At 40.3% G+C, this 121,344-nt stretch overlaps 2 protein-coding genes and 1 non-coding gene across 5 annotated transcripts; 2 read left to right on the top strand and 1 right to left on the bottom strand.

Moving 5' to 3' along the window:
• Positions 1-11,394: 11,394 nt before the first annotated feature.
• Positions 11,395-39,815, bottom strand: MDH1B (malate dehydrogenase 1B). Its single transcript, XM_060105936.1, has 12 exons — positions 39,794-39,815; positions 35,791-35,903; positions 32,051-32,185; positions 31,717-31,859; positions 29,075-29,571; positions 25,734-25,875; positions 24,213-24,376; positions 20,817-20,956; positions 20,461-20,512; positions 13,391-13,453; positions 12,455-12,520; positions 11,395-11,423 (listed from the first exon to the last, which is right to left on the bottom strand). The coding sequence occupies exons 1-12, from the start codon at positions 39,813-39,815 to the stop codon at positions 11,395-11,397; spliced, it is 1,566 nt and encodes a 521-aa protein (XP_059961919.1).
• A 230-nt stretch (positions 39,816-40,045) lies between these two features.
• Positions 40,046-55,460, top strand: FASTKD2 (FAST kinase domains 2). 3 transcript variants are annotated; one of them, XM_060107136.1, is made up of 12 exons: positions 40,046-40,170; positions 40,874-41,690; positions 44,653-44,756; positions 45,450-45,558; positions 45,861-45,984; positions 46,255-46,394; positions 47,531-47,703; positions 50,622-50,785; positions 51,767-51,979; positions 52,381-52,468; positions 54,164-54,278; positions 55,265-55,460. In XM_060107136.1, the coding sequence occupies exons 2-12, from the start codon at positions 40,974-40,976 to the stop codon at positions 55,382-55,384; spliced, it is 2,067 nt and encodes a 688-aa protein (XP_059963119.1). In that variant the 5' UTR covers positions 40,046-40,170; positions 40,874-40,973; the 3' UTR covers positions 55,385-55,460. The 3 variants fall into 3 exon arrangements, with proteins under 3 accessions (XP_059963119.1, XP_059963120.1, XP_059963121.1); XM_060107137.1 differs by having other exon boundaries at positions 40,046-40,187; XM_060107138.1 differs by lacking the exons at positions 44,653-44,756; positions 45,450-45,558.
• Positions 55,461-116,354: 60,894 nt separating this feature from the next.
• On the top strand, positions 116,355-116,461 carry LOC132495559 (U6 spliceosomal RNA). Its single transcript, XR_009533289.1, has one exon. It is a non-coding gene; the product is annotated as a U6 spliceosomal RNA (small nuclear RNA).
• Positions 116,462-121,344: the final 4,883 nt, after the last annotated feature.

Here is a 121,344-nt window from a genome sequence, read left to right as displayed (position 1 = left end):
GAGGGTAAAAAATAAGGAAAGCAGGGAGAAGCTTCTTATACTGGTCACTTCTCTAGGGAAGCTGGCAACAAACTCCTGAAACTAATACGATGCATACTTAGAACTTTTGAGGCATTATAATTTTAAGTGTGGACTGAATTCTCACTTCAAGAAAATGGAAATTTACTTGAATTTTGAAGGACAAAATTGGAAGCTCTCAGTGCTTGAATTTCTAACAGCACTATAGTGCATCATTCTACATACTAAGTATCTGAAAAATACTATCCATTTGAACACCTTATCACATATATCTGTGTATCTATGTGTGTCTCTGTGTGTATACAATTCAGTTTGCTTTCAACGAGAAGAATGGATTATGCTATAATAAAACCTTAACACATTTCTAAGAATGACATTTCTTAATATGGGTAGTTGAAAACTGTTTTTAAAAATTACATGGTAATTAAGTTTAGGTAGGACTTTTCCTCATCTTCTAATGAGTATATTAATGAAGGCACAAATTGTTGGGCAGATAAGCAACATTTTACAAAGAGAGAAAGGAAAACAAAATTGATTACATTTGTCCTTTAAAAATATGATAGCAATAGTGAAAAATACCAGACTTGCCCCAAACCAGGAAGGTTCCAAATATATTCAAGTAAGATTTGTTTTGAAAAGTTGTAGCAAGGACAATCAGGTTAGAATTCTTCTTGGTGTAGAAACACTTCCCCGAGCCCTTTCTGAAGTCCCCAGGTAGGTGCAGAAGGGTCCAGTCTCCCATCCTTGTCAACAGTGCACCTGGAGATACAATCTATCTGCCTCCACTCCAGGTCCTTACCTTTCTTGGTTTCCTTGGGGAAGCAGTTTAGTCAAACATTCTGTAGAGGTTACTCAGCAGTTTTGGAAGAAGGAAAAGTTGAGTACTAACAGATTTCCAGATGTGGCATTCCTATGGAGAGTGGATGTCTTGTTCTGACTGTCCAGCAACTACACACAAAACTGATATCGCGGCTGCACTGTTTTTAAGGGCTCACAGAAGTGCATTCATTAGTAATAGAGATGTTGCATAATTTAAGACTACTCCTACATCTCTGTTTCAAAGGGCTATTTCAGTATTGATTTCGTGTGTGGGAGAGACAAGTAAAACTTCTGGGTGCTGTTGAGAACAAGGGTTACCACAGAGATTAAGAAACAGTATGAAGAACTCCACATCCCAGCTACCTTACTAACCATGCCAGATACGAGTGACCTAGGGATGGAATCTAAGTCATTTGATTATTAATTCTTTTAGAAATACAGAGGTACGATTACAGATTTTTTAAAGGCACCAAATATAATACAAGTCTTCAAAAGGATAATAATTTGTTATGAATGCACATTTCCTCTTAAGTTCTAAGTATAATCTGAAAATGTATTTTTTAAAGTTCAAATTAAAAATAAACCTGTTGTAATCCTAATGGACTTTTTTTTTTCTAGTTACCATCTTTTTTTTTTTAATTTATGTATTTTTGGCTGTGTTGGGTTTTCGTTGCTGTGCGCAGGCTTTCTCTAGTTGTGGCGAGCAGGGGCTACTCTTCATTGTGGTGTGCGGGCTTTTCATTGCAATGGCTTCTCTTGTTGCAGAGCATGGGCTCTAGGCACGCAGGCTCAGTAGTTGTGGCTCACCGGCTCTAGAGCGCAGGTTCAGTAGTTGTGGCGCACGGGCTTAGTTGCTCCGTGGCATGTGGGATCTTCTCGCCCCAGGGCTCGAACCCATGTCCCCTGCATTGGCAGGCAGATTCTTATCCACTGCATCACCAGGGAAGTCCCAGGCTTTTATTTTATTTTATTTCCAGGATTTTATTTTTAAAAAATGAAGTCATATCAACCAAATGTATTAGAACTTTACCATGAACGTCTTCAGGTGGCTGGAGACAGGTCTTTCAAAAGGGCTGGAACCCAAAGCATAGGTATATTACTCCATGAGCAGTACCTGGAGAGCCAGAATATCTGGGTCCATGCTCCCAATTGATGCTCCTAAAACAATTATGATGTGGTCACTAATCCGCTCCAGAATGTGCCATGAGAAAAATCAGTATGATCTCCAACGACAACCAATCTATCCCTTTCTTTTTTTTTTTTTTTTTTTTTTGCTGTACGTGGGCCTCTCACTGCTGTGGCCTCTCCCGTTGCGGAGCACAGGCTCCGGACACACAGGCTCCGCGGCCATGGCTCGCGGGCCCAGCCGCTCCGCGGCATGTGGGATCTTCCGGGATCGGGGCACGAACCCGTGTCCCCTGCATCGGCAGGCAGACTCTCAACCACTGTACCACCAGGGAAGCCCTATCCCTTTCTTTTTGAAAAGTATTAGTATCACACTACTGGTTTCTTAAAAACAGAAACTTGGGACATTTTTTAAAATGAAAGTTGATTAGTAATGGGGCAAGAAGGGGATCAAGTGGAGGGAGGAAAATGTATCATTTGTTTTTCTCTATATGAATTTTGTTGATATTCTGGGAGGAGATAAGACAATGTAGGAAGAGAAAAAGTCTTTCTCATAGGAAATCTGTATCTGTATGAGTGCTACAGACTCAAAGTTGAGAACATATTTAGAAGTTTTGTATTTCATTATATCTGCATCAAGACATAACAAAATATCTGAGGTATTGGCAATAGAGGGAGGTTGGAATGTTTTCCTGAATGCTGCCATGTTGAGATTTGAGCATATCTCTGGCATTGATTAATTACATGGATCAAAAACTTTGCATCAAAAAAAAGTTATCTGAAGTTCCAGGCAAAATGATATAATTAAGTAGACAAATGTTTAAGTACATGAGAATGAACTAGGGGTTGTTGGAAAGTAATTTAAGCAAATGGGCAACTGATAGTCCTGAGCTCTCAGCCTGGCTGATTTTGGACAGCTGAGATAAAAGATAGGGGACAGTTTTGGTTTCACTTACTTCTGTTAACTGGAAAATTTTAATTACTGTTGCACCTCCTGGTTCAAGCTCAGATAGACTTAATTGCATTAAGACTTTCTTTTCTTTTTTGTAGTATGTTTTGGGTTATAAATCAAAGCAAGTTATTACAATTTTACAATATTATAGGTAACTGACAAGGGGACATTTTTTACTAGTATGGCAGTAGTTTCTGTAAATCAAAATTTTGTAATTGACACTGTCTTTACCTTCTGAAACGGAGTAGCTCTACCCTGAGGAAGCAGGTGAGAAGAGGGTTCAATCTCCCCATACAATCACACCTTGCTCTGATTTAGACAGACTCCACACCAACCAGAAACTGGGTGACTGTTCCTTATCGTGCATGGGTAGTGTTTTTTGAGGCAGCCATTTTCTGTTCAGTATCTGATAGCTCTTTACACATGCATCTGAAGACTCTAACTTCCAAGAGAGAAAGAAGAGCCTTGACACATCATACCCTAAAATGTCTAGGTAGTCCCTTACATAAATTACAGGATAATTTTATATACATATTTATATACATGATGAACAATTTTAACAAATCAAGTTACTAAAATTGACTCAAGAAGAAATAGAGAAAAGAGAACCTTTGTGAACTGTTGGTGGGAATGTAAATTTGTACTGCCATTATGGAAAACAATACAGAGGTTGATCAAAAATTTAAAAATAGAACTATCATGTCATCCAGCAATCCTACTGCTGGCTATATAGCCAAAGGAAATAAGATCAGTATCTCAAAGATATATCTGCACTCCTACATTCATTCCAACATTATTCACAGTAGTCAAGATATGGAAGCAACCTAAATGTCTGACAGTGGATGAATGGATAAAGAAAATGTGATGTATATATATAATGGAATATTACTCAGCCTTACAAAAGAAGGAAATCCTGCCATTTGTGACAACATGGATGAGCCTGGAGGATATTATGCTAATTTGAAATAAGCCAGACAAAGAAAGACAAATAGCACATGATCTCACTTACACATGGAATTCAAAAAGAAAAGAAAGAAAAAGTCTACCTCAAAGCAACAGAGAGTAGAATGGTCGTTCCCCATTACCAGAGGCAGAGGAGGGTGAAAGACATGCAGGGAAGGGGGTAGACATTGATCTAAGGGTACAAACTCATTCTTTGGGCTTCCCTGAGGTCTTCCAGGACCACCTTATCTGAAGTAGCTTCAACATATAACTCCATTTTATTCATAACTATTAGCACAACCTGTGGTCATCTTGGTTCTTTATTTGTTTACTGATTTATCATTGTTTTCTCTACTAGAAAGCAAGCTCCTCAGGGGCAGGAATAAGAGCTCTTTTGTCTTGTTTGTTCATGTGTGATACTGTGATTCATAAAAAGAAATATATATTTGGATTTTGTCCCTTTGTCCCCTTTCTGGCACTGAGCTCCTAAAACCCTTGGAATTTCCTAAGGGATGAAAGTGATAAATTGTCTTTTATTATGTTAATGAGGTGACTTTTGGAAGCACTTAAGGATAGGGGGTTGGTTACCAGAGGAACCAACCACCTGTTTAGTGGGTTAGAACTTTAAGTCTCACCCCTTTGACTTCTGGGGAGGGGAGAGGGGCTGGAGGTTGAAGCAATTGTCAATGACCAATGATTTAATCAATCACTCCTACAATGAAGTTTCCATAAAACCCCAAAAGGATGGGGTTCAGAGAGCTTCCAGGTTGGTGAACATATGGAGAATTGGGAAGAGTGGCATGCTGGGGAGGGCATGGAAGCTTTGCAACATTTCCCCATATATTGCCCTGTGCTTCTCTTCCATCTGGCTCTTGAGTTATATCCTTTTTAAAACAAATTGTTAATTTGTTAAGTAAAATGCTTCCCTGAGTTCTGTGAGTTGCCCTAGGAAATTAATCTAACCCAAGGAGGGGATCTGATCTATAGCCATTGGTCAGAAGCACAGGTGACGACCTGGCCTTTTGATTGGTGTCTGAAATAGTGTATGTGTGCGTGTGTGTGTGTGTGTGTGTGTGTGTATGTGTACTGGGGGGCAGTCTTATAGGACTGAGCTCTTAGCCTGTGGGATCTGACCCTATCTCCAGGTAGATTGTATTAGAATTGAGTTGGATTGCAGGACATGCAGCTGATGTCAGAAAATTGTTTAGTGGTGGGAAAGACCCCTACACTTCAGAATTAGGAGCAGAATTATACTCTGGATCCTCAGTGTTTGCTTCCCATACTGTATGAGCCATTGTAAGCATCCAAGAAATGTGTTGAATAAAATCAATCAGGAGAGACTCATTAGCATTGTGCATGGAGAGAGTCCCCTGCCTATGATCTATGTTGCATATTGCTTTCCTGTGGAGATGAAAGTTAATTATAGTCTGAGGCTCTCAGATTTCCAAATTATTTAAATACTTCTCCTTGTTCTGACTCCAAACCTTCTGATTATAATCTGTGTCTCCACGTAGCTTGCACAGGAAGTGAAGTCACTCTCAGGGCTGTGGACATCTGCTCTCCTTGGTAGGTTCTATTTTAAATCTAAGACTTATAAATTGGCATTCTTGTTCTATCATTAGTCTTGGTTGGTTTTGTGAGGATCATTAATAGTGCCCACACATTATACTTCTGATTGTGCAAGGATGAAGAATAGGCTTTGGTGGTGGATGCTACCAAGGTAATATCACCCTAGGAGATAACCTACTCACTTCCTTGGAGACTTACTGGTTTTCCTTTTTTATAGATACTTCAAAAAATAATAATGAGTACTGTCAGAATTTAGAAGAGAGGGACAAAAACATACATTGATTGATTGCAATTATGTGTCAGGCATTATTCCAGGTGCTTAGAAAACACTAGAGAATAGATGATGATCCTGTCATTTTAGTATGGGAGATGGACAATATGATAAGTAATAACATAGGAACAAACAATAATACTGATTATTGTAAGTGCTATGGAATAAAATGAAAAGTAGAACAGGATAAGGGAGTTTAGATATTGCTGAATATTACAGTCTTTCATAGTGTGGCATGTGTAGACTCCATTAAGAAAGTGAAATTTGAGCAAAGATGTGAAGGAAGTGAAGGTGTTCGCTAAGTACCATTTAAAGAAAGAGTGTTCCAGGTAGAGGCTCTGAGGTGGGAGTCTGCCTGGCAGATGAAAATTGTAGCTAAGAGGCCAGTGTGGCCAGAGCAGCGTGGGATGAGCAGGGAGGAGAGGAGTAGGGAAGATCAGAGGGATGCAAAGGTGGGGCGGGAACAGGCCAATGTAAGGACTTGACCTTTACCCCGTAGTAAACTGAGAGCCTCTACAGGCTTTTAAACATAGATGGGATACTGCCTGATTTACAGGAGAATATTTTGAAGTTAGTGCCAACAGAACTTCCTAAGAGATTGGGTGTAGAATGTGAGGGAAAGAAAAGTAAAGGGCGACTCCAAGGGTTTTGGTTTGAGCAGTTGGGAGGATGAAGTTCCCTTCACTGAGATTTTGTGGGTGGAACAAGTTTGAGGTGTGAGATGTTGGAATAAAAGGGAAATTTGGGGCTTGTTAACTTATTTGTCTATTTGCAATTTAACTAGGAATCTCAAGTAGAATAGAGGAGTATCAAGTTTGGAAGAGATGACGGCTTGGAGATATAAATTTGGGAGTTACCTACACACAGATGGTATGTAAAGCCATGCAACTAGATGGAATTATTAACAGATGAGTGTAGATAGAGAAGATAGCCAAGGATAGATCCTTGGGGCACTCCAACCTTATGAGAGGACAAGAGGATGAACCAGCAAAGGAAACAGAGTAAAAGTGGGACACCTCATGGGGATGAATTAGGAAGAAAACCATGAGAGTGCTGTGCACTGGAAGGTAAGTGTAACCGAGAGAAGGAAATGATCCACCATGTCAATCACTGCTGATAGGTCAAGTCTGTATGAGAACTACGGACACATCCTGGGATTTTTCAGTCATCGCAGTAACTTCTGGGGGCTGTGGGTGTAAACTTGACTTGATGGCATTACTCGAGTGTGACTACTGCATGCTGTTCTTGGGCAACAGACACTCGGGCCTGGGGCCACTTTCCCTGAGATTGAGATAGGTAGTGTACCTACACGGAAGGAGGAAACCGTGGCTCTGCAAAACCCTTGCTTATGGCCCCTTTGTATAGAAAACATGCTTCCTTGGATCAAATGAGAAACTTGTGATTAGAGATTCCTGAGGGCTGATAATGTCTGCCCAGAAGAAATTAATCTAAGGTGCAGAGCAGCTGCTCAGGCTTGGGAGGGTTATGGGTTTTGCTTCCAGCAGCTCAGCTGTAAGCTTGGGTAACATTTCTGTGTCCTCTGCAGAATGAGTAAGTATGCAGCTCTGGGCCAGGACCATTTTAGACATAAAGATGCTCATGTTAAGGCCAACAAAGGAGCAAATGAAGGTTATATATGACATTTCCCACCTGGTAGGAGTAGAGGGAGGAAGAGGCTCTTTAACATATTTCTGTCTGTTGGAATCCCATAATTTTCATCTCTCTGATATAAAAAGAAATGATTTGGCCAACAGAGGGAAGGTCACCCCACTGTGTCAGACCTAAAGTAGCTTCAGTGAGATAAGATTCTAGGCGGGGCAAATGGTCTATACAAATGTGGTGGGGCAGCAAACCTAAGGCTCAAAGGATTGTAGTGAACCAGTTTGGATGACATTAAGAAGTCCTAAAACAACATGCTGGTAAGTGTGGAGAGGAATCCTGCAGTCAGAAAGTGAAATTCAGACTAAAGTACCAAGACTGTAGATGTGGATAAAGGGAATTTGGGAGGTAGCTGACTTAGGACGTGACTGTCCATTGGCTGGAGCAGTGGTTGTGAAAGTGTGGTCCTCAGATCAGCAGCATCAGTGTCTCCTGGGAACTTCTGAAGAATGCAAGTTCTCAGGCCCCACATAAGACCTGCTGAATCAGAAACTCTGGAGATAGGGCACAGCAATCTGTTTTTAACAGGTGATTCCGATTCATGCTAATGCTGAAAACCACTTGTCCATTGAGCTAGGCTGATGACATTTACTCACTGGAATTGAGAATATTAAAAACACGATAGCATATACACACCATAATACATAAAATAGATAACCAACAAGGACTTACTGTATAGCACAGGAAACTATACTCAGTATTTTGTAATAACCTCTAAGGGAAAAGAATCTGAAAAAGAATATATATATATGCATATATGTATAACTGAATCACTTTGCTGTACACCTGAAACTAACACATTGTAAATCAACTCTACTTCAATAAAAAATAAAAATAAAAAAGAAATTAAAATATAAAAAAATATGAAAGTCAATACAGGTTTTGAACCTGAGTGGGAGAATTGCCTAAATTATCTAAATATATTTCTTATTCATTCCCCTAGAACAAATGACAATAACAAAGTGAAAGATATTTCTCTATCAAGTTATGTAGCTTTTGGCTGTAAGTATATATAGCCATATATATAAGTATGTATTTGTTGGATGTAAGTAACAGAAACCACAACTCACAGGGGCTTAAACCCTAAAGTTATTTGTTGTTTATTCGACAGGAATTCTGAAGTTGGTCCAGGGTTGGCTCAGAGGCTCTTTGAAGTCATTGAGGCCTTGGGCTCAGGCACCAGGCTTTTTCTATCCTTCTACACTGCCACTCTCCTGGTGGCACCCTGCTGGGGATGTCTCACCTCATGGCCACAAAATGGCTGCCCAAGCTGCAACCATTAGGTCCTGGTAGAGTAGCATTTTAAGCAGGAAGGAAGTAGGTGGAAGTCAAAGTGCTTTCTCCTTGCATACCATTCATTCATTCATTCATTCCCTCTTTCTCTCTGCCTTCCACACCCTCTCTCACACATACACACAACCCCGCTGGAAGATGATTCCTCCTTATGTATCACTGTACAAAACTGGGTCACATCCCTGCCCCTAGACCAATCACTGGCAAATGGGACTAGCTAAGATCTACCAAGATTCATGGCCTAGAGTTGGGACCATTGCCCATCCCCACAAAATCAGAGTTCTGTTAGTCAAGAGGATGGGAGCAGAGCTGTAGGGAGGGCAACTAAGAGTGCCTGCTACAGTTACAGGCTATGTACACTTCACCTATATTTCAGTGACTAATAAAGTAATTACTCTGAGTCATATTCTAAAAGTTCTACTGAATATTCTTCCCTCATGCCTTTATCATGACAGTTTTAATAACATGGAGAAATTTTTTTTCATAATCTCACATTAAAGTTACTCCTAATGTGAAGACCAGACTTGAGATTTCCCAAGTTGGATCATTACAAATCATAAGCTACTGTGAGAGCTAGTGCATCAGCTGAAAAATGAACAAACAAACAAAGACAAAATAGTAATTCTCTGAAAGATGTTATTTTTGAAATGGCACCCTCATTATTTTTAACAAATAGCAAGCACGTATAATTCCATATCTTGTATTAATTTTGGACAAATGTATGGTAGTAGGTATAGTCGTTAAAATCACTTTGTTCTCTTCTCCTATGGGAAGAGACCCATCCTGGACCATCCTGGTCATCCCATAGTGGTTCAAACAAGCGATTGTTCAGATTCATACTGGAAAGTACAGCGTGCTGGGGATGGGGCTGAATATTTCCTACAGTGTCCCTAGAGAGGAGAAACTCTGCCCATGTCTCTCTCTAACCCCCTCCTAGATGTCCAGCTATTGGAGAAGTAGCGATTATCTGATTGGTCAGGGCTTGACACCCACTGGGAAGAGTCTCACTAAAGGGCAGGGCTACTGGATTGAAAGGTGATTGTGTTCATGGTTGTATTCTCTGTTCTGACTTTTCCTCTTGGTTCTGGCTGATAACTGATGGGCATAGCTGACTCCAGGGGAATGGAACAGGAAGCTTTGCTTGAGTTCCTTAGTCTGAGTCACACGTTCTAATCGAGTTCAGTTTTACCATGAAGAAGCCCTGTGTGCTGCGGGGCAACTGCCACATGCCCCACTGTGTGTTGTCGAGCACCAGGGGATTTCCCCTCCAGTTACTCTTCTTTGTGGTCTCACCCCTTTGGTTGAGAACCCCACAAGAAGGGGCAGAGGAAGTGGTAGAATTAGGGCACAAAACCTCACCTGAAGTCCTTAAGTCCTTAAGTTTTCTTCATAATAAATGAGGTGCTGACTTCGGAAATAAGCCAAAGTTAGTCATGGTTTTAAAATCATCCAATTTATTATGATGGTACAGAAGCAATGCAGAAGCATCTGAAAGCTCCCTGAATTTTCAGAAAGTAACTTGTACCTGAAACACCATTTAAAACTACAGAGGGGGGCTCCCCTGGTGGCGCAGTGGTTGAGAATCCGCCTGCCAATGCAGGGGACAAGGATTTCGAACCCTGGTCTGGGAAGATCCCACATGCCACAGAGCAACTAGGCCCGTGAGCCACAGCTACTTAGCCTGCGCGTCTGGAGCCTGTGCTCCGCAACAAGAGAGGCCGCGATGGTGAGAGGCCCGCGTACCGCGATGAGGAGTGGCCCCCACTTGCGCAAATGGAGAAAGCCCTCACACAGAAACGAAGACCCAACACAGCCAAAAATAAATAAATAAAATAAAGAATTATTAAAAAAAAAAAAAAACTACAGAGAAAGCACAGGTATCAGCAATTTTTAACATCACTCCTGGTCTTTCAAAAGTTCCTAACTGGCCTTTGTAAACGGTCTTATTAGCTCGAAATATAAGAGCAGATGGGTATGACTCCTACTACTTTAATAAAATACTGTAATTTTCTTCTTAAACCATGCAATTATAAGGTAAAATATTATGCTTTTCTTTTAAAATTCCATTTACTCAGGCTACATACGGTATCAAGAAACAGAAATATACAATCTAAAAGCAAATCCAAGGAAAAACAATACACAGTCGGTTCTTATGAAGGCGGTAAACCTGACGAGCTCTGAAGACCTCACAGGCAGAACTTGGTGGCCTTCTCTTGTTCGCTACCATTACCATCACTCAAACACCAACTTACTCATTTTTTCTCAGTTCAAATTTTTTGAGAGAGCAAGAGAAAAATCTGATTGGTTCTCCTTGAGTCAGGTGTATCCATTCTGGCCCAATCAGCTGAGTTCAAGGTGGTAAGGACATCTGAGCAAACATGGCCACCTAGGCCCATGTCTTAGGTACGGCCTGCGGGAGAAACAGGTTCTCTCAGAAGGATGTGTGGGCAAGGATGCAATAACTGACAATTCTATTTTAGTGTAGTTTAAAAAACAGCAGTTGACACCAAACTATTTAGAGAGAGAGCAATAATAAGCAAACATATAAATAGATACAAGTAACAAAAAATGACTGAACTCTGACTTTTTGTGTGTGTGCTGTCACTGTTATTTAATTGTCTCACATAATATTATCCAAGACTGAAGTAAATCTTTCGAATTATTCTTCTCTAAATACAGACATTCATGGGTCTTTCCATATTTATTACACTACCAAATAATTTTATAGTTGATCTAATTTGATCTGCTACTGTTCCATAGTTTTGCCTTCAGAATCTGTAAAAGGAAGGAAATGAAACGATGTAACTATTTAAAAAATATGTTAGTAACATGTTTTTATTAGTTTTTCTTTGGCTACCCTTTTCCTTGTGTTTACTGGATTCCTGTATTCAATCAGATTCAATAGCTGAGGAAGTGCATGTGTGAGAAGGATCCTATGAGGGGAATCAAACCACATGATCATCATTAGACAGTTTCATATCAAAACTAAATTCTGGCCACTTTCCTGACCTCAATCTATTTCTATGTGCCATCTCTCTTGGCTCCTTTGCTTCTCATTTTGAAAATTCTTAGCAGCTATATTGTCAGTTCCGTTTCCTCTTTTGGCCCTACTTTTCCTCTATGCACCAATTCTAATTCCCCATAGCTAGCCCCACGCCAAAGCCCATCACACTGCACATTTTCAGATTGGAAGGTGCAATGGATCTATTAATCTTATTGGATATTTAAATGAAAGTGTGGAGCCATGGGTGAATATCCTGACTGGTCAACCACAAAGAAACCTACATCTGCCTTGTTTGCATAAAATATCATGACAACTTAATTACAATCTTTGAAAATCTGGACCTGCAGATACATTTGTGTGCATTTCCTCACTTACTCATTCTGAGGGAAGGATTCGGTTGTCACTGTCATAGCCCTGGTTATAAAAGTAGGAAGCTAGGCTCTAGAGAATCAGCAAACATGGCTGAATTTCTGGGGATGTGGGAACGCGGAGGGTTTAAGAAGAATCATATTACAGGGACACTTGACCTCTTCTACCCAGTTCCATTTATAAAAGGAAAGACCACCTTTTTTTTTTTTTTTTTTTCGGTACATGGGCCTCTCACTGTTGTGGCCTCTCCCATTGCGGGCACAGGCTCCAGACGCGCAGGCTCACGGGCCCAGCCGCTCCACGGCATGTGGGATCTTCCCGGACCGGGGCATGAACCCATGTCCCATGCATTGGCAGACAGACTCTCAACCACTGCACCACCAGGGAAGCCCAAAAGACAACCTTTTAACATTAATGTTTGTCTACCACCTACCATGTGTGTGTTCTTGACTGTGTGGCTTTTCAGAGCTGGTTTGAGGAATCAGATCTAAAAAATCTACTGCAGTATATAGAGAATTAAAAGAACGGAGTGTTTTAGTATTTAAAGGACATTGAGTTTTGCAGTTTTTCTCATTTTTTCCTTTTTCCTTCTACTCCAAGTTTCTTGAATGCCTTGTCCTCTTTGAAAGTTGCAAGATGCCAGATCACTTCTATATGGCATCATGGATAAGCCACTGTCAGGGGCAAACAGGTGTCTAGCCAAACAGCTCAGTGTAGCATCTTTCTACCAACTTCCCTGTGAAACCTTGGTCCCCACAAAATAAATCACTGGCAGTGTTTCAGTGTTTGCCAGCTCTCTCCTGTACAAAGGGTTTTAAGTAAAGAAGTAGTAAAGATGGAAACAGACTAGATTATTATTATCTTCTGGATACACAAGTCATATAGGCAGATTTAGAAAATATATAAGCCTCTATACAAATATATACAAGATACATATATGTATGCATGTATAAAAATTCCTAGGTTTTCCCTGTTAAAGAGAATTCTAACTTGGACTTGTCAGGGTCTTCCTTTCACCCACATTCTGAGGAGGATCCTGACATGCCATGTCAGCTATTTTGAGCTTTGTAATGAAGGATTGAGAAGAAAAGGTGAGAAGGATGAAACATAGAGGCTGGAGCTGAAGTTAGAGTATTTGTGGAGCGTTTGAGGTGAGTATGACATGGAAGCAATCTCAGCATTAAAAAAAATTTGCTTACATCTTTTATCCCTCCTTCAAAGTGTTTATGAATAAAAGAAACAGAGTTATTTCAAAATTACTTTGGTTGCTGGACTGTGTTCTCTGACCACAGGGTCATTCCCTAAGACTGGACAATGTGTGTCATGACCATTAGCACCACGCAGATTGCTTGTCACTTGACAGACTTACCATCTGACAAAAGTAGATCCTTTTCATCATCTGACATTAGATCAGAAAACAAATCTTTATATTCTGAAGGCAATATTAGATAAAACATGGTGGTTTAGAATATAACTAACAGCCCGTGAGATGTTCTTTGTGAGTGCTTTTCAAACTTTGTTGACCAAAACCCAGTGTAAAAAAAAAAAAATACATTTTACATTCCAGTCCAGTACCTTCACTTGTGTGCATATAATGAAACAAAAAGTTAAATGAAAAAAATACTCACCCTTTTCTAATCTATTCTTATCCTTCTCTTATCTTTTCTAATACTTATCTTTTTCTTTCTATCCTATTCTCATTCATTAGAAAAAAATTCTGCTCTCCTTACCTACCCTTTTAGCATCAATTTTATTCTAGTTCAAGGAAAAACACCAGTTATTAAATCCATTTCATGACCCACTAAATTTTTTTCACAACTCACCTAACCCACAATATGGAAAGCACTGTATCTCGTTATATTTGATTCCAGTGTTCATTGAATAAACAGCCCTCACAACAACCTGAAATCAACCCCATTTTCTTCACTTAATTACCACTAAAGTTCTTTAAGATTATGAATTAGTTAAGCCTAAGAGCCTTAAAATTTGAATGACCAACTTAAATCGTTCTAATGCAAAGACTTGGGAATACCTACTCGACAATTTGTCTTTTCTTCCGCCATCCTGGGAAGCTGCCGGTCATCCCCTTCATGAGAGGCCGTATAGCTTTTTCTCAGTTCTCTCACGGGGGCCATAGTGCCCTCCCTCCTTTGCATGAGTGTTGCTTATCACCAGCTGGGCCGACTAGAATAATAGTGCTGCCACCCAGGTACCCAGATACACTGTCTGACTGGGCCTCTTAAAGATATGTATTCTGGCTGGAACTGAATTCACCAGGCTCCTCTGGATAGTGATTTGGGCTGCTTGAGCATCTTCCAGAGGGTCAGTGATGAAACTAGATTAGTTCTCTAAGCATGCTCCCATCGATTTCATGTTCTGTCCAGCCACCAGCTATGTTGCTGAGCCGTCCACCAACTATTCAACAGATGGCCTCTACCTACATTTTCCAGCTTTCTTCATCCTTTTTGGATCCCTTACTGTAGCCCAGCTGCCCTACTTATCATCTTCTGAATATAATTTGATGATGCCTCTGGTTCACACTTCTGGCCATGCTTTGATCCCCTGAAATGCCTGCTTTGCCCCTGTTTTTCCTTCTGGTGGGACACCTTTCACAACCTCTTCCCTACCTGCACCTCTACTTGCACACCTCCTCTTCACCAAATTACATGAGTAATTCCTACTCCTCCTAGACTCAGCTTCCATTTCATCTCTTCCCAAAAGCCTTTTCTAACAATCTCTATGTCAGGAGACCCCCTATGTGGTCCCACTATACCCTCTATCATAACACTTACCTCTCCATAAGGTAGTTTTTGCTTTGCTTTGCAGTCACCCACGTTAGACGGTGAGCACTTTGAGGGCAAGGACAATGTTCAATGTATATTTATGTCCCTAGCACCTCTCACAGTTTCTTCTTTCAATGGTGGTAAAAACATATAACATGAAATCTACCTTCTTCACAAAATTTTACATCGACAGTACAGAACTGTTAACCATACACACATCATTGTACAGCAGATCTCTAGAATTTTTTCATATTGTGTGACTGAACCAGCACAGCTTCTGAATAAATAAATACATGCTATTGGATTATTTTTAGCCATCTTAAGTCTCAACTAAATTTCAAGATATTATTAAATTTTTCCCTTCATACATTACAAGGATCTTTTCTTTCCTTGTGAGTTTCTAGATTATATACTTTCTTTCCTTGTGTACTACCTTGCCCTGTTTCATCAAGCTTTTTAATTCATTGTGTGTCTTCGCATTTACTTTCTCATATTCTCATGGCTCCTTTCCCCCAGATGTGATTGTGTGGCCACAACTCCCTTACTGTGGGCCCCGGTGTCTCTCACAGTGACCAGCATCTAGAAGGTGCTCAGTGAATGTCTGGTACCTTCCTTCAAAGATTTCAATAGATTTTTAACAATGATTTTTCTTTTTGAGTATAGGATGAAGGTGATGAAAGACTTAACTCTCATTTTTTTATGGCTAATAAATGATCAAACTCCTTTCTTTGAAATTTAGTGTTAAGCCTTGGATAAAAAGGGTACTTTTTTTTTTCAAGTGATATACCTACCATCTGAGACTTTCCAATGTTCCCGGTTGTCATTTGTGGTAGGTAAGGTGGTCTTTTCATCTTCTTTGGCTAAGTCAGTTTCTAAAAGTCAGGAAATTAAGTATTAAATTAATTGAAAAGATTAAACAAACTTCATACATGAATTATCTCATTGATATGGTAATAAGCAGAGATCTCCAAACTCTACAAATGTCTGATTATTTTCAATGCTCTGAGCTTGGAATCTCTGGAACAGTGTTTTGGGCGAGGACCAATGGTGACAGAGTTAAGATCAATGAATGAATGAATATATATATATATATATATATATATATATATGCCTTGGCTTTTATTAATAAAAACACAGCATAAAATCAGGTCATTTTCTTTCACAAAACCATCTATAGTGCAAATGTTATGGGAAATTTAGGACTACCTACCAGTCAATGGAGTCAAATTTAGAATGACTGCCTATGGCTCATTATCGTAAGAGGAATTTGCAACTCTAGTCTGCTAGGCAGGAGGAGAGAGCCTTAAATTCTGAGAATAAAAGAGTTCGAGGTAAAACCAACTGGTCATTGGACTTCTGTGCCCACCCGCTCCACCTCCATGCTGCCTTGGGGCTTTGTTTGGTTTGGCCCACTCCTGGTGGCTTGACCACCAGCCACAACCGGCTCTCAATTCCCAAACCCCATGCTCTGCCCTTCCTCCCACTGCTGGTACTGTGACCTCACTAAAGCCTCTTGGGTCTGACCAAGGGCAGTCCTCTGTCCCCTGCCAGCTTCTTTCTAGTTAATCCATTCTGAGAGGCAGCAACTGCTTTAATTGGTTGTCATCTGCGCCATACTGATTGTTAAATATTTTCAATATCACCCCTGCCTGGAGCTTTTAAATTTTATTTCTATTTATTACGTCCTTCTTTGTCCAGTGGAGACCCCTGTAGTCCATCACTTCATCGGCTTTCTTGCAATTGTCCTCATCTTCACTGCCTCACCTGCTTCCTTCCCAAATGCTAAGTAAAGTAACAAAACTGTACTCATTTTCCATTCCCATATTCAAAGCCAATGAGCAAATCACCTGAGCACTCATTTAGGGCACCAGTAAAACAAGGAAACAAAAAAAATGAGAAAAATAAAAACTTTGGGAAAATAATTTGATATTCCAAATGAAGTCGTCATGGAAATACTCAGAATTTTGTTGGAATACTGTACAGTATTAGTTTTATTCTAATTGCAGGGGTGGCAGTACTCTCTAATATTTCAGAGCTTACTACAAATCATACATCTAGGTTTCCTCTCCTGCATCCAGGCAGCCGAGCACCTTTGCAGGGAATCACGCAACTGTTCATTGGAGTTACTACAAATTTCACGGTCTCTAAATTCCACTGAGCCCTCAGCTCTGAAAAAAAAAAATCTGGCTTTTTCCATTGTTCTTCTCTCCTTTCCTCTTAACAAATTATTTCAAATCTTCACCTCTTCCCTTATAACCCTAGCCCTTCCCCTAGTTTTTAATCTTGGGACCTGCCCTTGCTGCCCATTTTGTTCTGAATCCCCCCATCCGACATAACTCCCTGCATCCCATCCATCACCTCTTCCCTTCTCTTAGGTCTCAGCAGCAGAGATGCTTCCTGTGTGAAGCTGTCCCTGAGCTCTGAAGCTGGTTTTCTATTGCTGTCTTGATGACCTTTCTCTTCCCACCCCTCCATCTTCACCCTCTCACTCTCCAATGGTAGTTAAATGTTAACACCCATACATCCAGATATCTATCTCTCCACCATGGTTATCAGCTTCTAAAAAACTACCACCTAGTTGCTGATGACTTCATAGCCTCATCTCCAGCCCAAATCTCTCTGCTGGCTTCCAGAGATATGTGTCCCTCACCCACTGGACATAAATTCCTCTTGAAATTCTGCTCCTTTTATATTCCTTACCTTGCCCACAGCTTCCCAATCATTTTCATGACTTAGCACACACAGCAAATGTCAAGGACAATAGAGGTAACCAGCCTGGGGATTCCAGCTGCCCCATACTCAGTCTGTGGAGCTAAGGGGACCATTAGCTCCACACCCCCAACCCATTTGTGGCTGATGGTTTGGGAATTGCTGTCTTAGGGAATGACACCACCATATGTCGAGATGCCAAAAACACTGGGACATTCTTGACCCTCCGGAGCTCTCTCTTAGCCTCTATCTCAGATTGGTCAAGTTCTGTCAACTCTATATCTTCAAATCTAGCCCCTTCTCTACATCTTCATGGCCACTTCTTGATTAGGGCCCTCATCATTTCTCCACCTGCAAAAAGATTGGTCTTACTACTTTTGGTCTCTCCCATTCAATTCATTCTTCTCATTAGGAACAGAATGATCATTTCAAAATTTGAACTTGCTCCTGTCCCTCCCCTGCCTAAAATCCTTCACTGGTTTTAACAAGATAAGTAACCTCTCCACCTCCTGACATTTCTCACTTCAAATTTTATTTTCCAGATAAAATGAATTGGCAGTTCACAGAAAGTTCTGCCTTATGTCTTTACCTTTGTACACTTTGTTGCTCCCTCTGAATGAACCAACCATCCCATTTATCCCCACCTTAGCTAATGCCTTTTTTCCTCTCATGACTTGGTTTTGATGTCACCTCCTTCAGAAAGCCCTTCTATTGTGTGAAAATCCTGATGGGGGCCCTTCCCACTGTTCTCAGCAGCCAGCATGTTCCTCAGGCCCGCAGCACTAAGCACCCCAGCTCCACAGGGAGCTGCGGTCCTCCCCTCCCACTCTGGTCTCACTTCTGCCTTCCTCATTCCACAAAATTGCTCTAATCAAAGTCACAAATGACCTCTGTGTCCTACATCCATTGGGTACTTTTCAGGCCTCATCTTATTTGACCCCCTCGCAGCTTCTGACAGTGTAGACCAGCCCTCATTCCTGAAACACTCTCCGCCTTTAGGTCTTCCATGGTGTCAGAGCTCAGGGGCTGTCCTGACTGATCGCCCCTTTTTCTCAGTCCTCTGTCAGCTGTTCCTGTTCTACTTAACCATTAAAGGCTAAGTTCCTCCAGGCACCCCCGCTCTCTCCAATCTCCATCATGCTCATGACCTCATTCCTATTTATAGGCAACAACTCCCAATTTGATAACTGCAGTCCAGATCTTGCTGAGCTCCAGAAAGTACGCAGTTCTCTATGTAATGTATCCATTTGAGATATCCCGTAGGTATTTCAGAATCAAAATGTAAGAAACTAAACTCATCCTTCCTCTACTCTGGCACTGCACCCGTCCTCTGCCACCCAACAGACACACGCATAGGCAAACACACACACTCTCTCTCTCTCTCTCCTCTGTCTTTCTCAAATAATTTCCTCTACCATTTTTTTCCCATATTGATAAACCCACCCCATTGCTCAAGCAAGTGAAGTCTGAGTCCTCTGACATTCCCCAGAGCCAGACTGTTATCAAGTCTTTGATAATTCCACTTCCTAAATATCTCTCAAAATTCTACAGCCTCCAGCCTCAGCTGTAATCACCACTTCCTTGTGTCACTCTGCTACCAGCCTCCTGATACTGGTCTCCCTGCAAACAGTCTAGCCTTGTTCCAATTTATTTTCCAAACTAATCACAACCCGATTGGGTCATTCTCCATCCAGAAGCCTCTGCAACTCTCATCTACCCTTCATGTCTCTCTCAGCTTCATCTCGTTAGGCTTTGGCCACACAAACTATTTTTGGTGGTTTTTCAAACAAGGTGACATGATTTCCTGCCTCAAGGTCTTTGCTCACATCCCCAGGTATAAGCTCTCATAGCACAGCACCCTGTACTTCTCATGCCTAAGTCTCACCACAGCTGCAGACGTTTGTGTAAATTATGATCCCCTGATGGACTGTAGGTTTCAAAAGGCAAGAACAGGTCTATCTTCTCCACCCCCATATTTCTATCTCTTAGCACTGGCTTACAGTTGACACTCCATAAACACTGGTACATGGAAGGGATGTTGGGCTCTCAAAAGGCACTTGAGTGCCTTTCTGTAAGTGAATTAATTTATTTATGTTTGTATTTTCATATTTCAGATGAGATTTTCTTTAAGGCGAAAGAAAGAAAGATGAGACCACTTCCTTGTAAGTTTACAATTAGAGAAAATACCAATAGGAAAAATAAGCTTATTGAAATTTATTTTTTTTAAGTTACCTAAAAGTAACTGTAGTGTTGTGGGTTGTATTGTGTCCCCAAAAAAGATATGTTGAAGTCCTGCTCCCTGGTACCAGTAAATGTGACCTTACTTGAAATTAGTTTTAGCAGATATAATTAAGTTAGGATGGGGTCAGACTGGATTAAGGTGGGCCCCCAATGCAATTACTGGTGTTCTTATAAGGAGAAAGAGATTTGGCAACATAGACACACACAGAGGGAAGACAGACTTGTGAAGACCGTGGCTGGGACTGGAATGAAGCAGCTACAAGCCAAGAATGCCAATCACTGCCACCAGAAGCTAGAAGAGGCACAGAAGGGATTCTTCCCTAGAGCCTTCAGAGGGAGCATGGCCTTGCTGACATATTGATTTAGGTCTTCTGGTCTCCAGGACTATGAGACAATAAATTTCTGTTGTTTTAAGCCACCCAATTTGTGGTAATTTGTTACGGCAGCCCTAGGAAACTAATACATATGGTATACATAAACTTTATAAGGCAATAGTGTCTTTAAGATGTGATTTCTTTAGCATTCTTTTAAGAAACTTTATTTCAAAGGACACACTAAACCTGGTAGTTTATTTTGTCAATAAATTACCTTAAAAGTGAGGAAATATGAATTATACTTATTTATATTAAATAGTGATTCCATTTTAACATATATTTTAATACTCTTTTAATAGCAGCCCAGTAAAACATCATATCTAAAAGATTACCTGATTGATATGGCTGAAAATTTATCAACTCTCCAAGTGCAACAAGTTTCTCCTGTGGAAAAATTTTGTAATCAGAGAATTAAATGACCACAATTACTAACAATCATTCTTTAATAGAAAAACACTTTGATTCTTGATGTTTAAGTAACCAACAACTGTTTTTAACATACTAGAAATTACATAACCAAATGAGTAGTGTTCTTCTGCTGATTTCTTCAAACCTTTATTGCCTCCTTATTGTTCTTAGGAATAAGATGCAAATCGAACCCACAGAAAATCAGTGTATGCCTTGATCTAGGGGAATCGGTTTCAGGCTATTATTGAAGTCAGTTCCCTTGGAGCTATTCTGACATTACCTGAATTAGATCACTTGTCATTCTGGTCATTATTTGTTCACTTATTTCAATGTCTTCGAGATCTGTAAGAACCACCCAAGTTCCATTCTCAAATTTCACAGGCATAGAAAAGACAATCCCTTCAGGAATACCAAACTGGCCTGCAGGGAGCAAACACAAAGCAAAGCAAAACAAAAGCACTCAGATAAATAAACCTTCCTGGTAACACTGTAGAAAAGGACAGACATGGTACATGCTTTTTAATGATAATGGTGGATCTAATGGTGGATTTAATGATAATGGAGGAATTTCTGCAAATTCCTCCCCAGGGAAGATTGAAACACTTACTCGAGAAGTATTTATTGAGCACCTCTCTGAGTTCTGACAACTTGCCCTTCTGTGTTTCTCTCAGAAGGAAGAACCGTTGTTCCCTCTTTATCCCTTTTGTCCCTGCTGGGTTCAGATGCCCTGCCTCTGCCTTGGGAACTAATGCAGTCCTTCTCTTCCACCTTGTCTGGATTCCTTTTGTCTGCTTCCTTGGCTTTTCCTTGCCCCCCTAGGTAGCCCCTGAGCCGAGCACTTGTCCAATCTCGCCTTTGCTCTTCCAGCCTACTACTGCAGTCACAGAGCCAAGGGGCAGAAACTGGGAAGGGAAAGCGGTGATCTCACAGTTCCTAGTTTAAATGTGCTCCAAATAAAAAAAATGGATAATGCTTATTACTAACTGAGCAACCTTCAGATAAGATGCCTCCTGTTTTTTGTGTCTCAATCAAATAAGAAGATTATTCTTGCCATTCTAGTCATCAAAAATGTTGCCAGTATGGAGGTTCCTTAAAAAAACAAAAAATAGTTACCATATGATCCTGCAATCCCACTCCTGGGCATATATCTGAAGAAAATTCTAATTTGAAAAGATATATGCACCCCAATATTCACTGTAGCACTATTTACAATAGCCAAGACGTGGAAGCAACCTAAATGTCCATTGACAGATGAACGGATAAAGAACATGTGTTACTTTTATACAATGGAATATTACTCAGCCATAAAAAAGAATGAAATAATGCCACTTGTAGCAACATGGATGGACCTAGAGAATATCATACTAAGTGAAATAAGACAAATACCATATGATATCACTTATATGTGGAATCTGAAAAAAAAAGATACAGATGAACTTATTTATGAAACAGAAATAGATGCACAGACATAGAAAACAAACTCACGGTTACCAAAGGGAAAGGGGGGGCTAAATTAGGAGGACGGGATTAACATATATACTCTAAAATATGTAAAATAGATAACCAACAAGGACCTACTGTATAACACAGGGAACTATACTTAATATTTTGTAATAACCTATAGGAGAAAAGAATCTGAAAAAGAACATATATGTATAACTGAATCACTGAACTGTACACCTGAAACTAACATGACATTGTAAATCAACTATACTTCAATTTAAAAAAAAGTGTTGTCACTAGGGCAAAATATTGAGGAGAGTCAAGAAACCAGGATCTAAAAGACTTTTCTGTAGAGGATGTCCCAGGCCCTCTGTTCACTCTCTATTTGAGAGTCAGCCTTATGAGTGAACAGCAGATGAGGGTTTACATACGTGGTACCATTTCAGGAACACAATGATCACTTGCTCTTCACTTGCCCCCAACACTGAACTGCTTATTGATGAATTCCTACAGAGATTAATTCAACTTTTTTTTTGGCTGCACCACGTGGCTTGCAGGATCTTAGTTCCCTGACCAGGAATCGAACAGTAGAAGCAGGGAATACTAACCACTGGACTGCCAGGGAATTTTTTTTTTCTTAAATTCCATATATATGTGTTAGCATACGGTATTTGTCTTTCTCTTTCTGACTTACTTTTACAGATAAAGATGAGGTTTTAAATGTCTATTTCACTAAAAAGGTAACACAGTGATTTGAATTCACACGTGCAGATGTTCGTGCACGTTAACGTTAATTGAACAAGTCGCATTGAGAGTCTACCCATGAAGAAGCAACAGGTAGGCCCAGTCGAAGCCCTGCCCTCAGGGTGGGTGAACTCTAATGCAGAGGGCGTATGCGACTAACCACCCCATCCATAAAGGCAGGCTGTGATATGCTCTCTGATAGAGGAACAAATGCTATGTGAGTACAGAGGAGAGACAGAGATTAATTCTGACTTGGGGGATTTAGGGAGATTTCCGTGAGCTACACCATAGTCACTGAAACGATGGGAAGGATCATGGTTCCATTAATAACATAAAGGATACAAGAGGTGGATCAGACTGGGGAGGACGACAACAGGTTCAGTTTGGTGTGTGTTGGTTTGAAGTGACAGCATGACATCCAGGTGGCAAGGTTTGACAAGGTGGGGCTCAGCAGCAAGGTCCAGGCCTGGAGCTTCGGGAATGGATGGGTTTGTTCAGGGAGAATGTAAAGCACAAAGGGAAGACATGCTCTAGGTAGAACCTACAGCGCACACAGCATCAGCTATTCTCTCTTTCCTATTTTTCAAAAAACAGTAGAAGTGCTCTGAATAGTTTGTAGCAGATTAAAATAGTAAGGATATAAAAATGTTTTGTATTTGTGGATGGAGAGCAAGCTTTCCACATTCCGCTGCTGCCTGGTACTCTGAGATCTGGGTCTTGCTGTGCCCTTTGTATCGTGTGTCTGTGTCTTTGCTCCTGCAGCTCCTGTGCCCAGAAGTTCTTTCCATACTTGTCTGTCAGGTAAACAACTACTCAAACTTGCAGGTGACACTTCCTGAAGTGTCACCTCCCTTATGATGCCGGTCCTGATTCTTCCTGCTGCCTGCTGAAAATTGACCTTGCTTTCCCTTCCTCAGTAGGGATACAGTGAGAAAAACTTAACAGAAGTATTTCATTTATGTATGTGGCTCTCCTTTACTCTGCTGTGAGCTTCCTGAAAGGCAAAAGCCAGGCCTACTCCCTATGTGTGTTCCCAGTGCATGCACACAAAATACTGTTGCACTGCTGAATGGATAACTGAAGGAATGCATGCATGAATGAATGATTATGGAACTGTGAAAATCCAGAGAGCTTACAGAGCCTTGAAAGAGGTAGGACGGGCTTCCCTGGTGGCACAGTGGTTGAGAGTCCGCCTGCTGATGCAGGGGACACGGGTTCGTGCCCCGGTCCAGGAAGATCCCACGTGCCGCGAAGCGGCTGGGCCCGTGAGCCATGGCCGCTGAGCCTGCGTGTCCGGAGCCTGCGCGTCCGGAGCCTGTACTCCGCAACGGGAGAGGCCACAACAGTGAGAGGCCCGCGTACCGCAAAAAAAAAAAAAAAAAAAAAAAAAAAGAGGTAGGAGTCTGTCTAGGTAAGGACACAAAAGTAGGAGCATAAGGCATACATGGAGGTTTTAAAATATCGTAAGATATGAAAAACCCAGATTTACCTTCACTCAGTACCCCCAAAGACACAATCTCCCCAGGGGGTGAGCCATGGTACCAGTATTTCAACGTAGTGGCTATACTGTGTGCAGCTAAGATGCCCCCAAATTGTCTTCCTGTGGCGGTGAACTTTTTAAGACTTTCCACAAATTCTCTGTTTACCCACTCACTGTAAGGAGAGAAAGAAACAATTTTACAATGGAGGAAGGAATAGGAACGAATAAGAATGTTCCCTGGGTCAATGGATCTGAGTACAAGAAATCACCTCCACAAAACAGAAATATAACTTCCTGCGCCCCTTCTTCAAGCTTCTTTAATCCCATAAAGAGTCAACTGAAAAGTAATGAAACAGAGCAGAAAGGAGTCCTAAAGTTTCAAACTAAAAACCTGATACCATAAATATGGAACACAGAAAAGTGGCCAAAGGCTGCAAGAACAATTAATTTCATCAAAGAATTTATTCTCCATAGAGGCTATCTTGGAACCAATGGTATCCTTCATTTAAAAAAAAATAGTATCATGAAATGTTAAATTATTCACATTGAGAACTAAGGAAATAATTACATTTTCTAATCTGAAGTTTAAACCCGGGGAACAGTCCAGCTGGACTAGAACAAGCATGAAACAGCTGCCCTTGCTAAGCCGGCACGATACACCTCCAGGAGATGCTGCCCGCACACACGCAGCAATGCAGAGGAACCGTGCTCCAAGACAATGAGTCCAGGGACACAATTTCTAGGTGTGGGTAAAGGAAGGGAAGGGAAGAAAGGGGTGATGGAAAGGACATGCTACCACTGGGAAAGCGCTGCAAAGTTTCAAAACTTGTTCCAAAGGCGTTCCTCCCCCTTCCTCCTTCCATGGCCTTTTCGTAATGGTGGTGTTGACTGTGACAGGCACAGTTTCTAAGTGCTTTGCCTGTCTTAACCCATTTCATCTTCCCAATGACCCTATAATACCCATACTCTGCTACCATTTCCACTTGGCAGATGGAAAAACCGAGGCACAAAGACGTTAAGTAACTTCTCTAAAGTCACACAGCTAATGAGTGGCTGAATGAGAATTCCAACCCAGGTGGCTTGGCTCCAGAGATGGTGCCCCTCACCACGTCTCAATTCTGCCTTTCCTGGAACCCAACACCCAGCATGGCCTGGGCCTGCTCACCATTGTAATTCCTTATTCTCGAAGCTTTTTCAACTAATTTCAACTTGGACAGAGGTCTTTACATTAAATAAGATTCACTTTACTTATGTTTGCTTTAGTGATAACGTTAATGGAATCTGTGAGCCACTTTAAGGATAATCTGAAATATAAAAATTCAAAATTCCAAAATCAAATAAATTGGGGGTGGGGATGACTAGTTGAAATTCTGTGGAATTCTCTACATTTCTTCAATAGAAAGCATAAATGAGGATGAGTGTGAACAAAGTTACTTCTGCACACAGATTTCTAAGATGAGTTTTAAATGATTATAATAACATTACACATTTATTCAATGTTAGACTACTTCACTTAAAAAGATACTGTACCTATCAAAAATCAGGCTTAAAACAGGGCGTGAATAGTGAGGAGGTCCCCAAACAGCACTCTCGTATCTGTAAACCTTGGCTTTTCTCAGATCGACGTAGTTATTTCCACTAATATTACCCCAAATTATCACATCTTTGATGCCTGTGAAGAAAAGAAATTTTAAAAAATAACGTAATATAAAAAATTGACTGTAGTCTACTTTCTGTTTGTGTGGTTGTTTTACAATTGGTCCTTTTGCTATAAAACAGACTTAAGTTTATGCTCCCTGAAAATGTGCAAACAATGTGGATCATCTCCTTAATCATCAGAGTCTGGCCATTCCTAATAATGCACGTGGATGGTGTGAGCATTTGACTGACTTCAGGGAACACTGAAATGCTCCCTGAAAGAAATTGCTACTGAAAATTATACCCCTGCTCTGGTCCTAACTTCACCATTCTGCTTGCCATGAAGAGGATTATTTATCTGCTTTGATTCTGACAGAGAGTCCCTGATTTTAGACTGGAGTAGAAATTTGGGCAAGTCACTTGACTCCCTGGGTGCCTTTCGTTTCCTGCAGAATGGAGGTGCTGGAATAAGAGGACCCCAAGGAACATCTTCATCAACAAAGATATTGAATTAGCTTGTATGTGTGAGGCACTTTTAGGTGAGAGGCTCAGAAGAAAACAAATCAGCCCAAATCCTTGCAATATTCTGGGGGTAGTGGGGAGTGGGTGAGAAAACAACTACTATACAACGTGATATATACTACCAAGAGAAAGAAGAGGATGGGGGTAGAGAGAAATAGGAATTGGTATTTCATATGATTCTAATATATGAAATTCTCTCTAATAATTCTCTCTAATAATTGTGGATTTTCTGGGAATGTATCTGAAGTGAAAATAGGGGATTTTATTGATTTATTTATAAACTTATTTCTTTAAAAACTTAATTCACTTAAAAGGTCACACCACTTGCTGTTACGGAGATTAAATTCTTTCCTGTTCTGTATAAGATTGCTGTTGGCTTCAAGTAACAGAATATCCTTCTGACTTGGCTTAACTAGAAGGAGTTTACTTTTCTCAGATAACAAGTCGAGGTAGGCAGTGACACTGGTGCTTGTTAAGCAGCTCAAAGATGTTACTCTCTTGGCCTTCCCCTCATGGTCCTAAAATGACTGCAGCAGCTCCAAGTATCACACACTTACAGAGTTGTGTTCAAAGGCAGGCAGGAGGGAAAAGAATTTTTCTTAAAGCTTTAAGGCCCTTTATAGCTCTAAATGCCTTAAATCAAGCTAGAGAAAATTATAGCGGACATCTGCTTTATTTATTTATTTATTTTTTTGTCCTAACATCTCTTCTTACTTTTTTTCTTTAACAGCACACTGGATTTCTTTAAATAGGTACCCTTCCCCAATTTCAGGCCATTTGGTTTGGGTGAAGCTGTCCTCACCCCTCAGGTCTATCAATAGGCATCAGACCTAGATTCTAGATTTCTGGCCACACTGATTGACTTGGAGAAGGGCATGTGGTCCAAGCCCAGTCAATGAGATATTATTCTGCTACGTTTATACAAATAATCGAGAGAGAATGCTCTTTTTCTACTGGGGTAGTTAAGCTATGATGCTGGTAGCCATTTTGCCACTTTTTAGAGAAAGCCTATCCGAGAATCAGATCAAAGCTAAGGAAAACACAGCTGAGTGATGAGCCAAGTGAGAGCACAAACCAAGCTTGACATCATCCCTTGAACCCCAGCATCCGGCTATGGCCCAAATAAGAACTACTCCTGCACTCTTCAGTTACGTGGAAAAAAAGCTCTGACTTTGGTCGCTTTGAGTGGACTTTCTGTCACTTGTACAGAAAGAGTTCCAACTAAGCCAATGTACATAGTCTGAGAAACAGGTTTATGTGTGAACTGAACTCAAGGGATATCCTGAAAAGGTTTGCTCCCCTCTTGGCATCTGGAATTCTCCTGGAATAATTCTCCCTGATGGTTTTTCTAGTTCATATTACTTTGTTTAACTCTGTCTTTGTCTTTGCCAACTTCCTCCTTACTACTCCACTGACAATTCCATTTTAACAGCCGTCCCTCTAACATTTCCCTTTTTTTGTCCCAACTTGTCTCCACTTTTCTTTTTTCTGCTGCTCCTGTGCTTATCGGCTTTGAATACAGCAGGGTTTAGAATTTATGGTACCACCAGACCCACAGGAGAGCAGCTTTCTGGTTGAAAGTGACTACCCTGTTTTAAATTTTGTGACACTGCCTCTTCTTGGCACTTTCATCAGTGTATCATAGATCTTTTGTGAGAAATCAGTATCTACACATATACATATAAGGTTGATAACACAGATAAAATGATTAGGAAATGTTTTCCTACTGAATAATTTTAGTATCCATTTGGCTGAGGTATGCACTGACCCTGGGGGTAAGACACTAATGATTTGTATGCAAGAATACCAGAAGTTATGGTCCCAGGGCTTTGCCCTAATGTGTTAGGGGCTCACCAAAGTCCTTTATAGATATGACTGAGAGCATTGTAGGCTCACATTTCACTGTCTTCCCAATTTTGCTTGATGTCATGCCTTGCATTTCCTGGCATTCTAAATGGGCTTTGCTGCACCTGCTCCATCTAAGGGCACAAATAGCTAAAGTCTGTCAAACATGACAAATATTTTTAGATACAGCACTCCCCCTTTAGATACAAAAATCCATTTTCTGATTCTGTCTCATCCTCCTGTGATTTTGACCTCTATAAGTACAAAGATTATTAGGAGCAGAAACTGATCAGATAGCATAATCACCTTAACAAGTTTACTATCCTTGCAAATGTTTACCATGTGTCGGGCACTCCTCCAAGCACTTTAGAAACATTATCTCTTTAAATCCTTGCATCAATTCTAGGATGTAGGTGCTATTTACATCCTCATTTTACAGGTGAGGAAGCAAGGCACAGCAAGGTTAAGTGATTTGCCCCAAGTCACACAGGTGGGAAGTGAGGTGGGGTCACTTTAACAGAGCCCTGAGTATTTTTTTAAAAAACACCGATTACACTGGTTGACTACTATCACGGGGGAAAAAAAAAAGGAATATTAAGTTTCAAATTACTACTTGAAAAATAGAAATCTTATTATTTAAATACTTGTTTCTTAATTTTTATAATGATGGGAAAAGATCAGCTAGTCATAAAAGCTAGTAGAAAGAAAATGCACAGTAGTGAAATCCCACAATCAGAAGTTCTTGGCCTCTGCTTCATAGTTTCTAGTCCAGATATCCCGACTGATTTTAGAGGGGACAGTGTTCTTCCTAGCTGCTGTGAAATCACGCTGTTTAAAACCAGACATGGAAACGGGAGCTCACTCACATGACGGAGTCGTTTTCAGTTTTCTGGCCAGCGCTGCCTTCGCTTTGCCTTCTACGCCCAAGGCCACAGCGATAATATTGTGGGCGAAGTTTGGGGCGTATCTCATAAGCAAAGACGTTTTGAGATTCACAAAGGTTTTTCCTCCCACAATAATTCTGACGGAATCATGAGCATTTTTCTCAATCAGGGATCCGTAGAGGTGGCACAGACTAGCCCTGCTTCGGATGCAGTCTTCCAAACTGTACACCTCCTTGTCCACGTGGTCGTCGAGGATGATGATCACGTGGGCCTGGCGGAAGGCCTCCTCCGCTCGGGTGCAGACGGACACACTCTGCAGGAAGGGCGACGCCAGGTCCTGAGCCTCATTCACAAGGCGTGTGAGTTTCTCTTCTGCCTGCTTGTTGTCAAATAGGTTTATGATAATTTCCATATGTGGTCCAAACACTTCACCACTTGTCAAGATGGGAATTAGGTTGTAGCAGGCAGGAGCCGATGCACTAATAAAAATGCAAAGCCGATTACGAATGGTTAAATCTTTTGCTCCTTTTCAGGCTTTATTCTTTTTTTTTTTTTTAAGTATCAACCATGTATTGAAGTCTTTTTTTTAAATAAATTTATTTATTCATTTATTTTCGGCTGTGTTGGGTCTTCATTGCTGTGCGCGGGCTTTCTCTAGTTGCAGCGAGCGGGGGCTACTCTTCGTTGTGGTGCGCGGGCTTCTCATTGCGGTGGCTTCTCTTGTTGTGGAGCACGGGCTCTAGGCGAGAGGGCTTCAGAAGTTGTGGCATGCGGGCTCAGTAGTTGTGGCTCATGGGCTCTAGAGCTCAGGCTCAGCAGTCGTGGCGCAAGGGCTTAGTTGCCCCGCGGCATGTGGGATCTTCCCGGACCAGGGCTTGAACCCATGTCCCCTGCACTGGCAGGCGGATTCTTAACCACTGTACCACCAGGGAAGTCCCCAGTCTTTATTCTTAATAGATATTCTTCTGCACGTGCATTAATAGGGTGATTTAATATATTAAATTGGCATACACAGCTGCACAGACATTTTTAAGGCTAGAAATCAAAAGTAGAACAAAATAATTCTCACTGCTAACTTCTTGCTTTGGCAATCTGAAAACAATACAAAAGTAAGAAATGTACCTGTTTATAAGGCTTTTCAAATTAAATAGAATAGGCAGAAAGCAAAATTTAAAAGAACTGTGTCATATTACTGTAATTACGTGTTTATATTCTTTTTAAAAAAAGATAAGGAAATCAGTTTCATTTAACCATAACTCTTTTCTATTTTGTACCCTTATCTGCAAAGTAATGACATCTTTTAGAAAGCCCTATTTTTCCAAATCCTTATAAAGAAGCCTAGGATCAACATAGGCGAGGTATCATGTATCTGCACCCACAATTCAGCCAGTATTTGAGTACTCTATAGCTTGGCTGATAACTGAGAGCCCTAATGACCCCTGAGGGGGAGTTTAGAAATGCATCCAGGCATTTTTTCACAGTGGGTTTGGAGAGAGGTGCAGTGGTGTTTTCAAGAGCATCTGTACCATTTTAATCCTTTAAAAATATCTAGGGGCTTTCCTGGTGGTCCAGTGGTTAGGACTCTGTGCTCCCAATGCAGGGGGCCCAGGTTCGATCCCTGGTCGGGGAGCTGGGTCCCGCAGGCCACAAGGAGGAGCCCGCATGCCGCAAATAAGAGCCCGGATGCCGCAAATAAAGATCCCGCGTGCTGCAGCTAAGACCCAGCGCAGCCAAATAAATAAATAAATATTAAAAAAATTCTAAAGCAGATGTAATATTATTAAATTTGGGTGTAAAGTTCATGTACAGTTATTACATCATTCTCAGTTCTTTTCTGCATTTGGAATCTTTCCTAATAACAAATAATTTTTCAGATGAGCCTGTATATTAGGATACACACATAGGTAGCAAGAAGGGCAGTGTGAGAGACAGACTGAGAGGTGGGGAAAGGAAAGGGGGAGGGAGAGATAGAGCAAGATGGACAGCCAAAGGACAAAGAGAGAGACAGAGCACAGAGGTAGAGAGAAAAAGCGATGACAAGCATCGAATGTGTCCACCCACCACTGAGAGTGAGAGTGACGAGGAGAAAAAGTGAGACGGGGCAAGAGTGAGGGGGGTGAGGTTACTGAGAATGAGTGCACATGCAAGAGCTAAGGATGAGGACAACTCTAGCAAGTGGGAAAGAGGAAGAGGGCAACGGTCAGGAAGATGGGGGAGGGAAGGAAGGAAACAAGGGAGAGGGAAGGAAGGACAGTGAGGCGAAGAGCAAGACGGTATGAGCAGCAGACAGCATGAGACACGCAGAATGAGGGCAGGAGAGCTGGAGACAGTTATGCAGAGTAAATATCTTTGCTATAAAGTTGCTCTTAGATTTAGTATGTATGTGTATTATATGCATATTACATACACATTAAATCTATATATAGTCTAAAACTCATACATGGGGCTACACTAGGGGATATATATGCATATACATATATTACATATCTATAATATTCGTATACATACATACAAATCTCAAACTTGACACTCAGATATTCTTCCATCATGTAATTAATCCTACATCATTGTCCTTCTAAACATAAAAAGCCAACCTCACGAATCCTGGGATGTGACGGTCCCACCTGGTGATCCAGACCTGCAAGGGGCTGATGAGACCTTTCAGGGCTTCTTTCTCCAGCTCTTTTTCTATGTGTGCCCCCAGGTTCTCTTGAGCAACTGTCTTCATCAGCTCAGTCGTCATGCTAGAGGTGACACCATAGTAAAGCTAAATATTGGGAAAGAAAAAATCAACACCAGAATAGCTGACAATGGCTATAATGGAAAGTTCTTGTTTAAAGCCCAAATAGAGTAAAAAGAGAGCTGAGAGAATACCTTAGAAAGCAAGACATTTGAAAAATATAATAATAGGAGAGAACAATAATGTTTTAGACAGATAAATCAACTTAATTTGTATACCTGGGCATGTTCTAGGAACTCTTTATATCCTCCCAAAAGCAAACCCTTTCCTCCACGATCCAACAGCTCTCTCCAGATGATGGGGGAATTTTTGTGACTCCACTTATTCTTTTTACACAACTCTTTCAGCCACTCCTATTGAATGATATAGTCCACGAGAAGTCACACATTGAATCTGCCTTGGAATTCAATTCAATGCTTTAGAGTTCAAACATTAAAATACTAGTTTTTGTTTTTGTTTTTTTTTTTTTTTTAGCGGTACGCAGGCCTCTCACTGTTGTGGCCTCTCCCATTGCGGAGCACAGGCTCCGGATGCACAGGCTCAGCGGCCATGGCTTACGGGCCCAGCTGCTCCGCGGCATGTGGGATCTTCCCGGACCGGGGCACGAACCCGTGTCCCCTGCATCGGCAGGCGGACTCTCAACCACTGCGCTACCAGGGAAGCCCAGTTTTTTTTTTCTTACTACCTCTGTGTATACATAATAAAATTTAGATATCTTTAAACTGTAAAATATAAGTATAGAAATAGTGATAAGTTGAGTAACAAATTAATCAAGTAAGAAAGAATATTCGAATTCATCGACCAAATAAAGGTACTGAATGTTGCTTTCTTTCCTGAGTAGACCTGAAGTGCAAGGGTTTGGCTTAAAAAATAAGCTGAGTTTTCCAACTCAAATGGTCTTCTGTATGAGATGTCTCTGGTCTTAGGGCCATATAAATTTGATATTGCTTTCCAAATATGGGAGTATAGTTTATATTTTTTAGATGGAATTAATGAGCTAAAAATTATCTGGGGATTTCTGATAATATTTACTAGAAAAAGTTTAAATCATCATTATCTGGTTTGTGTACACCAGGCCTTCCAATGACAATATCTGCATAGAGACAGAATGCAACATTTCTATGGGTAAAGTACATGGCAACATTCTTGTCTTTGGAGGAATGTATCATGAAGCTACCTTAGAAATAAAACCTTACAAATGAATTTCCCTTGTTGATGTTTCCACCATGATGATTCCCCCATGGCCCCTCTAGTCACAACATAGCCTGACCAGTGAAATACTGGGAATCTAGAAGAAAGAGACTCTACCTCAAAGGACCTTCAGCAGCAAGCAGGGCATGGTGATGTCCTGGCAGGAGCTGGAAGAATATGTACAGGACTGGACCCTGAGGGTGCTGAATCAAGAGTGGAACATAAAGCTGGACAAGAGAGAATTTATCAAAATGAATCACTCTTCTGCTATTCAAGAGTGTACGCCCTGACAAAGACCTCAGAAGAGAGTGCTAACATGTTGCTAGGATGGCTCTTCAGAGCTTGGAGGAAGGGATGAAATAAAATGGAAATGACAGAACTGTCATGGAAGGCCATGGAAGAAGGGATGAAAAAGCTTAGAAAAAATGGGCTCGCTAGAGTGGATATGCTATGACGGAAGGCTGGAAAACTACTGGTCACCTATATTCTCTGGAAGGGCCTGGAGGACACCACATTCACCAAGGTGACAAGGAATGCACCGATGAGAGGGGTCTCAGCATCACTGAGAAGCCTGGCGTGGCTGTCAATTCTGAGCCATGGCTGTTAAATGACATGCTGTTATAGAGCTGGGCCCCATGGCAATTGGGATGATAGAATTCTGAAATAAAAGAGGACAGGGGGCAGTGCCAACCGGAGAACATCTATTATGACAGAAGCACTAAGCAACCCAGCAGTAAGATAACTTAGACAGCTGAAGGCACAATGGGGACATGAAAAAGTTAGAGCTTATGCAACGGTCTGAGAAAACAAGTTATCACTCATCAAAGCTCATCTAGCCATTGCTGCTGCCATTAACAGAGATCAACACAGACCTCCTGTTAATGGCACTATCCCTCAAAGACAACAACCAGCCTCTTGGTGGCAATCTGATTACATTGGACCCCTTCTACCCTGGAAAGAGCAGTGATTCACCTTGATTTTAATCAACATATATTCTGGATAAAGAATTGCCTTTATTGCTTGCAGGACTTTGGCCAGCACCCTGTTCAAGGCTTTTCAAAATATTTAACCTACCAACGTGGGATCCTGCATAACATCACTTTGAACCAAGAAACCCATTTTAAAGTAAAGGATGCATGACATTGGGCATGAAACCAGGGACCCACTGGCCCTATCATATATGGCAACATCTAGCAGCATGATAGAGGGATGGAACAACACTCTGAAGATGCAGGCACCAGCTTAGAGACTGATACCTTGCAAGGATGGGGGTACCATCTTTCAGGATGCAATATATACCACAAATCAATAGAGTTTTGCCCCAATAGGTCGAATACATGAATCCAGGAACCAAGGATGGAATTAAGAGTGACCCTGCTTACCATCACTCCCAGGGACCCACCCAGGGTGAGGGGTGCTTCTATCAGGAAGAGCCCCATTAAACTTTAATCTATGGCTGCCACATGGTCACTTAGGGCTCCTGTGCCAAGAGATCAGCCAGTAAGGAAAGGAGTTACCATCATGGAAGGGGTAATTGCCCCTGTTGATCAGGAGCTCGTAGGGCAGCTATTACCCAATGTGGGCAGGAAAGAATGGTTGGCATCTAGGTAATCCATTGAGGCATCCTTGGTAGTGCCTTGCTCAATTTTGACAACAAAAGGACAGGTGCAACAGTCATATCCTGAAAAGGGAATAGAGACGAGGGCTCAGACCCCTAAGGATACAGGTGTAAGTCACCACCACACCTAATAAGTCACCTGAATCAGCAGAGGGTGAGGGGAATCTACAATGGATAGAAGAGAAGAAAGGTGATGAGTCAGTTATGGTGCTGAATGATGTGTAGTGCTGAAATGATGTGCAGTGGAGACTATTGTTCATTTAACTAAACTTCCTCTTATAAAGTTTCCCTGGGGAGAGATGCCAACCAGAATTCTGGAAGAGCTGTTCCCAGACGGTGTGAACGTATTACATGCAGCATGTCGACCCAAAAGGCACAACTGGTGAACGAGCAGATCCGGTCACGTGTAGTCTCTATTCCTCCTTCGTGACCAAGGCACTCATTCCCCCTGCCACGAGGTGTATTGGCTGTTGATGGCTCAGTGCTGAGTCTCTCTCTGGAAACTGACCTCAGCCAAAGGATGTTCCCTTGCCTAAGGTTAAGTCTCTTCCCCAGGGCAGCCCACATCCTATGACTGTTAGCTGTAGGAGAACAAAAGCCTGGCCTCCTATCTCTGAAGGGCCATCCCAGCTTCAGAGTTCCCTGTAGGGCTGGCTGAGCCCTCTGTTAGAGCTGTACGGCAGTTCAACTTCCCCCAGTGCCCAGTCCTGCTGCCCTCATTCTTTCTAAGGATGTTGTTCCCAAGAGCACTCCCCAGCAAAGGAAACTCCTTCACCCAAATTTCCATCTCAGTCCCAAAGAAGGGTGTGTCAAATAAACAAGTCCCTCATGCCATTAGAAATCAATACGAAGGAGACTTGAAAGTTAAAAAGTGCAATATAAGCTATGTGGATTCTTGTGGGGGAAAGACCAAGCCAAATTGATTCTACTTACTGGTTAGGGCCTCATTTGTTCTATTAGGTACTAGGAAAAAAACATAAATAATGTTTTGAGGCTGATAAGTCAGGACTTATTTGACTAATATTAAAATATCAATAGTACATGAACATTCATTACTGGAAAGTTATCTGATACACTAGCTAATATTTAATTAAATCAGAACACATTTTTCTGTGTGTGTAAGTTTAACAAACTGTAAAGGCCTCTTACCTCCCAAACATCAGGATGTTGTGTAATTTTATGTATCCGAAAATCAGGAAGATTCGTTTGTAAATAATCTGCCAGAAGTTCTGCTTTAGCATAATATGGGCAATCTGCTCTACCTAAAAAATTCAAATTAGCAATATTTTCTTTCATCACATGGAAATTATCATGTAGTTACAAGTATGTGTCATATAATTACAGAATTAATCATACAGTTACAATATAATTTATATAGTTATAGCATAAACTGCCATAACATAAACTTTTGATTTTTATTATATTGGCAAAATAAAACGAATTTCATAGGAGATCAGAATCATTAGTAATAAAATGTGGAAAGGAAAAAAGACTATTGAATATTTATTCTCCTCCAGTGCTATATTAGACCTCACTTCCTCTAAGAGGCTGCCAGGCTACTAATTAAGCATGAACTACTTATAATGAACTACTCATTAGTAGCTACTAAAAGGCAAAGTCTTAGGATACAGATATTGCAGGCATAAACACAGAGAAAGTGACAGCCACTAAAGTTGGTGGGACTGGCTGTCCGGAAGAGTAGGAGGGGCGGGGCCAAGGGCAGAACCCTCTCTATAGCATTCTTCCCCGATTACTCCCAATCACCAGTTCTTCAACCTCCTGGTGACTTCTAAGTCATCAACCCCTCTCAAACTCCCCCTGGCTATTAGCCTCCCTGTTTAGTTCAAATCCATGGCTCATGAATTCAGACCACTCTTCAGGTTCATGTCTTCAATTCTCTTGCCCCACTGTGCTTCTGGCAAGTAAGCCTGGTAAAAGCCCTTCACCCTGAATGAACCCAGTAACTTGCCTTTTCTGTGCCTGGGTTTCATGTATGTGGCACCCCTGGATAAACATGATAGAACCAAGCAGAGCGGCACTATTACAAATTCATGGTCACCAGTCTCAACGGGTCCTCAATTCTTCCTGGAGATCCCTCTGTTTCCCTTGGCAGCACTCTCTTCTGGTCTCTACAATTACCATTCCAAACTGTCTACTTCTTTCAAGCCTCTTCCTTCTCTCCAATATTTTTCTGTACTATCAGAAGACAGCAGAAAACTCTGCTTTCTACTTTACACAAACTAAACCAAATCATACAGAAAGGCATCAGTTGGGAAATCCCCCAACCTCCTGCCATCAAACCTACTAGCCTATCTGCATTTGGACTCATCCTTCCCTTCTTTCTTCTATTCAGTGGAAGAGGGATCCTACATCTTATCCAGATCCAGTCTCACCACTTATGCTCTGAACACCACCCTCTTCCACCTCCGTTGGTTATCCCCTTTTTCTAGCATATTAGCTCTGTTTCTAATGGCCTGTTTCTACCATAATTAAAATATACTCATTATATTTAAGTCTCTCCTGTCCTGAGAAACAAAAAGCCCCTTCAGCCATTGCCTTCTACCTGCCCTTTTCTATTAAAACTTGAAATAGTTCTTGAAATAGTTCTCTACACTTGCCATCCCCAGTTCCTCACTTCCATTTCTCATGCCACTGCAATCTGGCTTTTCCCATAATTCTCTAGAAGGTCACCATGGACCTCCATATCCCTAAATCCATTGGATACTTTTTGATCCTTTTCTTGTTGACCCTTGGTAGCATTTGTCTCCAACTCTTGAAATACCCACTATGGTGGGGGCATCCTTCAGGTTTTCTTCCTACTTCTCTGGCCACTCCTCATTACACTTTTAGGTTCCTATTCCTTTATTAATGCATTAAAAGGTTAGCATTCTACAAGGCATCTTATCTTCATACGCTATGATCCTTCCTGGATAATCTCCTCCACTCCTTTGGTTTCAAGTAGAAATCTGTATTTCCAGTTCAGAACTATCTCCTTATCTAGATGCCTACACCCTCCTGTATTTTTTCAACTCCTTCTAAATGTCTCATAGGCACTCAGCATGTCTATGACAGATTTTGCCACCACTCCCCTACTAAATTTGCTCCTTCTCTTATGTCCTTTATGTTCATCTACCCAGTTATTTAAGAGTATTAACAGTACCCAGAGTATAAAGCCTACCCTTCTGCTTTTTTTCAATGACTTCCCATCTACCCAGTTATGCAAACTACTGCTTGGGAAAAATTTTAACTCTTTCTTCTCCCTTCCTTTCTTCCTCCACCTAGTTACATGTCTAGTTCTATAGATTCTCCTCCCTAATATCTCTCCAGTCCATTCACTTCTTCCCATTTCCATTGCCCACCTTTCTAGACCAGGCCACCAGTATTTCCTTCCTGGACTACAGTACCTAACTGGGCTCTGGGCACCCAGTCTTTTTCTTCTCACATTGTAGCAATAACACTCAGATAAAATGCAAATCTGATTATGTATCTCCTTCCAAAAACCTTCCATGTACTTTAGATAAAGTTTAAAATATTGAGGGCTTCCCTGGTGGTGCAGTGGTTAAGAATCCGCCTGCCAGTGCAGGGGACAAGGGTTTGAGCCCCAGTCCGGGAAGATCCCACATGCCGTGGAGCAACTAAGCCTGTGCACCACAACTACTGAGCCTGCGTGCCGCAGCTACTGAAGCCCGCGTGCCTAGAGCCCATGATCTGCAACAAGAGAAGACACCACAATGAGAGGTCCGTGCACTGCAATGAAGAGTAGCCCCCACTCGCTGCAACTAGAGAAAGCCCGTGCACAGCAACGAAGACCCAATGCAGCCAAAAATAAATATAAATAGAAATAAATACATCTAAAAAATATTGAACGTGGCTCACAAGAATAGCATTATCTAACTCTGGCCTTAACATATGATAGTCTCTTCCTTGTACTCTATGCTCCAACCCTACTAAATATTTTTCAATTTTCTGCTTATTGTATACTCTCAAAAATCACCAAACTAGCTTTCCTCATTGCAGCCCCACTCCCTGCTACCCGTGCCTAATTTACTTTCCTCCTCCCTACTTATTTCCTCTCTGATAGGTAACACTCATCTTTCAGGACCCTGATTAAAAAATCACTTCTTCTGGGAAGTCTTTGCCTAAGAAAGGTCCCCTGCCACTGCCCCTGCTCCTACAGAACCCAGCCCTGCCACTGCCACAAATGCAACGTTCTCAAAAATACTCTTCTGAATGAATAAAGGAGCAAAGGAAATAGGTTTTCAGGCAGATGGGAGATGACAATTGTGTTAAGGCATCAAAGAGGTCAAATAAGACAAGGACTGGACAGCTTCTGTAAAGTCATTGGTGACTTCGGTGAGGGCCATTTCTGAAAGGAGGCAGAAGTAGAAACCAGATTGAGTGGAAGGAGGACCTGGAGATAGAAGAGCAGTCTACCCTTTGGAGAAACTTGCTGAGAGGAAAGGAGGCAGGTACAATAGCCTGCTGCAGTAAAAGCCTCTTTGGTGGTTTTCTGGATGCCAGTCGACATTTCCAGTCCGTCCCCTCCACTGCTGACAAGGTGGGTTTCCTAAAATGCAAGCTCATTAAGATACCCTCCTGCTTAAACATTTTAAATGATTCCTCGTTGCTTTCAGCATACAGTTCAAACACCTTTGCTTGGTGTTCTTGAAGTGCAAGGATCTGGCTTCTGCTCCCATTCTTGCCCCAGGTCCAGTCACTTCCTCCATATTCAGAGGCCATGACACTTCTAGCCTCTGTGCCTTTTTCTGGAATGTCCTCCCTATTCCAAACCTTCACAAATCAGCTCTTGTAACACCCCCAGAGCCCTGTGCACATACCCCCCATTGCATCAATCACACTGTATCAAAAGTACTTGTTTACATGCTTCTGTATCCCAGGAGACTGAAAGCTCCTCGAAGGCAGGGATGTGTCTTTCCCCTCACTGTATCCCCTGTGTCCAGCAGTGCTTTGTACACAGTCACTGCCCAACATACATTTTTGAATGAAAGCATAATAAAGCCTGGGTTGTCCATATAGAGGCTGGAGTTGTTAGAACATAAGCCAGTTAAGAAGATCACTGGCAAGCGGTCATAGGAGGAGAGTAGCTGTCAGTGTTTTGAGCGATCTGCGGGCGGACGCGGGGATCACTCACCAGCGAGTACGAATTTGGCCATGGTGAAGCCGGGACCCGCGGGCTTGAACCGCGGCTCCACCGTTTCCAGGCAACCACGCCGCTCAGGACTTGGCGCAGGCGCACTCTGAAGCTGAGCGCGGACTCTGGCGCCCAGCTGGAGAGGTTGCGTGTTGGGATACACAGTTATACACTGTCATTAAAAGCTCTGTGGTCTCCCCCGTTCCTTGCAGCTAAGAAACGGTAGCCTTTCTTCACTCCAAGTAAACGATTTCCAACCTCCCGCGAACATAACACTTTTTGACCTATGAGGGATCCGTAAAATCTCGCGATTCGCTCAGTTCGCGCGGAAGCTGTTATGGCCGCGCCTCTGAATAACTGTGGCGCTCGGAACTAAGGTGAGTGGAGGATGAAGGTGAGTGGAGGATGAGCATAGGCGCAACAGGTGGTCGTACTACGCCTTAGACTTATTGCCTTTCAGAGAAAGGTCTCAGGAGTTGCCCGGGAAGTAAGTTTAGGGAGGTGGGTTAATACTAAGAGGTCCAGCTCCGGAAGGACGGACCCCTGGCACCGGTTCTGAGAGCTGGTGAGACTGGTTGTTATCTCCAGACAAGCACAGGCCACGTGCAAGCATCACTTTAGTTTGCTGCTTCTTCTGAGCCGTTCTACTTGTCCAAGTCCTTATTCTTAACAGTTCGTGTTTACCTGTAGTTGTTAAATCCTTGTGTTAAAAAGTATCCATCAAGGTTAAACCCTTATTTTTCATTGACGACATCTTCAAGGCAGTGGTAACATAAAATGCCTTACTGCAAAGAAAGCTTTGTAGGAAAACTTTTCCATCAGAAATCCACTTCCTTTTTTATTTTTTTAAAACCTTATTTGTACAACGATTACTTCCAAAGTAACCTTGCACCTTTAAGACTGTGTATATACACATTGTGGTAGAAATGGAGAAAGCCCATATTGCTAACATGATTTTACCTTTTTAACGGAAGTCTTAATGTCTCCCTAGGTTCTCACTTTAGTCTCTGTTAAATGCATTTGATATTTTTAAGTAGAAGTTTTACTCTAATTTTTCTTTTATAACCCCTTCCCCTACAGGAAAGCGACGGCATGTGTTTTCTTTCATATTTAGAAGCGACGTGTGTGGGTGATCTTGACAACTTTAAAGCCATTTGAAAGTGTTTCAGTGGCTAGGAAAATGAATACCAGAGCAGGTTCCTTTTTATGGAACCTCAGACAATTCAGTACTTTAGTTCCAACAGGCAGAACTGTGAGGCCGTATCCTTCGGGATTTTGCAGACCAAAAATTGCTTATTCAAACTGGAACCCAAGAAAGCTCTTAAGTAACTTTGATAATAAAATGAAGTCATCTATTAGATATCTCTTTCAGGATACCTTAATTTTTAAATCAGGAGGTGATGGCTTTCAAACAAAGGGCATAAGCACGGCAACAGTCCTTACATTTGACAGACTACTTTGTCCTAGAAGGCTGTCCTTTAACTCAAAACACTTTGTCTCTGATAATGGATTGAAGAAAAACTTTCATCATGAGCCTTCCAATGAAGATGTTCTCACCAAGAGAACAAAACCAACCCCGATCAACTATAGAAAACTGTCTCAGGAGTGTAATTCCCTGAGTGATGTGTTAGATATATTTTCAAAAGCACCTACATTTCCTAGTAGTAACTATTTCTCAGCCATGTGGACAATTGCCAAACGGATGTCTGATGACCAGAAGCGCTTTGAAAAACAGTTGATGTTTAACCACCCTGTGTTTAGCCAGCTATGTGAACAAATTATGAGAGAAGCCAAGATCATGCACTACGACAACCTGCTGTTTAGTCTTCATGCTGTGGTGAAGCTCGGGGTCCCTCAGAATACGCTACTCGTACAGACTTTGCTGAGGGTGGTCCAGGTAAAATCAAAAGGAGCCTTAAATATACTTTTACTTGGTTTAGTATATCTTGAAAGAATTATGGGACGTAGACATGTAGCCTCCTTGAAAGAAACTTATCTTTGGAATGGTAGTTTATATTTGTTTCTGCATAGATATTATATGATTTAGAGACCTTAAGTTAGCCAGATCTTTGCTGTAGAAATTTATAAAAGCTTGCCCCATTTTTCTTCTCTGGAGTTGAGTAATAGTGAATAAGCTAAAATGGGAAGAGGTACAAAATATACAAGGAAAGGTTGGGTAGTTGAAAGAAGGAGAGAAGGGAAGGGAATTAGTATTTATTGACTACCTATACCTTTTTCTTGTGTTGTCTTATTTAATCTTCACAATAGCCCTGTAAGGTTGATGTTACCTCAGTTTAGCAGATGAGGAAAGAGATTTAGTGATGTTAACTTGGCTAAAGTCACACAGCTACTGGATTGATTTATTCATACAGCAAGCATTTATTGGGTGTCAACTATGTATCACTTACTAGACTTGTCACTAGGGATGTAAAGATATAGAAGACATGATCCCTGCACTTATAACCTAGAGGGGACAACAGATATTTTGTAGGTAATCACAAAAATAACCAATGTTCATCTGATGAGTCATACATTTACTATGTTGTAGGCATGGTGCTGAGCATAGGGAATACAGTTACAAAATAACGGCCACATAGAGCTTTCAGTGCAATGAAAGAAAAATAAAGAGAGTGCATTACAAGGGCTTCAAACCTAGTCAGGAGTACGCCTTCATGATGGGAAGGGGTGATGGGGGAGGAGGATACAGGATTACTGTTTGAAGCAGTGATAGGTACAAAGTTTGAAAAGAGGATTGTCTCCTATACTTCTCAGTGTAGTTTTAAAAGTAGGTATTGTTACTTTCATCTTACCGATTAGGAAATTTAGGCTTAGAGAGGTTAAATAACTTGCCCAAGGTCACATACCTGTTAGTGTCACTATCTGTAGGTACTTGATAAATATTTGCTGCGTGAATGAACAAACACCTCGACATAGAGCTAAAATGCAAGCCCAGTAGGAGATGATGTCTAAGTTGAGTCCAAGAAATGGCCAGCACTTAGAAGATGGGTAGCGAAGGGGACGGTGTTTCAAGCAGAGAAGAGTATATGTTCAAATCCTGGAGAATAGTTTGCAGAGCTGAAAGTAGTTCATTGTGGCTGGAAGTACAGAATACTGGGGTTGTGAGTTTGAGGGAATGGAGAGGAAATTGTGTCTGTGGTTGTCAAGGAGGAGGGGTTGGGTGTCATGGCAAGGCATGAGGTTGGGGGAAAAGGGGATGAATCATGAAGAGCCTTTTCTGCCTGGCTAAGAAGTTCAGATTTATCCTGTAGGCAATGGGGATCCAGTGAAATATTTTAAGCAGAGGTCATCAACATGCTCCAATTTGTATTTAGATTACTGTGGGAGTGGGAAATGGAATGGAGGAAGGAGCCATTTTTAGTTTCAAACAATGGAGTCAGTGTCCTATTTGATGTCACTGAAATGACGCCAGATTGGCTGAGGAAAAGATGAGTTCATTAAAGTAATCATTTACATTTTAAGAATGGACTCTTCAGACTTCTGAACTCAATGATCATAATTAAATAATTTTTTTTGAAGACAGGAGTTTCCTGAGGATGATCTCATATATATCCTGTCCTACTATAGAATTCAAGAATTGGATTCATAGGTATATGAGAGTTTTTAACTTTAACTTTTTACATTACTGTGATTTCCGTGTTCTCGCCCAGGAACTAATTTGTGTGTTGTGTGTGAGTGTTTAAACCACAGAATATCCGTGTTTTTTGGTAGACTGTGTTCCCTATATAGTTATTTAAAAGTGATTACAGTAAGTCACTCTACCTGGTCAGTGATGCTCTAAATGAATTTTGGACACGTATTGACATCAGCATAGTATCTGCATTGGTGAGGAATGAACAGTGGATATTTGGGGTCAGGTTATCTGTACATATAATTGTATCTCACTAACATGTTGGAATGTTGCGAAGACATTTTAGCTAGGGATGAAATATGTCATCAGTGAAGTTTGCCCTTCAAACACAGCCAAGTGGTCTTTTCTTTCACAGTAGGTATTGATGGAATGCTGTAAATTGTTCATAGAAACCCTCTCATGGGAATGAGACCTTTTTTCCTTCCAGCAGTATCCATTTCTTATCATTATCTGGTTCTGACTTGAGACTTTGTGACTAGTTAGTCATGTATTGTGATTTTAGCAAAAGAGCTTACATCTTTCAGATGTGATCACAAGTGCTCTTGTGAGGTGTGTAAGCTAGTTGTGGTTACATTGTAGAGCACTAGGTAAGCTGTGCTGTTACTATTTGCTTTCTAAATTAGGCCATTTCTAGAACCTAAATTAGTACCCTAATTCAGAGGATTTGAAAGAAGGATCCATGGAGCCTGGGCTCCTCTTGAGATCCAGGTAGCGGTGGTAAAATGTGACAGCAGGTGTGAATCGGAAGGTTCACAACTGAAGTTTCAGTTTGATACCCAGGAAAGGATGTAGGGAAATTGTAAGCACAGCTGTGTAAGATTCTTTAGGGGTAGGAAAATTGTCCTGTAGCTCTAATATTACTGCACTTGTCATCATGATGGCTTTGGGTCTCAAGAAGAGGTAAAAATAATGTTTGATAAAAGTTATTTCAGAAGGGGAGGGAGGTAATCAATGTCAAATCATTTTCAGTGATAATGGAGAACGTAAGAAAACGGTTGATACATAAAAGAATGTGTCAATTATTTGGAAAATTCACTTACATATGACGTCTTGTTTTCCAAAGATGCTGTTTATTGTGGACTGACTCTGTGTGTTATTGGTTTGATACTTAATCCTTTAGTTGAAAGCATCAGTTCAGTGGTTTTGCTTGGGTGAGATAGTCTACTATGAGCCCATCACCTGTTGTATTTTTGTAATTATATTTCAATAGGAACGTATCAATGAGTGTGATGAGAAATGTCTTTCAGTTTTGTCAACTATCTTAGAGGCAATGGAGCCATGCAAGAACGTGGATGTTCTTCGAGCAGGATTGTGGTGAGAACTCTGTTACCCTTTCTTCAGGTGCCTTTCTCTGTTTCTCTTAAATCAAAAACGAAGATGAAAGTTGAGCTCCCTTTTTTGGAGTGGGGGCATGGAAGGCTTTGTTAGTAGTTATGGTCTTTAATACCTTATTAAACTTAAAATAGTGAATCTGGATCAGGTAAAGCTGGAAATAATGCTTCTTTCAGGGTCCACCGTAAAATAAAAGGCGTGGGTAACATTAAAATCTAAAATTATCTTAAAACATAGTACCGATGTGGGCTGGGGGATAACTGATATGTACTCAGTTCATAATGGTTAATTGGGTACTATGTGAAGGTCACATGACACTGGCCCAGCTTGAAAAGGAGGTTAAGTTTTACAACTTATAAAATTGAGGCACCTAATATAATGTCATAGGATGATGAGAATAATTTTTAATTCCCTTTTTCATTGACTATGCATTGGGATGTCTTAATATAATCTCCTGATATTTGTTCATGCATAAAGATAGCAAAATAATGTGAGAGAAAACAATACTAGGCTGGTCCTGGAGCTTTCACTATTTTCACTCTCTTGGGCAGGTAGATCATTTCTTTGGGCTTCATATTCCTTGCCTAGAAGTAGAAGCTGGACCAAATGACTTTTACGATTTCTCTCCTGGTTTTAAGATCCTAGGACTGTGGTATTTATTGTGTTTGATGACAGGATGCTAGTTGATCAGCAAGTTTGGAAAATAGAACGTGTCTTCACATTACAAACTGTAATGAAATGTATTGGAAAAGATGCACCTATTGGTCTTAAAAGGAAATTGGAGGTAAATAAATACCTTCTGAATTTTCTCTGTTGGGTAAAATTTGAAAAAAATATTTCTTGTGATTTGCTATCACCTCCTAAAGTCAGTTTATTAGGAGGACATTATGCTTTTGTATGTAACTTTGCTAAAGTGAAATAATAGAAATAGATTTATTTTTATCTGTATATATATTTACATATATTTATCTATATATCTGTTTGTCCGAGTCATTTTGCTCAAACTTTATCCTTTTTTATTTAAATATAGGAGTTTAATTTATTTTGCCACAAATGTAAATTAAATTTAAGTTTACTTTTGTTTAGATGAAGGCCTTGAAAGAATTAGACCGGTTTTCTGTTTTGAATAGCCAGCACATGTTTGCAGTACTGGCCGCCATGAATCACTGCTCCATTATCCTTTTGAATGAGTGCAGTAAGATAGTCACAAGTAAGGGGAATTTTTCTTACATGATTTGTAGCATCCAATCTGTTCTGGACTATATTTGTTTTGTTTGTTTTAACAACTTTGCTGTTATATGAAAAATATCTGATGATATGGTTAGATCTAAATTTTATTTTTGCCTATAGTGGTTTTTTTTTTTAAACAAAATATAGTGCTATTTTTTTCTAAAGAAACAAAAGTACTGTGTATACAGTTTCTTGGATCTTACAGTCAAAACCATCTGGTAATTCTTGTTTCTCTAACTCATTCTTAAAGGTAATATCCATGGGTGTCCTTTTAAAATATTGATCAGCATATTGCAGTCTTGCAGAGACCTCCAGTACTTTAATATGGATCTTTTTAAGGGAATAGCAGATTATGTGGCTACAACTTTTGACATCTGGAAGTTGAAAAAAGTAAGTATGTTAACAGTTTAGAGTAAGCCTCAGAAACTTTCAAGAAACGTATTAATTTATTTAGCATTCGAAATAATTTCTCTATCATTTTAAAGTGGTTTAGATTCCAAAATATTCCAATGCTAAATCGACTTGAAAAATTAGCTCCTTATAATTTTTGTCTGGGGGTTACCTATTAATATATTATTCAATGTCTGGACCATCTTTCTATCCAAAACAAAAATTATATTGTCCAAAGTTTGTTTTTCTATTTGTTTTTCAAAAGGTTGTGTGGTACTTTGGTTGGATACTAAGGATTATTTCTGTCTTTCTACTTTTCCTTTATTAGATTTAGAATAATGGAGATAGGTGATGTGAGAGGCTTACGCTTTTTGAAGAATAAACTGTCATTACTTAATGATCATGTCTGTTTTCTATTTATGGAAAGTTTGCTTGTTTCTTCCAGAGTAAGAGCCTTTAAATTCAGGGCGTGTGTTAATAATTAAACATCTAAATGAAGCAGCTGGTAAAAACAACTTTTTGTAGTTAAGTAGTGGTAACCATGTTAGGTCACTGGTTTAGTTCACTTTGGAGGGTGAGGTTGAGTTTAGTATGGAAATTGTTTTGGAAAGAGAAGTACTTATTGTGAGAAAGACTAAGAGGGAAATGAGAGGTGAACTGGAACATTTAATCATTGTATTTCAGCTCTATTCTCAGTTATAGAAATTAGTATTGAACATAGAAATTTTTGAGTTATCTTTTAGAATCTAGGAAGTGACTAGGTTTGGAAGGAGAGCAGTTCAAAATTGGTTTGGTCATTTTGAAAAACTTCAGAAGAGGTGTATTTACAGATAATTTTCAGAGCTGTTGTATGAAAAGCGTATAGGAAAAGATTTATTTTAAATGAGCTGGAAATATGGAAACCGTTGTGTGCTCTGGTTCTCAGCTTATAAAAAGAGGTTGCTTGTTAACTCGATACTCTGATTCAAGAATAACTGGAACAGATTTTGTAAGGAAAAGATAATTGTTCCTTTTAAGGGAATATTTGGTCAGTCAGGACAACTCTATTGTGGTTTAAATTTTTTGAGATCTAAAAGATTGCTAATAGCATACTGTAATTCTTAAGAAGTTTTCCCTCAATTCTTTCTTTTTTTTAGGTTCTTTTTCTCCTCATCTTATTTGAAAACTTTGGCTTTCGCCCTGTTAGTTTGATGGACTTGTTTATGAAGAAAGCAGCAGATGAACCTGGCTTCCTAAACGTGAAAAGCCTTGTCTCTATTCTTCATGTGTATTCTTCTCTCAATCACTTCGACAAATGCTGGACTCACGAGTATGTACTTGTTCTTTTTTACTTTTTTATTGCCACATATCGTATTTATAGAAAAGATTATGAAGCTCAATGAATTCTTACATGCGAACCCATCCATGGCCTTCATCCATGTCCAGAAATAAAACATAATATTCCTTATTTATGAAGTTAAACAGAATTTTATTTTATCTTTGCTAAGTATATGTGCTTTGCTTTTGCCAGTTTCTTTGTTCTTTGCAATTTATTTGGTAATTCAGCATAGGAGTTTTCATTTTAAACTCTCCCCCAGCTTATTCCCTCAGCTCCTGAGTTTATAGTTTAGTTTTGACCCTAACTCTTCATTTGGTCCCAAACTACTGCTTTCTGTTCTTTTCATTTTAACCACAACCGTGCATTTCTTCTATTAAACACAGCAATTCCTCAAACATGCTGTGCTCTTTCATCTTCTTTCCACCCAGAACATCTTTCCTTCCTCTCTAGGTCAGTTCTAAGTTTCATTAAAAACCAGAAACACATATAACATGTCATTTGTCATTTGTTAGAAGAGTGATTAAAAGCGCAGACCCTGGAGACACCTTGCTTAGGTTTGAATCCTAGCTCTGTGATTCATTAGCTACTTAACTTTGCAAGTTACTTATCTGTGCCTCAGTTTCTTCATCTGTTCAAATGGGGATGAGAAATAGTTATTTCTAATCGTATTGGGTTGTTATGAGGATTGAATGAGTTAACCTGTGTCAGTTCTTAAGGCAATGCCAGACACAGTAATGGTTAGATTAAAAAAAAACTAGAATGTCAGTCACAGAGGCCTTGGAGGAATAAACAAGGGCAGTTCTGTGGGTCTCAGTGGCAAGGTTCACTGGCCATCTCTTTGCCATCGAGTAGCTTGACTCCAACAGCTTTTTGTCCCTGTGGTTTTCCCTCAAGATTCAGATTTCCAAAAGAGAAAAACTGATCGAACGAGTTTGGGTCACATGCCCATTTCTTTGGGGCAGGTAATCCAAGAAGTGCTGGGCCAAGAAAAGCAGCTGCCCACTGTGCCCTCCATTGTTGTGAAAGCCTCAGTTCATACTGCATGTCACGTGCCTTCCCTTAATTGTCTCCATCACAGCCCCTGTGCTTGTCATGTCTTATATAACTCTTTGGTGGAGCCTTGACACATAGCTGCAATTATTTGTCAATAAGCCTGTCTCTGCTCCATAATTGAAAAGCGCTCTAGAGCTTTTTAAGCCACTTTATCGACGTATGAATAACAACATGTAAAATGCTGTGCATATTCAGTGTATACAACTTGGTGAGTTTTTAGCTCATTATCCTTGATTCTTCCTTTTCCATTAACATTCTCCTCCTCCTCATCTAAGTTTACTTCTTCTTTTAGTCAGAAAACTTGTACCAAGCACTCAGGTACTTAAGACAAAAATGAATGAGACATAATCCTTTCTGCAGTTAAATACAGCATGAACATTGAAGTGATAGAGTTTTATACAGTGTATATAGGAATAGAGGAGGGATGTACCAGGATGCTAGCCTGGCGAAGTGGAGGGTCAGGGTGGGTGCCAAGCATCCTGCCTGGAGGAGTTGGTACCTGAGCAGATCTTGAAAGATGGAGAGAGAGCAGTTAACGATGGAAAGACCATTCTGAGTAGAAGGGACTCCGTCTTCAAGTCAGGAAGGACAGAAACAGCAGAGTACATGCAGGGAGCTACGCACATTTGGTGTCGCTGAAGCATGAGGTAACAGCATAAGAAGTGGGATGCGAGGAGACCGGGGAGGTGATTACCGCTGGGCTCCACATCAGTCCTCTGCGGCCCCGCCGTTTCTTGCTGCATACTCCAAACTCCATCGGTTCTCCCTTTCGTAAGCGTTGCCTCACTGTTGTCTCTAGGACCTGCTAGCAGTCCTGCTTAGCCCGTCACAGCCTTCCTCACTCGTCCATCTGCTCCCCACGGGACCTCCCAGTTCATCTCAGACATTTCCCTTTATGGCTCATTGGCTCATTGGTACTAAGGGCTTACTTCAGGGCATACTTGCCCGGCTGGGAGCACCCCTGCGTGTGCCCCAGCCTCGCTAGTTATTACGGTGTGACTAGCATGTACTTTCAGGGGTTAGTTTCAAGTGGTCTTCCCTTTTGCCATCTTTTCCACTTAACTGAAATTCTCCTTATCCCCAAAGCTACCCTATCTACTTTCTTTCCTGTACACTATCATAGTACTTTGCAAGTATCAATTCTTCCTTTTGTCTTATATAATGATATATAGCTTATGCCCTAAGAGTCAAATTGACCTGGGTTCAAAGCATATCTGTGCCATTTATTAGCAGTGCCACCCTGCACACGTGACCTTACCTAATTTTGATCTTTCCTCTCTTCCTCTGTGCTTAGCTGCTTTGTTATACTGCGTAACATTAGCTCGAGTGGTAGGATTAGGCTAGCAGTTCTTTTAACTCAGAGTATTAATAGCTAGAGAATTTTAATTGATCATAAAACTGCAGTGGAGTTCCAGGTCTTAAAGACTTACTCATGATAAAAAATCCAGCACAATGGTTAAAAGCCTCTGGACCCTGACAACTTGGATTCCAGTACTGTCTCTGCTACTTCCTGGCTGTGTGTTCTTGGACAAGTTAGTTGACCCTGCTTAGCCTGTTTCCTCATCTTTATTATGAAGAAAATAATGATACCTATCCCATAGAGTTTGAATAGGAATTAAATGAGTTAAAGCTTATAAACATTTGCCCTGTGTAAGACATATAGCAGTAGCTAACATTTATTGAGTGTATGTATTTATTATGAGATAGTCACCGACCTGAAAGATGTGTGAAGACTTATTGCAAGCCTGATTGTTTTATCCCCTTAAAGCTGTCAGTTCTGTGACACCTCACTAGCTCTACCATGACCTTGTCTACTCTTCATATATGAAAGCTGACTTCCCTTTCTGCCCCTGTAGGTTTCTAGAAGTTATGGCTAGTGCTCTGACTGGTAGTCTTCACCACATCTCTTCTGAAAACCTGTTGAATGCTGTGTATTCGTTTTGCTTGATGAACCATTTTCCCCTGGCCCCTATTAATCAGCTTCTTCAAAAAGACATCATCCATGATCTGCTGACGTCAGGTAGGATGTCAGTGCACAGTGGTGACTAAAATAAAGCAGTACCACCAGGCTTCCAGGTGATTCTGATTGGGGTCTCAGTTGCAGCAGTGTTAGTTAAAACGTGTGGAGCCGGTGCCCCTGATGAAAGGACCAATGGTGGTGAAGTCAAAGGGCCATGCTTCAAACCGGCAAACCGGTGGAGGCTCCTTTAGTGACAGATCCTGCCCACAGACAGCAAGAAGAAGAAACACAGCGTCACTGTTCTTTTTATTTACACTTCATGCACCTGTGCAAAGGCTAAATGTTCAGGTGGTTCTTTATGCCTTGATCAGAGGTGTTTGTACTTCTAATCCTTATGTGTCACGTTTGAAGCCAAGTTAAGTCAACTTCTGCAGCTATAAACACTTTGTCACTCATGGCCTGTAAAGAGGGCACAGCCGTTAGATCCAGAAACCAAATAGTTACCAAAGTAGTGAATTTATTTACTCTTGGAACCAAATTAATTGTTGTCTTTCAGTCTTTACTATTAAATAAGGAAAAGCAATATCAGGCTAGATGTGTAAAATTTGATGATGGATCTGGGAATAGAGTATTTTAAATCCTTTTAAAAACAACACTATGAAATTCCAAAGTTGAAGTGTGGAGAAGGAGCACCATGTGCTGATTTTTCAAGCAGTCTAACGTGGAGGAAACAGCCGTGAACCCAGGAGACCTGGAATCTAGTCCCACCTTTGCCTTTAGTTAATCAGGAGGCATTTTAACATTCCTGAGCAATTTCCCATCTGTTCAGTGAAGAGTTGAGGCTAAAGCACCTTGAAAGATATTTGAAAGTTTAAAACATTATCAGGGCACTGACCTACACACTGTGGGACCTAGGGAGACACAGAGAGATTCCTCCTGATAAGAAGCAAATCATCAGAATTATAGGTGCATTAATACACCTATAATTAATGTACCTATGGGTGCATTAATACACTTTCTTTCTCTCTTTTTTTTTTTTAGGTGATGTGGAGAGGGATGTTCACAAGCTTCATGTTGTGGCTGCCTGTCTAAAGCTTGATGATGTTCCTTGTCACAAGGACACACACTTAGTGCTGCCACGGCTGCCCTCCATGCCATTACATCCACGTGCAAAGGTTGCCGAGGTGCTGAGTAGCCTTCTGGGAGAAGGACGCTTCTCAAAAAGTGTATGGTTGCCACATAATTATTATGTTGGTATGGGACTTCATATGATTTTCCTCTATTTTACTTTTTTCTGACAAAAGATAAGGAGTTTACTGCAGCAGTCTAGTGTGGTGCAGCATTGGCTCTGGAGCTGGACTGCTGGGTGTGGATTTTCACTCTACTGCTCACTAGTGCTATGTGTTAGGCACTCACCAGCCTCTTTCCTTATCTGTAAAATGGCAATCATAATAGTACCCACCTCATAGGGTTCCTGTGACCAACAAATGAGATTATACATATAAAATCCAGACTCGTATTTGGCACATGGTAAATAAGCTCAGTATAGCTTACCTGCTGCCATTATAATTATTGGTAGTGGTAGTATACTTTTTCAAACAAAAAAATCACTTTGCGCAACGTTTGAAAAATTAGTATCAATTTTTTTCTTTCAGATTTTGAAATCAGAATGGATGCTAACAGGAGCCAGGTGCTTCCATTTTCTGACGTGGATATGGTAACTTCTGCTACAGATATTCAAAGGTTGTTTACACATACGCATTTGCTGAGCTTTCTAAATTTAAATCTTAATTCTCAAAGACTTCATATTAAATAGCAGTAACAATACAAAGACCTTATATTTGTATAGAGCTTGTAATGTACCAAGGGACTTCTCATCCATTAATCTACCCCTTAGGTATAAATGTGGGACACTGTGGTTGAAGACAGTGGATTGGAGTTGTCCATTTAATGAAACAGGCAATTTTTAAAAATCAGGTTTTAAAGCTAAACAGTTCAGTAAAACAATGCTAATATAATTGAAACAGTGCAGTGTAAATTTTTGACAAGATAATGCAGTAGTGATCATAAAGAATGAAGGCTTCTACTAAAATCAAATACCCCAAAAATACTTTTCTCTACCACCAAACCTTTCTAAAGGTAGAGAAGCGTTAGCTTTTTAATTAAGCTGTATTGTATATGGATCAAACCCTATTGAAGTTAATTAGAGGTAGTTTCCTTGACTCACACAGTACAGAGGGTGTTTCTGGGAGAAATTGATGCTACTCCCTGAGAGAATATTCTGCCTTGTAAGCGTCTGGATCAGGTCGTATTGCACACACCCTGTGTTCAGTCATTCTTTGTGGAAAGGCTCTGCTAGGGCCTGTGGGGCACACAAAGGTGAGTCAGATGTGGATCCTGACCCCAAGCGACCTACATCCCCTACTGCTTTGTAGCACATGCACATAAGTATGGTAGAGAGAGGTACAGAAAAAGGCTGTAGGGGGTCAAACTCTTATCTACTCATCCCTCTCCACTCATACACAGCTCTGTAACTTTTGCGCCTTTCTAAATCCATCTAGCTTGTTCCTTGGCCATCTTTTTCAGCCACTATCTTCCTTCTACATATTACCCATCTTCCCTCAAAAAGAGGCTTTCTCTCTGACCAAGTTGAAAGATCATTTTTCTTTTTCAGGTATTCATCTGTTCTGGCATAATAATATAATGTAGTAGCTCTCAGCCTAAAGTACCGAGAAAAAATGAGGAATCAGTGTTCCTTTAAAGATATGAAACTTCTCTTACTTTATCTCAGATAACAGCCAGAGTATGACAGAAGACAGTAAGGATACAAATGTCTTTGTCTCCCCCAATGAACTTAATCTTTCCAAAAGGCCATGAACAATGAAAAACAAATTACACCTTCCACATTTTTGTTACACGTATACATTTTATCTTTTCAGCAGTCTTGCCTATCTCTTAGTGTTTTCTTTTTTTGTATTTGGTCTCCCCATTCTGGTTTTTAAATGTGTCTGTCTCTGGGAGACAATATGTACAAGCAGAGCATTTTCCATTTGGTATTATCTACATCAGTGCTTCTAGTAGCATAAATAATTATGTTTAGATCAGAGATTAGCTCTGCACAGGAAAGCCCTAAAATGGGTGCTTTCATATCTGAAAATTTTCCTCATCGAGAATGTAGCCATTCTTAAAGATGGTTAAGGGATACTGTTTGTATAAAGCATTTCTATAAGCTTGTGGTTCCTAAAATAGTCTTCATATACTGGAATATCTACATAGTGTAGGTAATGAGGAAGTGAAGGACTAACACAGGAGGGAATGGTGAGGAGTGTGGTAAGTGGAGAGCTCAGCTTTGAACTCTCCAAAGAACAAGGATGCGGCAAAATTGTGCGTGGTCATCTCGTTAGTAACTAGTCTCACGTTTTGTGTTTTTGTTTTCAGAGTAGCTGTACTCTGTGTTCCTAGATCTATGTACTGTTTGGATTCAACCCACCCCAGAGGATTCCTTGCTATGAAAATGCGGCATTTGAAAGTAATGGGTTTTCATGTGATCGTGGTAAGAAAAAAATGCAAATGAAATAGTCTTCAGTTACTGATGTTCATTCTGCTGGGAATGTTGTGGTTGAAGTTGGTTACTAGGACTAGTGAATTGTCAGCAGTATTGGAATAAGTGTTTCAGTTATTGTTTTCTTTGAAAAAGAACATTTCTGGTACATGATTTGGCTCCTACTCAGCTGATTACTGTTATTTACTTGCGGTTTTATAAGTGCTACATTTAGTCAACTTTAATCATTTTTTGTTAAGTGAAAAATGTAAACAATATGTGTACTTCTTTAATTTAAGACACATGAAACCATATTCAGTTTCTAGGTTATCTTGAACAGGAGAAGAAAAGATGTTAATTAAAGCTTTGTTTTCATGGGCCGTTGTGAGGCTGTTAAGGATGTTTGTCCCTAGAAAATGCTGGATGATTGTAAGAGGATGCTTCTTCCTCTTCCTTCCTTATGCTTTGTTTGATCCTGAGCACAACTGTTCTTGAACAGCCTCTCTAGATGTCTCTGTATGGAGCAAGAACCATACGAATAAATGTATATTTATGTTAATGTTAGGATCTACCTAAATGCCACTCATTTGGTCCTGCATATAATGTGAAATGTAAATATTTGGATCTTCGTTATGGTACTTTAGTATCCAAAACTGGATCATGCCCAGATTACCAAGGTTAAGATGGCCCATTTCTCTTAATGGGCTACTCTGTAACACTTTTTTTTTTCATATTGGCTATTATTTATATTCTAAGGAAGATTATCCCAAGAAAGGAATTTTTGCACCCTTTAGAGGACCTTTAAAGTTTTTTTATAATTTTCACTGTGAGAGCTTTCTTCGACCCTAGCACATAGTCTTACTAAACTTCTAAAATGTGCGTAATTGTAAGTGGTTGGCTGATGTTATTTTAACATCCTTGGATCTTGAAACTAGCTTTTATTTTATATGTCGTCATCTTCTTCAAACTGATTATTATTTTCCTCTTTCTTTGGTAAGGTCAATAATTGGGAGATGGAAAAACTAGAGATGAAGGATGCAGTCACATTTTTGAAGACTAAAATCTATTCACCGGAAGCACTTTCTACTGCTGATATAAATTTGCAAAGCACATGTTAAAGTAAAAAGCAACCTTTTAATGTTATTAGACATAAATTTATAAAAATAACTTTAATAAAGACTGCAATTCAGTTGTCGATGGAACTTACCTGACTGCTCACCATAATAAAAAGTGTTATTTCAGTTCACTGCTAAAATTAAAGTTGAGGATGAAAGAAATATTGTTACTGGCACTTTAGAATATGCTGAGAAAATTCCAGAAGGGTCATTTTTGCAGTCATACCTGTTCCTTCCAGTGCCCAGATACTTCATAAATTCACGAGCTGTAGGTTTTACTGTTTCTCATTAGCCTTGATGCATTCAAAACTGGTTTCTTAGTTGTGATGGGTTGCAGGTAAGTTGCTGTGGGCAGTCCTCAGGTTTGGAATCTAAGCTGTTTTAGGACTCAGGAATGGACCACATTCAAGCACTGGCCACAAAGCAATTGGGCTAGGGTCTCAAACTGTAGAATGTATAAGAATTAATGAGGTAGCCTGTTAAAAATGGGTGAGGATCAGGCATCTGCAGTTGTAACAAGCGTTCAGGTAGAAGTGGTTTGTGGACCTTACTAAGAGAAACACAGATGAGATAGTACAGAGATGGCAAGGAGTCCTAATGTCTTAAGACTGATAGGTTGTGGGTTGTTGACACCACAGTTCTTGCCATTGGTGAGGTCATTCCTTTCTCCCTCTTCCCCTTTCCCCTCCCACCATTACACAAAGTCTTTTCAAGTAAATACATAGCTGAGCTGTTTCGTGAGCCAGACCTGAGGGCTATTTTTCAGTTAGGTTTGTTCATCCTTTTTCGGAAGTACTTGTTCAAGTTTGTCATATGCCTGTCTACCTAGTATTTGACTCACTGAGGATACAGCAGGTTCCGCTTGTGAAGCCTGAGTGCCACGTAAGTTGGTATTGTTGTAGCCCCGTGTGAAAGACCGAGCGCTTGTGCCGCCCCTCCACCCCAACCCCGCAAGGCCTGTGTTGGAACCTAACCCCTAGTGTGATGGTCTTTGGAGGCAGAGCTTCGGGAGGTGATTAGGTCATGAGGGTGGAGGCCTGATGCATTGGATTAGTGCTCTTGTAAAAGAGGCCTCCCCCTCCCTCATTTTATGGATGAGGAAGTAAAAGTTCAAAGAATTGGATTTTTCTGGAGCCTCAGCCACATCATTGATTTCCACATTATCTCCACGTTATCTTCCACGTTATTTCCACGTTTCATCTCCTACTGCTCTTCAGCTTGTACCTCAGGAAATCTGGACTTTTGTTCCAGATTAGACGTCATCTAGTTTTGCATACTTGACCAAATGATTTAACCTTATAAGGCTTCAGAACAAGAGCTGAAAATATTCTATTAAGGAAACTAAAATTTTCATTCTTTAAATGGTAAGTGCATATCTGTTTCTTCTGGTGGCTAATTATGACTCATTTTCAAAGGATTGGACAAATTTATGAATACTTGTAACTACCTTTTGGAAGAACTAGTTTTCTTGAATTTGTCCCAATTGGCATGGCAGATAAAGAAGCATTCTTCTTTTACCAGTATTACTAGTATTAGCATTCTTCATTGCTGTGTTGCCTAAAAAAATCTTTTGAGACTCAGGTATAGAGTGAAAGAAAAGAGTTTAAAAATATGTCTTCTCAGGATTGTTAAGATTTACTCTCCTCTCCAGGAGAATATGTAAATATTCTCCTTTTCTGGTATTTATTCAGTTGATTCAAAACAAACAAAAGCTACTCAACCCCAGGTTGATTTCATGGACCCATTTCTAACACAATTAGGATCAATAATCCAAATTCTGACTATTCTGATTAAATCACAAAATATGTTACACCTCAGTACCAAACTCTTCATTTTAAAGAGGATAAAACTAACCTACTTTACTGTATTAACCAACTAAAAGAGTGAATATGACAGGTATAAGGTTGATATGTTTATGTATATGGCTTGCTTCTGATGTAGTTTTATGCTAATAAGTCAGACACCTTGTGGAAGAAATAGGTGTTGTAAAGATTTTTGATTTTTTTTTATGTTTAATTCTATGTCCTGACTGAGCTTTTTTTGTTAGTGTTTTGAGCAGTGTTAAGATTGGCTTTTGTTTTTATTTTTTTGATTCTTGAACTGACTTAAAATGTCTATTTATGTTATAATTACATCACATACACAAATGTAAACATCTAGCCAAGAGAAAAACAAATAGGTGATGTATTTATGACATATCTAAATAAAGAGCTCCTATAAGTTGATAAACACACAAGAGAAAAACGAGTGAAGAGCTGATCAACGTGAAAAAATTTCGGTCTACTAGTAATCAAAGACACACATTCAAACGAGAGATTTTGCCTTTCTAAATTAGCATCATGGGGTTTTTTTTCTTTAAGAATTATAGTGCTGACAAAGGAAATTAGGCAGGCACTTGCATATGCTGCTGGTGGGATGTAAATTAATACAACCTTTCTGGAACATATTTTGTGGCTTTTTCCCCCATATTTTAAAAAATAGGTTTATTGAGGTATAATTGACAACAAACTCCATACATTAAAAGCGTACAATTTGATAAGCTTTAACAGATTATATATATATATATAATATATATATAAATACATATATATATATAGTATCCATGAAAACATCACCACAATCAAGATAATGAACACCACCCCTAAAAGTTTCCTCCCATTTTGCCTTTCCCTTTGTTCCCTAGAAACAACTAATGGGCTTTCTGTCACTGTGGAACGCCCTTCAGCTGTATGCATGCTGAGTCTTGAAAATATTGATATCTATTGACATTGACCAGGAGTTAGATTTTTAATTATCTTTGCGCCTGTATGCACCCTTAGTATACACTTGATAAATATTTGTATTATTCCCACAATATGTGTAAGGATTCTTATCACTCCATTGATTTGATATTTCACCGTGTATGAGCCAAACACTGGAAACTATTTAAGCATTCATCATTAATGGAATATATATCTTCTAAGCACTTGCTACTCAGAATGTGGTCCACAGACTAGCAGTATCAGCATCATCTGGGAGGCTGTTAAGAATGCAGACTCTTAGAACCCATCTCAGACTCACTGAACCAGAATCTGTATTTTAACAATATCCCAGGTGACTTGTATGCTCATGAAAATTTGAGAAGTGCTGTTCTAAGACATCATTTTAATATTTGTAAAATATTATCTGGACATGCCATAAGTTACTTAATGATGTGGGGAAAACTTTACGATTCTATTAAATGGAGAAACAAACACTGACTATCTATATACAAGGATTCAAATTTTGTTTTAAATAATGGCAAGAGGTGCATGAAAGGAAGAAAAGGGATAAAAATGTAGGAAGTGGTATTTCTGAATAGTATTGATAGAATTGTAATTTTAATTTTCTTTATACTTTATTTTTCATACTTCAAGAATGCATATGTATTATACTTAAAATCAGAAAACAAATCATTAGCTGATCTCAATCCATTTCTATTGTTTGATTTCCCAAACAGCATTTTAGAAATTAATGATAACCACTAAGTGTAATATATGCCCAGAACTATGGGGGAGATAAAGAAATTAACACAGAGATCCTCTCAAGTTGTTTATAAGACACCATTATTGTATGTTGAAAGATAATCTGATGTATGACAAAGCAGAAGTTAAGAGGAAGTCAGAGGGGAAAGGGGTCACTGGGTTGGGTTTTCAGAGCTGAACAGAGGAGGGTGAACAAGATTTGGCAACATACAAAGGGAGACCATATATGATCTGAAAATTGCTTCTCCCAGGTTTTTTGAGATGGAACGATATTGATGGAGGTACATGTGATAAATTTTGATATCTGAATTTTAAGAGGGAAAACAGCCAGGAGAATTATCCTTTGCTGAGAATGTTAATGTTGCAAGTAAATAACTTTCTTAGATTTACTGTGAAATCTTGTGTATGTGACACTGTGGCATATATTGCAAATTGGCTCATTCTACTCCATTCCAAGCCTTATATTTTTTATGTGCTGGTGCACAAAGAAAATGACAGCTTTCATAGCACTAAGTGGGAATGTATTTTGGTGTTTATTTGGAGCTTAGTAGAAAAAAATATATTTTCTTTATATGATGTAATAAGAACTAAAATCAGTAAAATTCTAAGTATTAAGGAAGATTTTAAATATTGACTTTGTGTTAAATTCCCAAACACATTAATTTTTCCAAATTCCTTAATGAGAAGCTTGATCTTGCTTTCTAGACATAACCATTAAATACCAAGTTGTATGCTTGAAATGGCTATATGCAATTCTTGATCAAAATATTTGATCAAATTCTTTGTTGTCATTGGCAGGAAACTTTACATAAGTAACCGATGGAACAATTTTAAACTATTTTTAAAACCATTCGAAAATTAAAAATTATGTTTAGAGCCCAACAGCTTTCTTGTTCTGTCATTGACAAATGTGATGTTGATATTTTTTGTGATAATACAAGTGGATCTCAAATGCAATTGAATTTTTTCATATCAAGTATTTACAAATAACAGTGAAGTCCTAATTTATAGAGTGAGTGAGTGTGTGTGTGTGTGTGTGTGTGTGTGTGTGTGTGTGTGTGTGTGTTGATAGAGCAGTCACCCTGCAACTAGCAAATAGACATAAGTAAACACAAGACAGAGACTTGGGGCATCTACCTGGAGCTGTACTTATGAGGAGCTGGCGTTTCCCAAACCCTGACTGCACCTTACCATGAAATGACCCAGCAGCTAGCGTGTTTCTTGTCCATGATGGTCAGTGACTCACTCAGCAGCAGGCTTCTTAGAAGCTGTCTGGGTGACTGGATGCATTCTCGGCTTCACACAGCATCACAGCAGAGCAGCGAGGGCCTGATACCTCCCATATTGTTTATCCATAGGAGCTGAGGAGTGAACCATCAGACCCCACGCTGTTCAGGCTACCTTCTAGGGAGCATTAGGTGAGGAGGTTACTGGCCAGGAGGCCTTTGGCTGTCCAGCCCTTTGTGGCTACCCAGAAGGCTGAGAAAATAGATACCTCTTGTTACAAGACACACTTGTAACCCATTTGTGGCACATGTGTGTGCTAGGCTCACTGGTGGGCCCAGAAAACTAAAATCTATACATTTCCCTAATCCCCTTACAGCTTGAGTTCCAGATGTGACGTAACTTCCCCCAAACAGATGTGCCTGCTTGAGATTAAGAAAGCCAGATGAGATGGAGGTCGTATTTCTGCTATTTCTGCCAACAGTCAGGGACGTTGGATTTTTCTGGAATAGCAATAGCAGAGGTCTCAGGGTTTGGTGCAGCAGGATATGGGGGGCAGTGTCTATTTTTCCGGGGGCAGTGTCGCTAAGGTAATATGGATCTAGAGCTAGCAATGAGGCAGCATGGTCCTGATTACCTAGCTTCTGGACTGTGAGCAGAGATAGCAGCTCTTCTGGACAGCCAGTTCTGTGGTGGTGTTCTCGGGGGGATTCCTGGAAGTCAGGTTAAAGGCTGCTGCTTCAGCCCTTCCAGTCGTCTTGTACGCAGAAAGGGGCTTCTGTGAATGCCCAGAAGTTGACAACTAAGCACACTTTGTTTGAACTAGAGAGGCTTCTGTTATCAGCAATAAACACTGATAAAGATACCATAATATATTACAGTATATACATATATATACATTCTATATATACATACCCATATATACTACAGTATACTACAGTATATATATGTGTGTGTGTATAGAATGTGTATATATGTATTATAGTATATGTACACACACATAATAGGATACCTTTCTTTAAAACTTTCTGAATTCTCTAAAGAATTTCACTCAAGGTAAGGCACATATATCACGTGACTAAGACCCACTAGGAATATCCATATATACTGTCAGTTGGTTTTACATGTACCTCACCCTTAGGAGGTTTCTCTAGGCAGCAATAAAATTTCACTGGCAGGTGAATGGCAAAATCAGCTCACCTGCCTTTATTTTCTACTTTTTCTCCTTGTACCCAATTTTCCCCATACTTCCCGATTTTGCAACTCTGCAAATCTGCTAGTTCCATCTTGGGCAATGTCTTTACATTAGGACCCACAATCCTGAAAAAGGGAAAGGAGAATAGCATCAAACTTTTGCCCAATTGTATCAGGAAATTCCTTCCTATTTTACTAAAAAAAATACAGTAGAAGGAGAAAGACATGGAATTTACTAAATATATAAAGACTTTTGTCATAACATTTTTTTTTTTTTTTTTTTTTTTTTTTTTTTTGCGGTACACGGGCCTCTCACTGCTGTGGCCTCTCCCGTTGCGGAGCACAGGCTCCAGACGCGCAGGCTCAGCGGCCATGGCTCACGGGCCCAGCTGCTCCGCGACATATGGGATCTTCCCGGACCGGGGCACGAACCTGTGTCCCCTGCATCGGCAGGCGGACTCTCAACCACCGCGCCACCAGGGAAGCCCTGTCATAACTTTTAAATTAGACAAAAAAGCCAATGCTATCATATTTTAGGACCTTTGAAGTGCTTCAGTGTCACACTCATCAAAACATATTCCGTCTACCTTATTAAATGCTAGTCTGGAAGAAAATCAATTAATGATAATTGAAATGGAAGGGCAATGCCCTCTTCGCCAGCTTGAGTTTCACATAAAGTTGCATCCACTGCTGTCACTCCTGCTGCTGCTGCTGCAGGCGGTAGTTAAACGGGGTCCTGCACAGTCCAGTCCACAGGCTGTGCCCCAGCTGTACCTGCTCTGTACTGTGCTGCCCCGGTGCAGAACTCCGCACAGGCCACCGTGTTTTAAGAGCGCACGGTCCCGCTTCCTCCAAGTTTTCCTTAGGGTGCGCTATGATCCACAGCCATTTTTCTCAAAGCACTCTCCCAGGCTGGGGTAGTAAAACCAGAACAAGTTTTCCAGTCTTAGCCTCCTATTTTGCCCAATAATATATCTTGGGTGATCTTGGGTAAGCACGTAGCTTTAAGGAAAAAGAGGCAACCAAAGAAGTGCTGGTCACACTTTTGAGAATTTACTTGCCCATTTTAAAAAAGGTTGTACTATATGCTTTTCTAAGCCACAGTATCTCACATGGCAGTCTTTGTCTTAGAAATACAAACCAAGCAAGACATTTCTCAAACTCATGTTAACTGCGATTTTAATATCAATCTAGGTATTTTAAGTTTTTTAAAAATCGTGGTAAAATACACATAACATTTACCATCTGTCAACCATTTTTAAGTGTACAGCTCAATGGCATTGTCTATTCATATTATTCTGCAGTCATCACCACCATCCATCTCTAGAACTCCATTCACCTTGTAAAACTGAAACTGTACCCATTAAACAATAACTCACATTGTCCCTTTCTCTAGCCGCTGGCAATCACCACTTACTTTGTCTCTATGAAGTTGATTACTCTAGGTACCTCCTGTAAGTGGATTCATGCAATATTTGTCCTTGGTGTGTGATGGCTTATTTCATTTAGCATAATGTCCACCGTGTTCATTCATGTTGGAACATGTATCAGAATCTCCTTCCTTTTTAAGGCTAAATAATATCCTATTGTATGTATATACCACATTTTGTTTATTCATCCATCCATGAACACTTGGGTTGCTTCTACTTTTTGTATCAATGTGTTGTGTTCCCCCCGCCCAAGAAAATTGTTATTCTCTTGAGTGTTAAACTGTTTTAAATGTTGGTTTCTTATTTCTAGAGCATTTTCTTATCCTAAAGATTACACATCTCTGTATCTATCTATTATCTACTGTCTCTCCTAAGAATCTTTTGTTGTTTATTTTAAAATTAAGTACATGTTACTGTATTATATTTTGTGCATCTTCATATTCTTTTACCGGGGACATAATTTTTGGAAATAGTAAAAAGCCACAGAGGACAAATTTGATGAATTGAGGGTGGGTGATTAGGTAACAATAGTAATGACTACTATATGCCAGGCACTGTACTAGCATTTCAAACCCATAGTCTCATTCAGTCCTTATCACCACCCTGTTTGATGGCTATTAATAAATATTAATATTCATTTTATAGATGAGGAAACTGATGCTCAGGGCCTTTAAGCTTTAAATGCCTTTCCCAGGAGTGCACAATTAGAAAAAAGACAGAGCTGGATCTGCAACCCAAGTCCTCCTGAACCCAAAGCTCACACATGTATCATTACACTATTATTTTCTAAAACTTTCCTGATGATTACAATCACTTGCATACTTGATGAAAATACAAATTCCTGGGTCCTAGCCCAGATATACCCAATCAAAATCTGCAGAGGAGGGGCCTGAGAAAAATCACACTGCTTGACCATGGTATCTCCACTGTATTTTTGTTAAACATGTGATAAACATTTAAGGCAAAGAGATTGTGTCATGCAGCTCACAGCTCTGAGGCACTTCCCACAACAGGTACTCGAAATGTTATGACCGTTAGTTATTGGAATAATAATACAGGCTTCAAAGTGACTTCTTTGGAAAGCATATTTGAATGTTCTGCTTTATTGTCACTGAAATGAACAGCGTCACTGCTGTGTAGGCACAACTCATGGTATTTTATAGTGGAAAGAGTAAGACAGCCCTGATCTGGGATTCTGGGTAAGTCTTTTACTTCTCAGAGCCTTGGTTTCTTCATCTGTAAAATGGGGATGCTAATACCCAGTTTGAAGGACTATTGTATATATTAGAAATAAATATATATATACCCTGTCCTGTAGCAGATGCTTAATTGGTGGTTCTTATAATAATAAATAATATTTATTTAATTATATTATAATATAAAATATTAACTATATTTTATAATATGAATCGATAATATTTATATATAAAATGTGTAAGTTATATATTTTATATGTAATAAATATATTACATAATATAAAATATATTCTGTTATATATAATAATATAACATAATATATTAATATAATATAACATTATATTAATAACAATATTTTAATAGAGCAAATTTTCTATAGTGATTGTAAATGTGAACCGCAGCCCTTGGCAGTGATCCTTATGTAATGAGCTAGTCAACCAGGGTTTCCAGCTGAATTAAGTCTGGAGCTGAAATCTTGAAAAATATGTGCAGAGAAGCTTCTATACCTATCTCATGTATATACGGGGGGGGGCAGGGTGCTGCGATATTTTAGAAGAAATGTTACAGTGGAAATAGTAAGAAATGAATAAAAATGTCCCCTAGGTGGTGCTGCGTCATCGTGAAAATGCAAGTGGGAAACGATATTTTTAGAGGTGACTTTCTTCTGGTCTGAATTTCAAATAAGAGCAGGACAGCTCCCTGAGATGTCTGGGGAAAAATGACCAGGAAGAAAGAGTCTTTTTAGTAGGATTAAGTATACAATACTCTTGCTGGTGAGGCCCCATCAGGTGTTGGGTTTGCTGTCGTTGGAAACAGGAAGCGGGGTCAGGCCAACTTTTATTTATTCGGTGTTAGAGCCGTGGCTGATTTTGACAGATCGAGAACCATTTATAACTCTGCTTTGGGGGATAGTTTAGCCTGGGATGTAGTGCTTGCCCCTCCGGGGACTAAGTTTGGGATTTGAGGGATGTGAGGACCCCCGGAATATTCAGATAGAATATGCTAATGAATGTTAACCAGAATAGCCCTTTACTGTTTTGTATCACTGTGCATTTCTCAGCTGCACTCGTCCTTTCCAACCTCAATTTCTGGGCAACCTATTTTTCTTTCGGCATCAGAAGGGATAGCATCTGGGAAGTGAATCTGATGAATTCTGTCTGGCAACCAACATCTTTCAGACTGCCAGATCCTGGGGGAGGAAACTGAGGTGCTCAGAAGTTGGTTCAGGGCCAGAAATACCTGTCCTTGAGGTCCCAGTGATGGGGGAAGGAGACTGGCCAAATGAGATGCAGAACTTCTGAAACTCCACTTCCTGAGATCATTTCCATTTTGGCAACATGTGACTTTGGTTTCCAAGGGAAAGCATTCACATGTATTAAAATGTCTCAATTGCTGAAGTTGCTTTGTGTCCCCTGCTAAAGCCTTCTGCCATCTCCCAACACATTTTCAAATGTGGTGTCTTTGGAAGGTAACCATAGCAACTAAGCGTATTCAGAAATGACTGAACCTAGGCAATAAAGGGAGAGGTAACCCCGTGGTATCTTTTACTGGAAACTCACAGGACACTGTTGATTCTAATAATTGTATAGGCTGAGTACTCTTATCTATGAACATGGCACTGTATGACTGTAAGACACTTGATTCTTGCAACCACCCTATGTAGTAGTCATCATTATCCTTTTAAACAGTTGAGAAAACTGGATCACAGAGATTTCTGATGACTGTCCATGGCTGTACAGTTAGTTAGATCTACTGGACCCTGAAATCAAAGGACCTCCTATATGATGTAAATGCACTGCCTTCTAAGGAAAGATAGAGAGGTCTTTTATTGTCCATTTTGCAGATGGTAAGAATGAGTCACAGAAGCATGGAAATTGTTCAAGGCAGCAGCAGAGCTGCAGGACCTCAGTTCCCATCCCACCAACACCCTTCTGTTGTATACAGCTTTAGAGCTCCCAGGATTATCTCATCTGATGCCCACTGTTGGTCTTTGTGATTGTTTTATCTACTTACAGATGAGGGAATTGAGATATTAAGAGGTTAAATGAGGGCTTCCTTGGTGGCGCAGTGGTTGAGAGTCCGCCTGCCGATGCAGGGGACCTGGGTTCGTGCCCCGGTCTGGGATGATCTCACATGCTGCGGAGAGGCTGGGCCCGTGAGCCATGGCCGCTGAGCCTGCGCGTCCAGAGCCTGTGCTCTGCAACGGGAGAGGCCACAACAGTGAGAGGCCCGCTACCACAAAAAAAAAAAAAAAAAAAAAAAAAAAAAATAGAGGTTAAATGACATTTCCCAAGGTCACAATTATTATATTGAAGAAAAGAAACCAAATCCATCTCTCATTTCATGCTACCTTTTAGATTTGGTGCTTTAAAAATATTTCATCCAGGGCCTCCCTGGTGGCGCAAGTGGTTGAGAGTCCGCCTGCCGATGCAGGGGATACAGGTTCGTGCCCCGGTCTGGGAGGATCCCATATGCTGCGGAGCGGCTGGGCCCGTGAGCCATGGCCGCTGAGCCTGCGCGTCCGGAGCCTGCGCGTCCGGAGCCTGTGCTCCGCAACGGGGGAGGCCACAGCAGTGAGAGGCCCGCATACCGCAAAAAAAAAAAAAAAAAAATATTTCATCCATCCACCTATTCATCCATTTCATAAGAATTTATGAATGTATTAGGCACCATATATTATGTGTGGTTGACAAGGTTTTCAGGATTAAGTTTAATTCATCAGTGATGAATCTTACTATACTATATATAATGGGACCATCTTTGACTTGTGTGTTGTGGAAATACTATTTATGTGTATAAACTTTTATATGTGGGAATTATATATTCTAATTAATCTAAAAAATGCATGCTATAGATATGATATCATAAGTTTATTTCTATAAATTGCTTAAAATGACCACAGGGAAGGATGTTATGCTTAAAATTTTTAGTTAAGTCAAAGGCTGATATAGTCTCAGAAGCCACATGATCTGTAATCCTAGGTAGAGCTACCTGCCATGCGGGGAGCCCAGAGTGTGGAGAGGAAGCGGGGTCGGGGCAGAGGGGGGATGCTCCCTGTCCTGGAGGGCACGTCTGCTGGCTTGGACGCATTGTTTACTCAGTGAGGTAGACCATGACTCAGAGAGTGACACTCAGAAACCTTGACTCAGAATTCTTTTGAGAGCTTGATGTGAGTTCTTTGGACATTGTGGGGCTTGGAGGTAGGATCCTGACTCTTGCCTGGAACAGCCCAAAGGCAGGAGGTTGCCTGGAGTTGCTTGATGGCAGAGCAAAAGCAGAGGGCAGCAGGAGAGGGCTTTAGGCTTCCAGGTTTCAGTGGGGAGGGGGAAGGCATGGATGCATAACCTTTTCCATGGATTAAACAGATGCCAAGGAAGATGGCAGGATTGAGTCACCCTGAAAAGCATCGCCCTAGAGGACTTCCTGCCAAGGCACAGCAAACCCAGCAAAAACAGGCCATGTGAGGTCTTCACGGTCAGCTTGAGAGCGCATTGTGAGGGTCAGGGCAGGGACACTGTGGTGTCAGAGGGCTGCAGACAATGGAAAGGGGGGTGTTGGTGGCCGGGTGTCTCTTAAGAACCCCCCAAAGTGGAGGAGCTAGCGTTTGTGCACCTAACACACAAAAAAGGCATCTTCACAGAACACAAGGTCACGCGTTAATATTAAGACTTGCCCCTGTACCTCGTCTCTCCTCTCCGTCCTGACCCTGCAGGAGCCAGAGGCAGCACAGTGAGGGGGGCAGGAGTGAAGGAAAGAACAAATGGACAAACAGCAAAAGAAGAGACGTTGCTCCTTACTGAGCAGGGCGGAGGGACCTTAAATTGGGTGAGAGATTAGTATTTTGAGAATCAATCAGTAGATGGACGTTTTAATACCTGAAAATGAGACTATTCTAATATTCAAGTGTGGCCCCAAATGCCCCAGTACATGCTTGAGATCTCCTTACTGGGAGAGGAAAGAAAGCTGGCAGAGCCGGCATGATGGGCAGGGGATGGGAGAAAATTGAGCTGCATCCAGTCTAAGTACTGATCCAGCCCATAGGCTGGTTCACTTCATAAACGCCTTCCAAGTGCATGAGAGATTTTCAGAGGAACCACTGGCTTTCCTTCCCTTGCTCCTTCACCCCCAGCAACTAGGATCTTTCTAGAATTCATATCCTATGTGTTTTTTTTCTCTTAACCTCTGGTTAAAGAAGCATCCCTTGCCCTCTTCTGCTTGGTTTCACATTTTTCACTTTAGGGTTATTACCAAGGAGAGAGGATACTTTTTCCATAAATTGCCAGCAAGAGCTGCTAACTCCCTCTAGGTGACTTTGTTGGGCCTTCAGGATGAGGGAAGGGAATAAACACTACAATTAGAAAAAATTATGTCTTGCAATAAAATATCCTCTACTATTGCTTATAATAGCATATAACTTTATGCAGTACAAGGCCCAAACAAGAGGAATTTATCTGCAATGATTTATGCTCTCTAGGGAAAGGATCTTTTTGTTTATTGTTTTATTCACAATTAACTTGCACTGTAATGATAAGGTTATAATGATAACAACATGACAAATGAAAATGTTTGAGGTGTAAATTTCAGGTAAGATGCTAATGCTAGAACCTGAAAGTTTCAGAGGCAGGGAGCTCTGTGTGTGTGTGTGTGTGTGTGTGTGTGTGTGTTTCTTGAGGGAAAGGGGAGGAAGAAAGGGATAAGATTACCCTGAATACGTGACTATGGATGGGGCAGGAGTGACCCAGGTGCTCCTCTTCTGTCTTCCAAAGGCTGCTTTGCATTCAAGGCCAGGAGTGCTTAGGGCTCCCACAAGCCTTTTCCTTCCTTCAATCCCTCACATAGAATGAGAATTAATCATTACCAGAGCTACAAAGATCTTTCCTGCTTTTGAAAATCCACATGTAATTGTTTCAGAGAGGCCGTATTTCTCTCTCAGAAGTTCCAGAAAATTCTAGCTTCTCCAGGGCTAACCTTGAGTCATCAACACCCCTGTTCCCACATTCTCGACTCTGGAAGTGTTTGGTTCCATGACTTATGACTTTCCCAAGGTTTCTGGGCCTGGTCCAGCAAACAGAAAATGTATGCCCTCCACTTGAGGAAGCAAATTCTTTTGAATCTCTTCAGTCATGACAAATCTTCAAATCTTAATCCTTTGCATTTGGCTGTGGTTTTCATAAATGGTTAAAAGTACCTCACAGTTAACATTGGTGAATGAGGTTGATAAAACTGAATTAAACTCTTTTTGGTCAAATGTAGGCATAAAGAGATAATATTCTCCTAAGATATAAACTCTAGCTCTGGAAGCAATTCTGAAAGGAAAATGCACCAGATATTTTGAATGATGTCAGCATCATGGGAATGAGTATAGGGTGAGTCTCCTATGGAAACTATTTTAAGCCCAGACCCACATATATATCAAGTATAATAACAGCCACTGTCTCTTCACATTTTTCTCAAAGGTTAATTAAATTAAAGCCTTCAGCTTTGAGGTATATATTATTATACCCATTTCACAGATGAAGAACCCTAGATTTGATTCCAGAGCCATATATGACACATTACATAACTTTGTAACAATCAAACAAAAGGCAAGTCATTTTCAAACAAATGTCTCTCATTTTATACTAGGATTTGAAGATACCAATTCATTATCATGGGGAGTTTTTTTTCACTTTTGAATGAATTTCATCACGGTTTGAAAAGACCCTCTCTCAGCCCTTTTTTCCTTTTCTTGTATTTTGAACTGTAGGGAGGCAGGGTGGGAGTGGGAGGAAAGGCCACTGGACTGAGGATTAAGAGGCCTGGGTTCCAGCCTCCAGCTCCATTGTCAGACTTCTCTGGGGCTTGGTTTCCTTGTCTGTATGACAAGGAGGTCAGATAGGACATCTCTAAGACGTGCTGCTCTCTCTTTTTTACGAATCATTAGCATAAGCCCAGATTTCCAATTCCAGCTTTTGGTCCTAGGTCCTCCCCATTGCCTCCAGCCATGATTTAAGCTCCTAGAAGAGCTCGCTGACATCCAGGACTAAGAATACGAAATGCTTCGTAAATCAAATTCAACTTTCAACTGCACTGCAAACAGAAAGTTGTACACAGTTGAAATGTTGGCGAATGGGACTTAATGAGCTCCATGTGCCTGACCTCTGGGAACAAATGATTTGGGAAACTGTAGCTGGAACTGGAAGAGTCTAAGGGCATCAGCATCTGGTGTGAGTTACTCAGAGTGAAGGGAATCGACCACATTTTTGTATGATTGCCAAGTTTGGGAAGGTAGAAATACTGTGTAATCTGGGTGCTCACCTGCTGAGATCACGCTGACAGGTTTCCAAACTTGTCCTCACTTCTCAGGACTTCCTTCCTGCAGCTCGCCTGGGCTTCTCGTGCCCCTGAGGCCCTGGGGGTTTAGGTCTGCCCAGGCTCTCTTGTTGGATAGGTCAGTGACTTTGACCACTTGTACTTGTTTTGGTCGACTCTGCAACTCCTAAAGGGGCTTGCCTAAAACCCAGGTCTGACAGGGTCATTTCTCTCCCTTATTCAAAAAATTCAGGACTCATGGCTTAATGCATGCACTGCATGCTCTCGAATTGGGCCTGCACCTACTTTTTGAGATTCCTGGGTCATTATTCCCCATCCTTGGCATCCTGTGCTCTAGCCACATTCCAATCTCATCTCCCTGAGCCTTTCCACCTGCTTTCTCCTCTGCAGCATCCCTCCCACCCTGTCTCCACCTGGAAAGCTCTTGATCTATGCAGTTTGAACAACACATGCCCCGGGATGTCTCTGCTCACTCGTTGCCTCCCCATTTGTGATTAATCTTTGCCATTTCTGTGTTCCCCTACCCCTTAGATGCAGTTGGGGCGAGAAAGGAGGGGTGTATAATTGCCCCCCTTACATTGGAGAGCTCTTCATGAGTGAAAATATATCTGTTATTTTCCAGAGTAGAGTATAATTGGCTCTCAGTAAGTGTTTATTGAGTGAACGAATGAAAGAATGAACAGAAAGTCCTCGGAAACCAAGCGGAGTCTCAGTCTTTTGAAGCTTCTCCACCATATTTCTCTTGACTATCTTGTTTGTGTTTTTTTTTTTTTTTTTTTTTTTTTTGCAGTACACGGGCCTCTCACTGTTGTGGCCTCTCCCGTTGCAGAGCACAGGCTCCGGATGCACAGGCTCAGCGGCCATGGCTCACGGGCCCAGCTGCTCCGCGGCATGTGGGATCTTCCCAGACCGGGGCACGAACCCGTGTCCCCTGCATCGGCAGGCGGACTCTCAACCACTACGCCACCAGGGAAGCCCTCTCTTGACTATCTTGTTTATGATATATTAGACTTTCATGCCATAATAACATCCTTTTTGAAGGCTACTGTTCCAGGATAGGAAAACAACTAATACTCCTCTGACCTTGGGAAGTTTCTATGGAACAACACAGAAAGGAACAATACCAGTAGACACGCTTGTCTGCACAGAAGGCCATTGCTCCTGGAGCTCATGAAGCATGTGGATGGACACTGGTCTTAGAGGTGTGCTTTGGATGCAGTCATTTCCTGTGGACAGTCTTGCAAACCAATGCGTGTCCCAAATTAGAAACTGGTCAGGCAGTCATTTAGGTTTTCCTTTATAAAATAGGATTTAATTCTGATTTTTTTGTTCTTACCTTTGTTTCAATTTATCTCCTAAATCCCAAGAAACCCAAACCATGAATCAGCACCTATCTTCTTAACAGCAGATTCTGAAGATAAAGAATATTCATATTTTGGAGATTCCTAACATTGGTCATCTGAAATTAAAATTCAGAAGAATTGATAGTAGTACTTTAATAGGATGTGGTAGCTTTTGAATACTTTTTTTTATATGAGCCTGGCAACAGTCTTGTGAAATGGACCAGGCAAAAATGAAAATGCATGTTTTATAGATGTGGAAGCTGAAGCTCAGAGAGCGTGAGTGACTTGTCCAAAGTCACACAGCTGGGAGATTGCCAGGCTAATAGTTAAATATGCTATGATTATGGGGTAATACTACCTCTCGTTACAAGGATTTATAAATGAGAAGGCACACACACTGTAGCACAATATTTTTGGCGACATTTGTAAGTCTTTAACTTTCCAAGGCAAATGATCCATGTTGGGTAACTGGTTACTCAAAGAACTTCTCTGAGGCATTTTCATGGTCTAATGAGAGAAGCATCTATGAGAGAAAATGGGGTTGAGAAAGGAAAATAATGAACATTGACTATTCGTTTGGTTCAAGGTTTGACACAATGTAATTGAAATTACCTGGAGGGAAAAACAGATTGTGAGAGTGTGAGTTTTTGTTTTGTATTGTTTTGTTTTTTAAACTAGGAGTATCCCCTTTCTCCATTCTCAGAGAGGCTTAGACAACACTAAAGACGATCGGGAATCCATTTATTTGACTAACTCTTCAGGAAAAGGTGAGGGTGGTAAAGGTGTTAAGCACTCAGTTAAAAACAACAGACAATTTAAAATTCAGTAAATCGGGTGTTCCCTGTTTAGCCTGCACTTGTTAGAATAATGGAATTTGAGGGTTTAAAACATAGCTTGTTTCGAAATGATGCATGAGTTCCCAAAAACCCTGTTTAACATATTGCTGGAATAGTGCATATGAGATGGTTAAAAATGGAAGTAGAAAAAAAATCCCCAACACCCTTGGAGGAATTTGCAATTCATAAAGTTACTGCCAATTTTGCATTATAGTTGCCATGGTAACCATGCTAGGCTTCTGCTCAAATGTTTCTCAGAAGGGGAAGGAATAGTATATAATAAGCTCTTCAATTGTAATTTTTTTTATTGTAGTTGAATTAGTGTGTAATTCTTATGTGAGTATTTTAGTAATCCATGAACATGCATTCTAGTTATGATTCTGATTTCCTATCTCCATATGTTTAAGCAATGTATGAAAAGTTGCTGGCTAATAGCAACACTTGGTAATTTATTATTAAAATATTAACAAAAAACATTATCCACGGTAATTAATTATAAAAGTGAAAACAAGAAAGAATTTCAAATCCAACTACAGTAAATTTCCCAGACCAAAGCATCAGCTTGCTTATTGATTCAAAGTGCTCTCAGCCACGCTCTTAGGCTACATTCACAAGTCACCCCGTGCCTCCTTTACTCTTTTCCTCAGAGGAGTCCTACATAGTGAATAAATGAGGACCAAGTAGACCAAAATACTTTCATTTGGCCATTTGGATAGGGAGCTATTTTTAAATGGTAGTTGACTTTTTTGTGTGTGTGCTTTGTTCAGCTTCCATGGAGCCTGTCTGACAGCTGAGGTGGAGCAGTGCACGTCTGGACATGGAGCTGAGGTCGTTTAGGGTTTGATTTCACATGGGTTAGTTTCGCATAGAGAAGAACTATGGGCTTTGGAGTCAAACACACCTGGATTGCACTCCAGCTCTGCATTTTACTAGCTGAGGCCTTAGGCAAGTCACTTAACACCTGGAACCTCAGTTTCTTCATTTGTATGAATGGGATGATCATGCCTTTTAGACTGTTTGGAAGAATTGGAGATAATCGGACATGATACAGTTTGCACAGTGTATTAGTTGCCTTTTGCTGTTGTAACAAACTACCACAAACTTAGTGGCTGAAACCAACATATATTTATGATCTTATAGTGGTGGAGTTTGTGACAAAAGTCCAAACTAGGTCTTGCTAGGATAAAATTAATGTGTCAGCAGGGCTGCCTTCCTTTCTGGGGTCTGTAGAAGAGAACCTGGGGATTTTTGGTTTGTTTTTTGGTTTTGCTTTTTTCAGCTTCTAGAGGCTGCCTGCATTCCTTGGCTCCTGGCCTCTTCCTCCATCTTCAAAGCCAGCAATGGCTGGGTGATGCTGCCAATTTTCTACTCCCTTCTTCTTCCTCAGGATCTTTGTGACTGCATTGTGCCCACTCAGATAATCTAGGATAATATCCCTATTTTAACATCAGTTGATTAGCAACCTGAATTCCTTCTACAACTTTAATTTTCCCTTGCTGTGTAATGTAACATATTTATGATTTCTGAGGATTAGGACATTTTTGGAGGCAGGGTTGGGGATCATTATCCTGCTCACCTTACACAATAAGCACAAATAAATGCTAACTATATCATTTTCTATCACTATTATTTGTACTATTAGTAACAGTAGTACTTACTCCATCTAAAAGAGGGCTTAAACAGGAGTTGATAGAACTGAGAGAGCTATCAAAATCCAGAGCTGCCTGAATCAAATGCTGGGTTGCCTGGAGTTCTTTGTTGCCTCTCTGTTTTTCGACAATCACACTCTAAGGGATTTGGGTGGGTCCTAATAGTTGGAACCCATATCCTGAGAGCCACCACTGGGACTGTGTTTCATTTCCCAAGTGTCTTGCTTTTAAGTGTTTTTAATTATGAGAAGCTTTATTTCATTAGCATGATTTAAAAAAACTGTCTTCTCAAAATGCACTAATTCTTAAAGCCCAAGAGTTCCTTCTCAGGAGGAAAGCCTTCAAGGATCCGGATGAATGTGCCCAGAGATGACAATGGGAGTTCTTGGTAGTGGTCTTCCTGAAGATGGTATCTCCACACTATAAAGTAATGTAAGTGCCCATTAGCCCTATAAGAAAACAAAGAGGTGAGGGGCTTGTCTGCCCTCTGTCTCCACTGCAAACAGAACAAAAGAGAATAATCGTATGCATGGGGTGTTGATCAGTAAGAAGGAAAACATTCTGACCAATGTTCCGCCCTGGAACACTGTGACCAAGGAGATGGTGCAGATACATCTCTGGAGGTCTCATCTGCTTGGGATGGGTTAGGTGCGGCTCTGGGTAATGACAGGCAGATGGCTGAGCATCCACCCAATTCCTTTCTTCCTTTATGAGTCAGTGAGTTTCCTCTCTGGCTCTGTCTCTGTCTCTCTCTGTTTCCTAGATGGGGTTTGCATTGTTGCTTCCATAGTTTTCTCCAGAGCAATCAAGCGACTTGAAAACGTCTGTTTTCACTGTCTAAAATTGATTTATCCCCCATGAACCAGAGGTACTCTGGCTTCGTATTGTAGTTTGGGAATGCAATTTCTTAATGTCACCAGCACTCTTTCTAATTATTCTATAAGGAAAGCCTTATTTCAACTTCTTTCCTTTCACATCTATATGTGTTCATTCTTATTGCTTTTTTCCCCACCCCCTCACTCCTTTTTGGTCTCTGTTCTTATCATTTGGACTGACTTCTACAACTGTCATTTTTCTGGACTGCTTATTTCTTCCTCCTTTGATTTAGTCAATATATTTTCTCAAAATAATTTAATGGCAATTCTTTTATGAGTAAACAACCACCCCTCCAGGTTAATTTTTTTCCAATTTGATTTGCATAAGGAGGAAGTGCTTGAATTCTGCATAAGACATGAAGCAAAGGGCAATCAATGTGATCTAAAAAACCCAGGTGGTTTTCTCTTTTCTCAAGAAATCTACTCATGAGTAAAATAAAAGAACTGTTCTTATTTGCATTTTCCCACAATTTTCTTCCTTTGTTCCTCTGCATTTCTGTGCTGCTAATTCCTACTATTGGTGGTGGGGAGGGGAGGGTTGAAAGAAGAAATTTATATGCTGTTGATTTACATTTTAGCCAAGTTGACCCTCTTTGGAAATACAAACTATCCGTCCTGTTGCACAATACAAGATAAGTGTTGTTGGTTTACTGGTAACAAGATAAACAAGAAAGCGGAAGGATATTCCAACTGTAAAGTTGTCCTCTCTTCTCCTTGAGAGCAGGGACATAAACTTGGTCTCTTCAATGCGCATATTCAATAAGCAGTGGCAGTGCAATAAATACATTGCTATTTCAATATATAAAAATAATATTTTAATTCCTATCCAAAGGAGTCATTCCATGGACTTTGCTTTCAAAAGCCTCTATTCCTTCCTCCTTTTCCAGCCATTTGGGCGGTTGGCTTTTTTCCATTCTTCTTGAAATACAGCTAGAAGTTACTCAAGTTCTACTTTCTAGTTTTATTACATTTGAGCATCTCCACGCTTCCAGTTTCTGAACTTAAGGTGTCAGAGACTAGAGAAATGGACTTGTGTCCATAATCATTATGGTTGAATGTGTAAGACAGTGAGGATATTAGCGTGAAATTGCTGCCTCTGGTGTTGGACTAACCTACCTTCTAGTCTTAGCTCTGCCATTTATTAGCAATGTGGGCAAGTTTCTTTACAGGGTGACCATAACAATCATCCAAACCAGGGCACTTTTAAGAGTGAAGGAGAGTGTCATCAATAATTATGCCAGGACAACAAGTGTAAATCAAGACAGTCTTGGCTAAACCTGGATGCATAGTTATCCTATTGGTAGCAGTTTAAGTTCTTTCCTCTGTAAAATGTGTAGGAAAAATATAAGAATTTGAAAAATACCCATCTTATAGGATGTTGTAAGGATTCAATGAGACAATGAATGAAGAGTGCTTACACAGAACCTGGAACATACTAAAAGTCAATAAATCTTAGTTATTGAACTAACTATACGTATACAAATTTTCATGTTCCTCAGGCAATCTGGAAAGTTAAACACTATCAATGATTAATATTTATCACTTGTTTACCATATGGAACTCACTAAAAGATCTTGGGTTTATTTCTTGGAACAAGGGTGCTCTTTTCCTCTTTCCTTTAAGTAAAATATAGAAGTCTCACCATCCTAACCCCTTGACTTGGGTGAATTAATTTTTTATTAAATCCATTTCACTAAAATGCTACTTACTGTTCTTGGATTAGATAAAAGGGATATAGAGGAAGGTATAGCAGTTATGAGTTGCAGTTCGGAATTTTCTACTGCAATATAATCACCAATGGAAAATTTTCTCCTCCATTAAAGGTTCCTGAGTAGAAATCTGCCTAGAAACTCCAGAAAATTTTGCATGGCCTTGTCAGTAGTTAGCTATGGTTCAGGAGTCTTGCAATAAAAGAGCTTATATTTAAGATCAAAGCTACTTCTCTGATGCTTTAGCTTTGTTTAGCAAGAAAATAAGAATTGATGATATTAGAATGTTTTTAATACAACTGTGATAAAAACTCAGCATAGTTGTATGGAAAGATTTGTGATAACTAAGGAAAGGTAGATGCCTTGGAAAGTACTTCTTGTTCATTAGGGAAAGATTCTGAGAACCCCTCCCCAGAGTTGCTTGATGGACCCAGTAAATGTGTGCTTGCTTCTATTTTTGTAAGATATTATATTGGATCTTGTAGAAATCTCTGGACAAATGTTTTCTTGCTGGCATCATCAAGTTAATAGTTGAATTATTGATGACTAGTCTCTGTTAAGAGCCCCATAAACTAGCTTCATTAATTCATCCATTGATCTGTGCATCTGTTCAACAAATATTTATTGAACCTACTATTATGTTCTAGGGTCAAAAGATTTAAGCAAGCAATATTCAGTCTTTACTTTTATGGTAGATTTGCAAAAATGGATCCAATTCTCCACCCTTCCTTCTTAGCTACATAACTTTATAGTTCCTTTTCACATTGACTCTGATCCCAGCCATGAAATTTGCTTTGGCCAATGAGTTGTTAGTAAGCATAACATAAGCAAGGAATTTGAAAGCACTTGTGCAATCAGGCTTGTCCTCATTCCTACCCTCTTCATCACTGTAATAATATCTGTCCAGCCTGTTAGAGACACTTGAGACAGAGATGACTTAGCCCAGTCATTCCAGCCAAGAACATCCTATATTGGCTGAAAGCGAGGTGGCCCCCATACAGCAGTACATCTCCCTATATCAGTGAGATTGTTCAGCTGACACCAGAAGAGCCACCCAGTCAAGCTCAGCCAAGATTAGCAGAGCTGCCAAATCAACCACCTCAGAGGCATGAGTAAGAATCACTTACTGTTGTATGCCATTGAAGTGTGGTGGTTGGTTGTTAGTCAGCATTACTTTGGAAAAGTGAATGACATGGCTTCAACGTCTTTTGTCCTCATATCTTTTCTCCTTGACAACCACACTTCCATTTTCCCTAAGACACGTTGCATATCTGCCCACTTGATGTTCTCACACATTCTACAATAATTTCTTTGCAAGAATGCAATAGCTGTTTTGAGGTATTTTCTTCTGGTGGGTTCATGCTTCTGAAAGACTTGGATTGAAACTGCAAAGATCTTATGAATGTCTGTAAAACAGAGGAGGAGATTCAGTCACTTATTTGTCATTTATCAGATGTTTGGGTGCTGGCTCTATATCAGACATGGTGATGGGCACTGGGGAATGGAAGGGAGAATTGTAAATAAGCCTATTTGTGCAGACCTCTTGCTCTAATGGAAGACACTCTAGATACTAAAACACTATTAGATTATTCATTCATTCAATAAACACATGTTGAATACCCAGTATAGACAAAACAGTAGGTCAGATGGTGGGAGGTTATAAAAAAGCAAGTTCTTAAAGGGTTTATAATCTAGAACAGGACACCAGTACACAAAATTAATACAAATCAGAAGGAATTAAGGGCTCAAACTGAAGTTCAAAGTATAATTTAAGTGAAGAACAAGGAATAATTAATCCTCATTAGGAAAATCATGGAGTGCCTTAAGGATACCATGGAATTTGAGCTGGACTTTGAAAAACTCTGATTTATATAACCCAATAAAAATACTTCTATAAAATAAAGAATATTGAAGTGTGACAGAGAGCTTAGAACAACTGACTGAAAGATTTGGGAAAGAGAAAGCTGAGGGACACTACAGAAGAAGACAACCTAGAAAAAATTAGAGTCTAAAGGCCTGAGTACTCTCCTGGGCAGTTCAATTCATTGGTTATTGCATGTCATGTTTAAACTGATACAATTTGAATATTTAATACATTTCAGTTATTCATACATGAATACACTTCAGTCTTAATGTAGCAAACAACATGGTGGAAATTCTATCCTTGGAGTGACAGAATCATTAGTCAAAGTGAAGGCGGGACAGGGGGGAGTTTGTGGAGAGTTTGCATCAGACCAACCTGGGTTCAAATGCTGGTGCTGTAGCCAACAATGTAACTCTGCACAAGTCACTTATCTTCTCTCTATCTCAGTGTTCTCATCTACAAAGTGGGAATAATAATTCTGCTTCATAATGTAAGGAACAAAGAAGGTAATACATTCATCATCGTGGATAATATAGGAGTGAATAAGTGAGATCTCTGGGAGAGGGTATCCCTCCCTATACACAAGAGATGTGTTCCTGAAAGATTGTACATGATTCGAAATTTTTTAGACCGCCTTCATATTTGAAGTGTGCTGTTTTAAAAGTCCCTGCTGTGGCTCTTTTTGCTAAACAATTGTTTCTTAGATTACATGAAATTTGAATGTATAAAACAGGATAATTATTTTCTTCAGGAATGGATTCCAAAACTAGACTGAATGTGGAATAAACTGCTAGTTGCCTACCCACTGTTCACATTTTCCTTCTTTCTTAATAAGATGCTATCTGAGACGTCAGTGTGCTACACTGAGAGAGGTCATTTCATAATACTTTTTTTTTTTTTTTTGCGATTCGCGGGCTTCTCACTGTTGCGGCCTCTCCCGTTGTGGAGCACAGGCTCTGGACGCGCAGGCTCAGCGGCCATGGCTCACGGGCCCAGCCACTCCGCGGCATGTGGGATCTTCCCAGACCGGGGCACAAACCCGTGTCCCCTGCATCGGCAGGAGGACTCTCAACCACTGTGCCACCAGGGAAGCCCCATAATACTTCTTGCATACAGGGGTGGCCAATGTGATATAAGCTGAAGGCAATAGGTAAGGCATCAGGAAGAGTCTGTCTTTACCCTTCACTTTTCCCTTTTTCTTGTTTGGGATGAAGGTTGGGTGTCTAGAGACCCAGAGACATTTTGTGGCTTTGAGAATGGAAGTCATTATGCTAAAGATAGTGGAGCAGCCAGAAGTAGGAGCTGCAGTGCCTGATGACTTTGTGGCACCGCTGCAATCCACTCTGCATTGATTGTCCAGCTTTAGGCTTTCCTTTCTGTGAGAGCACAGTAACCTCCTATTTTGTTTAAGCCTCTGTTTTTTCTGTTCTCTGATATGAGCAGTTGTTTATTGTAGATTCTAACTGAGACACCTAGTAATATTGGTAATGTTGTCAAGTTCAAAGGGCTGAGGGTGGTGGTGTCAGAATCAGAAGTGAGTAATAATCATACCTGAGCACCTCCCCACACCCCTCCCTACAAGCTAATCATCTGTGCAAGATCTTACAAGACTAACCAGTTGATGCTGACAGTACTATTGCTTGTCAGTAAAACTCAACACACATTCACTTAGATGCTGGGGAAGCATATAGGAAGGGTACTTAGTCTAGTCTTAAAGGACCAGGAATGTCTTCATTAGGAAGATGGTGTGGGTGCTGAAAATGCAAGGAAAGCAGCAGTAAAGTACTGAGGTTGAGGTGGAAGGGACGGGGGAGAGGAAAAAGGAGCAGTGTTTGCAAAGGCACAGAAGCAGAAGGGAACTTGGTCTATTTGAGGGAACTGCAAGTAGTTAGTATATAAATGAAATATAGTGTCAGAGGTAAGGGGCAGGGAGTGGAGGGAGGTAGCAGATGAGGCAGGAAACTAGGCAGGGGAGCAGATCAGGTGGACATTTAAAACCACATTTAGGCGTTTTGCTCTATCCTAAATGGAATGAGCTTCCATTTTTGAAAGACCGTTGTGACACAAAGTAGGGGGGAGGATGGGGCAGGTGTGAGTCAGTTGTTTCAGTGAACCAGGTACAAGATGATAGTTACACTAAGGGGTGGTATTAGAAATACAGAGAGTAGACAGATTCAGAAAATCACATGGGTTAGACCCAATAGGACCTGTGAATGATTGGCTTAGTGCCAAGGAACATGCCCAGGTTTCTGGTTTGGGATCTGTGTTAGTGCAGATTTGAAACTCTCATGGATGGCATATTTGCTGCTTCTTATAAGAATCCTAAATGTCTGCTTCCTATTTAAAAATGAGCTTGGTTGCAATTGGCTTAGTGAAAAGTAAATTTTCTTGATAAGAAGAGTAAGCCATCTGGCTGTTCTCAGACTGGTTGATATCTCTATCCCTGGGTATAATAAAGATGTAACCTCTTGCCACAGGAAGCTATTACCTGATATTATTTATTTCCTGATAAAAAGGAGCAAATCATGCCTGGACATCTGTGGAAAATGGGTTTCTAATAAAGCTAAGGTCGTTAATGTCTAAATGGGAGTTTCTCCTGTGATGATAAATGTCTACTCGGTTGAAATAGTTTCCATAAAACTCAGTAGGTAAAAAGGTAGAGATATGTGTAATTGTCAATGAGGCAATACAAGGATGCTTGTTTATGGGGTTTATAACCAATGATAAACCCTAATTCTTATGAAAATGAAAATGTCTTGGTGTACCAATTCAGCAATGGAAGCTTCTGTTTCAGAAAAAAATTATACTTTAATATGTATTTAGTATAACATTCAATGGATAATAGAAAGAAAATGTGGAGGACACCAATAGCAAACTGTGACCATGTGTGGGAATGCAGTACTAATAGCTCTCAGAACAAATAATAGCATATTGCTGACCATTCAGTGTACACAAAGGGCTGTTTTTTCTAATTATTCTGTGAAATTTTTGGTTGTAAAATCCTTCATTGCAAGATTGCTTTCTGGGGGCTTCCCTGGTGGCACAGTGGTTGAGAGTCCGCCTACCGGTGCAGGGGACACGGGTTCGTGCCCCAGTCTGGGAGGATCCCACATGCAGCGGAGCGGCTGGGCCCGCGAGCCATGGCTGCTGAGCCTGCGCATCCGGAGCCTGTGTTCTGCAATGGGAAAGGCCACAACAGTGAGAGGCCTGCGTACCACCAAAAAAAAAAAAAAAAGAAAGATTGCTTTCTGTATTGGCGGACTGCTGGAATGTGGCAGCAATGGGTGAAGTACACTTTTACCTTGTCTACCTGGTTCTTTTTTGGCCTTAAACACCTCAATGAAAAATAATTAACTGATTCTCTGGTATTGGATATATCAGAAACTTACAAGACCAGTATGCTATAGATGGGTATGTCACACTCAGTGGTTGTTCTTGTCTCAGGTGCTTTCTCTAGACTCAGGTTAGGTCTTGGTGATCCTCTAGAGGTCTTGGTGGTCCCTGGGCTCCAATGGAATATGTGGTTCTCTTCCACTGGCTGTGCGTATGCACCAGCAGGGGTTCCTCTTTTTAGAGATAGTTATCTAGAACCAGGATGTATTAGTCAGGGTCAGAATAAGCTGCTGTAACAAAGAGACACCAATATACAATGACTCATATAAGCTAGAAGTTTACTTCTCTTTCACATAACAGTCCAGAGGTGAGGATGAGAAGTCTGGGGTAGGTAGATGATTCTGCTTCACCAGTTATGTAGGGTCTAATTTTTCTTCTGTCTTGTTGCTTTGCCTTCCCTTGGACTAATGTCTTCAGCTGCATGGTCAAAGCCAGGCTGTAAGCATCACATCCTCTTTCCAGCCCAAAGGAAGAGGGAAAAAGGGAATTGAGGGCAACCAGCTTCCTTTTAAAAGATATAACCCAAAAGTTGCTCATCCCATTGGTCAGAATATCATCACGTGACCACACCTACCTTCAAGGGAAACTGGAAAATAAAGTCTCTAGTTGGGTAGCCAAGTGCTCAACTAAAACTCAGATTTTTCTAGTACTAAAAGGAAGATGGGGAAAATAGTGATGTTGGAGAGGGCATGTGGTAGTCTCGGCCACACAGTCTTTTGGAGCTGCTTTAGTGACTGCTCCCTTTCTCTGGAATCAGTTTCATTTTATGGGGTGTTTGGGCAGGGGCCCTTGTATCTTATTGATGATGCCCAGATGGTGACTGTTCATTGCTGAGAGAGAAGCCATTGGAAACTACATATTTCAAATGTCATGTTCAAGCTGATACAATTTGAATATTTCATACATTTCAGTTATTCATACCTGAATACATTTCATTCTTAATGTAGCAAGCTCAACATGGTGGTAATTATATTGTCTATCATATTTACCATGCTCTCTCAAACTAAATCCAAGGGAAGCCTGAATATATGTTGAGGATTTTCCTGTATTGTTCTACAAACCTGTCACTTGGAACATGGCACTTAAGATTCGCTACCAAGAAATAAATGGCAACATTTGGAATTGAATGGGGTGCTTTGTTTGCTTACTATCTAAAGAAAATATACTAGGATTATATTTGTATTTCAAAATAGGAAGGTTTGTTTCTATTTTGTGAAATACACCTGAGAGAATTTGGGTTTTTGTTTTCTTCTGCAATGTTAAAATGTCATTTTTCTGTTGGGCTAGCATGATGATCCTTGATGAGTTGGGGCTGATGACTTGAGAGGGCCTAGTCTTGGGAAGTTTAGGAGGATTTCTTATCTGAGAGTCCAAAAAGAACATTTTGGGGTTATTCAAACTTTTACCACAGCACTGACCATATTATGCACTTTATGGTATTGTTACCTATCTTTTTTCTCCAGTAGACTCTGAACTCCTTGGGGGAAGAACTTTATCCTCTCCAACTTTGTGTGTCCTTAGCCTAGTGCATACTTGGCCCAAAGTAGGGGCTGTTTGAAGGATAGAGTGAAGATGAGGGAGAAGGCAAGTGGGGCAACAGCCCTAAACAGGAGCTGGAAAACCTCTCTCAGCACATCCGGGTGAAGGGAGCAGAAGATGGGCCTGGATACAAAACGTCCAGGGAGCTCCTGTCTGAAGGCTCTGTCTTCTCTATGAATTCTGAGAAGCTATCTGTCTTCGGTTGAGGGTGGCTGGGGGCAGGGAGGTCAAGCATTTTGGGAGAGTAGGAAACTGTGAAGTGGTTACTTGGAAAACATGAGAGATGGTTTATGGGGAAGTAGAGGGGGTTGCCTGTCAGCATTTAGAATCTCTTTCACTTTCAGTCCCATCTTCTATTACCCTCTTTCCCCTATTGTCTCCTCCTCTTTACTGTTTAGAGATGCCCACATGCCTGCATCTTAAACATACAGAACCTTCCCACAAACCCAAATCCCTCTCCAACAATTGCCTTCCTTCCACTCCCTTCCAGGACAAACTCCTAGGTGAGGTGCTGCTCTCACTTCTCTACTCTACCCCCAGCCCTCCACCTCCCTTTTACCCACTCCTACTGACTCCTTTACATTTCCTTCATTGGAGTCATTCTCAAGTAGTCCTAGAGATACCCTTGTTGCTAAATGCAATGCAGACTTGAGGTCCTTATCTCACTTGATTTCAGAGCAGCTTTTAACTGCTCCTTCCTGCTTGAAATATTCCCCTTTCTTAGCTTTTAAAACGTTTCTGTGTCTCCTATTTTTCTAGCCACTCCTTTCCAGTATCCTCTTCTTCTACCTGTTAATAAGTGTTGGTGTTCCTCTCCCCAGGGTTTTGTCCTGGGCCTTCTATTCTTTACCTTACCTGCTGCTTAATCTTACTCACTCCCATGTCTTCATTACATCGTTATGCTGATGACTACCTAACCCACATCTTCAACTCACATATATCCCCTTAGGTCCAGACCCATATATCCCCAGATACTTCCTGGACTCTACATTTGCTTGTCCTATAGAGACCTAAACTCATCATGAAACCACAACTCAACTCATCGCCATTCCCTTGATACCTGCTCCTTCCCCCACGTTCCCTAGTTTAGTCAATGACATCTCTACACATTTGGTAGACAAGTCAGATATCAGGACATCATCCCTACCTGCTAGCTCTCCATCACCATCATTTTACCTCTTAAAAGTCTCTCTCAAATACCACTATATAGGGCTTCCCTGGTGGCGCAGTGGTTGAGAGTCCACCTGCTGATGCAGGGAACACGGGTTCGTGTCCCGGTCCGGGAAGATCCCACATGCCGTGGAGCGGCTGGGCCCATGAGCCATGGCTGCTGAGCCTGCGCATCCAGAGCCTGTGCTCCGCAATGAGAGAGGCCACAACAGTGAGAGGCCTGCATACCACCAAAAAAAAAAAAAATACCGCTATATACTACTACTACCCTAGGCTAGCCACCAAGACCTCTTGCCTAGATTACTTCAGCATACTCTAAACTGGTCTCTTTATTTGCAGTCCATCACCTCTCCAACACAAACCTCCAAACTGCAGCCAGAGTGTCCTTTCTGAATGCAATTTTTTTTTATCATTTTCTCCCCTGCCTAAAATTTTAAAAAGGTGTACCCTTTTCCTTCTCTGTGAAGTTCACACTTTTACCAGGCTTATAATTGTACATGACTACTGACTGGTATTTGCTCCCACTTTGTTTTTAACCATCCCCCTCTGGCTCTCTAGGCCACATCCAGGCTGACTTCTTTTTAGTTTCTTTAATATTTGATGTTCTCTTTCATCTCAATGTGATGCTTTTTCTGTCTGGAACTCTCTGCTCTCCTTCTTTGCCTGGATAACATTCATTCAATCATTCACTTAACACGCACTTTGTTAATATGGTATAGTATTGGTGAGGTACTGTACAAGGCACTAATGGTATGTCAGTGAATAAAATACAGAAGCCCCTGTTCACTGACAACAGGACTGGTGCTGTTCTAATCAGGTGTTTGTTTTTTTTTTTTCATCTGTCATGGCAGGCATCCAACTAGAGCTCATTTGTGGAATCTTCAGGGACCCCTAAGGGAAACTTTCCACTGCGTTTTTCCCTAGGGAAGGATACTGGGTGGCTCACCAAACCAAAAGAAAAGCTAAATGATGAGGCTTCAGAGGAACAATGCCAAGAGAGCTCTAGAATCTCAGCTTCAGGAACCCTTGTGGTGGCTTCTGATGGTGCTAGTATTGTTGTGACTCATTTCCAACTAGCTTCCTAAAATAGGAATATGACAGAGGGTGACTTCTATGTATCCTCCTGATTAAGATTCAAATTCCTGAGAGAGGAATCTGATTGACCTAGCTATGGTCAAGTATCTACACCTACAGACTAGATACTGTGTCTGGCAACCAGAGGTACTATAACCACTGTTAAGGTATTCTAGACAGGAGATGATGGTAATTTGGAATATGATAGCAGTAAAAATGGAGAAAGTGGATAGATTCAGGATATGTTAATAGGCAGAGACATGTTTTGTGAACTGGTTGTCAAGGTGGAGGGAAAAAGAATCATAGATGATGCATAAATTTTTAGGTTTAAGCATCTAATGGAAGGTGGTGCTGAGACTGGAAGACAGGGAGAGGGAGGAGATTTGGGTTGGTAGGATCTGGAGTTAGAGAGGAGATCATGAGTCTATTTGGTCATGATAAGTTTGAGATGCTTAATCAGCCACTGGATATGAAACTGAAGCTCAGTGGAGCAGTCAGATCTAAAGATAAAAATACGGGAGTCTTCATCATGTAGATGCTATTGAAAGTCGTGAGTCTAGATGTGATAACTTATGGATAGATGACAGGTAGAGATGAGTGAAGGCCCCAGGACTGAGCCCTGTGGCACAGCTGTGCTTAGAGTTTGTAATAGAGGAGGAAAAGCCAGCAAAGGAGGCTGAGAAGGGAGGCCAGCAAAGGAGGCTGAGAAGGGAGGCCAGCAAGGTAAATGGAAAAATGGAATTTTCTGTCATTCTCACAGAAGCCAGATCTTATGGTCAGTAACAGGTCTTCTCCTGTATGGATGTCTGTTCACTCTTGAAATGCATAATCTGCTTTAGTCACCCCCCAGTTGGGTTCACTCATGCTTACCCTACATATCCTAATATACCCAATTTAACCCATCACTATTACAAATTTTATGGACAGATCACCCAGACCAGATGGTCTGTGTGGCATCACTAACAGCCTTGACCACATGCTGTCTCTCTGCTTCAAGGCCCTTATTTCTTATTTTCTTTTACAGGCTATAACCTGTCCAGTTAATACAGCTCTTCTGTGTTTATGGGAGAATTTCTTACATCTTATTCCCATTGTGGGCACATGCTTTCCACTGTTGACTGCTCATGTCTATACTCTGGTTAGGACTTTTTATAGGTCAATAGAGTATTAGAGCTAGATGGATGCTAAGCAGTCCTACAATACCAGCCCTTTTTTAAAAACATAATATCACAATTTATTTACCCTGTTAATGAACATTTGTGTTGTTCTGACTTTTCCATTACTACTGGAAATGCTTTCATAGGCATCTTTGTTCATATTCCTTTGTGCACATGTCTGAGAGTTTCCCAAGGGTATACACTTTATTTTTTTTTAATTTATTAAAAAATTAGAGACCGATCCAAAACTCCCAGTCCATCCCTCCCCCACCGCCACCCCACCCCCCCGCTCCTTGGCAACCACAAGTCTGTTCTCTATGTCTGTGAGTCTGTTTCATAAATAAGTTCATTTGTGTCATATTTTAGATTCCACCTAAAAGTGATACCATATGCCAAACCCTTATTTTTATTTATTTATTTATTTGCAGTACACGGGCCTCTCACTGTTGAGGCCTCTCCCGTTGCGGAGCACAGGCTCCGGACGTGCAGGCTCAGCGGCCATGGCTCACGGGCCCAGCCGCTCCACGGCATGTGGGATCCTCCCGGACTGGGGCACAAACCCATGTCCCCTGCATCGGCAGGCAGACTCTCAACCACTGCGCCACCAGCGAAGCCCGCCAACCCCTTATTTTTAAGATGAGAAAGCTGAGGCCTTGAAGTGGTCATCCTATCCAGAAGGATATGAAGACGATATTTTAGCAACCCTACTAGGCTGATCAATAAAACTAGTTAATTATTTTGTGTATCTTAAATATAAATCCATAAATATCAGAGCCCAAGAGGCACTAGTGTCCAGGGGTTGAGGCAAGGAAGGTGGTCGTGTAAAGAGAATGACAGCACCAGTTCCGCCTCCTTCACAGTTTTATCATTAGACTCCATGAATGATATTGTGAAAGTTTGTTATGAACAATAACATGCCATGTGAAGCTGAGGCTATATTTTTTTCTCCAGATTAACCAGGTAAATATTGGCCAATAGTCTCAAAAATTGCTTATGCCTAAAGAAGGAGTTTATCCTGTGCCCTAATACTCCTCTGGGTTCCGATTTCTCAGCTCTTGCAAGCTGACTAGGGTAGCACTAACATACAGCCAAGCCCTTTTGTGGGCTTAAGCAAGAAGGCTTGAGGTTCTGCCCCGCACTTTGGTATGGACCACAGGGCCCACGCTTGCTTCCCTGCCATAGGCAGATGTCTCTAAAGGACCAGAGGGCACCTGAGGGTGGGAAGCCAGGTTGAATGGTGAGCTTAGTCCAGAGAAAGCTCTAAAATGAAGCTGGGCTATTGCAAATCTTCTAGGAGGCACAAGAATATTAGGTAAACCCAGCCAAAGACCGATAGAACATACCATTAAATAAATAGAGGCGAATAACACATACTCTTGAAATGAAGATAAATGCATTTTAACTTGATTTTAGTTTCCCATTTTTCCTTAGTGGGTCAAGTGGCCCAGGAGTCCCCCAGTGGAATTGCTGTTAATCATAATCATTTACCTTCCAGAGAGGAAAAAATAAAGTTCAACCTGTGCAAGCTGTATTTCTAAAATTCTGATACATTTGGAAACCGTAGCTTTATTCTTCCAAGTAATTACCAACTACAGAAGAAGAGAAAAAACTTATAATTAGGGATGTAATGTCAGACTTTTTGGCACTTTCATTTAGGACATTTATTCAGCCTTAAAAAAAACATGATTAGGTTTCCATTCCAGATTTGTTCCAGAGAAAGCTTTTCACTTTCTCTCCCATGACACGGAATCTTAATATAACACACAGGGGCTACTGGGTAGAAAAAGAACAGAATCAGATGGGAATTTAGGGATCTACAATTACAATAAATATCACTCTGTGGACAAGGCAGGGATGACTTCTAAACATATCCCTCAGCCCTGCCCTTGACACCATCTCCACCCGACTGGCTGCCTGTGTACAGATGTTGTAACGTCCTGGGTCTGAAGGACCAATGCCAGGCAGGAGGACCTGGTCATGCCTGAGGACAAACAGTGAAACTCAAACCTTCAGTTAGGGCAACGAGTACACACCAACCAGGGTCCTCCCATTCCTCCTCGCCCTTTCACCTTGGTATACATATTGCAAATTTAACTGTCCAATGTTAAGAGAAACACTCAGTGGTAAATTCTCATTCTAAAATAACAGTCTGGGGCTTCCCTGGTGGCTCAGTGGTTGAGAATCTGCCTGCTAATGCAGGGGACACGAGTTCGAGCCCTGGTCTGGGAGGATCCCACATGCCGCGGAGCAGCTAAGCCCGTGAGCCACAACTACTGAGCCTGTGCGTCCGGAGCCTGTGCTCTGCAACAAGAGAGGCCGCGACAGTGAGAGGCCCGCGCACCACGATGAAGAGTGGCCCCCGCTCGCTGGAACTAGAGAAAGCCCTCGCACAGAAACGAAGACCCAACACAGCAAAAAATAAATAAATAAATTACTAAACTCCTACCCCCAACATCTAAAAAAATAAATAAAATAAAATAAAATAAAATAACAGTCTGATAAAAGCAGCTCGTGATAATCTATAATAATTCAAGTCCTGTACATCCACTAGTGCCTCTGCTCGTAGCACGAACTTGATCCTTTTCCTCTTTCTCCCCCATTTAATCGATTCTCCACTTGTTCCTCACAAGAGCCAAAAATGGGTTTTAGCTTGCCAACAGTAATTTGTGAAATGTAAACTATGACAAGAAATAGAGGAGGAAATTGGGGTGAAAGGGAAATTGGATTGCAAAAATGAGAGACAGCCAGGGATGAAGTTAACATTTGGAAACACAAATGAGAAGGTTCTCTTAAAAGCCAGAGGTTGGCTACAAACCCTGCTTTGGCTTTCTGAGTAAAGGAGGAAATGTGAGGAGTTGCAATAGTCACAGTGTCCAATAGTCAACAACATACTAGCTGCTCCTGAGAACTGACATTAGCTCCCCATGTTTTGTTTTGTTTTTTTTTTTTTTGGTACACGGGCCTCTCACTGCTGTGGCCTCTCCCGTCGCAGAGCACAGGCTCCGGACATGCAGGCTCAGTGGCCATGGCTCACGGGACCAGCCGCTCCGCGGCATGCGGGATCTTCCTGGACTGGGGCACGAACCCGTGTCCCCTGCATCGGCAGGCAGACTCTCAACCACTGTGCCACCAGGGAAGCCCCGCTCCCCATGTTTTATTTAGCTGGTACCCAACTTTTGACCATTGTTGCTTCTCCATTCTGTAGTACGCTGGAACAGGAAGATGAGGTAAGATATACATCACAGGCTGATTTGAGTCTGACTTCTTGATGTAGTAGTCATTCCCAAATTAAGCTACAAAACAGAATTCATGTAGAGAGCTTTAAAAAATACACACTCTTGGGGCCCATCCATGAAGATTGTGATCTTGTAGGTATGGGGTCAAAATTGAGAAATATACTTTTTTTTTTTTTTCCTCATGGTGTTTCTGCTCCAGCAAGTCCAAAGACATATATTTAGAAAGTGCTGGTGTCAGTTGTGGTGACGGGGGAGTGTGGCACGTCAGGCTCTCCATGAAGCAGACTTGGAGCAGAGATTTGCATGCAGAAAACTTACTGGGGGATGCTCTTGGGATCAGCATCTGTGATAGGTAAAGGAGGAAAGATACGGCAGAGAGAAAAGTTGGGCTGTGAGACAGTCACAAAAAAAAGGCCTCGGATGATTCCAAGGAGAGATTTGGATCTAGAATAGCTCTGCATATTTCTCCCAATTAGGCTAAAGAAGATGGGCCTTTCTATTTCCTCACTGACCAGTCATGGAATGTGGCTGCACCCGGGGGCTGGGCAGGGTGTGAAGTTGGGTGCAGTGGCTCTCTCCACAGAGGACAGTCTCTAGGCAGGGACTCAGGTATGAGCTGTCAGTTGCCAACGGTCTTAGCAGCTGTGGGAGTGAGTACTTCAGTCCTGAAAACGAGGAGCCGGAGGGCACCACACAGCATCTACTGCAGTCTTCTTCTCAAGACATTTAGATCTGCCTGCTTCATGTATGTCCTGGGAGCAGCTCATTTGATGTTCTAGTGGCCCTCTTTCTCCAGGAGACCATTATAAGGGGAAGTTTAGTGGAGTAAATGGTAGCCCCTACTTCTGTCTGTCATCTCTGGGGATGTCTTATTCTTCTAAGCATCCTCACAGCTTTCCAAGGGCCAGCACCCCCTTGGCTGCCACTCTGTCCTTGCTACTCATTTCCATAATTGCACCCACTTTGCTTCAGATGACTAAGTGCCATTCGCTCCCTCATCTTTATTTTTGGGGATCCAATGATCCCCATAGCTACCAGGGAGCTCAATTTTGTGATGATATCCCCTACAGTCAGGTAGGATCTACAGAGGTTGGCCTCCGTATAGAGTCTCAACAATGCTGCTGTCCTTTGCACCAGTGAATTCCTTCTTGTTTTGTTAAGTAGTATGCTTTCTGGGCCTTCTTGTGGATCAGAGTCATCTGGTGGATTTTCCAAGTTTACCTGGTATGCCCATTATTGCTTACTTTTCTGATGCTCTTAATCCTTCCTTCAACCGTATGGCACAGTATTTCTACATCACTTAGTGTGGGCCATTGCTTTCTCTAAGCTCCTGAGAACACTCCTAGTAACATATTATCACTGTCCAGTTGGGTCCTTGCCAAGTGTTAAATTCTATACTACTCTTGTAACTATAAATTCTCCCTTATCTGCCTTTATATTCCACCCACGCCCTGAATCCTTAGCATTCAGTCTCACACATACTCTCCTGGTCCCTGTCAGTACACATTGTCCCGGCACCATAGCCCCTTTGGCCTATGACCCCATCCCTCCCTTAGCATGCGCATCTCTTCCCAGGCCAAATTTTGTTGTGACTTAATTCTAGTTATTTGAGTGCCCAGAAGGGGAGGTGAGGGAAGATGCTGATTAGAGTCCATGTTGTCTTGCAAGGGCAGGTTCCCTCTGCTTTGTCTTCCATCAGGAGGGGACATAAGCCTTTAACAGGGAGGAGCAAGTCACTTCCACAGAGGGGTTCAGGGCATCTGGGGACTCAAGACTGTTGAGTGCATCAACTCTGATATCTCCATCTCAAGTCTCAAGGTCCCATCCTTTGCTAATCAGAGTCTTGATCTTGGTGAATCAGAGCCACAAGAGATATTGAATTATTGGGAGTTAATGCTACTCTTGCTCTTATAGGTCTTGGGCTTGATTCTCAGCTTTGTCTGTCCTCCAGTGGCAGGAGATTAGAGTCACTTTGCAAAGCAGGCTTTGGCTTTCACACTTAGTCTTTAATTGGTGATGAATTACCCTTATTATTACTCTTTCCTCTGTGTTTGGCAAATGCCTCATTTACTAGACAGGCTAAATATTCCATCTTGCTAGCATGCCATCCCAGTTCACCACCAGTGGAAGTTTTGCCACATGCTAGGTTGTATCCACGCTTTACCTACCGTCAATGACAGGGGTTATTATTATTAACTGGTTCATGGATGGTCCAGCTCCAAAATCTTATTTTTGAATCACTTTTTTTGGACCACTCCTAATGCACCAACTGTCACAGATGAGGTTCCTTGGATGATAGTAATCTCTGGATAGACTCTTGTGGGAAAGAGAAGGAATTAGGAGTGAGTAGAGGAAGAAATTGAACTGTGATGCATTTATGACCAAGACCCTAGCCAATCCCATGGCTTGCTCTGGAGCTGGGGTGCTTCTGCAATATGGTCTGAAATTAGGGCAGGGGGCATGGCCTTTATATCTCTGACAGTCATTCGATGTGGGCTGCTCCCAGGAAGGTGATGAAAATTTAGGTTAAGCAGTTTTCTTTAACAAAAAACAATCTCTGTAGCAGGATTCAATATTGAGTTGGCAGCAACCAACACTCCTAGCAGCTGGGATATAAGTGCTTCAGTCCTGAGATTGTGGAGGCCTCTGGATGGTTCAGCACAGTGTCCATTAGAGAAAGAAAAGTAAGTTGGGGTTTTGAACTTTGTCACTTACATAAAATAGGTGAAGTCTGATTTGTTTGCTGCCATATAGACTAATACAATATCATAGAATCATTTGAGATTGAGACTTAGAACACTAATGTAAATTTGGAGAGATGAAGGAGAAATTGTTGGATAGGACTCCAATTATATAAATCCAAAAATTCCTCTTGATGGTGATCACCTCTTTCAAATTCTCCTCTTCCCTTAGTCTAAGAGAGCCTGAGATTATTAATTTCAGTTCCCCCAGGTCACTATCCTGTAAGCACTGTATATTCTTAGAGAATACAAGAATCAACAGATGTGCTAGTATATTCTTAGAGAATACAAGAATCAACAGATGTGCTACCTGTCCTCCAGGTAAGTGGGTTGTAAGGCCATTCCCAGGCTTGATCAATTGTAAATCATTCCACTGATTTAATGAGAGCTGAGTGGAGGGTGCAGGAGGGAAAGAAGAAGGGAAAACAGTACCACATTAGATACATACAAATTATAAGAGGCATCTCAATTTCAGAAAAGTCAAAATATGCATAATTATGACATCCCTCAGTGAGGGGACAATACAGTATGAGGCGTGGTGAGTGCTATAATAAAATGACACAATTATGGAAAAAGCCAGGGAAGGAGAGACCTTTCTAGAAATAACAGGAAAAGCCTCAAGGGAGAGATCAAATTTGAATAAGGCCTTGAAGAAAAAAATATAGCACACTTAAGAATGCCTGTGATTCTATGGTTGTTGACTTTTAAAACGTGTATTTATCTATTCATCCTGGTCTAATCTAGTAGATGAAATCACATTTTACTGTTCCACTCTTTATTTTAGCTGAATCTTATAGTATATTAAATTTGTGGGGATCTAATTATTGATCCACTTGCATTATATTGTTATTTGTTATTTAAGTGATATTTACATATCTATCATGTTATGGTATCAAGAGACCTTACAGCAAAGGAAGCCTATTAATATATCAGCAGAGCAAACGGTGTTTACATTTGCTTTGCTACTTGTTAACATTGCCATAGTGTTGTAATCTCCTAGTAACAACAGGGGCAAAATAATGAATTTGTAGCTAGTATGACATAGTTTCCTAAAATTTGCAGCAAAGCAGTGGATATAAAGGAATTCCCAGTTACTATCACATTACCTCTGTGAGTGATAGAACCAGATAAGGAAGAAATAAAATTATATGCTGAAACCCCAATATTTTGGCAAATCTTAAAACATTCTTGAATTAAAGTGCCTCTTTATTCTACTTATAGCATTAATATGTGCTTCTTATTAAAAAATGTAGAAAATAAAGAGAAGTGAAAATTAGGATGAATTATTCACCCATAATTCTTGGTAAGGTAGGAACAGCAATACAGCAGTTGAAAATAGAAGTAATGCCTTAACAAAGTGACGTTTGAATGTTATTATGGAAAACCAAGTCTCAGATTAAAACACACACACACACACACACACACACACACACACACATTGTATTCTATAGCTCAAGTCTTCTGGAAAATAAGACTCACTCCCCCCTCCCCCTTTCTTTTTGTTTTTTTTCCAACAAATAACCCCTTGTGAATACCATGATAATCCATTTTTACTAGGCTTATAGAACAAGGAGCAAGAAAGGCTGCTATACCAACATGTGTGAAGCAGTTTTGAATATAACAGGAAATTCAAGTTGATTTCAAAGCTGGTCTCAGGGCACTATCCTGAGAACTATTGTTCTTCCCCAGAAGAAATGTCTGACATTGGCCCGAACTTCAGAGTGGTTTCAGAGCCCTGCTCTTAGGTGTCATTGTTATTGTGGTGTATAACGTATAATAAGATTTGTTGACTTAGGAAAACCACATCACATATAAAAACATCCATCTGTAACTATTTGACCAGTCTATCTTTAAAGGGATTTGATTACATCCCCTAAATCTCTCTAAAACTAAATCTCCCTTGCATTAGTTGTGGGTCTGCTCTGTAAATCTTAATGGAAGGAGTTAAGATACAAACGATCAGAGAACAAGAGCGGAACTTTGGGTAATATACCTATGCAGTGAATACTGATGATATGACAGAACCAGAGCCAAGTCCTGAAAGCGAGCTCTATTATGGAGGCAGATGGTCAAACAAATATACGTCATTCACCATAACTTGGTCTAAACTAATTACCTAATGCAGGAGACAGATGTCCGGGTAGCTTCATAAATGATTTATGGGTGACTTTACAATGTAACCAAAATTATGGCAGCTATTAAAATGCCACTGATTCCAAAAATAGGGGGAAAAAGTATGGTAAATAATATTTTATAATCATTTTTCCTCCTCAGGAATTCAAAGCATCTTATCAGCAGTAACATGACACGTGCCTATTAGTAACCATAAAATAGGACTATTTGTGAGATTGCTTACTCTGCATAGGTCATTGGGGTGCCTTTATTTAAATTATTGCTTCTGTGGACTAAATTGTATCCCTGTGACCTGCAAACATAAATGCACCTCTGAAGGTTTCCAGCGCCCAGGCAGGATCTGTTCTGATAAACACTGCAACGTTTACTGTATCCTTAAAAGGAAGCCAGTGGGAAAAGTAAGACCTGGTCTGAGAGAGGTGAACTCAGGCTTCTTAACTTCCAATTTAGTTTGGTCTCTGATGGATAAATATAGTGTCTGTGAAAACCTACGCATATAGTGTCTGTGCATTCGTTCTGACTAATGAGGGAGCTCTGTTTTGATCACATAGAGTACATTTAACAAATCAGGTCTTCTAAGTGCTTTCTGCTTTCCTTTATTTTCCCTTACTATTAAGAAATGTATCTAACATACAGGAAAGTATAGAGAGCAATACAACAAACACTGTTACCAATTACCATGATTTAATAAACGCTGGTATTTTGTCATGTTTACTTCAGATTTTTTATGGGGAAGTGACGGTAAGAATGAAACACTCTAAACAGAGTTGGGAAGGATTTTTCCAAGCCCATTCCTCTCCCCCCTCAAAGGAAAACCCTATCTTGAAGTTCATGTGTGTTCTTCCTTTTCACAATTTTATATTCAACTAGGTGCATGTATATGCATGAACAATCCACAGAATAGATACATAGAGCTATTCAGAATGTACAGAATAAATGGCATCATTATTATACATGTTCTACAACTTGCTTTTTTATTCAACATTATGTTTTCTAACCCCTTTCCATATTCATATGAGTGGATCTAGATTTTTATTTTAACTCTGGTTTACAATTCCATTGTATGAGATATACTGTACTTTATTTATCCATTTCTCTATCCTTGAACATTTTTGTTGTTTCTAATTTTTCTTTAATACCAACAATACTCCGGTATTCATCTTTGCACCTAGAAGTAGAATTTCCCTTCCATATAATTCATCTTTTTTGTGTTTTTAAAAACTTTTATTTTTCATACTTATTTGAGGGAGTTACTTAAATTTCTTAATACAATCTGTTGTTATTTTTATATAGGGCAAATATCTCAAAGTATACAGTTTATTTTTAAACATTGTTTGTGCTTTCTTTTGTTTCTAGTCAAGTTTATCAATCCTTTCCTTCATAATTGGTGCTTTTTGTCTTGTTAAAGAAATCCTTTCTCATTAGATTTAGTCAAGATAGTAACTTCTAATTTCTACTAAAACTGTTAGAGTTTTGTTTTTCACATTTAAATCTTCAATTCATTTGGGATGCTTGGGCATAGTGTGAGATAGGAATCTAATTTTTTTTTTCTATGTGAAAACCAATTTACCCATTACCAGTTTTTGCATATTCCATGTTTCCTTACTGATCTGTAATGTCACCTTTTTCATATGCCAGGTTCCTGTATAAGGTAGACATTACTAGCATCACCAATATGTGGTTATCCTGTCCTTCCTGCATACTCCAAAGACACAACCTCCCAGCTGCTCTCCAGCTCTGCAGGGCCATGTAACTAGCAATGACCAATGACCTGTGAGCAGTGTCCTGTGTCAATTCTGGGATGAGACTGAAAATTCATTGATCAATCTCTCAGCTTCCCTGAAGAATGTTGAGATGGCAGAGCCACAAGACAGAGCTGCCTGGATTGTTAAATCACCTCGTGGTCATCTGTACTAACAGTGGCCTCTGTATGAGCAAGAAGTAGACTGTAAGTCCTAAACCTCTGAGATTTCAGGGCGTATTTGTTATTAGCTTATCCTGATTAATACACCATGGTTCAGATTTTGGGTTCTCTACTTTCTTCCATGGGTCCCTCTGTCTGTCTAAGCACCCATACCACACTGTCTTTATTATTTTGACTTTATGGGAAGTCTTGTTTTCTAATAGAGCAAGTATCCATTACCCTTCTCTTTCTTACCTTCTTTGGCATTTTACTTTTCCAAATGAAGTTTGGAATTATTATCAAAGGTAATGAAATTGCTGCTGAGGCTAAGATGAGAATTTTATTAAATTTGTGCTTTAAGTTGGGAAGAAATGACATCCTCATTATATTGAGTCTCCTATCCAAAGGCATGATAAATCTTCTCCATTCATTAGAGTTAACTGTATTAAATTGCCATTTTTGTAGATCAGAAATGTTCAAAAAAACAAAAGTAGACTTGAGCAAATAGAATCATATCTCTTGGTTTGCTTAGATCATCTCAACATAATCAACATGTTACTTGTCCCTAAATTAATTTATAAATTTAATGCAATCCTAATAAAAACACCAATACCAACAAGCTCTTTTTCACAGCTGGGTAAGTTTCTAAACTTAATAGGAGAAAATAGACACATAAGAGTATTTAGAAAAACACTGAAATGGAAGAAATATGAGAGAAGACTAACTCTACCAGATAACAGAGCACACTTCAAAGCCTCTATGATTAAGGCAGTATGGTACTGGTGCATGAATAGACAGAACAATGGAACAGAATAGAAAGTTCATATATAAACCACCTACATGGAGAATTCTAGTACACGACAAAGGTATCTCAAGTTATTGGGGCAAAGATTGGCTTCTTCTTCTTCTTTTTTTTTTTTTAACCAAACGGTATTGAGCCATGGCAACTGGATAACCACTTGGAAAAAGATAAAATTAGATTCATTTCTCACACTACATACAAGAATAAATTCCACATTAATTGAAGATCTAAACATAAAAATTTTTCAAGCTGAAAATATGTAATAAAGAAAAACTGAGAATTTTTCTGTTTAATAATTGGTCAATATTCTTTTTTTTTTTTTTGTCTTATTTTATTTACTTTTGGTTGCATTGGGTCTCTGTTGCTGCGCGAGGGCTTTCTCCAGTTGTGGCAAGCAGGGGCTACTCTTTGTTGCGGTGCATGGGCTTCTCGTTGCAGTGGCCTCTCTTGCTATGGAGCACGGGCTCTAGGTGCGCGGGCTTCAGTAATTGCGGTGCTCGGGCTTCAGTAATTGCGGTGCTCGGGCTTCAGTAATTGCGGTGCTCGGGCTTCAGTAGCTGTGGCTTGCGGTCTTAGTTGCTCCGCGCAGAGCATGAGGGATCTTCCTGGACCAGGGATCGAACCTGTGTCCTCTGCATTGGCAAGTGGATTCTTAACCACTGCACCACCAAGGAAGTCTGGCCAATATTCTTTAAAAATGTCAATATCATGAAAGAAAAAAAGGAAAATGTTGAGAAATTTTTACAAATTAAGGAGAGTAAAGCACCATGATAACTAAGCGTAGTGCATGATTACTGGATTGGATCCTGTACTGGAGGATAAAGATACATTATTGAAACATAAGAAGATTGTTGACTATGGATTTTTATTGACTAAGATTATTGACTATGGATGGAAAATTAGGTAAAAATACTGTATCCTTGTTAAATTTCCTGATGTTGATAACGGTGCTATACATTGGTTATAAGAGAACGGGGACATATGTATGCATATGGCTGATTCACTTTGGTGTACAACAGAAACTAACACAGTATTGTGAAGCAATTTTACTCCAATAAAGATCTTTTTTTTTAAAAAAAAAAAGAGCAAGGAATTAGAAATCACCTTCTATAGGAAAAATTTTCTGTACCACAAAATAAATTGTTATTTTTTTTGAAAAAAAAAAGAGAAAAGCTTTCATAGGAAATACAAACTAAAATATTAAGGGGTCTATCTATCTATCTATCTACCTATCAATCTATCATCTATCTAGATATAGATATTTATTCAGTGTCATTATGACCATTTAGGTTGTTTCCAGTTGTCTGCTATTATGAACAACACTGTATGGGTGTTCTTGCATGTCTCTTCTGGTGCACACATGAAAACTTTTCTTTATGGTATTTGTTTGAAATTAAACTACTGAACCTCAGGGTATATGAATTTTTTAACTTTACTGGAAAATGTGGATGAGCCAATGTGCATTCCCATCAGTGTGTTTTAAGTGTTGCTGCTTCTCCACATCCTTGCCAATACGTGGGACTGTATGACTTTACATTTTCTGTCAATCTGGTGAGTATAAATGGCATCTATTTGTGGTTTCAATCTGTATTTCCTTGATTTCTGATAAGGGAACAACATTTTCATATGTTTTTGACTCTTTGTTTTCCTCTTCAGTGAAATGTTTGTTCATGCCTTTGCCCATAAACTTAGTTGCCTTTTTTACTTTGAGGAGTTCAAAGTATTCTGCATACTAAGCCTCTGTTTACTATATGTATTGCCAATATCTTCTACAAATAAGTGGATTATTTTCACCTGTTAAATTAGGTCCTTTAAAGTACAGACATTTTAAACTTTGGTGTACTCAAAAATATCAATATTTTCCTTTATAGTTTGTTTGTTTATTTTGTCATATTGAAGTAAGTTCTTTACTTAGCCTAAGTTTATCAAGAAAAGTTTTATTTGAAATTTTAAGATTTTTTGGCTATATTGTGAGGGATTTAGCTCTATATTTTCAATATGCATAGCCAATTGTCCAAGCACAAGTTATTTAAAAATCCATCCTTTCTTCACTAATATGCAAAGTCCCTTCTATGATATATCAATATATGTGTGGTTCAGTTTCTGGACTACTTTGTTTATTTATTTATTTTTCCCACACCAATAACATACTATCATGTTATCTTCATAACCAGCACTTAACATCTGCCAGGACAAGTCACCCAACCTTTTTTTTCTTCTTATACAGATTGTTTTTGTTTTCTACTATTGGCAACCTTGGTCTTCAATACAAACTTTAGAATCAAGATGCATAAAAATCTGATTGAGGGCTTCCCTGGTGGTGCAGTGGTTGAGAGTCTGCCTGCCAATGCAGGGGACATGGGTTCATGGCCCGGTCCGGGAAGATCCCACATGCCGCAGAGCGGCTGGACCCATGGGCCATGGCCGCTGAGCCTGTGCGTCCGGAACCTGTGCTCTGCAACAGGAGAGGCCACAACAGTGAGAGGCCCGCATACTGCAAAAAAAAAAAAAAAAAAAAAAAAAAAATCTCATTGAGATTTTGTTTGGAATTACATTGACTCTATATATAGATTTGGAAAAAAATTGATATCTTTAATAGTTTTTCCATCCAGGACTGTAGTCCATCTCTCCATTTATGCTTTTTTTTTTCCTTATGTGTCCTAGCAATGCATTAAAATTCCTTGTATCCAGTGGTCCTACACTTGCAGTGGAGGGCCTTGTTCCACATCAGTTCCTCCTGCCTTATCTACTGGTACTATCTTCAAACTCTGGCAAGCAATAAATCAGATCAGTATTTTTAAACAGGTTCTTCAAAATTTAACACTCCAGTGATCAAGGCTGAGAGTTATAGCTGTATATAGAAAATATTAAATAAAGAAAACCTGTAAGAAGTTTCAGTTTACTTGAAATTAAAATGGGTTAAGAAAATTATAATCCTAACCCAAGGCATTCCTTTTTCATTAACTTCTTCCCCAATCTTATTTCTAGAACAACTCTGAAACTTCTATTCCATTGGAATCTTCTAATATTAGCTTCTGTTCAAGAATATCCACGTAAATTCTGCTTTTCCCCCTGGACTTTAAAATGACATTAATGCTTTCTTTTGCAATATCCCAAATGCTCAAAAGCAAGGAGGCTTCCCCTCCTAATTTTTATTATAAAAATTTCAAACAGAAAATTTGCAAGAATAATAAAGTAGCAACCACATACCCACAACCTAGTTTCTTCAGTTATTAATATTTCCCCATATTTAATCTCTCTCTCTACCTATTTATCTATCTATCATCTATCTATCCATCCCATCTATCTTACACAGCTAGAACTGCCATGACAAAATTCTGTAAAATGGGTGGCTTAAACAAAAGAATTTTATTTTCTCCAATTGTGAAGTTTATTGCCATCCAGTTGTGTCCTCACATGATCTTTTCTCTGTGTATGTGTACTTCTCCTGTCTCTTTCTCTGCTCGTAAGGACACCAGTCTTATATGATAAAGACCCTACTCTTGTGACATTATCTAACCTTAGTTGCTTCTTTAAAAGCCATCTGTGAATACAGTCACATTGGTGATTAGGGTTTCAACATATGAATTTGAGGGGGGGGGCGCAGAATCACAATTCAGTCTATAAATGTATGTATGTTTGTATGTATGTATCTGTCTATCCATCTATTTATCATCTCTTTATCTTGTTGAAACTTTTCAATGTAAATTCAAGTCTTCATGACCCTTTATCCTTAAATATTTTAACAAACATCTCCTAAAAATAAGAGCATTCTCCTGAATAAGAAATACTATTATATCATCTAAGAAAAGAAAAAATAATATACTAAAACCATCTATTATCAACTCCATATTCAAATTATCTCAGCGGTGAGTTTTCTACTTCTTTCTCCCTTCTATACCTATTAGTATTCATCTTTTAAGATGGGCTTTTATCATCAACTAGGGATAAACTTTAGTTGCTTCTAAACAGTCAAGTTAAATTAAAGCACAGATTCTTACGCTGGGATTCCTAGTGATCCAAGGATACACTTCAGGAGTTTTGTGAATCTTGAAATTGTCTACAAGTACATTTGTCTTGGGAGGAGGTCCATAGTATACTCAGATTCTCAAAGGTACCTGTCATACCTCAAAAAATTAAGAACAATTCTCCTAAATTGTCTTGGTTATCCAGTGTCACATATGGAGTTCTCTGTATTGACTTAGACCTAGGAATTATACCATCTTAGAAATATTGATGTGTTCGGTTTAAGAATGTATATTGCTATTTAAAGGCCAAATAGGAGCTATAATATTTTGAAAAGCGAAGGGAAATAATGTAACTATTAATTAAGTTAATGGTGCTATTGTGAAGGATAATAACTTCTTAGCCTAAATAATTTTCAATATCTTGATCATGAGTACCATTAGGGAAATTAGTGACTGAGCTGGGTTCTTTGTTAGTCTATAAAATTAAAACATACCCTAAAAATTACAGCATCATCTTTGGCAGACAGGCACTAATGACTCTGGGGCTGACAAGTTAGTTTAGTTCAAGCATCTCATAGATGATTAAAGTTAATGAGTGAAGTGTAAACAGGACTCTACTTAATGAACGTGCTAATTGTTTTTCTTGTTGAAAATATTAGTGCTGCTTTTAACCACTATATACAGATTAGCAGCCAATTCATTATGCTTTGTTTAATGAGTTTATATTTATACAATATAATGGCATTGTTAAATTCACATAGTACCCTTCTTAATATTCAAAGCACTTTATGAGAGCATACTATTTTAAGCTCAAAGCCATCCTTTGTCAGGAGGGAGGACAGGAATAGTATACCTATTTTAGCATGGTGGTTATGAATCCAGACGCTGAATTCCTGCGGCCTGGGTCTGAGTCCTGGACACTTATCAGCTGTCCGATCTCAGAAAATTTATTGATCGCTCTGAATCTCAGTTGTCTCGTTCAAAATGTGGAGTGGAGTGAGTGATATAGTATCTACCTCATGGGGTGTTACAGGATTTGGTAATAGCTTACAAAGCGTTTAAAGCAGTGCTGAGTACACTGTAAGCCTCATAAGTATGTTATTAAAAATAGCAAAGGAGGGCTTCCCTGGTGGCGCAGTGGTTGAGAGTCCGCCTGCCGAAGCAGGGGACACGGGTTCATGCCCCGGTCCGGGAAGATCCCACATGCCACGGAGCGGCTGGACCCGTGAGCCGTGACTGCTGAGCCTGCGCATCTGGAGCCTGTGCTCCGCAACGGGAGAGGCCACAACAGTGAGAGACCCGCGTACTGCAAAAAAAAACAAAAGAAAAGAAATCCAGCTGTCCCAACAGGCCACCCTGAGTTCCTAAACCATACCCCAGTGTATTCCTGGGTTAAAGCACAGTGGCTTACCTTCCAGCTGTACATCATGAACTAAAACCATCATTGCTTCACATTAATAACGCAGAAAAGTCTGTCTCTGTTCTTAATTTCCTCTGCTGAATGCTAGGGGAAAAAAAGAGATGTATGTTTAGTTGTTAAATTCTTTGTGAGGGTCGCATTGGTTCATATCTTTTTTTTTCTGCTTTTTAAATATTTTATTTTATTTTATTTTTTATACAGCAGGTTCTTACTAGTTATCCATTTTATACATATTACTGTATATATGTCAATCCCAGTCTCCCAATTCATCCTACCACCCCCCCCCACTTCCCCACTTTGGTGTCCTTACGTTTGTTCTCTACATCTGTGTCTCTGTTTCTGCCTTGCAAACCAGTTCATCTGTACCATTTTTCTAGATTCCACATATACGTGTTAATACATGATATTTGTTCTTCTCTTTCTGATTTACTTCACTCTGTATGACAGTCTCTAAGTCCATCCACGTCTCTACAAATGACCCAATTTCGTTCCTTTTTATGGCTGAGTAATATTCCATTGTATATATGTACCACATCTATATCCATTCATCTCTCGATGGACATTTAGGTTGCTTCCATGACCTGACTATTGTAAAGAGTGCTGCAAGAACATTGGGGGTGCATGTGTCTTTTTGAATTGTGGTTTTCTCTAGGTATATGTCCAGTAGTGGGATTACTGGGTCATATGGTAGTTCTATTTTTAGTTTTTTAAGGAACCTCCATACTATTCTTCATAGTGGTTGTATCAGTTTACATTCCCACCAACAGTGCAAGGGGTTCCCTTTTCTCCACACCTTCTCCAGCATTTGTTGCTTCTAGATTTTCTGATGATGCCCATTCTAACTGGTGTGAGGTGATACCTCATTGTAGTTTTGATTTGCATTTCTCTAATAGTTAGTGATGATGAGCAGCTTTTCATGTGCCTCTTGGCCATCTATGTCTTCTTGGAGAAATGTCTATTTAGGTCTCTGCCCATTTTTTTTTTTTTTTTTTTTTTTTTAGTTTTCTTCAATTTTATTTTATTTTTTTTACAACTTTATTGGAGTATAATTGCTTCACAATGGTGTGTTAGTTTCTGCTTAATAACAAAGTGAATCAGTTATACATATACATCTGTTCCCATATCCCTTCGCTCTTGCATCTCCCTCCCTCCAACCCTCCCTATCCCACCCCTCCAGGCAGTCACAAAACACCGATCTGATCTCCCTGTGCTATGCCTGCCCATTTTTTGATTGTTTTTTTTGTTTTTTTAATATTGAGCTGCCTGAGCTGTTTATATATTTTGGAGATTAATCCTTGTCTGCTGATTCATTTACAAATATTTTCTCCCATTCTGAGGGTTGTCTTTTCATCTTGTTTATAGGTTCCTTTGCTGTGTAAAAGCCTTTAAGTTTCATTAGGTCCCATTTGTTTATTTTTGTTTTTATTTCCATTACTCTAGGAGGTGGGTCAAAAAAGATCTTGCTGTGATTTATGGCAAAGAGTGTTCTTCCTGTGTTTTCCTCTAAGAGTTTTACACTGTCCAGTCTTACACTTAGGTGTTTAATCCATTTTGAGTTTACTTTTTTGAATGGTGTTAGGGAATGTTCTAATTTCATTCTTTTACATGTAGCTGTCCAGTTTTCCCAGCACCACTTATTGAAGAGACTGTCTTTTCTCCATTGTATATCCTTGTCTCCTTTATCATAGATTAGTTGACCATAAGTGCATGGGTTTATCTCTGGGCTTTCTATCTTGTTCCATTGATCTATATTTCTGTTTTTGTGCCAGTACCATATTGTCTTGATTACTGTAGCTTTGTAGTATAGTCTGAAGTCAGGGAGTCTGATTCCTCCAGCTCCATTTTTTTCCCTCAATATTGCTTTGGCTATTCAGGATCTTTTTTTGTCTCCATGAAAATTTTAAGATATTTTATTCTTGTTCTGTAAAAAGTGCCATTGATAATTTGATAGGGATTGCATTGAGCCTGTAGATTGCTTTGGGTAGTATAGTCATTTTCACAATATTGATTCTTACAATCCAAGAAAATGGTATATCTCTCCATCTGTTTGTGTCATCTTTGGTTTCTTTCATCAATGTCTTATAGTTTTCTGAGTACAGGTCTTTACCAACATAGGTAGGGTTATTCCTAGGTATTTTATTATTTTTGTTGCAATGGTGAATGGGATTGTTTCCTTAATTTCTCTTTCTGATCTTTAGTTGTTAGTGTATAGGAATGCAAGAAGTTTCTGTGCATTAATTTTGTATCCTGCAACTTTACCAAATTCATTGATTAGCTCTAGTAGTTTTCTGGTGGCATCTTTAGGATTCTCTATGTATAGTATCATGTCATCTGCAGTGACAGTTTTACTTCTCCTTTGCCAGTTTGTATTCCTTTTATTTCTTTTTCTTCTCTGATGGCTGTGGCTAGGACTTCCAAAACTATGTTGAATAACAGTGGCGAGAGTGGACATCCTTGTCTTGTTCCTGATCTTAGAGGAAATACTTTCAGCTTTTAACCAGTGAGAATGATGTTTGCTGTGGGTTTGTCATATATGGCTTTTATTATGTTGAGATAGGTTCCCTGTATGCCCACTTTCTGGAGAGTTTTTATCATAAATGGGTGTTTAATTTTGTCAAAAGATTTTCTGCATCTATTGAGATCATCATATGGTTTTTATTCTTCAGTTTGTTAATATTGTGTATCACATTGATTGATTGACGTATATTGAAGAATACTTGCGTCCCTGGGGTAAGTCCCACTTGATCATGGTGTATGATCCTTTTAATATGTTGTTGGATTCTATTTGCTAGTATTTTGTTGAGGATTTTTGAATCTATATTCATTGGTGATATTGGTCTGTAATTTTCTTTTTTTGTAGTAACTTTGTCTGGTTTTGGTATTAGGGTGATGGTGGCCTCGTAGAATGAGTTTGGGAGTGTTCCTTCCTCTGCAATTTTTGGGAAGAGTTTGAGAAGGATGGGTGTTATCACTTTTCTAAATATTTGAGAGAATTCACCTGTGAAACCATCTGGTCCTGGACTTTTGTTTGTTGGAAAATTTTTAATCACAGTTTCAATTTCATTACTTGTGATCAGTCTGTTCATATTTTCTATTTCTTCCTGGTTCAGTCTTGGAAGGTCATACTTTTCAAGAATTTGTCCATTTCTTCCAGGTTGTCCATTTTACTGGCATAGAGTTGCTTGTAGCAGTCTCTTATGATGGTTTATACTTCTGTGGTGTCCATTGTAACTTCTCCTTTTTCATTCTAATTTTATTGAATTGAGTCCTCTCCCTCTTTTTCTTGATGAGTCTGGCTAAAGGTTTATCAATTTTGTTTATCTTCTCAAAGAACCAGCTTTTAGTTTTGTTGGTCTTTGCTATTGTTTTCTTTGTTCCTATTTCTTTGTTCCTACTCTGATCTTTATGATTTCTTTCCTTCTACTAACTTTGGGTTTTGTTTGTTCTTCTTTCTCTAGTTCCTTTAGGTGTAAAGTTAGATTGTTTATTTGAGATTTTTCTTGTTTCTTGAGGTAAGATTGTATTGCTATAAACTTCTCTCTTAGAACTGCTTTTGCTGCATCCCATAGGGTTTGGATCATTGTGTTTTCATTTGTCTCTAGGTATTTTTTTATTTCCTTTTTGATTTCTTCAGTGATCTCTTGGTTATTTAGTAGTGTATTGTTTAGCCTCCATGTGTTTGTCTTTTTTACGTTTTTTTCCCCCTGTAATTGATTTCTAAACTCATAACATTGTGGTCGGAAAAGATGCTTGATATGATTCCAATTTTCTTAAATTTACTGAGGCTTGATTTGTGACCCAAGATGTGATCTATCCTGGAGAATATTCCATGTGCACTTAAGAAGAAAGTGTAATCTGCTGTTTTCAGATGGAATGTCCTATAAATATCAATTAAATCTATCTGATCTATTGTGTCATTTAAAGCTTGTGTTTCCTTATTAGTTTTCTGTCTGGATGATCTGTTCATTGGTGCAAGTGAGGTGTTAAAGTCCCCCACTATTATTGTGTTACTGTCGATTTCCTCTTTTATAGCTGTTAATATTTGCCTTATGTATTGAGGTGCTCCTATGTTGGGTGCATATATATTTATAATTGTTATATCTTCTTCTTGGATTGATCCCTTGATCATTATGTAGTGTCCTTCCTTGTCTCTTGTAACATTCTTTGTTTTAAAGTCTATTTTATCTGATATGAGAATTGCTACTCCAGCTTTCTTTTGATTTCCATTTACATGGAATATCTTTTTTGATACCCTCACTTTCAGTCTGTATGTGTCCCTAGGTCTGAAGTGGGTCTCTTGTAGACAGCATATATACGGGTCTTGTTTTTGCATCCACTCAGCAAGCCTGTGTCTTTTTTTTTTTAAATAAATTTATTTATTTATTTATTTTTGGCTTTGTTGGGTCTTCATTGCTGTGTGCAGGCTTTCTCTAGTTGCGGCGAGTGGGGGTTACTCTTTGTTGCGGTGTGCTGGCTTCTCATTGTGGTGTCTTCTCTTTGCTGTGGAGCACAGGCTCTAAGCCCGTGGGCTGCAGTAGTTGTGGCATGCAGGCTCAGTAGTTGTGGCTCACTGGCTCTAGAGCGCAGGCTCAGTAGTTGTGGCACATGGGCTTATTTGCTCCTTGGTATGTGGGATCTTCCCAGAGCAGGGCTCAAACCTGTGTCCCTGCATTGGCAGGCTGATTCTTAACCACTGTGCCACTAGGGAAGTCCCAAGCCTGTGTCTTTTGGTTGGAGCATTTAATCCATTCACATTTAAGGTAATTATTGATATGTATGTTCCTATTACCATTCTCTTAATTGTTTTGGGTTTGTTTTTGTAGGTCTTTTTCTTCTCTTCTATTTCCCACTTAGAGAAGTTCCTTTAGCATTTGTTATAGAGCTGGTTTGGTGGTGTTGAATTCTCTTAGCTTTTGCTTGTCTGTAGAGCTTTTGATTTCTCTGTCGAATCTGAATGAGACTCTTGCCCGGTAGAGTAATCTTGGTTGTAGGTTCTTCCCTTTCATCACTTTAAATATATCGTGCCACTCCCTTCTGGCTTGTAGAGTTTCTGCTGAGAAATCAGCTGTTAACCTTATGGGAGTTCCCTTTTAGGTTATTTGTTGTTTTTCCCTTGTTGCTTTTAATAATTTTTCTTTGTCTTTAATTTTTGTCAATTTGATTACTATGTGTCTTGGTGGGTTTCTCCTTGGGTTTCTCCTGCCTGGGACTCTCTGCACTTCCTGGACTTGGGTGGCTATTTCCTTTGCCATGTTAGGGAAGTTTCAACTATAATCTCTTCAAATATTTTCTCAGGTCCTTTCTCTCTCTTTTCTCCTTCTGGGACCTCTATAATGCGAATGTTGGTGCATTTAATGTTGTCCCAGTGGTCTCTTAAGCTGTCTTCATTTCTTTTCATTCTTTTTTCTTTATTCTGTTCTGCAGCAGTGAATTCCACCATTCTGTCTTCCAGGTCACTTATCCGTTCTTCTGCCTCAGTTATTCTGCTATTGATTCCTTCTAGTGTAGTTTTCATTTCAGTTATTGCATTGTTCATCTCTGTTTGTTTTTTCTTCAATCCTTCTAGGTGTTTGTTCTTTAATTCTTCTATGTCTTTGTTAAACATTTCTTGCATCCTTTCAATCTTTGCCTCCATTCTTTTCCCAAGGTCCTGGATCATCTTCACTAACATTATTCTGACTTCTTTTTCTGGAATGTTGCCTATCTCCACTTCATTTAGTTGTTTTTCTGGGGTTTTATCTTGTTCCTTTATCTGTTACATTGTCCTCTGCCTTTTCATTTTGTCTTTCTTTCTGTGAATGTGGTTTTTGTTCCACAGGCTGCAGGATTGTAGATCTTCTTGCTTCTGTTGTCTGCCCTCTGGTGGATGAAGCTACCTAAGAGGCTTGTGCAAGTTTCCTGATGGGAGGGATGTTGCTGGGTAGAACTGGGTGCTGCTCTTGTGGGCAGAACTCAGTAAAACTTTAATCTGCTTGTCTGCTGATGGGTGGGGCTGAGTTCCCTCCCTGTTGGTTGTTTGGCCTGAGGCAACTCAGCACTGGAGGCTATAGGCTCTTTGGTGGGTCTAATGGCGGACTCTGGGAAGGCTCATGCCAAGGAGTACTTCCCAGAGCTTCTTCTGCCTGTGTCCTTGTCCCCACGGTGAGACACAGCCACCCCCCGCTTCTGCAGGAGACCCTCCTACACTAGCTGGTAGGTCTGGTTCAGTCTCCTATGGGGTCACTGCTCCTTCTCCCAGGTCCTGTTGTGCACACTACTTTGAGTGTGTCCTCCAAGAGTGGAGCCTCTGTTTCTCCCAGTCCTGTCAAAGTCCTGCAATCAAATCCCACTGGGCTTCAAAGTCTGATTCTCTAGGAATTCCTCCTCCCGTTGCTGGACTCCCAGGTTGGGAAGCCTGACGTGGGGCTCAGAACCTTCACTCCATTGGGTGGAGTTCTGTGGTATAAGTGTTTTCCAGTTTGTGAGTCATCCACCCAGTGGTTATGGGATTTGATTTTATTGTGATTGTGCCCCTCCTACCATCTCATTGCAGCTTCTCCTTTGTCTTTGGATGTGGGGTATCTTTTTTAGTGAGTTCCAGTGTCTTTCTGACAATGATTGTTCAGCACTTAGTTGTGATTCCAGTGCTCTCACAAGAGGGAGTGAGCACACATCCTTCTCCACCATCTTGAACCAATTTCCCTGATTCATTCTTTATATGTGGACCTTTGTCTCTAATTTCTTAAGCACCATTTCATATGATGAAATAATTCCCAGTTGCTTTCAGCATAAAGCCTAAATGACTGAATATGTTATAAAGCTCTTCTTGACTTGGCTTCAACTTACCTCCCCAGTCTTATTTCCCCATCCTTGCCTTCCCCCCTTCTCTCTTTGTCCTCCATGCTCACAGGAATTCTGTAAACTCTCAGTACCCACTGCAGATGAATCTTACCTTTAAGTCTTTGTTCATGCTGTCCCCTGACCAGGGAAGCATCAGTCTCCTCATCCATCCATCAAGGTCCTCTTCATCCTCCAAGGTCCACCCCAAATGTCTCACCCTTTGAGTAGTCTCCCCGTTCCTGCCACAGGCAGAAGTAATAACTCTTTCTTTCACTGTAGATTGTGGCTAAAATCATTTGAGGAATTCTGTATTAAAACATCTGAATTTATTATGGGACTAGACAAGAAGTTATTTCTATAGATTAGCAGAAAATATGACATCAAAGGGGAAGGTCCATAGACATTTCCCAAGCTTTTAATTCACAGAGATAAGAATCAATGCCATTTGGTCATCATAAGTCACAGAAGGTTATACTGTCTTCTTGTGCTCTTACAGCAGGTTTTGCCATAATGTGTAGACATGGTAACTACAATTTCTGAGTCATGGTGCTTTACACTAACATGTACAAAGCATTATGTTATGAAAACAAAATATTTTGTAGTGTTTATTTTGAGCAGGCATTCTAAAAACTAGAATAATGAAATCAGAGCCTCATTTTGATTGGTTGTCACCCAATAAAAAATCTTGACAGAAATGAATTCTGCATTTGAGTTTTCTTCACTCTTGTTGGACTGATAAGACTTCAATGTCAACACCAACTCAACTCATAAAAAGCTTCCTGAAGATGACATGACGTATAAGTGAGACTACAGGGAGTTTATTTTTTTCGTGAAAACTAGGGATTTAGGTCTCCATGTACTACGATAAATTAGATCACTATAGTGACTTGAAGGTAAACATAAGTAGCATGTTCAATAGGCCCTTTGGATCATTTGTACCATCATTTCATTGTCTCCTTGTTGATTTTCTTTCTCTTTCCTAGTGTGCATTGACCACAGGGACAGTTTCCACTGGGGTGAACTTCAGAACAGCCATCCATATTTCATCACTCCTGAAATTTTCTCTAAAGATAATTGTAGAGGTAAAAATTTGACTTCCTGTCAGAATACCCTGGGTCCAAGCCTTTATTCCTACCATTGACTGTTATTTTGTCGAGTCAATCTTTCTTTGGGCTATTTTCTTACCAGTAAAATAGTCATAGCAATTCCTACCTCTCAGTTTGTTTTTTGACAATTAAATTATGTGACTTTTTTTCAGAGTTGGGCACACCAATTAAAAGTATGACACTTATTCAGAGGGTGATTCATCTCAAACACATCCTGCCAAATGGTCACCAAGTGCCAACAAAGTGCCATACTGCATTGTGCCTAGTGAAGAGAAAGGGACTGTCTCACATCCAGCTTGCAGAAAGGCAGAAAAGAAATAAGTATATAAGTAAAAACTGTGCTGGATGACACAAAGGAATGGACATGCTCTCCTGAGAGAGAAAACATTTTCATGGAGCTTGCCATCCTTGTACAGCACTATCTAAGAATCACGTGTGAAGAACGATCTTACGCATTTTCTATAGCATAAATGTTGAGAGTAGAGAATCTGTCTTTCCGAGGAAACCCCAAGTTATACCTCTGTTTCAGACAGCAGTGCTAGACTTTGTAGATTCATTCAATAAACATTTATTGTGGGCCACACATTATATATGCCTGGTGCTATGATTGGCACTGGAGAAAGATAGAGTCCCTGCCTTCTGGAAGCTCAGAGCCAAGCCTAGAATAGAAGAGTAAAAACAGAAGAGTCCCGTGGAACATATGAAAACATGAAGGAGGAAGTGAGGTCAAAGCGAAATGAAGGCACAGAGGAGGGGACTAGCTCAAACTAGAGAGGCAGCAGTTGGAACGGGGCTTCCCAGAGCAGCCATGTGTAAACACAGTACAAGGCATGAGAGAGCACAACCGTTTGGGATATTGTAGGTGGTTCCATACAGTTGGAGCAGAAACTTTGCAGTTCAGGAGACAAAGAAGAAGAAAAACCAGCCCATAGAGATGGGCTTCATGTGCCCTTCTAAAGATTTGGGGTTATGTCCTAAAGGTTATGGGGTTACTAAAAAAGGATTCTAAACAGAGGAGTGATGCATCTCTTTTGCATCCATAAGAAAATGTTACTATATGTTACATTTAACTTTTAGAATGTCTATATACATATAAATGTATAAACCATAAGTGTGCAGTTCGATAATTTAGAAATTATATCTTAGGAGGGGGCTTTGTTATTCTATAGTAATTTGCAGTCATTTTGGCTGTGATCTCCTAATTTGGTACTATAGGAGTTTCCTTCTTCCTCTGAAGACAAGTCTAAATCTAAAACTAAAGTTTCAACTGAAAATGAAGACATATTTATTGTGGCCTAAATTATGATAGAGTTCTACATCTGAAGGGTGAAAAGGAATTCAGTAAACACGATATTCCTAAGTGCAGTGTGACTGTCAGGCTTCATTCTGGCAAAGGCCTTGGATAATGGAGGCGAATGGAGGAGGTGCCGCCCTGTATGGTGGGACGGGTGGGACAAATGTAGAAATGAGACCATCAAGGCAGAGAACCCAGGAAAAGCCCTGAATCCAGGCCTTCCTGAAATGGGTTACCCTGGAGGACCCTGCTCTCCCGTAGAAACCAGGTCCTTTTGGTTTCCATCTATTCCACTTCCCAGTGGCACAAATTAATTGACCCCATTGATAAAGATCAGCATTTTTGCCTTGACTCCCCCACTGCTCTGGGCCTCTTCCTCGGCCTTTAATGCTTACCAATAATTTCTGCTCTTTTTTTTTTTTTTTTTTTTTTTGTGGTGCGCGGGGCTCTCACTGTTGTGGCCTCTCCTGTTGAGGAGCACAGACTCCGGATGCGCAGGCTCAGCAGCCATGGCTCACAGGCCCAGTCGCTCCGTGGCATGTGGGATCTTCCCGGACCGGGGCATGAACCCGCGTCCCCTGCATCGTCAGGCGGACTCTCAACCACTGTGCCACCAGGGAAGCCCTGGATTTCTTTTAGTGACTCTATGCTTGTGATCTCCAGTCTGACAGGATGCTTATTGGGCCTTGGTCTTCTCAACTATAAATGAAGAAGTGAAATTAGATCAATGATTTATATCAGCTGTTGGCAAATTTTTTTCTCTAAAGGGCTAGATCATAAATATTTAGGACTTGAGGGCTATGCAGTCTCTATCACAACTGTTCAGCTCTGCCACTGTAGCTCAAAAGCAGCCACAGACAATACATAAATGAGTGAGTGTGGCTGTGTCCCAATAAAACTTTATTTACAAACACTGAAATTTGAATTTTGTATAATTTTCATATGTCATGATGTTTTAGGCTTCTTATGATTCTTTCAACCATTAAAAAAATATGAAACCCATTCTTAGTTTGCAGGCCATAAAAAGATTAGACAGTGGGTTGAATTTTGGCCCACGGGCCATTGTTAGCCAACTCCTCTTTCTATATGCCTTATTTACTTATAGGAAAAATGTAATACATTTTAAAGTTCAACGATACTATATGTGCCAATTTTTTCTATATTTAGTAACTTATTTTAAAATATAGCCAATCTGTATTAACAAAACTTATGCTGGTTATAAGGGTGTTTGCTTTACAATGATAAAGATTTACTGAAGGGCTTCCCTGGTGGCGCAGTGGTTGCGAGTCCGCCTGCCGATGCAGGGGACATGGGTTCGTGCCCCGGTCCGGGAAGATCCCACATGCCACCGAGCAGCTGGGCCCGTGAGCCATGGCCACTGAGCCTGCATGTCTGGAGCCTGTGCTCCACAACGGGGGAGGCCACAACAATGAGAGGCCCACATACCACAAAAAAAAAAAAAAAAAAGATTTACTGAAGAACACTCTATAGGGCCAAAATAAAATAACTTTCTTGATATTCCCACCATGATCACAGAATAGTTTAAAGAGAAACTAACTTATCAATCAATATATTGTCAGCCTGAGGGATAAGAAGATGTTTTAAAAATACAGCATAATATTTTTAAGACATGGTTTTTAAAAATGAAAAAGGGTTGAATAGATATGTATACACTGATGTTCACAGCAGCATTATTCACAGTAGCCAAAAGGTGGAAATAACCCAAGTATCCATCAATGGATGAATGGATAAACAAAATGTGATATACACATTCAATGGAATATTATTCAGTCTTTAAAAAGGATAGAAATTACGATACATGCTACAACATGGATAAACCTTGAAGACATTATACTAAGTGAAATATGCTGGGCACAAAACGACCAATATTGTATACTTCTATTTATATGTGGTACCTAGAACAGTCTCATTCATAGAGACATAAAGTAGAATAGTGGTTGCTAGGGGTTGGAAGAAGAGGGGAATGGGAAGTTAATGTTTAATGGGTATGGAGTTTCAGTGTGGGAAGATGAAAAGTTTCTGGAGATGGATGGTGGTGATGGTTGCATTAACAATGTGAATGTACTTAATGCCACTGAACTATGCACTTAAACATAGTAAAAATGGTAAATTTTATGTTAGGTGTATTTTACCACCACCACAACAAAAAAAGTGAGGAAGAGAACAATGAAATGGCTAACAAAGTATCACACATCACAAAAGGAAGAATTGAGGACAGGCTGCAGGACTAGAGCCTAGTATGGTAGTACAGAATGCTGTGAACCCAAAATGACCGTGTCAACTTTAATGTCTGCTTTTTGAGCACTCTATTTATTACCAATGTCTTTTCTTGTGTACTCTATTTCAGAGCACATTGTATGAGAGAATCTTCTCTACTGACATTTTAAAGAGGAAGAAACAGAGGTTTAGAGAGGTTCTTTGTCAAGGAGCCAGGAGGCAGGGTTGAGAAGCAAATCCAGGACTGCACACCCAAAGCCTCTGTGCTAAACCACCTTGGGACACTGCCTCCCTGAGATTCGGAATCTGCCCATTTTAGGGTTTTGAAATCCTCTGCCATTGAATGCAGGCTTTTCAGTGTAATTTATGCAGCCATTGCTCTCTTTGAAGGAGAGAGGACTTGAGTAACTGCATTTCCTAAGAGTCTGGGTCTGCAGCACAGGACCTGTGTGCTATTTGTTTATGGAAAGGCCAGAAGGCTAATGCCATGTGCTGTGGGCCAGGTTGATTTGTGTCTTCACTCTCTGTGGAATGACTAATATAACCTTTTAGCCCACAGATTTCCACCTCAGACGTTTACATGACACCACTAAATAATAAATATGTGCATGTCTTATCTCCCCCACTTGACTGTAAGATAAGGACAGGAGTTGAGCCTGTTTAATATTTATATCCTCCATAGGATTGCCCCGTGCAGGGCTTTGCACCAAATAGCCACTCAGCAAATATTTGTTGAATGAATGCATAAATGAATGTTAAATAATCTGCCTCCAGATTTTCCTTTTGTTTCAAATTGTCTTCTCCATCTGACACATGTGAGTGCCTTCCATGTCCCTTTCATGGGTATTTCAGATGCCCTCAACCATTTCTTGTGTTCTGTACAGCTTTTTTCTAATCACTGTGGAAACAGACTGGGGGCCAAAAATAGAACCTCCTTGACAACTTCCCAGAGGACTTCCATCTCCGATTCCTGAGGTGGCAATACCAACTCTGCTAGAGCAGAATGGGAGTTTCATGACTGCCACAGTCTTGGTTGTTTTGCCACCGTCTGACGTTTAAAAGCAATACAAGTTTTCCCTACATGGTGCTTATACAAACTGCAATCACCCTTGGAAGGTGGTGTTTGGCACAGATAGAGGAAATGTCATCAAGTAGATGAATATCCCAGTTTCCCTCAAGGATGTTTAAAGGTGCTCCGAAAAGAGACAGATTTTCTCTTTGTCTTTACCTCCCTCTCTTCCTCCCTCCTCCACTCCTGCCTCCTTTCTTGTTCTCTGTCTTTCTCTTTTTCCTTCTTTCCCTCTCTGGTTTATGGCAGGGTCAGTGACTCATCCATGTTTTCACGCCAGCACATATTATGACAAGACAAGAATGTGTATAAGCACATGCTCTGCCATGATGCTGAGCCCTTTGGATTAAACTGGGGAAAACCCACAGCCACTGCCACTGCTTCAATTTAGAATTATCACTAGTCCATGTACACTGGCACATAGGTTCCCAGCATTGTGCTATGAGGAATTAGATAAGAGACTGGCTCCTTCTCCAGGGACACTGTAAGACAGTAGGAAGATGGGACAGATACAGAGCTAAGGGAACATCTAACTGTTAAGTGGTTGATAATAAAATCTACATAGACACTTAGTAGTTATAATTTCCATTTACAAAGTGTTTGCTCTGTGCCAGGCACCATGCTAAGGATGTCATCAATCCTAACTACAACCCACAAGTGCACAGGTGTGGGGAGATGGTGTGTCCAGCCTCTGGTACCAGCCATAGGACTTTTGAGCATTGATGATCCTCTCTTTGTTTCCATTTCCTCATCTATGAAATAAGAATCATCAGGGAGTGTTTGCTTCGGTAGCACATATACTAAAATTGGAACGATACGGAGGAGATTAGCATGGCCCTTGCACAAGGATGACACGCAAATTCGTGAAGTGTTCCATGTTTTTTCCTTGTATGTACCAGTGAATTTTTGTATTTTTAACAAATTAAAAAGTCAAGTAATCTTTGAGATGCTGGCTTGTTTTCACTCCAGTATATTAGCCTTTTTCCATATGTCTATAAATTCAAAGATTCAGTATTAAATTAAAAATCTTTTTTATTAAAAAAAAGAATCATCATGGAGAAACTTACCTTATAGAGTTGATATTAAATGAGAAAATGTAAGTATTGTGCTTGAAACAGTGTCTGATGTGGAGTCAATGGCCTATGAATATTAAGTTTTATGACCCTGAGGCTCTGAGAGGTTAAATAACTTGCCAGCATTCACTCAATAAATTTATATCAGGACGAGAATTCAAACTCAAACTTGACTGATCCCAAGACCTGCAGATCTTAACCACTCCAGCATAATGGTAGTTCAGAGAGCAGTAAATCATTATGGATTAGTGTGAAAAGGGGGAAGATTTACAGAGAATGTGAGAGCATCTGAAGGATGGAGAAGAAATTGTTGTAAAACAAACAGAGACTCTTGGCTTTGATGGAGGAAGATGTCTTAAGTTAACAAAATGTCCCTCTTTACCAAATCCCACCTCTGGGTTTTCTTTCTTGCCAGCCAGACTCACCCTCCTTCTACTGAAGAAGACATAGCAGCTGAAATACCCACCACTGAAGATGCTCTGAAGGTCAAAAACGTTCCCTGCCCCTCCATGAATCTCCTATAGTACCCTGGGTCTTGGTTTCTTTGACTCTATTTTACTTAAAATTTTTTTTTCTGATTATATGCATATATATTTATTGAAGTATAATTGATTTACAATATTGTGTTAGTTTCAGGTGTATAGCATAGTGATTTTTTTTCAGATTTCTTTTGCTCTATTTTAGATTTTACTTGTTAATGTGCATGTGACTTTAAGAAAGAAAATTTGACATGCTAGCGCTTAATTATGTAAATATTTTATTTAAGTTAGAACAGTATTTATCAACATGGAAGGAAGGGTGTCTTAACTCTATTCTTCTTGGGAGAACTGGGATCCTTTCAAAGTTAAGGGAATAGAGTGACTGTATGTACATGTATATGTGTATCAATTTCTATATCTATATATCTGAATCTATATGTATATTGAAATATAATGGTAGTTTGGGAAACACCCTTTAGCATTATGAGTTACAGGAGACTAGTTAGCAGGAGTTTAATCTTTGTAGTTCACTGAGTGTCTAATTATAGTTCACATTTCTAATCTTAGGCTCACCTACAATGATGGGCTCCCTCCCTCTCCTTTTCCTTCCCTATCCTCAAGTTCTGGAGTCTTTAACAGACTGTGTGGGAGAGGATGACTGGTAATACACAGAGGACTAGGGACATGGTGAAGGGGAGGCGAGGGAAGCAGGCATGAGCAAGGTTGAGGGACCGTGGGAGAGAGAGTGCAGGCATGGGGCAGGCTATGTGTAGGCACTTGGTGCACCTGGAGCAGGGCAGAGGACAGCCACTCCTGTGAACTCAGGGGCGCCTAAATAGGCTTGGGAAGCCACTCACCAAAGCACATTATTCCCTGGTTCTGCATGGAGAATGTTATTTGCATCTGAGGCAGAGAAGCGACTAAACCTGTTTGGGATTCCCAGTCCGTGTTGGATACTTTTTGGTTGTTCCCTCCCCAATTACCAGCCGGCAGCTGGATTCCACCAATACTGAAGCCTGGGTCATCAAGACCGACCTAAATGGACCCCTCTAACCCATTGACCATAAGGCCATGTGGCCCCTCCTGCTACGGTAAGGGGCACGGGTCTAAGTGAAATGTGTACTATGCATTTCTCCCTCCTCACCCAGCACAATCTTAGACCTCTAGAACATTTTCCTACCTTGCAAAATGGCCCTGAAGTACATTTGACCATCTTGCAGTGATTACATTTTGTTTCTGATCTCTGTTATGCCTTTGTTCAAGGTTTCATCATCTCTCACCTGCACCACTGCAATAAACACCTTATTAATCTTTATGTCTTCCCCTCTACTTTGTAAGTGATGCTAGAATTGTCTTTCTCAATCACACATCTACAATCATCATTGTCACCTGCTTTTTTGGGTATGCTTTGACTTCTTTTTTCCCCCCAATGAAATGTAATATGGAATGTTACATAAAACATTGAAGCAGACCTGCCCTGTGGAAGTGGGTTTGGGTGCAGGCAGAGTCCTTGCACACTCAGCCTGTCTCATCACGTCTTTTGCCCCCTTAACCTTGACCAGTCCCGGTCTTCTCAGTGGCATCCACAGGATCCTTTAGAACCCATTTTGAGCACAAGCATCCTAAAGCATGTGGCCCAGCTTCTCCAGCCTCCTCCTCAGTTCTCCTTCTGTGCAGCTTCAACTACAGAGCACTTACTGTGCTCTCCACCTTTGCACAGGCTGCCTCTTCTGTCTGGAATGCTCTCCTCCTCTTCTCTATCCAATGACCTCTTCTGATCCTTTGAGAAAGAGCACAGATGTCACCTCCTCTTAGAACCCTCCGCAACATCCCTGGGGAGAGTTGGTCACCCTCTGTGTCCATGGCTCTCCCTGCCCATCTCTAATTTACCATTTACTACATTGTTTTACAATGTTTTTTATTTTTATTTTTAATTTTTTTTGGCTGCATTGGGTCTTCATTGCTGTGCATGGGCTTTCTCTAGTTGCGGCTAGCAGGGCTACTCTCTTCATTGCAGTGCACGGGCTTCCCATGGCGGTGGCTTCTCTTGCTGTGGAGCACAGGCTCTAGGCGCGTGGGCTTCAGTAGTTGTGGCGCTAGGGTTCATGTTGCTCCGCAGCATGTGGGATCTTCCCTACCAGGGATCAAACCTGTGTCCTCTGCACTGGCAGGTGGATTCTTAACCACTGCACCACCAGGGAAGTCCTTACAATTTTTAATTTGCATCTGTATCATCCCTCACTCAGCTATCGGAAAGGTCATGTCTTATAGTGTATGTTCCCTCATGTCTGTTCCTATCTCCTAGCCCAGTGCTTGTCCTTGGCAGGTTGTAAATGATCATCATTGATTAACTGGGAAAAATTAGTGCACTGAGCCCAAGTCAGAATCAAAGATTATCTTGAGTCACTGATAGTTTAGCAAATTTGGTGAAAATCAGTGAAAGTTTTCTTCATTCTTTGTGGAGTAAACTAACATTGTAGTTTTGTCCTTTAAACTACATCGAGACAAAATGGACTTTTTAAGGGCATATTTTCAGTCAAGATGTCCAGAGTCAAATGAAACGGAAGAAAATGGTTCACCAGCATTTCTAGGAAATGATCCTACTTCTCCTTCAAGGCCCAACACATACATTATCTTCTCCCTGGGGCTTTTGTTGGCTTCTCATTCCCATGTTTGTCTCTTTTATTTAACTCTTCTAATGACGATTGGCTCTACTGTAGAATCCATTCTTTAATTCCTTACCCTGGACTCAATCAGTATTTTGAGTTGAAATATGTTGATCCAGGGTAGCAAAAGCTGGGTCTTGTGGGTTTTTTCACACTGTCTTCTCTGTTAAGCAACAAAGGACTTGAATCTCCAAGGACTTTTTTTTCAGCCTCAGCCAAAAAAAAAAAAAAAAATTCAGAGGAAGAAGGCTTGCTGGAACATATGCCATTTGTTAAGTTGAGCACGTGGGTCTTCTTTAGAAGTCTTACAGGAAGGTAAAGATTACTATCGAAAAAAAGGAAGATTACTTAGCATTTTCCACATTTCAAGGATGTAGCAGAATTTAATGAAGGGCAAAAGATGTCTTTGTTGGGAGAGTCCAATAATGGGCATCATTAGGTGTGCAAAAGGAAGCACCAGGTGAGATGAGCCAGGTGGTCTGTAACAGGACTGCTCAGTTTTCTCTGCAGAGTACTGGGATCTGGAAGAGAAGGAGAGTTGGATAATGGGAATCTTGATAGGGATGGTGTGCCCCAGTGATATGGGGGCAGGCCGAGCCCCAAGACAAGATAGTGCTGGTAAAAAATTTCCCCTGGGGGGATGGCTGAGGCTCTGCAAGTACACTATCCTCTTGCATTCAATATTCAGTTGTTTATTATCCCACGAGATGCTAGTCCCCCTTCATTCTTTCCAAACAATCAGATAAGTCTGTTGAGCACAATGGCTTTTATGTTGGTGGTGTATTTTGGAAGAAATGAAGACAAAGGTGGTTGCACATAGCATGGGAAGAGGAGAGTAGTCACAGGAGAAGGACAAGTAAGCAGGGATCAAGAATTCAGAACGGGCTTCCCTGGTGGTGCAGTGGTTAAGAATCTGCCTGCCCTATCAGGGGACATGGGTCCGATCCCTGGTCTGGGAAGATCCCACATGCCGTGGAGCAACTAAGCCCGTGCACCACAACTACTGAGCCTGTGCTCTAGAGCCCGCGAGCCACAACTACTGAAGCCTGCACACCTAGAGCCCCTGCTCCGCAACAGGAGAAGCCACCGCAATGAGAAGCCTGCTCACCACAACGAAGAGTAGCTCCCGCTCACTGCAATTAGAGAAAGCCCACATGCAGCAACGAAGACCCAACGCAGCCAAAAATAAATTAAAAAAAAAAAAAGAATTCAGAAGAAGCAGGAAGTCTGGGCAAGAGGTAACTAGGATGTCAACAGACCTCTGGGGGATAACATGGAATCTTGAGGAGCGTGCTGTACATCTCCCAGTTCATGGATTGGAGACTCCAACCTTTTAATTTGGTTATTAAAGGAAAGGGCTCCTCTTTCCTTTTGGGCTACAAAAGGAATGTATAGCAGAAGAGTGTGGGTGATTTCTAACTAGCAGGAGATGCTTCTCCCCACTAGTAGGGCTATTTTAGGACCTCCCTAAGACCCAGGCATCTTTATTTTAGAGGGCTCATGTCACATTTGTCACATTAAATACAACACAGTATTTTGTTGTATAAA

This window comes from Mesoplodon densirostris, chromosome 8 (assembly GCF_025265405.1).
Source record: "Mesoplodon densirostris isolate mMesDen1 chromosome 8, mMesDen1 primary haplotype, whole genome shotgun sequence".
Classification (NCBI taxonomy): Eukaryota; Metazoa; Chordata; class Mammalia; order Artiodactyla; family Ziphiidae; genus Mesoplodon; species Mesoplodon densirostris.
The sequence above is the reverse complement of the archived record's forward strand: the minus strand, read 5'-3'. Positions and strand labels throughout refer to the sequence as shown.

Excerpts from the sequence above, each read along its gene's own strand:
- MDH1B (XM_060105936.1), bottom strand. The coding sequence starts at position 39,815 with ATGGCCAAATTCGTACTCGCTG. Across the intron at positions 31,860-32,050 it reads AGTTCCTAGAACATGCCCAG|CTTTACTATGGTGTCACCTC; the intron begins GTATACAAATTA and ends CCCAATATTTAG. Across the intron at positions 11,424-12,454 it reads CAGTCAAGAACACACACATG|ATTCTGAAGGCAAAACTATG; the intron begins GTAGGTGGTAGA and ends TTCCTTTTACAG.
- FASTKD2 (XM_060107136.1), top strand. The coding sequence starts at position 40,974 with ATGAATACCAGAGCAGGTTCCTTTTTATGGAACCTCAGACAATTCAGT. Across the intron at positions 45,559-45,860 it reads GTCTTAAAAGGAAATTGGAG|ATGAAGGCCTTGAAAGAATT; the intron begins GTAAATAAATAC and ends ACTTTTGTTTAG. Across the intron at positions 50,786-51,766 it reads CCATGATCTGCTGACGTCAG|GTGATGTGGAGAGGGATGTT; the intron begins GTAGGATGTCAG and ends TTTTTTTTTTAG.